Source organism: Eulemur rufifrons, chromosome 15, assembly GCF_041146395.1.
Source record: "Eulemur rufifrons isolate Redbay chromosome 15, OSU_ERuf_1, whole genome shotgun sequence".
Classification (NCBI taxonomy): Eukaryota; Metazoa; Chordata; class Mammalia; order Primates; family Lemuridae; genus Eulemur; species Eulemur rufifrons.
The window spans coordinates 20,793,526-20,912,500 of record NC_090997.1 but is presented as its reverse complement, the minus strand read 5'-3'; the positions used below and the strand labels follow the sequence as shown (position 1 = coordinate 20,912,500).

At 42.6% G+C, this 118,975-nt stretch overlaps 1 protein-coding gene across 2 annotated transcripts; it reads left to right on the top strand.

Annotated features, from left to right (window-relative positions):
- The first annotated feature begins 12,661 nt into the window (after positions 1-12,661).
- ELOVL5 (ELOVL fatty acid elongase 5) lies at positions 12,662-90,478 on the top strand. Of its 2 annotated transcripts, XM_069488174.1 has the most exons (8): positions 12,662-12,721; positions 61,277-61,342; positions 63,800-63,987; positions 82,559-82,636; positions 83,897-84,068; positions 85,895-86,019; positions 88,859-88,993; positions 90,277-90,478. In XM_069488174.1, the coding sequence occupies exons 2-8, from the start codon at positions 61,285-61,287 to the stop codon at positions 90,418-90,420; spliced, it is 900 nt and encodes a 299-aa protein (XP_069344275.1). In that variant the 5' UTR covers positions 12,662-12,721; positions 61,277-61,284; the 3' UTR covers positions 90,421-90,478. The 2 variants fall into 2 exon arrangements, with proteins under 2 accessions (XP_069344275.1, XP_069344276.1); XM_069488175.1 differs by lacking the exon at positions 61,277-61,342.
- Positions 90,479-118,975: the final 28,497 nt, after the last annotated feature.

Here is a 118,975-nt window from a genome sequence, read left to right as displayed (position 1 = left end):
GCATGGAGCGGGTTAAACCAGATTGAGTTAAAAGTCTGATCATACTTTGCTACTTTCCCCCCCCCCCCCAAAAAAAGTATTCTGTGACCTAACTCTTTAATCCAACTGCTCTGTAGACTGAAGTCTCTGTACAAGACCTGGGCAGCCCTCCAGCATCCTAGCTGGCAACACTTAACAAAAATGGGTTTTGTTTTATTTTAGGTCAGGCTAGGATTACAAAAGGCATCAACTCATATGTGACCTGGCATTTCAGAGCCTCAAAGAACTCTCCCACCTTTCATAATTCTGGCATGAAAACTATGTACTTAAGAGTTTTCTAAGAATCGAAACCCGTCTCTAAGAGGTGCTTGCACTTGGCTAGATGCACCATCCTTAGCTAAGAGCTCCAAAAGCATTAGATTCCTTTTCACCTTCCGTTTATTGTGGATTCAAATTTCATGATCTGGGGAAAGAAATATGGAAGGGGGCCACATTTTGTCACTTACAAACTGTGGCCTTGGCCAGATAAATCTTTGAGCCTGTTTCAACATCTAAAACTGGTGATATACCTATTTCCGCAGACTTGTTAAGAGGATTAAATGAGAAGTGAAAATATATGAGTAGTGTGGTTTATCACCAAACTACTTTCTGTGCCTTTAAAGGTTTTGGGGGGTGAAGGTGGGGGAGTGACCTTTGACAGCAACAGAAAAATCACTTGGTTTCCTTTTCTTATCTTCCCTGATGAATGAGACTTTATGGAATGGATCTTTAAAATATTTTTTTTAAAGCCCACTTATGAAATACACCAAGAGAAACATTTTCAATATCACACAATTTATGAGGATACAAAAAGCAAATACAGTTTTAATCACAACATGAGCAGCCTTTTATTGCTCTACCCTCACTCTTGGGCAAGCCAGACAAGCATTACCAGTTTACCATTCAGGGCCAATTCACAGATAACAAAAGATGATTGTGAAAGATCAGTTATGATTTTTTAAGGCTTCTCTCCAGAGGCCCTTCCCTAGCACCAGGCTTAGGCTGAGCTCTCCAGGGGGCACACATTTTGTCGCTGCCTCTTCCCCTCCTCTACCTGCCCCCACGCAGCTCCTCCCTATCTGACGCTTTGGGCTCAGCATCCGAGGGGCGTGGGACCACCAGGAGTTCAGGCCGCTTTCCATTCTTCCCCCAAGGCCTCGGCTACTCTCCCATCCCCGGGTCTGGCGGTCCCGGCCGCACAACTCTCTTCTCCCTCGCTCAGCACCTCCTCCACCCCACCCGATGTCTCCCCGCAGGGTGAGCGCGGGGACGCGGTGCGGTCAATGCCCGGGAATGACCCGGCCGGGGCGCGAGCTCCTCAGGGCGGGGAGGGGGCGAGCGCGCCCCCGGCGAGGCCCCGCCCCATCGCCAGATGCGGCGCCGTTGGTGCGCGGTGATTGGTGGGTGCGGCGGCGGGGATGAATGGGGTGACCGCGGCGGGGGAGCGGGGCGCGCGAGAGGGGAGGCGGGGCGCGGGGGCGCGGGGGCCGCGGCGGCACCGCCCCGAGATGCAGGCGGCTAACGGTCCCCACGCCCCTCGAGTGGAGGAGGGGCCCGGTGGGCGGGCTTCGGTCGCTGGCCTGGCGGGGCTGTGCGGTGCGCCCCCACCCGGTTCTCGGGGCCCGGAAGTGATGCTGGTTCCCTAGGGGCCAAGATCTAGATTGGGCGGGGGCGGGGCGCGAAGGGAAGCCGCGCCCGCCTTTTGGTGTCCGGCGACAAAGGGCCTCCCCGCCCCTTGTGGATCCTTCCCGGGAATCGCGATGTGCAAAGAAGGCCTGGTTCTTCGGAGGAAGAGCTATGACTGGAATTCACGTCTGGACACCCAACTTCTCTCTGCCCCTACACCATTATCCCTTTTTGACTCCGTATTTTGGATCCAGTCATTCAGCAAGTATGTATTGCGCACATACTTTATGCCCAGCACACCCAGCCAACAAGGCAGACTTGTTTCTGCCATCCTGAAAGTTAATAGGGAAGGCAGGGGGTGAAAATAAGTAAGCAAACAATTACAGATTGTGCTAAGTGCTGTGAACAAAGTAAACTAATGGCTGAGGAAGAGGAAATGGAAAGAGGAGAACCGATTTTAGCCGGGATAATAGGAAAGACCTATCTAAAAAGACAACTTGTAAGTTGAGACCTGGGAAGGGGAGGTGAGCGGTTTTGAGAAGGTATATAGCTTTTGTGCGAGGGCCCTGGCTTCAGTGCCCGGGCCTCCTCCTCTCCAGCATCTGAATACTCATAGCACTTTTTTTCACTTCTTAAAGCATATCACTTTTTACCATGTAGTGTAGTTTTATTCCTGGCACATACTAGGTCCCTAAAAGAATAGTCAATAAATAGGTACTTAGCATCCGTTGGCATCCAGATTTGCTAGGTGCTGAGGATAATTTAAAAATTGAGTAGCGCATTCATAAATGTTTCTTGAAAATTAATTCTCTCCTTTAACGCTTGTCCTATGCACCCACTGTAGCACTCTTTATCCTCTACTCCTCGGGAATTTTTCTTGATTATTTAACCACAACACAACTTTCTAGGCTTTCAGAGTCTAGTTACTCCTTGCTTGGCTGATCCAATAAACTAATTGGGTCTCTCCATCAGTGACTGAAAGTACAATACATTATTCTCTCCATATGTTTGTTTTTGTTTTTGTTTCTGTTTTAATAGTAAGCTGCAAGGCCTTAATTCAAAGTAGTAAATGAAGTGAAAATTTGAGGCATTTGACTACCTGCCTGAATTGAGAAAATGTTTACTGATGTTGGGGAACATGGGTTGGGGAATGAAGGTCCTTTCTGAGTAAGTCCAGTCAATCAATGAAGAAGCAGCTTAATTTGTTTACAAAGTGGCCTGCCTTGGTGGCTTATGCCTGTAATCCTAGCACTCTGGGAGGCCAGGGTGGGAGAATTGCTTGAGCTCAGGAGTTTGAGACCAGCATGAGCAAGAATGAGACCCTGTCTCTACTACTAAAAATAGAAAAATTAGCTGGGCGTCATGGCATGCACCTATAGTCCCAGCTACTCAGAGGGCTGAGGCAGGTAGATTGTTTGAACCCTGGAGTTTGAGGCTGCAGTGGGCTTATGATGATGCCATTGCACTCTACCCGGGGTGACAGAGTGAGACTCTATCTCAAAAAAAAAAAAAAAAAAATGAAATTGCACCCCTCTCCTCACTGCCCCCCTTTTTAAAAAATAAAAAAAAATAGAAATACAAAGTGGCTTGCCTTGACCTCTTCCTATTGAAATTTGGCAACCTATACCCATATGTGTCAGTGTTTTTCATGATACGAGAAAACCACATTGGGAAAAGCAAATTCTTGTAACTGAAATATTGACATAGTTATCAAACACTAGGCTTGCCTTAATTGTTTTGATAAATAAAGTAAATAAACTTTACGTGAATTCTTTTGTCTCTAATACTGTTTTAACAAGTAGAAGTATTAGGCTGGGTGCAGTGGCTCATGCCTGTAATCCTAGCGCTCTGGGAGGCCGAGGCAGGAGGATTGCTTAAGGCCAGGAGTTTGAGACCAGCTTGAGCAAGAGTGAGACACCATCTCTACAAAAAATAGAAAAATTAGTAGGGCGTGATGGTAGATGCCCATAGTCCCAGTTACTCTGGAGGCTGAGGCAGGAGGATCCCTTGAGCCCAGGAGTTGGAGGTTGCAGTGAGCTATGATGATGCCACTGCACTATAGCTGGGGCAACAGAGAGGGCAACACAGCAGGCAACAGAGCTAGACCCTGTCTCAAAAAAAAAAAAAAAAAAAAAAAGTAGAAGTATTAATGTTATCTATTCTTACATAAGAAATTATCCCAAAACTTCATTGTTTGAAACAAGATTTTTGTCTTAAAATTTCTAAGATGAGGAATTGGGGCATTGTTTGCTTAGCTGGGTTCTCTGCTTCAGGGTTTCTTGCAGACTGCAATCAAGATATCAACTGGGCCTGTAGTTATCTCAAGGCTTTACTGGGGAAGGATCCACTTTTGTGTTTACTCATTTGGTCCTTGGCAGGATTTAGTTCCTCATGGACTATTAGACTGAGGACGTCAGTTCCTAGCTGCATAAGGAGGCCAACCTTAGTTCCTTGACGTGTGGACATTGCCAATATAGCACCTTGCTTCATCTAAGTACACAAGCCAAGAAGTTATCAAGAGAACACCAATTAGACAGAAGTCACTTTCTTTTCTAACCTAATATAGGAAGTGAAATTTCATCATTTTTGCTATTTTCTATCTTTTAGGAGCAATTAGTAGGTCCAGCCCCCGGGCATGACTATCAGGTGGCAGAGACCATCCAGAGCCACATCAGAAGCTGCCTATTACGTCATCAAAGCATGATAAACTGATGATATGAATTTGGGGCTCCAAAATTCTTTCTTGCGTATCCTGAAACAACCTGTGTCTTATTTGCTATCTTTTATCGTGAGGAAAGTAAATGGTCTTTGGACAGTCTGGCTCAATAAACATTTATTGAATGCCTACGATGTACCTAGAGGTACAGAGATGAATGACACATACTCTGCCCTTGACTTGGGGAAGAGAGGTGTAATGAAACAATTACAATATTAATATTATAACTGATAAAACAAAAGCCTGCACAGAATGCTCTGGTCATGGGGAGAGGAGGAAAGAAACATTTTGTTCTAGGTCACATTCAAGGAAGTAAAAGTGGGGAGGTGAAGAGAAATATGGAAAGATTATGTATAGATCAAGACTCAGGGGGCTGGACACAGTGGCTCATGCCTGTAATGCTAGCACTTTGGGAGGCTGAGGTGGGAGGATTGCTCGAGGCCAGGAGTTTGAGACCATCCTGAGCCCAAGCAAGACTCTACAAAAAATAGAAAAATTAGGCAGGCATGGTTGTGCAGACCTGTGGTCCCAGCTACTGAGGAGGCTGAGGCAGAAAGATCGCTTGAGCCCAGGAGTTTGAGGTTGCTGTGAGCTAGGCTGACGCCACTGCCCTCTAGGCTAGGGAAGAAGCTAGACCCTGCCTCAAAAAAAAAAAAAAAAAAAAGACTCAGTAGAAGTTAATCTAATACATCAGCAAGACGAAAAAGTAATAACATATTGTATTCTATATTTTCTAGACTTTAAACAGTCTAAAATTGTCCCAATTTTATGCTTATAGGGTATCTTATCTGAAAACCTTAAAGTTTTATAACCTAGTTTATTCTGTTGAAATACATCTGATAGAGGACAGCATGTCATTTAATCATTTATATGAGAAGACAATACTGCAGTGCTATTTAAACCCAAAAGGGAATTGACTGAGTGAACCTAACACAAGGTGATATATGAATTTGAAAAACAATGTGCTTCACAATCAAAGGTCAAGCAATAGTTTCCAAAAATAAACTGCAATACAAACTTGTAGAATTTCACTCGAGTCCTAAAATACCACATTCTGGAAATTATATTACCAGTTGTTTTATTTTTTTAAAGACAAGGTCTCACTCTGTTGCCCAGGCTGGAGTGCAGTGGCATCACTGTAGCTCACTACAGCCTTGAACTCCTGGGCTCAAGCAATCCTCTCACCTCAGCCTCCTAAGTAGCTGGGACTACAGGTATGCACCACCGTGCCCAGTCAATTCTTTTACTTTTTTGTAGAGATGAGCTCTCACTATGTTTCCCTTGCTGGCCTCAAACTTCTGGCCTCAAGAGATTCTCCCACCTCGGCCTCCCAAAGTGCTGAGATTACAGGCATGAGCCACTGTGCCTGGCAATACTACCAGTTTTTTGCATGTCTAATATTGCAAGTACACAAAAGCAAGGCATTTTATGACACACTGTGCAGATAACCAAAACATCACATAACTTAGAATGACTAAATCACTTATGGCTAACTTTTAGAGAATTTGTTTCATAAATGATAGAATTAGAGCAAAGCATATTCTGTATTGTGTCACCAGCTCCAAAATCTTAAAGTTCTTTTAGAACATACTAGTTAACTAGAACATTCTCCTTAACAATAAAAACTGTATTGGTACGCTTTGCCAGTTATGAACAGCTAGTTTTTAGCTAAAAGGTTAGTTATCTTCTGCTTTTGTTCAGATCCTGGAAATCTTCAGCTCTTTCATATGTTATAGAATGAAATGAATCAATTATGAAATTGATCTTTTCATAACCAGGAAAGTAAAAGACACATTGAGAATGTCCCTGTTTAAAATCTTACCTTTAGCATATGTTAGCATTTGAAGAAGTTGAGAACTGAACCCTTAATTCAAATCTTAATTCTGCAGTAACTGGCTTTGCAGCCTTGGGTTTTATGTAACTTAACACTTCTGTGGCTTAGTTTTCTTGTCTTATTATAATTGAAAAGATAAAACATATTGGGAAAGGCCTTTGAAATTTATAAGTAATAAAAAGGGAAAGAATTGGTGCTGAATTTGATTTATCATTGAAATAAATATAACAGTTTCTATTTCAAGAGAAAGTGCTTGATAGTCAAGATAACATGCAATTTATAGAGAGTAAGAGATCTCAAATTCATAGCAATTTAAGACATAATGATGTTTCTTTCTCATCATAGTCACAGTCTTCCTTATAGCACTTTAAAAATGTTAGATATTCTAGCCGGGCGCGGTGGCTCACGCCTGTAATCCTACCACTCTGGGAGGCCAAGGCGAGTGGATCGTTTGAGCTCAGGAGTTTGAGACCACCCTGAGCAAGAGGGAGACCCCATCTCTACTAAAAAATAGAAAGGAATTATATGGACAACTAAAAAAACATATCTATAAAAAATTAGCTGGGCATGGTGGTGTATGCCTGTAGTCCCAGCTACTCAGGAGGCTGAGGCAGGAGGATTGCTTGAGCCCAGGAATTTGAGGTTGCTGTGAGCTAGGCTGAAGCCACGGCACTCTAGCCTGGGCAACAGAGTGAGACTGTGTCTCAAAAAAAAAAAATAATAATAATAATAATAATAAATAAAAGGATCACTCTGGCTGTTGGTTTGGGAATAGATTCTAGGAAGCAAAGGCAGACATAGAGGTCCAGTTAGGAGGCTATTGCAAAATTCTGGGCAACAGTTGATAGTGACTTAAACCAGGTGGTTGTAGTAGAGGTGGTGAAAAGTGAACAGATTCTGGATATATTTTGAAGATTAAGCACTAGCATTTTACTGATGCATTGGATGTAGGTAGTGAGAAAAGGAAGAGCTAAAGGTAAGGTATTTGGCCTGAGTGAGAAACTAGATGAATGGAGTTGTTATTTACAAATCTGGGGAAGACTGTGGGAGGATCAGGTTTGGGGGCAAATCAAGAGTTTATTTTTGCTCATGCTTAGTTTAAAATGCCTTTTAGACATCTCATTTACGAAGACACCTCATTTAGAGAAGTCATTAATAGGCAGTTAAATATGTAAGTCTGGAATTCAGGGGAAAAGTGTGAGTTGGAGAACTACATTTGGGAGTCAGCAGAGTGAAACCCAAAGGCACTAACGGGGGTGATACCACATAGGAAGCAAATGGGGATAGAAAAGACTGAGAATCCAGACCTCTTTCCTTGCCAGGTCACCCCTGGATAGAGTACTAAAGGGTGTAAAAGGAAGTGGAAAGGGCTGGAGAATCCAGAAATAGTATAGGTTGTTCATTTATTCATCAGATATTTATGAGAATCTTCTATTTGCCAGAAATTCTTCTAGCCATTAAGAAAACAACATAGCAGACTAGACATGGGCAGTGTCTTTAAGTAGTTCACATTCATCACGATGAACACTAAAGGACAGATTGTTGAACAGTAATGAAGTGGAGAAGTAGCAAAGTAACAATGGAAGTAGACAACTGACTCCAAGGTCTGAGGAGAAAAGGAAACTGCCTTTAATCTTTGTCTGCCTCCAACAAAGACAAGGCGGGCCATGGGGATTCCGGGCACAGCAAGATAACAGAAAATACAAATTAGAATGGAAGAAAAAAAGTAAGATTACAGGAGAAAAAAGGAAAAAAAAAGTAGGAACCAACAGAGACTGCAGTGTCATTCTTAGCATAAAATAGCTGATACTTGGCCTATATTTTAGTCAACTTTGAAATGTGAAAGGGAAACATAGGCTTCTTATCTTAAAAGGGAGGCTTCATTATGTCGTGCAAATACTTCCTAATGAAACAACAGTTTCACTAATTAGAATTGTATTCTAATGAAACTTCCAATTGTATTTTTTAATTCAACTGCAGCTGCCCTAACAATAAAACAAGTTACCCAGGATGTTAAATACTTTCTTTTTCAAAAGTAATACCGAAACCTTCTAATACACTTGGAAGTATGTAGTTGGAGGAGATTTGGCCTCACTAATGAAAACTAAGAGCAAAAGGAAAAATGCAACCAGAATTTAAAAATAAATAAACAAAATGAGGAGGAGGAGAAGGAAGAAAATAGTTAGCTATTTAGAGAAGATAATTCAACAACCATTCCTTGGGGGACTACCATGTGGATGTTATAAAAAAATAGATAAGGGTTACAGGGTTTTGTTACTGCACTCTATCTGGTTCACACTGGGTAGGTGGGTTAAAAGGGCAGGGATGGATGGCTTCAGCACAGTCTCTAGAACACAATTGACTAGGAATCTGATTCTGATCTAAAACGTTTTTCTTGAACTCTGTTATTTGGTGAGCCTGGCATAGAATCCTAGGCATTCTTTTCATTTATTTGGACAAAATATTCATAGTTAAGTTGGGCATCATTTCAGTTCTACTATTTTTCTTGGAGCTTTACCCATAAATGCAATGATGCTGAAATATGCAGTAATTCATACTGTGGTCATGGTGGTCATGTGAGTTCGTTCATGCTCTAGGGTGTAAGATTAGTTGTTGGGGTGGGGGAAAGTTCCTCCCCTCTAATCATATATATGTGTACTGGGAACTCTGGCTGTCTGTGGCCAGTGGAAGAATGAGAACAAGACCTTACCAACTTATGTTTGAGAGGAGCTGATAATCATGGGACATGACTATCTGACATGAACTCTGATAGAATTCTGGAGCTGAAAATGGAAGCACCAGGGAGGTTATGGTGATGGTGAGCAGAAATAAGAGTTCACTGGCCGGGCGTGGTGGCTCACGCCTGTAATCCTAGCACTCTGGGAGGCCGAGGTGGGCGGATGGTTTGAGCTCAGGAGTTCGAGACCAGCCTGAGCAAGAGCGAGACCCCACCTCTACTAAAAATAGAAAGAAATTATATGGACAGCTAAAAATATATATAGAAAAAATTAGCCGGGCATGGTGGCGCATTCCTGTAGTCCCAGCTACTCGGGAGGCTGAGACAGGAGGATCGCTTGAGCTCAGGAGTTTGAGGTTGCTGTGAGCTAGGCTGACGCCACGGCACTCACTCTAGCCTGGGCAACAGAGTGAGACTCTGTCTCAAAAAAAAAAAAAAAAAAAAAAAAGAGTTCACTCATTTACTCATCCAAAACATATTTATTGAGTTCTTCCTATATACCAGGGACTGTACTAAGATCTGCAGATAAATACTGGGCAAAAATTCAACATGTTTCCTCCTCTGATGGAGTTTACAACCTAAAGCAGTTGTCTTTAAAGTGGGGTACATGCACCCTACGGACTGAGCATGATGACACAGGAAATAAATACAATGCAGAATGGTAATGAAAACCAAGATACACAGGTAAACTAAGAGCTATGTGAAAAGGCATCCTTTAGGGGGGTGGGAAGAAAATATTAATATTAAAACTTTGTATTTATTTTTTACTTTTTAAATTTTTTATTCTTATTTATTATGGGTACATAGTAGTTCTATATCTTTATAGGGTACATGTGATCTTTTGACACAAACATACAATGTAAATTAATCAAATCAGGGCAATTGGGGTATCCATCACCTGAGGCACTTAACATTTCTTTGTGTTAGGAACATTCCAGTTCCACTCTTAGTTATTTTAAAGTATACCCTAACTTATTGTTGATTAATTTTGTTGTGCTATCAAATATTGTTCATTCTATCTAACAATAGTTTTGCATCCATTAAGCGTAACCGCTTTATTTCCCCCTGACCCCCTCCCACCCTTCCCAGCCTCTGATAACTCTACTGTCATTCTACTCTGTCTCCATGAGATCAATTGTGTGTGTGTTTTTTTTTTTTGGAGACAGAGTCTTGCTCTTTTGCCCAGGCTAGAGTACAGTGGCGTCAGCCTAGCTCACAGCAACCTCAAACTCCTGGGCTTAAGCAATCCTCCTGCCTCAGCCTCCCGAGTCGCTGGGACTACAGGCATGCACCACCATGCCCGGCTAATTTTATATATATATATATATATATATATATATACACACATATATACATATATATATATATATTTTTTTTTTTAGTTGTCCATACGATTTCTTTCTATTTTTTAGCAGAGACGGGGTCTCGCTCTTGCTCAGGCTGGTCTCGAACTCCTGAGCTCAAAGGATCCACCCACCTCGGCCTCCCAGAGTGCTAGGATTACAGGCGTGAGCCACCGCACCTGGCTGAGATCAATTTTTTTTTTTTTTATTTCATCTTATTGTTATGGGGGATACAGAATTGCAGGTTACATATGTTGCCCATGTACCGCCTTTCCCCCCAAGTCAGAGCTCCAGGCGTGTCTGTTCCCCAGATAGTGCACCATCATGTAGGTATCTATCCCTCCCTTCCCCAACCCCCCCTTCCCGAGTCAGCACCTTCAAGCGTTACCATTCTCTAAACGGTGCGCAATGCACTCATTGTGTAGGCCAATTGTTTTTAATATTTAACTCCCACATATGAGTGAACATGAGAGATTTATCTTTTTGTGCCTGGCTTATTTCACTTACCATAATGTTCCCCAGTTCCATCCATGTTGTTGCAAATGGCAGGATTTCATTCTTTTTAATGACTATATAATATGCCACTGTGTATATGTACCACAATTTCTTTATCCATTCATCTGCTGGTGGACACTTAGGTTGATTCCATATCTTGGCTATTGTGAACAGTGCTGCAATAAACATGGGAGTGCAGGTGTCTTTTTGATATACTGAATTCCAGCTTTTGGATATATACCTAACAGTGGGATTGCTGGATCATATGGTAGTTCTATTTTTAGTTTTTTGAGGAATCTCCACAGTGGTAACACTTTATATTTATTTTTATCTTAAAAAGAGAAAAATCAGTTAATATTTAATGCATAGCTTGAGAGTTATATGTCTGTAATTAAAAATAAATACAGGTATTTTGTTCATATGTACTTAAAACATTTTATTAATAGGTAAGCACAATTAGAACAATTAAAGGTGCTGTAAAACTTGAGATTTTGGAATCACCAGTAAAATTTGAAACTTTTAAAACCGGAAAGACAGAATTTAGACAGAGTGACAGAGAGATGAATCAGCTCTGGCCTTGGGCTACTGGCAGAAGAGTGAAGAATAAAGGAGATATCTTGCCAAAATCAGCTATGCTACCAGCATGTGCTTTTCACATGCTGCTTGAAAGTTCTTAGTAAATCTGCCTATCTTGATTTCCATTGTAGCATTTACCACTCTGTATTGTAGTTGTTTCCTGACTGTATCATTTTACAGGCCAAGGGGGTCCTTAAAGTTTTGTTTTTTATTTCCATACCTAACATAGTATCTGGCGAACTGAAGTTACTAAATGCCTGTGGAGTTGAATGGCAGTTGACTGTTAACAATCTCAATTGTTTTCGTATGTTAAAATAACTTACCTAACTTGTATACTTTGTATACCTGCATTTCTGTTGCAATGGCCCAGGGCCTGGAACACAGCTGACACATGATAAACATTATATTGTAAACATGTAAATGAATAAATTTGCCTACATTAAATGGTTGATTGTTAGGTCAATAGACACAAAGGAGTAGAAATACAGCAAGAGGGGCATAAAAGAAGAAAGGCTAAATTTCTGGGGGCTTGAAATGGGAAAGCAGTAGGGTATTAGCCTAATGAAAGCCTTAAGTCATTCAAATATGAATGAAAAACACCAAGGATCTTCTGTTTGTGCCCTGAGCCCCTTTTGTCTTACGTGCTTAAGACACTCCATCATCTTTCCTTTTACAAGCCTTTAGAATAATTTCTAGTGTATAAACGGAGTTGGTAGTGACCTCTAAAGAAAAGTCAGAATCCCTAAAAAATACACGGTAAATCCATCGCAAGGGAGTTAAGATTCTAACAACAGTTTTGAGTGAAATTTTGTGTTTTTGCTTTACGTTATTCAACTGTGGACCTTCGGCTCCCGTGGTAGCCTTAGGCATTTAACCCTTTCTGCTATAACCAAGAACTGGATCGAGAGTGGGCTTCTGCCGCCCAAATGCGGATCCAGAATCCTGCCACGCATGGCATTAAATGAATCAGAGTTCAGAGCACCGGGAACTTCACGGCCGCTATTGCGCAGGCTCTGCGTTCCACGCAGGCTTATTAGGAAGAAAGGGAATAAAATTGCCCGTAGGTAGGCTCGTGAACCAGAGGGGACCAACCCGGGTCTCGGCTCTCCACTGCATCGGATTCTGGAATTTACAATCACGAAAGTTCTATTGTCCCGCGATAGGCTCTGGGGCCGCATAACATCCTAGCGCTTGATTCATCCCTCGGGCCCCGATTGACTGGCCGCGCCATTGTGACGTCACGGTCAGCCCACGTTCTGATTGTAGATACCCGGCGCCTCCCTCCTACATCCTCTCTTGCTCCGGCTGGCCACGGGCGCTCCTGCCGCCGCCGCCTTGCTGCTTCTCAAAGCTGCTGCCGCCCCTCGGGCCAAGCGGTAAGCCGTCAGCTCCGGGAAACTTCGCCGGGGGCCGCCGCTCGGCCATGACACCCGCACGAGCGCGCCGCCAGGGCGCGGGCTGCGAAAGGCGGTTAGGTCTCGAACTGGGCGCGGAGGAATAGCTGCCCTTGCGGCCCGCGCTCCGCCGGCCGCTGCCAGTCGGGCCGGCTCGGGGGGCAGCCCGGCTCCGCGGGCTCGGGGAAAGCCGTGGGGGCGCAGGGCGGCTCGCCCCGCCGCCGAGGCTGAGGCAGGGCGCCTCGGGAGTTCCCCGTGGGGCTTTCGCACCTGTTCGGCGGGTGGAAGCCGCACGCAGCCACTTTTGCGCGCTGACAGGCGCCGCGGGGGCACGACACCGCGCCCAGACAAGAGGCAGCGTGGATGGGTTTGTGTGCTCAGCTCCTTCCACCCTGCCTGGATGCACTCGCGGGTGGCAGGTCCGGGGCGGGCGCCTTCTGAGGGCGCGCTTTCTTTGGGGGAAACAAAACCTGGGTGAGTTCGGAGAGCTTGTGTGGGGTCGCGGGTTGGGTGGGCACCGGGGACGCTCCGGCCTTTTCTTTTGCTCTTCTCCCGGTCTCCGTCAACCTTCTGGACCTTCCCTCGGCCCCTCGGGGGGAAGCCCGCTAACCCGGGTCCACTTCGGTTTTTACTGAAACCAGATAACTGCAGCCCTCGGTACTCGGAGAGGGATGAGGCTGGTGGGAAATCGAGAGGGCGGGGACTCGAGGGCGACCGCGGCGGCCTTTTCCGGGAGTCTGGGCGCGGGAGAGGCGGGAGCAGCGGGCGGCTAGGGAGGCGCGCGGTGCGGGAGCGGCTCTGGGCCGGGGCGGCTGTAATGCGTGTTTCGAGTTGCAGGGGAAAGTGCCCTTTCACTGTTTCCACGCCAGCAAGACTCTCCTTCCCCCTCAGCTCAGGTGGAGGAAGTAGTGCCCAGAGCGAGAGTTGTTCTTTTTGAACTGTCTTGCAACCGTTCCGTGCTCGCGCACTTGGCGTTTTCCCCTCTTCACGATCGATTGTGAGTTAAGCTCCTTGATTGCACATTTGGGGAGTGCATTTAGCCGAGTTTTGCTAAGTGGGGGGAGGTCGGGTTTGGACGACTTAGCTGGGTTGGGAAACCGAGCGGTACTGGCGGGGAATTGTGGGGAGGGGCGAGCACTTTTTTTTTTTTTTTAATAACGGGACCCGTGGCAGGAAGTGCTTTGGAGGGTTGTACGGAAGAGCTGATGTTGCTTGTTAGGTTTTGTAACTTGTTCTTCAAACCGCTTGGCAGCTACCCTGATGGTCTACACTTGTTTTGCTTGTACGTCTCAGCCCACAGCGTTTGATGTAGACAGAATCTACAGATGCAGACAGGCGGTTTTGTGTGAGGTGACTGTGGACAAACACTTTAGCTTTCCATCTGCGACTGGGGATAAGTGGATCACTTTTCCAGCAGCTCAGATACTGCCTGGGATTCTCCAGGAAAGCTCTACACTTTTTAAGGAAAACGAGTAACATTTCTCTTTCGATTCTTACCTCAGATTGTAACTTCTCATTGCCGGGAACTTTTTCTGTACTGTTTCTCTTTTTGCATTTTCTTTTCTCTTCCATTTCTAACTGAAGACAAAAGGGAAAATATTGATGCTTACAGAATATACGATAAAACTTTGCTGAAAAGTGAAAGTAGGAAGCATACTAAAATTTGATTGTCAGGTTTTTCAGTAAGAATGTCTTGTACTTCAGGCACTGTCCTCACCTTCTTGACTCAATTTTCTTGTGTGTAAATGGAGGTTCCATGTTGCAGAATTATTATAGATTTCAAGAAATGACACAAATAAAAAGAGGTAAGCATTGGGTCTGCCAAATGGTGATTTGATAAATGTTTCCTTCTCATTTCCTGAGATTAACAGAGCTTCTTTTTGGTTAGAGCCCTTAATTTTTCTGTGTTTGATGTTTGCAAAAATCTTTTTTTCACTACCACCTCTTTTAGTGTCAGCATAATTTGCCTGTCCTGCTTCTAGAGGTGAGCATCCATCCTTGGGTGTCTTATTTCCACCTTGAAATATGTGAATCAAGGCAAAACTGTTTACCTTCCTCAGGGTGACTTTGGTGCCTAAGTAGGTAGTAGAAAATGCAAGTAGGTTTTATCTCTTTCTTTCCCTAGCACATCCTTCCCCTCCTCTAAAACATTTTGTACATTTTTATTACTCCTCTGTGCCTCCCAACTCTTCTGTTACCAATGGGATAATCCTTTCATTAGCTACCCATAAATAAGTCTTTCCCTGTATGCATTCTATTTCAAGTACTATTGATGAGACCATGTACCTATTAATGGTTGCTTTCCATATGTAATCCTTACAACCTCCCTGTAAGAAGTTTTATCCCCACTTCTTTTTTAAAAAACTGAGAACTAAGGCCTAGAGATGCCAACTGACTTGTCCGAATTCACTAAATTCTGTCTCTTGTAACATCCCTGCTCCTTTGTACTGCTAGCATTTTTTGTCCAGTGGCCTATGTGCCATTTATATAACTCTATCATTCTATAATTTAGAAATCTAACCTGTGCTTAAGGGTTCATCGTAAAGCTTCCAAGACTAACAACTTATCCTCTCAAATCTGCCTAAAATCTCTTCCCTTTCTTGTAGCCTGTACATGACTTGTTCTTTTTATTAATTCATTGATTTGTCAATTATTGAGTCTGTATTTAATGTACATGGGTGGAGGGGATTGGATACCAAGAGGAATGACACAGTTCCTGATTATGAAGGGCTTCCTGATTTATTTTGCACTTTAAGCCTTGTATACCCGAACTTAATTTACACTTTGGACCAAAAGGGAGTTAAAAGCAGATTTCTGGGTGACTTGTCTACCTACATCTGGGAAAGCTTTATGGCAGAACACTCCATGTTAGACATATCATTGCCTAGCAATGCTGTATTGGTCAGGATTTTTCAGTGCAAGAACAGATAACCCAACTCAGATAGGCTTACCTCTGCACCTGACCTGAAAAGTCCTGAGGGCAGGACTTTTGCACCAATTCTCTGAAGTCCTCTCAGATGTCAATTATATTCTTAGGCTGGTTTTGCAATATGACTGCCAGCAACAGCCACTGTAGGCACACTTGGAGACCTCCCATCCAACCAGCTTCCAAGGTTTTAAGGTGAATGGCTTAGGCCTTGGTTACATGAAGCAATAACTGGAACAGTGGAAATGTATAACCTGGAGCCCAGCCCAGAACCAGGGAAGTGGGGTTAAATCTCACTTTACCTAGTTGGCTGCTACACCTTCAGGGAGGGCCTGCATGAACACAGGAAGTCAGCTGTAGTGTCTACTGTAAGGACCGAACAGGTGATTGGATTAAACTAAGTTGAACTGAATCAGTATTTGAATTTTGCCTTACATTTCATAGAGGAGTCTTAGTTGACAGGCAGCCATAGGAGGACATGTGTTCTAGGCAAGAGGGAGTTTGGAGAGTAAACAGGTATGGAATCATTGGGCGAAAAGCAAGTAGCACAGCTGGTGGAAGCTGGTAGAGAGGGCAGAAGTGGAAGAAAAGGTTAAAAAGGCAAGTTATTGATATAATAATAATGGCTGACTTTTATTGAGCTATTATGTGTAAGACCTTGCGGTAAGCACTTCACAAGGACTTGTCTCTATTATTAATGGAAACTAGAGCATTCCCATTTTTCATGTGAGGAATCAGAGGCTCAGAGAGGTTTAGACATTTACCAAAGGTCACAAAGCCTTCCAGGTCAGATCAACTTGACCCTTTAGCCTGCTCCCTCTCCTGAGCTGTTTGGTAACAGATTACCATGAAGCTTTTGAATGAGGAGAATTGCATTATTAGTGCTATGCTCCAAAAATATGAGTCCTGTCAGAGTGTGGAGGATGGATTGGCGTGGACAGAGGGCAGGAATGTGGAGAGAAGTTGAGAGGCTGTTACAGGTGGCCAGGGCAGTGAAAAAGCCCGAGCCACAGCCCTGAGCACAGTCTGGAGAGAGCTAATTATAGGAGACTGTGTCTGGGATAGGACTAGGAGACAAATTGGATTCAAGGACCACCAAGAGGAAGAGCACTCGAGGACTGAGTGGAAGAAGAAACATGGTATTATAGAGAAAGGAGGAAGCTTTGGGATCAAATGGAAATACCCTAACAACCCAGGTAGATACCCAGACAAACCCTTTCTTCCTCTAAAGTCCAAATTCTTGCTCTTCATGGCCAGCCTCTTCACTTTTGTTGTCCTTCTTCAAGTACATGTTTCTACCACATTTCATCAATTCATAGACACAGTTTTTCACATTTTAACATCTGGGCAGAGACGCAGCTTATAATTGGTGGTACCTTAAAATCACTGCAGGCACCTCTTTTCTCGTTTTAATATTGTAGCAATTGACAATGCTTCCTGCACCTTTCAGTGAATTATCGGTGGGAAAAGGAAAGCCCCAGTATTGTTAAAGATTACACAGACAGTTGCTGGCAGAGCCAGGAGTAGGAACCAAGACTTTTGGGCTGCTTCTACCTGCTGGGTTACTACCTTAGCCCACATAATAGATATTAAAATACAAATAGTTTCATGATACAGGATTATGGGAAAGCACATGCATGTTTGTCTCTTTATTAAAACTGAAGTAATTTGAGAAGACTGGAAGGCATGGTTGTTTGTAGAGTGCTTCGTTCTTGTATAGAACCTAGCTGCTGTGGTTTCTTGTCTTAACTTGTCACCAACCGTAAGAAAATCAACTCTGGGCATTGGTGTCTCTTCCTTTAAATGAAAGATTAAAATTTTTAGTTTTCATTTTTGCCAATAGCAAAAATGTTTTTGTTTCTGTTTGACAGGGGATAGAGAATGAAAGTTGAGATCATTTAGGTCTTAGAAAGGTAGATGTCAGGATAGGTGATAGAGATTCCAGCAACAGAAGCAAACTGCTGCAGGTTTTCTCTTTAGGAGATTAAAACATGCCTGCTGGATATGTTCTGGCCTAGCAAAGTGAGTTGTTCAGGAAACTAACCTGACCTCTTTTGAGTTTCTGTAATAGGACCCTCTACTCCCCATCCATACTCACACATGAGCACAATTTCAACCCATAAATGTTATCATTACCAAACTTCTTGGCTCCCACTGGCATGTTTCCTCCATGGGAACATTTTTAGTTGACTTGTAGGCATTCACCTCTAGGTACCCGGATAGTTTTTAGAAAGACTAAATTCCCACCCTTTCTCCTTCCTCTTCCCCTGCCAGTTCTGTGTGAAGTACAATTGTGATGGCATTCAGGCAAGAGTGTGTCTTAGTATGCCTTATATCTTGAGTTAGACTTTTGTTTGATGTCTTCTTACTGGGATTTAAGAAAATATTTATTTGTTTTAAAATTTTTAGTGCTGATATTGTTATGCTTTCTCTAACTGGGAGAATAACAGTTTTCTTGAAATATACCTGTGATTTTTAACTCTAATCCTTATGGTTATTCTAGGTCACCACCCTCCTGCTAGCACATGTAGTGATGGGTTCCGTCTCTGTTAAGTTCCACCTTTGCCCCTTTCTTTTCTGCGTGTCAACGATTTCATCCTGTCAGAGTTAGTCTCTTGAAAGCCCATACTAAACAGACCTAATTAAAGCTATGCTGGACAATTGGCTACTCAGGTCTGTATTTTATTTGAGTTTCTGAACCCCAGAGTACTTATTTCCCTTTAGTCTTGACACAGGAAATGCTATGACAAAATGATTGTTAAGAATTTCTTCTTCCCCAAAGAATAGTTCTCATGGTACCAAATTCAATAATTATTCATTTGCTTTCCTGGGAGTTCGAAAATGTGGTGTATGTCCCTAGGGATAGTGTTCCGAGTACCTCTGCTTCAGTCTTTGGCAGAAGAAACAAATTACTTTAATATTCACAGAAGTTGTTGACACGTCTATCAGCTGTGTGTGTTAGTTGGTAAGTACCTCTGAAAATTTGAGTTTGCTTTTGTCAGAACTTCTGAATATTTATCTGTTAGGCATCTGGGGTACATTTGAAAGAGCACTACTATGTTTCTTTTAAGTAAGGAAAGCTGTAAGAAGCAGATTAGGTTAGCAGTCTTTTGGGTTAAGAGCCATGCACCTGTGTGGAGTTCGAATTCTGCCACTTATGGCCATGTGGGCTTCAGCAGGTAACTTACTCCACCTCTTTGAGACTTCAGGTTCCGAACTTGAAGGTGATAGTACCTGTGCCTACTTTGGAGGGTGTTGAAACCATCAGTATAATACACGTAAGTTAACTGGGGCACTTAATTTTATTAGCATGGTAAAAAGATTTCTCTATTATAGAAGATATTTACTGAAGCATTGCTTATAATTGCAAAAGATTGGAAGAGTTAATAGAGTAAATGTCCTTCAGAAGAATAAATTGTGCTACTGCTGGGCAATAGAATACTCTGCAAATTTTAAAAAGAGTGAGGCTGTTCTGTGGATTCTGAATATAGTTGTTCAGTACCACATACTAAAAGCACTTTTCTAAAGTGCTCTGCATATAGTAATTCATTTTGGCTTCACAAAACCCCAAAAAGTAGATACCCCATTTTTACAGATGAAGAAACTAAAGTAGACAAAGGTTACGTTACTTGTCTCAAGAGCCACAACTAGTAGGTGGCAGAGCCAGGATTCAAACCCAGGCAGACTGGCTGTAAAGTGATCTTAACCACCCTGCTATGTTGTATGCCTGTCAGACCTAAATAGTCATCTTTGCATTTGCAGCTTTAGATACAGAAATGAGAGGAAACATGGTTGAGTTTCTTATTCATCATTATGTTCTGGGAGATTGGCGGCATAACCACCATAGGGCTTCAGTTGACAGTAATAAAGGTTCTTTAGCAGGGTAGCGAACCTGTGGCCTTGGGGACACATGTGGCCTTCTGGAACCTTGAGTGTGGCCTTTTGACTGGGTCCAAATTTTACAGAACAAATCCTTTTAATAAATGCTGTACTGTGCATAATTGTATGTGCTATACTTTTATATGACTGGCAATGCAGTAGGTTTGTTTATACCAGCATCAACACAAACAGGTAATATGCATTGCATTTTGATGTCACTAGGTGGTGGAATTTTTTAGCTCCATTACAATCGTATGGGACCACCATCGTATATGTGTTGAATGAAACATCAGTATGAGATACATGACTGTATTTTGAAAACACCTACTAGGTCATTCTAATGCAGGCCCCATTAAGGGGCTCTGTGCTGGGCCATGGTGTTGAGGCTGTAGACAAGTTTCCCACCACCTTCAGTTCTCTTGGGCTTCTTAGACCCTTTCAGAACTGAGTTTTCTTTCTGGGTGTGGGTCACTAGGTCTGTTATCATTATAGTGGCTAGAAGTACCATCGTTCCTAAAATAAGAGAATCACAGAATTCACGGGATGCCTTATCTATTATGGAATCTGAACGTGATAAAACAATTGTTGGCTTTAGACATACTCTGTAGAAGAGATGAATATGTGATTACTAGATGAATATGTGATTACTAGATTGTGTTTACCTTTTTAAAATGCCACATTGTAGGAGGCTTTTTTTTTTCTTTTTTACACATTTTTAATTCTACCTCTTTCTCTCCTCATTCACCCACACACCAACAACAGTTTAAAAATGTGAGTGTTTAGGTTGAGTTTAAAAAAAGAAGTGCATTTTCATGTTACATGACTTATTTATGTTACATAGGTCTGGTCTGAATTAAAATCTTTTAAGACCTCTTGTGGGGGGCGTTGAAATTTCAGCTAAGGATATGACACTACCTTTGTTGTATATTTTATACAAATTAGCTTGGAGAACTCAAATGATAATTCCCTCACATGATAATTTATTTTGAATATTCAAGTAATCACATCAGTTACAAGACTGCAATCAGATAGAAATTATAAGTAGCTGTTCATGGCAGAAAATACTTCTTAAAAGCTTTTTGAGTATTTGTCTCCCAGCTATTTGCAGTTGGGGAACATCTGTTGGTTTAGATGTTTAGAATATGATTGAAGTACAGGCTAATCTCTTAAAGTCCAGTCCAGTCTTTTAAGGGAACCATTAGCATTAGAGGAATGATAGAATCTTGGTATCCATTGTCTGCCTTGGCCATTGATTTGTCTTCTTTACAAGTGTGCGCTTAATTCAAGAGGGTAGTTGCTCTGTGAAACAGGTGGGAGTTTCTCCAGAGAGCCCCATAGGAACAGTATCTCAGGACCTCCACGTCCCTAGGAGAATGTTAGAAATATTGTGGTGGATTCATTTTCAGAGCAGCTCTTTTTTATTTCCTTTATAAGTAGTAGGGTTTGAAATGGGCTCAGTGACCCCAAAAGAAGTTGGCTGTGTCTGCTGACAGTGAGGTAGGTGCTTTTCATTGACCCCTGGTACAGAGTTCAGACCTGAATTTATCATATTCTTGGGAAATGGGACTGGCATATTTTAAAGGGCCTCCCAAGATTCAAAATTTAGGTAATTGCAAAGTACTATTGGAATAGAAATTTCACTGGATGATAGATGTACTTGCCTATAGATTCAAGTATCCGCCCACCCACCCCTTGTCCATTTCAGATATTTATTTCTAATCCATCTCTTTCTTCTGAGTTCCAGACTTACAACTTCTCTTCAGCTAGGTTCACCTGGATGGCCACATACCTCTCCTGTTGGCCATCGTAGTCAGGAGCACCACTTTCCACCGATTTGCCCGAGCCATCAAGCTGGAAGCAATAGCTGGGTTTCTTCCCATTTCCTTCAACTCTCATGACCAAATGTTGTCCACTTAGGCTCCACCCTGTCCCTCCCGGCTACCCCCTCCCTCCACTGCCCCAGCTTTCACAGCATATCAGTTCCTGCCTGGACAACTACAGTTTCTCCCTGGCTCCTTGCTGTCTCCCCTGTGTTGGCCTCTGTTGCCAACCTGGCCTTCTCACATGGTCAGTAGGATCATTGCGCTCTACCCTAAAAGCCTCATTTACTTCCTCTTCAGGACCACCCTTGATCTGGGGTCGTGTCCTAGCCCTTACCTGCCTGTCTGCCTGCCTGTACCCTTCTTCACTTTGAACACACCAAGACTTGCATTCCTTAAATGCCCCTTGCCTGTTCCCATCTCTCCTCCACACACGCTGAGTTTGGATGGCTTCATTATCAGTTGTTCCCTACCAAAAAAAGAGAAAAAACTCAAGAACAAAACAATAGCTGAAAAAGCCCTGTTCTTCATAAGTCGACCCCTCGTACCTTTGATCATTTTGGCTGATTTATTAGGTTGGTGGAAAAGTAATTGCGGCTTTGGATGGTGAATTTTAAATCATTATAACTAGGCATAGACACATCTTTATTAATCAAAATGGGATCCATTACAATCAACACATTTTTGCCAACAAGAAATAAGTTTGTTCATTCCTGTATCATAAAAATCCATGCTTCAGGATTCAACGAACTCTTGTGGAGATGCTTGAAAAAGTGGGAGTTGGTTGGTAAGAGGTCAGGTGAATATGGCAGATGAGGCAAACCTTTGTGGCCCAATTACTTCTACTTTTGAAGCGTTGGTTGTGTAGAGGTGCGGTTGGGCTTTGTTGTGGAGAAGAATTGGGCCCTTTCTGTTGGCCAATGCCAGCTGTAGGTGTTGCAGTTTTTGGTGCATCTCATTGATTTGCTGAGCGCACTTCTCAGATGTAATGGTTTCACTGGGATTTAGAAAGAGCTGGAGTGGATCACACTGGCAGCAGATCACCAAGCAGTGACCATGACGTTTTTTTGGGTGCAAGTTTGGCTTGGGATGTGCTTTGGAGCTGCTTCTCGGTCCAGCCACTGAGCTGGTCATTGCTGGTTGTCGTATAAAATCCACTTTTCATCACAATCCAATGGAAAAATGGTTCGTTGTTGTTGCATACAATAAGAGAAGATGACACTTCAAAATGACCATGTTTTTGATTTTTAGTCAGCTCATGAGGCACCCACTTATCAAGCTTTTTCACCTTTCAAATTTGCTTCAAATGCCCAACGACCATAGAATAATCGACATTGAGTTCTTCTATAACTTCTCGTGTAGTTGTAAGAGGATCAGCTTTGATGATTGTTCTCAGTTGCTCATTGTCAACTTCCAATGGCCGGCCACTGCGGTCCTCAGCTTCAGCTTCAAGGCTCTCATCTGCTTTGCAAAACTTCTTGGACCGCCACTGCACTGTATGTTTGTTAGCAGTTCCTGGGCCAAATGCATTGTTTTTTTTTTGGTTTTTTTTTTTTTTTTTTTTGAGACAGAGTGTCACTTTGTTGCCCTGGCTAGAGTGAGTGCCATGGCATCAGCCTAGCTCACAGCAACCTCAAACTCCTGGGCTTAAGCGATCCTACTGCCTCAGCCTCCCGAGTAGCTGGGACTACAGGCATGCGCCACCATGCCCGGCTAATTTCTTCTATATATATTTTTAGTTGTCCATATAATTTCTTTCTATTTTTAGTAGAGACGGGGTCTCGCTCTTAGCTCAGGCTGGTCTTGAACTCCTGACCTTGAGCGATCCACCCGCCTCGGCCTCCCAGAGTGCTAGGATTACAGGCGTGAGCCACCGCGCCCGGCCCCAAATGCATTGTTGATATTGCGAGTTGCTGCTGCTTTATGACCGATTTTGAACTCGAATGAGAAAATCACTCGAATTTGCTTTTTGTCTAACATCATTTCCATAGTCTAAAATAAATCTAAAATAAACAGGAAGTAGTGAGTCATTAGCAAAAAAACATAAAGCGAGAAATGTGCAGTAAAATGGTGTATAACCTAACCACATTTATTTAAGAATGTAATGTAATATCAAAGGGCAAATTTCCACATTGCTGAAACTGCAGTTACTTTTGCACCAACCTAATAGATGTTCCCACCCCTTTGTGACTATATGGCCTTGATCCCAACACCTAATTTTTGTGTGTCTCAGTTTCCTTGTTCCTAAAGTGAGAATGATCAGTGCTTTCCTTTTGATTACTAAAAATTGAATGAGGTAGTACCCGTTCAGTGCTTTGCATAGTGTCAGGTATGTTCATCTCTGTAGCAGTACACACATACTGTCTAGCATGTGGTGTAGGTGCCTGCCAATTATTTGCATGTTTCTCTAAATACTTATGTACCTTTCAAACATAATCAGTTCTGTAATCTTTTCTAATGGCTATGTGAAGCTAAGTATTCCTTGATAGCCTGTGGATACATGATGTTTCACAAATGAGAAGCCTACCTGGGCAGGGAACTCTGGAAGGGTGGTTTCCCTGCTCCTAGGCTTGAAAATCTCATCTTGATTCTAGGTGGCCATGTGTAGCTAAAAGTCCTGCTACCATGTGTACAGTTTGGGCACCAGCCACCAGTCTGCACCACAGGTGGTGGACAAGACCAACAGTCCCCACCCACCTGAGACTGAGAGTCTGAGGGAGGATACTGACAAAATGAACAGGAATCAACAGTACAGTGATGAGGCCCATGAGAGGGTGGCGAAGGTGTGCCATGGGAGCAAACAGGAAAGACACCCAAATGAGACTGGAGGATCAGGAAAGGTTGCCCAGAGACTAAGCAGGAGTCTGTCTGGTAGAAGAAGTGGGCAGAGTATTCGAGCAAAAGCTCCAAGGCAGGGGAGGTAGGTAGTTGGGGGCTGGAGGAGCATGTAAGGAATTTAAAGTAAGCAAAGCAAACCAGAGTGGGAAGCCGGAGTCTGATCATGTGGGCCCTGAGAGCAGCAGGGAGGAGTTTGGACATTTTCCCAGAAGCCTTGAACTGGTTTCTGCAGGTGAGTAATCTAGAAAGATGGTTTCCAGGGTGAGGAGCAACACAAGATTGGAGGCAGTGAAGATCCGTGGGGAAGGAGTACGTTAATCCAGTTGAGACATGACAGTGGTCTGAACTAGAGAGTGGCTTTGGGGATGGAGAGAAGTGAATACAAATCCTATAAATCTCATGGAGCTTGAGAGTGTAGAAATTTGGTCTGCCTTTTCACTTTTCATATAATGACAACAAGATTGAGAGTTTAAATGGCATGCCAGGGTCACCCAGCTAGAGCTGTAGAGCAGCACCAGAAATTGTTTCTCTATCTATACTTTCCTTTGTGTCACAGTTGAATAATGTGCTAATTTGGGAGAGCAGGGCATGGTGGGCATTTTGGGGCCGTTACCAGGACCTGAAGCCTGGTTGGCCTGGTGTCCAGTGTAGAGGGAGGGGTCTAGCCTGCTTTTGGGGCTGGGTTCCTGGGAAGATTATGGGGCTAGTAACAGAAATAGGGGATTTGGAAGGAAGAGAAGATTGTGAAGGACTAATGAATTCAGTTTTTGGTTTGTTGAGTTTGAGGTTCAAGTGCACCCTGTGTAGGTGCAGAGAGGTCAGAAGGAAACTGGCCCTTGAGGTTGGGATTGGAGATGCAGGATTAGGTGTCATTGGTCATGATTTTTCTGTACGCTTTAAATTTCTCCAGTGAAAGAGACTCAGCAGCTCTTCTAAGTCCTATGTGTCACATACCTTAAAATTAAGAGATTTTTTTTTTCCTAGTGCTTAACCTAAATTATTTTTGCTGCAATTTAAATTCTTTGTACCCTCAAAAAATTTTAATAAATAAAAATAAAATAAGTTAATACAAAATAAATAGTAAATTAAAATAAATAGAAAATAACAGTTCTGTGACCCTCCCTTGCATATTTTACCCTGTGCTGCAGGTCTTCTTCCTGGGAGCCTCTCTGGCTCTGGTTGATCTCTCTGTCACTCAGTCACCTGAGGGCGCAGAGGGTGGAGTCCCAAATAAAACTTGGTGGCCTTGTGCTGGAAAAAGGGAATTGGATGCTACTTGCTGTAACATGTTCACATCCGTCCTTAAAATGTCAGTTTGCCATCAGACACTTATTTTGAACCTGTTTACATCCTAAAAGTTCTTGGTTTCAGAAGTCCATTTTTGTTCTTCGTAATTAACTTGGTTGCAGTGATTAAAAGTGCAGCCTATTTTCCTGAGAAAGCAACTGTGTAGAACGTATTGACATTAGAGATCTTTCTCTATGGTACCACATTGTCTTTCTACCTGTCTCCATGGTGTGTTATCTCTCCTTGGTCACTGTTCTTTTACCTTATGTCATTTGCACCAATGAATTTGAGCTTACAAGTGAAAAGAAATATTTTTAAATGAAGACTGTACTGAATATAATTAAAACTTTTAAATCCTGTTAAGATATGGGCTATGACTAACATAATGACTTCTGTAAACCACACATGCATTTAATTATAATTATCATTACTTATATTTCATTCTCCAGAAAGGCAAATAAGACTGAAACAAGAGATCCTATTCCTTCTAAGTTGACCAACTAAACTATCCAGTTCTCCCTTCCTTTTGCCCTTTGATTTGATAAAAATAAGATTTATGTGTGCCAAACTGTGGATTGTCATTTACATTAATCAGTATCCCTATAAGACAAAGCCCCGAAAACATCCTGAAAGAACAAACCGATTGCAGCATAAACTGATTGGGACATAATATGGAGAGGGAGGAGAAGGTGTTAGTCCTGTTTTGGGGTGCCCATTATTAACATTTCAGCTGTACAATCCATTGTAAACAGTCATGATTTTTTTCCTTTTTCTGCAAATCAAGTTGGTTTCCCCTGATGAGATGGTCCACTTGGCTTTATAGGCTTTTCTCTGTAATGTTTTTCGAAGTAAGACAGCAAACAAAACATTTCATAGGGAGAAACTTGGAAATGTCTGCTCTGTGACTATGACCTAATGATGCATGCTCCCAGCTCTAGTTTAAAAGCACTGAGTTTTTTCATGACATATGAGGATATGGCACACACCTTTATAGCAGGAAGTGTTGAGCGTCACATAGGATTTGTTCTCTCATTGACACTGCTCTCTTGCAAAGGAATACTCTTCCAACCCTGAAAGGCATGCTTGGAGAGATGAACTGTCACTCTCAAATCTTATTTTGGGGAAGGGAGTGTCATATAATTTTCTCTCTCCCTTCTTTGTTCATATTTCTCTCCCCTCTCCCTCGTGCTTACCTGTTTTTCTTTCTTCAGTTAGGAGTCTGTTTTAAGAAGTCAGCTGAGGTCCAGCCACTGATGCAGAGGGCAGATAGTGGCCCAAGCTTCCCCTTAGCTGTAGTTTTGGGGGAGGGTGACTAAAGTTTTGAAGAACCTCCTACATGATGCAATTTGAACTGATTAGCAAAATAAGCCAAAGAAACTAGTACCGGATGAAAATTGACTGAGCTGATAGGCAAATGGCAAGAATGGTTTTAAAACAGTGTGTGTTGTCGCAAGTTGAAATCAGGAAAGTGAATTTTTGACTTTGATTCTGAGCTCTTATTCTCTTTTCCTCCCCGTCCTCTTTCCTCCCCTCTCCCCTCCCCCCATCTCTTTCCCACTCCCCTTCCCTTCTCTCTCTCTTTCTCTGTGTATATAGAAACACTTAGCATTTATGTAGCGGTTGACAATTGAATACATCTATTTCAGTACTACCTAATGTAATTTAACCACAGGAAGCTTTGCCTTATTATTTATGATTTAAAATTTTAGTTTTTGCTGAACAAGTTTCTATGAGGAATGTCCTCATTTGGAAGGGGAGTAGTTAGTGTCATGTAGTGTCTAAAGAAACTTTCACAGTTTTTATGCCCACGGTAATGTCAAAATCAGCTCACTCCTGTTTGATTGGTCCTGTTGAGTTTCTCTTAATACCATACTGTATACACTTTGATCAGTCAGTAGGGAATTGGTAAAAACTTAATTGTTTCACAGAGTACTTTTAATTACAATGTATTTATTTTAAATTTTATTCATTATTATTAGCACATTTCCAAAATGTTTTAACTAACTTCAAGTATTTGAATATTCAGTTTCTAAATTCCGTGTACTCCAAGTTTAATTTAACTGCTAAAGTCAAATACAGTCATGAGCTGCATAACCACATTTCCGTCAGTGATGGACTGCATATGCAGTGGTGGTCCCATAAGATTGTAATAGAGCCGAAAATTCCTATTGCTTAGTGAAATTGTAGCCATCTCAATGTCTTAGGGCAGTGCATTATTCATGTGTATGTGGTGATGATGATGTAAACAAACCTCCTATACTGCTAGTGCAGTTATGTGCACATACAGTTATGTGCAGTGTATAATACTTGATAATGATAATGACTGTGTTACTGGTTTCTATATTTACTATCCTTTTTATTGTTTACAGTATATTCCTACTTAGAAAATAGGAATTGTGAGACAGCCTCAGGCAGGTCCTTCAGGAGATATTCCAGAAGGCGTTGTTATCTTAGGAACTGACAGCTCCATGCCTTTTATTGCCCCTGAAGATCTTCCAGTGGGACAAGCTGTGGAGGTGAAAGACAGTGATACTGACGATCCTGACCCTGTGTAGGCCTAGGTTAATGTGTGTTTCTTTCTTAGTTTTCAACAAAGAACGTTTAAAAAACAAAAAAAAATTTAAATAGAAAAAATCTTATAGAATAAGGATATAAAGAAAGAAAATATTTTTGTACAGTTATACAATGTGTTTGTGTTTTAAGCTAAGTGTTATTACCAAAGAGCCTATAAGTCTATAATAGCCAAGTGCAGTGGCACACACCTGTAGTCCCAGGCAGGAGGACCACTTGAGGCCTGGAGTTCAAGGCTGCAGTGTACTTTGACCATACCTGTGAGAAGCCACTGCTCCTCAGCCTGGGCAACATCGTGAGGCTGCATCTCTTAAAAAAAAGAAAAAAAAAATTTATGAAGAAAAAAAGTTACCGTACGCTACAGTTAATTTATTATGGAAGAAATACAAATATCTTTTTTTGTTATTTAGCATAGCCTAAGTGTACAGGGTTTATAAAGCCTACAGTAGAGTACAGTAATGTCCTAGGTCTTCACATTCACTCACCACTCACTCACTGTCCCACTCAGAGCAGCTTCCAGTCCTACAAGCTCCGTTCATAAGTGCCCTATACAGGTGTACCATTTTTTATCTTTCATACTGTATTTATACTGTGCTTTTTCTATGTTTGGATATGTTTGGATATACAAATACCATTGTGTTATAGTTGCCTACAGTATTCAGTATAATAACATGTTGTACAGGTTTGTAGCCTAGGAACAATAAGCTATACCATATAGCCTAGTTGTGTAGTAGGCTATTCCATCTAGTTTTGTGTAAGTACACTCTATGATGTTCACACAACAATGAAATCACCTAATGATGCATTTCCTAGAACATATATCTATATAAAGACTCATTCTTTTTGATGTGTGTTTGGGGTATTTTCCTTCTCAGTTGAGAAGCTAAATATGTCTTTTTAGAAATAAAACGTCACGGGGGTGGGGGGCGGAAATTCTATATGCAGTTTTAAATGCAAGTCTCAGACTTTTTGTTTTCAAAAAGTTTTAACTTTCAGGCCGGGCGCGGTGGCTCACGCCTGTAATCCTAGCACTCTGGGAGGCCGAGGCGGGTGGATCGCTCAAGGTCAGGAGTTCGAGACCAGCCTGAGCAAGAGCGAGACCCCGTCTCTACTAAAAATAGAAAAAAATTATATGGACAACTAAAAATATATATATAGAAAAATTAGCCGGGCATAGTGGCGCATGCCTGTAGTCCCAGCTACTCGGGAGGCTGAGACAGGAGGATCGCTTGAGCCCAGGAGTTTGAGGTTGCTGTGAGCTAGGCTGACGCCACGGCACTCACTCTAGCCTGGGCAACAAAGTGAGACTCTGTCTCAAAAAAAAAAAAAAAAAAAAAAAGTTTTAACTTTCAAAAATTATTGAGAACCTCAAAGAGCTTTTGTTTATGTGGATTTTATCTATTGGTATTTATCCTACTAGAAATTAATTTTAAATTATTTTAAAATAATTTAAAAATTATTTTTAAATATTAACTTATTACACGATAACATAAATAACCTATTCATGAAAAATACATTTTTTCAAAACAAAAAAAGTTTGGTGAAAACACATCACTTGATATTTTTACCAGTTTCTTGAGCATCTGTCTTAAGACAGCTGCAGCCTTTTAGCTGTGTTTTCCTTCAGTTCTTTGAGGACATCACACATCATACAGTCTCTGGAAGACTTTCCAATGGCGACCGAGATGAGAATGCAAAAGTAACCTCTTAGTAGTAGTATGAATATAATTTGGGTTTCAGAGAGCCCCTAAAAAGGGCCAAGGGACCCTGAGAGGTGTATGGACTACACTTTGGGAATCCTTGTACTAATAGGTCCTATGTATTGTATTTTTAAAGAAGGACCACTCTTCTACTTATGTATTAAAACCTTTTTTTCTTCTTACTTCAGCAGTTATTGCCTCCTGTTTCCCTGTGTCCTGAGTAAATTTTTTTATTTATGCTATAGGATGTGTGTGACACCTTCACATTTTAACTCCATCAGGAGTTAATCAAACGAACATACCATAGGACACCCTACATAGATAGGATAATATTTAGAAGTAAATCCATGTTCTCCTCACAACACTTGTTGCTTGGGTTGGTGCTTTATGGCAGAGGTCCTCAACATTTTTGGCACCAGGGACCAGTTTCATGGAAGACAGCTTTTCCACAGACTGGGGGCTTAGGGGATGGTTTTGGGATGATTCGAGTACATTACATTTATTGTGCAGTCCAACCTCTCTGCTAATGATAATCTATATTTGCAGCCACTCGCCAGGGCTAGTGTTACCACCTCAGCTCCATCTCAGATCATCAGGCATCAGATTCTCATAAGGAGCATGCAACCTAGATCTCTCGCACGTGCAGTTTATAGTAGAGTTCTTGCTTCTGTGAGAATCTAATACCACCGATGATCTGATGGGAGGTGGAGCTTATGTAGTGATGCCAGCGATGAGGAGCGGCTGTGAATACAGATGAAGCTTCCCTTGCTCCCCTGCCACTTACCTCCTGCTGTTTGGCCTGGTTCCCAACAGGCCACGGACTGGTATCAGTTTTTGGCCCCAGGGTTGGGGACCACCATCTACACATTATAATATTCAGGTTTTCAGGTTTGCTGAATTTTGTACTAGTTTTAAAATTAGCTAATTTCTTTTTTGCTCATGCCTGTTTGATAGATACTACATGACCTTTTTTTTCATGGTTGAGTTTGGACAATGCTTTTATTGTGATAAAAATTTGCTGCATCATGTCTCACATCTCCATCTTGTTTCAAGCAGCCATTTAATCTTTAATTTCATGTACAAAAAGATGACTCTGACCTTTTTATGTAATGTAGGATTGGGTAGAGCTCTGCTTTGGGGACTGCAAATAGAGCATTAGCCTCCCCTTGATTTTACTCTAGGGAATGCTTTCAAGATGTTTATAACCTCGGGTTCTATGGTACCTGAATCAGGTATCAGTACAATTGAGCTACTCTATTTCTAGATACTGAATTTTTTTTAAGGGGTGTATTTTGTCCAGTGGTTTTTTTTTTTTTTTTTTTTTTTTTTTCCAAATTGAAGAGGTCAGGGGCTGTGAGGAGTGGTGTTCAGTTGCCTTGTTTGTTTTTGGTGAGACAGAGTCTCATTCTGCCGACCTGGGTAGAGCGCAGTGGCGTCATTGTAGCTCACTGCAACCTCCAGCTCCTGGACTCTAAGTGATTCTTCTGCCTCAGCCTCCCTGGTAGCTGGGACTATAGGCACGTGCACCTCAATGCCCAACTGGGGTTTTGTAGGGTTTTCTTTTTTTTGTCCTTTCTTTTTGGTAGAGACAGGGTTTCACTTTTGCTCAGGCTAGTCTTGAACTCCTGAGCTCAAGCAATCCTCCTACCTCAGCCTCCCAGAGTGCTAGGATTATAGGTGTGAGCCACCACACAGGCCTGCCTGCACTGTTAAATATAGTAGTTACTAGCTACATGTAGCTATTGAGTACTTGAAATGTAGCTAATGCAACTGAGGAACTAAACTTTTAGTTTTGTTTCATTTTAATTCATTTAAACTTCAACAAGCACATGTGGCCCATGTCTATCTTACTGGACAGTGCGATGCCAGGGGTACCTGGCAGTTTCTTTTTAGTGACTCATTCCTGTCTTGTTCTTGACCTCAGAATCCCTTGCAGGCTCATTCATTCATTTTAACAAGAGTATTTTTTTGTATTTTATCTGTCAGTTTTAGTTAGATGTGTGGTAGCAGCTAGGTTTTTATTATCTGCAAGTCTGCCTTATTGTTGGAAATGGAACTAGAGGGATATGGAAGGTGAAAAAATGGAGGCTACTGGTATCGGTTGCTTTTTGTGAGAGCTTGAGATCGTTCTAAATGAGGTTTGAGAGGAAAATAGGATTCTGGGGAGGATTTTTAGGTTGGGGAGACTTAGGTTGGGAGGTGATTTGTCAGAAAAAAGGATTCATTCTGTGGAAGAGGAAATTGAAGGTAAAAGGGGAAATGGGAGTCGAAAGAAGTGGGGAAAAGATCCTGAGCACAAGTAGAGGGATGGAAAGACACTCTGTGAATTGGTAGGGAAAAGAGTGACCTTTTAAAGTATTTGATTTTTTTTATTGAAGTGTAATCCACATAATGTAAAATTAACCATTTTAAAGTCTTCAGGCTGGGCTCGGTGGCTCACGCCTATAACCCCAGCACTTTGGGAGGCTGAGGCAGGAGGAGCCCTCAGGCCTAGGATTTGGAGGCTGCAGTGAGCTATGATTGCACCACTGCACTCTAGCCTGGGTGACAGAGGGAGACCTTGTCTCTTAAAAAATAATAATAATAAAAATAAATAAAGTGTTCAATTCAGTGGCATTTGGTATATCCACAGTGTTGTGCTACAGTCACCTCTCATTTCGAAACATTTTCATCACCCCCAAAGGAGACCCATGCCCATTAGAGCCCCTGGTGACCGCTCATCTCCTTTCTGTCTCTCTGGATTTGGCTATTCCAGATATTTCATATGAATGGAATCATATAATATGTGATCTCTTGTATCTGGCATCTATCAGCATATTTTTGAGGTTCATCCACTGTCTTTGTAGCATGTCAAGAACGAAGACTGAAGGAGCAGGAATTTTGAGGAACTGATAGGGACAGCCTGGATCTCAGCAGAACCCTCAGTTCAGCCAGCTGGATCTACCTAGGATTGAGGCACCACAGGAGTGGGTGTGGCATCAGCAGTACTGGTGGAATGGCTGACTGTAGGGGTCCAGCCAGAGCTGGGAAACACCCCTGAGGGGCCGGATCTGGGAGAGTGAGGCTCAAAGATCTGCTCTGGTGATGATAATCACCGAGATCAGATTGACTCCTAGTGATGGTGTGCGAAGAGGAGAGGGTGGGGTGGGTGAGAACTTGCATTACGAGGGAGAGGAATGTCTTATTTCAAAAGTGGACACATTTGGGGTCCCAAGTTAGATAGTGTAGGTGGAAAAATGAGCTCATCTCTTCTGCTTGTAGATCAGAGTCACCCATAACTGTCCTCTGCAGTAAGTGGTGGACAGACCAAGTTTCTAAGGAGGCAAGCGAGGTGTAAAGCTCTGTAATCTGTAACATTGCCCTGCTGGGCAGCGCTGCTGTTGTGAGCACCTCCCACTCAGTTGGAAGCAGGGTGTTGGAAAGCAGACCTTTTTAAAAAAAAAAAAAAAAAAAAAAAAAATTTCTCTCAGCTATGTGAGAAAATCAGACCTTGGGTGGCTTCTTCCTCTGGTGAAGGCAGTTAAAGCTGAGACACCATTCTTGCTGGTGCCTAGGGCAGGGTTGCAGGGCCTAGTCTCTTTCCAGCCTCATAACCCAGCATACCCTGAAGGACTTGGATATTAACCGTATGTTAAATAATTTGTATTTGGGGTACGATTAGAATGTACACAGAGGGACCTAACCTGGCCTGGGGCTCTGGGGAGGAATCAGGGAGGATTTCTCTGGAGTACACCATCTTTAAGCACAGGCTTACAGCACAGATAGGAGGGAAGTTGGGCGGGAGGGAGAGGGAGCTTTCCCTGCTATAGGATCTGCCTGAGTGGAAGACACCTGGAAGTGAAAGGAAGTGGGTGGGGTTGGGGGGCAGAAGTGGGGTTGGGAAGCAAGTGTGGGCCAGGGTGTGAAGGGGCCCCTGAGGGCTTGCAGACAGTACCCAGAGAGCAAGGGGGTGGAAGGCTTCAGGCAGGAGATTGATTTTGGTGGTTTAAAAAGAACATTGGTGCAACATGGAGATGGGTAGGAGGGGACAAGAACAGATGCTGAAAGCCAGCTGGGAGGCTCCTGGAAGAAAAAAGTGGGCCTTGATGTGGGATGGTGGTACAGATGTCAAGAAGTGGGTATTTATAAGGTACCCAAGAGATAGCTCCAACAGGCTCAAAAATCTGAATTGTTCTGATACCCTGCCCTGCCCCTTCTGTTTACTGTATCCTTTCACGCCTCCTTATCTCTTCAGGCTGTGCCTTAAGCTTGAAATACCCAATCCTAGTCCTTCCATCCTGCAGAATTCTCAATAACCTGGCCGATGCCACTTGCATGAAGTCTTCTCTGATGCTCTGCTTAGAATTAATTCATTTAACAAATATTTATGGAGTGTCCTCATGTTTTAATGTGCTTTAAATCATCGCTGACTTGGTTTTCTGGTACAGTGGAGGGTGAACACATGCCAGTCACTTGCATGGCTGTTCAATAAAGTTGAGGTAGAATTTGAGCCATTTCTCAGGCCCACCCAGTGTTGCAGTTCTTCCCAGAATATGGCAGCCCACTCCCACTTCCACTCCGTGGGTAGCCGTTTCTTGGGCTACACATACCTACTGGTCTCTTACGTGACAAAGCCCTGCTCCTCTGGGAAAGCTGCTCCTGATGTCCTGGCTTTGGATCTCCTCCCTCACCACAGCCCCCACCCTTTGGCCCTCTTCCTCTTTCACCGGATGCTAATGTGATATTGTTACCCTTCCATGTGCCTCCAGTTGTATTGGACTATCGCAAACTCTTTCAGAGTCATTCCATCCAGAAGAGTGCCTGAAAATAGTTGACTCACATAAATAGCCATAGAGGGTGCATCACCTTCATAATTTCCCATAAATGATAAAATATGGGTACTTTTTAAAAAATGACATTTGGACATAAAAGTATAATACATTTGGCTTAAGACATGGTAATGGGTATCTTAGCTTGAAAGTTGTGTTTTAGATTGAAGAATAACACTCACAAGATTCTTCTTTGCTGTATTTATCCATAAATTGTCCTGATCTTGAATAGGACATCTAGATAACACGTGAATTTGGTCAGTAGTAAATCAAGTATAAAATATACAGTGTTTTGGAGAGTAAGTTGTGAACTAACCTACCTGAAAACTTACCAGTAAGAATAGGGTATTCATGTGGGAAAGTAGATCGAGGGTGCAGGGCAAAGTCAGGGAGACTAGGTAACTTTTAACACAGTGCTTTTCTGTCTTGTTTCGGTCTACGTGGAACAGGGTAATCAGTGTCCACAAAAGTCCTTGGCCTCAGGTTAATCTGTCCTCCCAGCCATTGAAGAGAGGTGGGGTGCTCATTTATGCAGTATCTCCTCTGGCCCTTTCTAGTGTTTACATGTCTCTCTGGAATTCTTTCTTATGTCAAACCTCAAACTAATTCTTCTCCTTTTTGATTCACTTTGGAGATGAAGAAATTCTGGGTGGTTTTTTCCTTTTTTTTAATAATAGCGCATTTCTCCGCTTTCTTTCTCAGTCTGAGGCTAGGTAGTTATCCCAAACTCATTGCTATAGGCCTGTATTTCCCCCCCCCCAATTCATTTAACTCTATTTAATTCATGTTTCTTAAATGTGTATTTTAATTACATATACTTATAATATCCATAGATAGAGATAGATGTATAACTGATTTTCCTAGATGCTGCATATCCATATTTTGAAAGGAATATGGGAAAAACCCATTACTCATTCTGGCACTAGAAACCGACCAGTGCTGAATGCAGTAGACACATTTCCCATTCCTCCTCATGTTATCCTCCAGGACACTCAAACCAGAAGTTTCTGTTTGAGACTTTACTGAAATCGTGTTACCACTATATTTGCTTTTATGTCATTTCTCAGCAGGCCTAGTACCTGAGAATTAATGTGACCTCATTTATTCTGCTCCAGGACAACAAAATCTGTCTGATGATTCATTTGAATAGGAAGAGAACCTAAATCCAGTGTGTCAAAAAAGCATTATAATTAATGTGACCATTGACTCACTGACATTCTATTTTGTACATCATTGTCTTGGTGTTAGATTGCCTTGAGCACAAGTTGTTTTTCACATAAACTTGAGATTACTGCTTGGGGCCCAGTAGTGTGTTATAGATGTCTGTAGGTTGCTAGCGATGCACTTTCATATTTTCCTGGCAGACAAAGTTAAATTTAGTCTAATCTTAGCGTGAGTGGCAGTTAGCTCAGGTTGTAGAGCCAGCAGCCAGGGTTTGAATCCTATTTTTCACCAAGTATGTCTAGTGTGTGAGCCCCCATTTCCTCTGTAAAATGGGAAAAAAATAACTTCATGAGCATTTTGAGAAGATTAAATAGTACATGTGAAGTGTATGGTTGTATGGTTTGATGCTTAGTACTAATTAAGTGTTCAGTGTTAGCTGCTATTAAGATTATTATCCTTGGTGTGTTTTCTCTTTTACAGTCCTGATGCAAGGGACTTGATAAAGGAAGAATATTACGGTTTCATAACGAAATCCTCTTAACTCATTAGTGAAGCATTACAATCTGTAGTGATGCTAGCTTTGTTGATGCTGGGACAAATTAGGCCATAGTTAATGCTGTTTCATCCTATTAAAACTTGGATAGCTTATACCAGTGCTTGCCCAACATTTTGCTGGTATAGTTTTCTTTTCAGTGTGACTTAATTCTCAGATAGTGGAACACTTGTTACCATGAGAATTTTATGACCCAGGTAGGAGTTGGTTGATTCTAAATTGAAACTGTTGTCTCCTATGCTTTTTTTTAAATCTTGGTGTGGTGATTGAGCCAAAAAGTGCAGGCAAGAAGACTATTTGGCATTTTTCATTTTTATGTCCTGTGACATGCATATGAAATTTCACTGTGAGCAAGTCAAAATATTTTTCTAACTGCTCACTTAGTGCCTCCACAAAGGATTGGAAAAATCAAGCTGTTTTATGCTGCTTTATTGACAATAATACCAATGATAAAAACCAAATTTGGCTGACTAGGCTACTGATTAGCAAAAACGGAAAGTGTTATGTATACAGTTAAAAAACCAACTGAAAGAGTCTTCTTACTTCAGATTCTTAAATACATGAAACATTTGTTTTTTTGAAAATATGGTTTTATGAGCCTGTCTCATCAGAATTGAATTTACTGTTGTTTTAAAGGGCTCCTTTGTGGTTGGGTTTGTAGATTCAGTTTTTTAAAAAGCAAGAGTCCATGTCCCTAGACAAAATAGATACTTAGCAAGTGCTTGAACTGTGCTTTTTAAAATCCATGTTTGTTCTGAAGGACTGCTATTGTTTATGTAAGACATAATACTTCTTAGAGATTTTAAAAATTGGTTAATTAGACTTAGCTCCTTGGTTTGAGGGGGAATTTTTGTGGAACGCAGTTTCATTTACTACATAATAATAACCTGAAAGAAAGAATAACAAGTGACTAACAAATACCAACTTATATTCACAGATTAATCCTTTAGAAAGCAAAGGATGCACGGAATTTGCTATTCATTTTTTTCTGTTATAAGTATTATCCAGAACATTTTGTATTAGACTAAATTAGTGAGAAAAGTATTTTTTTCCTTCATGAGATTGCCAGATTCTGGCCATGGTGCAGTTATGTAGGCTGGTTTACATAGACCTTGCAGGTGGGAACATTAATTGGTAAAAATGTTTTGGAAAGGAATTTTTACAGTACCTAGTAAGACTCTTCAGCCTAATTGGCCATATTCTTTTGCATGGTGATGGCTGTTGGCTTGGTGTGCTCTCTCTGGTTCTCTGTATGCATGCAACAGAACATCTTTTTTGTGTGTGTGTGATAACCTTTTATTGATATAGAATTATAAATTACAAACTATTATTTTGCTCAAACCTTTTAACCACCACATGAGGCAGACATGCTAGAGGGTATTAGCTCCATTTCACCGGCAAGAATGGAAATACTGTTCCCATATTTATATGAGACAGCTGGGATTTAAGTCCTGAGCTTCCATTCTCACAATAGCTTTTTTCTCATGACTTTGTGATACATCATTTTAAAGTAATCTGATGTCACAATGCTTTAAAACATAAGAGTAACATCTAAAATATCTATTGCTGGCAGGTTAACTCTGGAGCCAACCAACCTAATTAATTACCTCATAACCTGGCACATTTCAGGCACTGTTATACCTCTAACTCAATTTCACAGCTATATTTGAGGGCCCCATGAGCCAAAATTGCAACAAAGCTGACTTGAAAGGACCAGGAACACAATGGTCAAGCCTATTTCCAAATTTAACGTAGGCTTGGCACATCCTCACCAATCGAGGCAACCAAGTGAAGGTCCACTTAGAAGTGGACACTGATGAAAAAACACAAGGAGTATCAGACTGACTTCTTGAAGGTTAGCATCCTTAGAAAGCCTATTGCTGGTGTCTACATACATTACCACCAGGACAAAGGGCAATACTTCTGGAGTCCAGAATATGCAAGATAAAGGTCAATTAAGCTGCCTGCCAGGTGCCCAAAAAGCCAAATAGCGCTAAGTTTATCCATGCCAAACCAAGAAAATGGTTCATTGTCTCCTGATGTTGGTTTTAAGGAGAAAGAAGATCATCACAGAAACCAGGAAATTCCATCCTGAACCCCAGGGGGAGGGGGAGGAATGGTGGGCATTTCCCAGACTTGACGGGGCAGGGGCAACACAGTCCCAACAGAACAGCTTACATGAGGAAGAATGCAGGAAGCTCTCAGCAGGGATGAGCTTATGCGAAGTTCACCAAAGAATCCAGTTGATGGAAGAATTCAATTGGCTATTGACATTGTAATTGTTCTTTTCCCATTTGTCCCATGCATATACATGCTCCTGGCCACTCCACTGCAAGACAGTAATTTAAATGGATTCAAGAATCCTGTTTTTATAATGAATATTTTCAATCAATTTTTTATAAACTTTGGGGTAACAAGCCAGTTTCTCACAATTTTATTTCAGGTAATTTGAGGTAGGACTAGAGTGTTTTGTTTGTTTTTTAATCCGAAGAACCTTTAATCTAATGTAAGATTGGATGGGACTCATAAGAGACGGGGTCCGATAGTCTGTGGAAGCCTTTTCTGAAGGGTATTGTGTCATAGTGTAGCGAAAAAGGCACTAGAACAAAGGTTAAGAAACATGAATCCAGTTCAGCTTCATCTCTGTGTGATGTGGACAAATCTTTAAACTGCCTGGTGGATATTTCCTTATCTGTAAAGTAGGATTAATATCAGATCTCCTTTCTACAGTTGCAAGGATCAAACTAGATAATATGGGCGTACTCTGAAAATATAAAGTATTTACAAAGATTCCAAAGGGCTGCACATGATTAAAATAGAGAGAAGCAGAGTTTGAGTAATATATTGAAATAGAAGTTCAAGAGAGGGCTCGAGCCCTGAACTAATCTCATTGTACTGAACAACAGTACAGTGAACAAAATGAGAACTCTAGATGTACCAAATGAACAGGCATGTCTTGGAAAGAAAGGGAAGTTGGATACAAGAAAGGAATTTGGAACTAATCAAGAAGGAAATCAGGAATATTAATTACATTCTAAATGAGAAATAAGGCCAAAATCCATGCACATTTTTAAAAAATAAAGGTCCAAAGTAACCCTAGGGAAGAGAGCATTTTAGAGCTGCACTCTCCAGTGTGGTAGCCACTAGCCACATGCTGCTACTGAGCATTTGAAATGTGACTAGAGTGACTGAGAAAGTAAGTTTTTTCATTTTCATTTTAATTAAAAACTGATAATTATTAGAAAACTTAAATGTGTTTAGAACAACTTGGGAATATGAATCTATTTTTTCAACTGCCAATTTTATGATATCTAAATAAAAATCAAGCATTTCCAAGGAAAATTTAGTGCTCAAATGCATGGACTATAAGTAAAAAATACACACTAGATTTTAAAGATATAAGAAATGTATTTTTATATTGGTTACATGTTAAAATGGTAATATTTTAGATACATTGGGTTAAATAAAATATACTATTAAAAAAATGATTGCTATGGTGTTGAAATTTAAGATTACAAGTATGTGTTGTTTTTTTTGTTTGTTTGTTTTCCTAAAGATGGGGTCTCACTCTTACTCAGGCTGGTCTCCAACTCCTGAGCTCCCCGCCTTGACCTCCCAGAGTGCTAGGATTACAGACTTGAGACATTGCACCCAGCCACAAGTATATGGTTTTGGTTTTTTTTTGTTTTTTTTTAGACAGAGTGTTGCTTTGTTGCCCTGGCTAGAGTGAGTGCCGTGGCGTCAGCCTAGCTCACAGCAACCTCAAACTCCTGGGCTCAAGCGATCCTACTGCCTCAGCCTCCCAAGTAGCTGAGACTACAGGCATGCGCCACCATGCCCGGATAATTTTTTCTATATATATTTCAGTTGGCCAGATAATTTCTTTCTATTTTTAGTAGAGACAGGGGTCTCGCTCTTGCTCAGGCTGGTCTCGAACTCCTGACCTTGAGCGATCCACCCGCCTCGGCCTCCCAGAGTGCTAGGATTACAGGCTTGAGCCACCGCGCCTGGCCAGTATATGGTTTTTTAAAGCATAGGAAAAAGTAGAAGAAATAAAATTATATTTCATTTATATACTTATTATATAATGGTAGCATGGCTCCACGATACTATTGTTTGCTCTGCATGAACCATCTCATCTGATGATTAGGTATTCTTGTTATTCTCATTTGAAGGGAATATTCCAGGTGGGGAGACTAAGGTTTTCAGAGGTTTACTTGCCCAAGATCACTCCATTTGTGAATGGTAGAAGGGGTAACATGGATTCTGCTACACTCTCGGTTGGTTGCTTTTTGTTTTTACTTCAAAATAAAACAAATGTTTTTTCTCTACTTTGCAAATTTTCTACAAGGAACATTGATTGTAGAAAACATTTAATTTTTATTGTAACATTGGGAGGCAATGGATTGTAGTGGTTGAAAGAGTAGGTTCTGGAGTTAGTCTGCCCGCTCTTAGTGTGACCTTGGATAAGTGACTTAATTACTCTCTGCCTCAGTGTATTCATCTGTCAAAAGGGCATGTGTGAGAGGTTTTGTATGAGAATTAAGTGAGATTATCCTCATAAATTTATAACTGAAAGACTGGCACATAGTAAGGACTGAGTAAGTATTAGTTGTTATTGTTATAGTCATTATGATCTGCAAAGAAAAGGACTTGAAAATAAGAAAAAAAACCCATCATTTGAAATGGTGGGCTAGATTAGGTGCTAAATGGTTATCAGATTCTCCTGGAGAGATGTTAATATGCTAGGAGAAGGCACTTTGGAAAGCTTCCTTGTAAGCAGTCATTAGCAGATCATTTAGTGAAGGAAATTGCAATTTGCTAAATAATTCAACCTCCTGAAGTGTGTAACTCAAGTTAGAGCATAGCTAGCTTAATGTTTTCTTAGGACAACAAGAGCACATAAGTCCCTAAACAAATGTGTGGCTTAGTTCCTAGTTTAAGCTTAACTTTCTCACACTTCACATTATGAACTTAACGTACAGTTCATCTTTCATATTTTTTCCCTATAAGAGAATATCAGTGCAGTGAATTTTCACTAATTTGTACTCCACTAACTCAAAATACGTGGCATGCCTCCTAATTCAATGTTTCAAGCTATGAAACATGCAGATATGAAACTGTATAATTGATTCATGATGAATAAAATCAATAGCAAAGTAGTAAAGTTCTAGGCGGGCAGAACTTTCCATATTCCCTTCCTCCAGCCTGCCTGCCCCTGTGCTCCCGGCCTCATCAAATGGCACCCCCACCCAGTTTAAGATCATACACTGGAGCTCTTTCCCAACATCATTTTTCACTTTTCTCTTACGTCCTCTCCCTGTGCAATCCCCACTGGCAAGCCTTAGATATTACTCTTTTTGCAAAGCCTCACCTACCCTACCGGTGCCCATGTAGAATTGACTGCTCTCCCCTTATCGCCCCCAGTTCCTCCTGTACACCTCGATCACTTTTTTTTATAGTTGTTTACCATTTCTCCCTCTCTTGCTAGACCCTGACCTCTCTGAAGGCGTATTTATGGTCTTGTGATATCTGTGTCTTTGGTGCCTGCAACAGTACGTTAAGTGTATGTTTGATGAATGTTTACTGACGATAATAAAAAATAGGTGCCATAAATTAAGGTGCTTGTGCATTGTGCCAGGTGTTTCATATAATCCCATTCAATCCCCACAGCAAGCCCATGAGGTGTAAGCGCTAATATTCCCATATTTATGGATCTGGAAACTAAGGTCTATATGGGTTTAGCAGCTTGCCCAAGGTAGTATTACAGAATATACTATTACAGTATAGTGTCAGAGCCCAGAGGACCATAATTCAAATATTACAGGTTACATTTTCTCATAGAAATAGTGAGAAGCTGTAGTCCTACTGGTGCTACTTCTTTGTGAGTTAAATAGTTTAGGGCTGGTCTGGATATCAACCACTGTTGGCCAGGGTTTTTAACTTGGAGACTAGAGACTACTAAGATTTTGGGGACCATATAAATGTCAGTTTTATCCAGACTTCTTGTCATTTGGGGATAGGGAGAAGGTCCCCTTTGCTTTAATCAGATTTTCACAATTGCTGTGGGATTCCTAAAAGGTTAAGGACTAATATAACATTATTTCTATAGAAAATTATTTTCCAAAGGCCAGATGACTGATTTACAGATGAACATCTGGAACACACCCTTTCATAAAGTGGAGATTATATGTTTTGATAACTTGACGAAATGAAATGAATGCAAATGATCCACCTTAGCAACTAGGTTTTTTAAAAGTGGTAATTTTCTTTAGACTCTATAAACAGCCATTCCCTTTACCTCTTACATGAAAAACTACCTCTGTTTTGGACTGAATGTTCCACCAGAATTCATATGTTGCAACCTTAATCCCCAAAGTGATGGATGATATTAGGAGAGTGTGTGGCCCTTGGGAGGTGATTAGTTTCGATAAGATTATGAGTAGAGTCCCCGTGATGATGGGATTAGTATGTTTACAAAGAGAGGAAGAGAGACCAGTGCTTCCCACCTCAAAAGAGGATCTGTGAGCCAGGAAAAGAACCTTCACCACCCTTACCAGGAACCACATTTGCTGGCACCATGATTGTGGACTTACCAGCCTTAAGAACTGTGAGAAATAAATGTCTTTTGTTGGCGTGTAATCCTAGCACTCTGGAAGGCCAAGGTGGGAGGATCGTTTGAGGTCAGGAGTTTGAGACCAGCCTGACTCTAGTAAAAATAGAAAAATTAGCTGGGAGTGGTGGTGCGTGCCTGTAGTCCCAGCTACTTACTCGGGAGGCTGAGGCAGGAGGATTGCTTGAGCCCAGGAGTTTGAGGTTGCTGCGAGCTAGGCTGACACCACAGCACTCTAGCCTGGGCAACAAAGTGAGACTCTGTCTCAAAAAAAAAAAAAAAGTCTTTTGTTTAAGCTACCCAGTCTGTGGTATTTTGTTACAGCAGCCCAAGCTGGCTAGGATACTCTACTCCTTTCCCTACTTGAACCTGGTGGCATCTATTAAATTGTTTGTGTTATAATACATTCTAAACATGTCACTGCTTCCATAGTCACATTGTTTTTCTTTTCTTTTCTTTTCTTTTCTTTTCTTTTCTTTTCTTTTCTTTACTTTTCTTTTCTTTCTTTTTGATATAGGGTCTCACTCTGTTGCCCATGCTAGAGTGCAGTGGCATCATCATAGCTCACTGCAACCTCAAACTCCTGGGCTCAAGGGATCCTACTACCTCAGCTTCTGGAGTAGCTGGGACTACAGGTGTGTACCAACACACCCGGCTAATTTTTTTTTTCTTCTGTAGAAGTGAGGTCTCGCTGTGTTGCCCAAGGGTGGTCTCAAACTCCTGGGCTCACGTGATCATCCTACCTTGACCTCTCAAAGTGCTAGGATTGCAGACAGGTGTGAGCCACTGCACCTGGCCTAATTTTCTTCAAATAATTATTTTCGTTGGATTCTGCATAGGAAAATACACGGTAGCCTTTCCAAATCAAAGTAGGATATTTTGTACCATATTATAGCCATCCGTTGTTTCCCTACCAGTTAAGTGTTCCTTCCTTTCAGGGCTCTGTGTGTGTTGAACTGTTGTTAATTTGTGTTGAATTTTTGCATTTGGAAATGAGCTGAAAACATGAGTCCCAGCTGGATGACAGCTATATTTCTGAGCTTAAGGGAAAAAGGACCATGTTTTCTATCTCTACTACTTACCATAGTGCCTTGAACACATCTGGTGCTGAGTAAAAGCCTCTTGTTAAATGATGATATGTACTATTTTACGATCTAAATTTTTTTCCTAAAATTTTCACTTGATTGACTTCTAGGAAAGAATTTTTATAAGTTTTATACACTAATAGGTATTTTTTTCCTCCTTCACTATTTCCTTAGTTTTCACTGGGGACCTGTTGGTGTTTCTCCCTTAACATTCTGGCTGTAGGTGGGCACTTAATTGACTTCATGTTAATTTGGTCATTGGTTTTCCTTTCTTCATTTTGTTATACAGCTACATGGCTTCTTTGACAGCTTAAGAGTTGAATATTGATACTTGGGGAGAATTGAACTGAAGAAAACAATCTTATTAGCCAGTCAGAATATTCAGTTATTAATACTTTAATGTGACTTGCTAAAATCCTGCCATTCTCCTAAAATGTAATCACCTTAGGGCCTAATTCTCAGTATTTCACTTTCAATGGTTGTCAAGGGGATTTTAAACACAGTGGCACATTTGTTGAAAGTAGCACTTGGTGAAGAGAAGAGAAGCATTGACAAGATGAGATCTAATATTGCTGGAGAATTTCCAGGGAGGGTTACAAAAGTCATCTCAGCCTTTTCTGGAAAATGTCCACTGTGCTTTGAAGAGCTGTGGGAGTTGAACTTTACCTTTCTGTTGACAGGCAGCAAAAAGCCCAGCACGGAGCACAAGCATGACATTGCTCACCGTACCAAATTGTGCAAATCACATGGTGACTCCACATTGTAAAAGTGCATCTTAACCCCTTTTTTTCCCCAGTGGATTGACAAGATGATGATCCAAAAGATGGAAGAAAGCACAGTATTTGTTTTTCATAATATGATAAGCTGTTATTACTATTTTTTCATTATCGAAAACATCTGGAACTTAAAACTTAAGTTTTCTCCTTTCCATTTATGAGAAAGGAAAGTGGCAAGGAAATGGATTACAGGAACTTATTATATAAAGCCATAGAGTCATAATAGATTTATAGATGTATCCCAATTATCTGTGCCTACTCATCTATAATACTGTAAAATGAGGTTTGGCATTTATAATTCTGACTCTGAAATACTTCAAGATCACAAAATGGTTCTCAATCATCAAAGATTATGTTTTATTCAGGAAGGTTATATTTGGTATATTGCATGATTTTCTTACTCTTTGAAAACTGGTCTCTGTGTGAAGTGTGTGATACTTTGAAGTGAATCAGAACAGTAGACTGATCCAAACAGTGTCCCCATCACCTGAGTAGTCTAAGTAAATGTTTACTGGGAAGCTGAGTCAGACTGCTATGAAAATGAATAGTAAAAACACTGGCAATTTAGGTAAAGTCTTAAGTTTTTGTGAATGGAGTCATAGTTCAGACTAATCCTTTGTGACACAGACCTTCCTTTACAAGTATAGAGTAGTTACAGATGCCCAGAAAGTCACCACTATATGTGATTGGGTTGAGGATATTGGTTAAATTTTTAAAAAATCAAATGCTTGGTCTAGTTGGTTTGCTTTTCTCACTGTTATGGATTTTTGAAAAAATTAAACTTTTTGAGGGAATTGTAGATTCATATGCATTGGAGGAAATAATAGAGATCCCAAGTCCCCTTTACCCAGTTTCCCCCAGTGGTAACATCGTGCCGAACTTTGGCACAATATCACAACCAGGATGTTGACATTAACACAGACCAGATACAGAGCAGTCTTAGCACATGTTGCCCTTTCATAACCACAGCCTCTTCCCTTCCTCCTCCACACCGTCCCTAAACCCAGGCAACCACTAATCTCTTCTCCATCTCTATAATTTTGTCATATCAAAAAAGTTTTATAAATGGATTGGCTTTTTTCACTTAATTCTCTGGGGAGTCATCCAGGTTGTTGCATATATCAACAGTTTGTCCTTCTTTATTGCCGAGTAGTGCTCCGTGGTATGGATGCACCACAGTTTAATAGTTCACCCATTGAAGACCATCTTGATTGTGTCCAGCTTTGGACTGTCATGAGTAAAGTTACTGTGAACATCATATACAGATTTTTGTATGAATATAAGTTTTCATTTCTCTGAACTAAATGCCCAATAACTTCATTTTATTGATGGCATAATATTTAATTGTATGCTCGTACCATAATTTCTGTAGGTGGTTACTTCTAGATGGATGTTTAAAGGTTATGTCCCTGGTCCCTAGTTTTTCTGCTGTTATATCACTGATGACAATCTTATATTAATAGGTCAACCCAATGCACACCTGCTTTATTTCCTTAGTATAGATTTCTGGAAGTGGATGTGAATATACAAATTTTTAAAGCTTTTTGTAAGTAACTTTTTTTTAAGTTTATTTTACATTTTTTAAGTGCATTTAATTCTACAGCCTTTTCATTACCTGAGAAAGAAACTTCACAACAATATTGGTCACTTCCTGTTTCTTCCTTTCCTCAGCCCCTAGCAACTACTAATCTACTTTCTGTTGCTATGGATTTGCCTATTCTGGACATTTCTTATAAATGAAATCATACAATATGTGGCCATTTGTGTCTGGCATCTTTTATGTAAAAATGTTTTCGAGGATCTCTGTGTATATTGTTGCAAGTATCAGTAATTCATTCCTTTTAAGGCCCAGTACCAGTCCATTGTATGGATATACCACATTTTATTTATTCATTCATCACTTGATGGACTTCTGGGTTGTTTCTACTTTTTTTTTTTTTTTTGAGACAGAGTCTTACTCTGTTGCCCGGGCTAGAGTGAGTGCCATGGCGTCAGCATAGCTCACAGCAACCTCAAACTCCTGTGCTCAAGCGATCCTCCTGCCTCAGCCTCCCGAGTAGCTGGGACTACAGGCATGCACCACCATGCCTGGCTAATTTTTTCTATATATATTTTTAGCTGTCCATATAATTTCTTTCTATTTTTGGTAGAGATGGGATCTTGCTCGTGCTCAGGCTGGTCTCGAACTCCTGACCTTGAGCTATCCTCCTGCCTCGGCCTCCTAGAGTGCTAGGATTACAGGCATGAGCCATCGCACCCAGCTGTTTCTACTTTTTGACTGATGTAAATAATATTGCTGTAAATATTTGCATGCAGGTTTGGAGTGGACATTATGTTTTCATTTCTCTTGGTTACATACCTAGGAGTGGAATTGCTGGGTCATAACAGTAGCTGTGTGTTCCACTTTTCAAGGACCTGCCGAACTATTTTCCACAGCAGATATACCATTTGACAGTCCTACCACCAGGGAACATATGAATATTTTAATTTCTTCGTATTCTTGCCAACATTTGTTATGGTTTGTCTTTATGATTATAGCCATCCCAGTGGGTCTTTGTAAAAGAGAAAAGGTTAGAGCTGTTGTGGCAACACTGCCTCACTGACCTACCTAGTGTGACAACCACAGGAGCCCCACTTATGCTGAGGTTCCCAGTGGTGTCAGTTGGTTGTTTCTGAGCTTTTGTAGAAGGGAAAACTGTGTAGCTCCCTGCCCCTACTGCTAGAACACTGGACTTGGTGCGAAGCCCACCCAGTCATCTGTTAGCACTGGAGGGTCTGTTGAGGCCCAGAGTGAACGTTACTGGTGTCCTTTGTGGACTCAATTGCTATTCTGAAACAGAAATTTGTAGAATCTCTTAAACTAAAAGTTTCCATGCTGGTATGTATCATAAGAACAGCAATTGTTTTACTCTTTCACAGAAAAAAACCCAACTGTCTTTCTTGGATATACTGTGAGATAAAGACTGGAGAGGTTTGTGGTTTTCATTTTAGTAGATGACAGAATTCGTTGTGGATCATAACTTGCCAAATGACAGCTTTAAGATGTACTTTAAAAATCAACTGTGTGGTGATTTGCACAGAGCACAAGTTTTGGACAAACTCCAAAGTTAAGTAACTTTAACAGTAGGTAATGTAACCAATTCTTCCTGGAGTGCCTGGAAATGTCCTGATTTTAGCACTGAAAGTTTTATATCCCGGGAAACTGAAAAAAGCCAGGACAGTTGGCGACCCTAAGTCATATAAACCTAAATGGCTCTATTTCTTTGTTGTTGGACCAAGTTGCTTAAAATCTCCGAAATTTCACCATCTAGAAAATGACCCTTATTGATTGAGTCTTTGAAAAGACTCTTTGGGTACACAGTAGATACTCAATAAATGTTAGATCCCTTGTCTCAGGCCAGTAATAAAAATGTATGGTTTTCATAACCAAATTTTATACTTTAGAAACAAGCCTTTTCATTTCTCTTCCTTGTTCCAGTTAATCAAAGGGGGACTTGTCTGTTTTATTAGGCCATGCTTTATAAAAATAGGTGCCTTGATTTATGTGTAGTAACCAAAAGGAAGGCTAGCAAGGGGGAGGAGGGTTGACTTTTAAGAACCTCTTCTTCCTTTAAGAACCCCACTGACTTCGTTAGTTTCTAAGCCTTTTAGCTATTACTGAGTAACAAATTACCCTCCCCCCAAATTAGTAGCTTAAAATGCAAAAACACATACTATCTCACACAGTTTCTGAGAGGCAGGAACCTCACAGAGGACCGGCCGGTGGTTCTGGCACAGGGTCTTTCCTGAGGTTGCAGTGGCGGCTGCTGTCATCTGAAGCTGACTGGGCCAGCAGATGGGCATCTGAGCTCATTCAGATGGCCCTTGGCAGAAGGCCTATTTCTCGCCACGTTGGCCTTTCCCTAGGGCTGCTCACAACCTGGCAGCTGGCTTCTCCCAGAGCTAGTGATCCAAGAAACAGACAGAACTAGGCTTCCTGACCAAGATGGAAGCCACCAGACCTTCTGTCACCCAACCCCAGACGTGGCATACCATCCCTTTTGTTATATTCTGTTGGTCACACACACAACCCTGGTTCAGCACGGGAGGGCACTACATGAAGGTGTGAGTATCAGGAGAAGGGGGCTATATTGAGGGCCTTCTCAGAGGCTGCCTCCCTTAGGTACCAAATTCACTTGAAGAAAGCTTGAGATCGTCTAGTCCAGGCAATGAAACTAATACAATAGGAAGTGGCTCAGCTCAGGGCTGCTGATAATGGAGCCAGAGCCCACATCTCTTAGCCAGCATCCAGGTTCTTCCCATTGCCCACCTTGCCTCCTTCCAAGTTGTATACAGAATTGCCTGTGGCTAAGTGTGTGCTGTGATTTGGCAGCAGCAGCCACTCAGCAGCATCCCCAGTTCAGTTTGATGTGATTAAACAAGTAGTTAATAAATTCCTTCTAAGTTCTAAGAACAGCTGCTGGGGATTACCGAGAGCGAGATAGTTATGTTCCCTGTCCTCGCTGAGCTTTACAAACTTGGCTACCACTGACTCCTGGCTCAAGAGGTGGTGACAGGTGTTAGAGTCTCCCGTACTGATGGTGATATTTTTACAACAGTTCAGAGTGGGGAAAGAGCTTACACTACTTAATGCATGCTGGTTATGTGTGATGTGTGTTTGAAAAACATGAGAACTGATCTCTACCTTGCTGGGGTTTTATTTCAGCTTGAGAGATAACGGTTTGAAAGGCAATGATTTCCCAGTGCTGCTCCCCCCCCCCCCCCACCCAACTGGTGGAGTTAGAACAGGCAGGGAATTAGAACAGAATCTGTTGCGGGGGGCGGGGAAAGCTTGGCCTTGAGACCACTGTTGTAGTCTAGGCTCTGTCAGTGTAATAGAGTTATATGGATACTGTCTGGGTGACAAAACTTCAAGGCTGCAGGGGATTTTGTTGTTAAAAGATAAATATAGCAGTGGTTCCCAAAGCAGGCTGCTCCTCAGAATTACCTAGGGAACTTTCAAAGAGACAGATTTATCAGAATTTCTAGGAGTGGGCCCCAGAAATCTGTTTTTTAAAGCTCTTAGGTGATTCTCAGATGTGGTTACATTTGAGAACCCATTGATATGAAACTCTGGAAAGGCATGAAGGCGTTCACTCACTCACTCTTTCATTCATGTTTCAGCCAGCAGCCAACAATCTATCACGCACAGATCCAGGCCTCTGGAGATATAAATGGGAGCATCAGAGGTTCTGCCCTTGAACGGCTTAGAGCCTAATGAGGATGTGGACAAATGAACAGATAATTACAATGTAGCTGATAATCACAACACTTAAAAAATAAGCTTGTAATGTTATCATTGATTGAGATACAGTGGAAATGATGAAAGTATGAAAATGAGGTTAAGGAGAATTGCTACGCTTTTACTTCTCATCTAGGTCTTAATAACAGATTGCTAAGGACTCTATTACCAAGCATCTTAGGTGAACACAACTGGTCTTTTTCTTTTCTTGATAATGTCATTTAAGGTCACATTAATTCTGTATCTTATTCTCACAGCTAAAGCTATGTGAATTCAAACAATACTAATTCACATGGACATTGTCATCATCTTACAATACATACATGAAGATGCTCCCTTGAAAGGCCTCACTGGGTATTTTAAGAGTGGTTGACTATAGAGCAGGAGGCCTGGGTTCAAATTCTGGTTTTACCCAGGCTCTGTGAACTTTGGCAACTCAGCCCCATCTTCAGTTATAGTAAATGAATAAATTTATTGGCCATCTACCATATGCTAGTTGCTCGGAGAACAAAAAAGGTGTACCAGATACAGATGTACTTACGCTCTGTATGGGGCAGACACTGATCTGATCTGCTCTTTCACTTACAGGGAAGTCAGTGACATTCCAGAGGAATTTATCTAGAGTCTCCTACACGTCCCCAGATTCACAAGTATCATTGTGGCGTGTAGAGAATAACATGCAAATAGAGAACAACAGAGCTGTGAGGTAGGTATGTGGGCAAGTTTTACTTCCCACGGACTTTGCAGGGAATTCTGTGGTATAGCAAAACTCTTTAATAAACATCAAATCTGGGATTGATCAATGCCAAAGGTCTTTGTAATTATTAATATAATAATATAAACACTTTTGTAGCATTTACTGTGTGCTACACACTATTCTAAGCATTTTACATGTATTGATTCGTTTAATCACATGAGGAAGAGTACTGTAGCTACCGTCATTTTACAGTCTAGGAAACTAAGACACAGAAAGCTTAAGTACTTTGCACAAGGTTACACAGCTAGTAAGTGGTGGAGCAGGCTGTCTGGCTCCAGAGTGTGTGCTCCTAACTACTGCTACCCCAAAGTGATTGACCTACAGTTGTCTTTGCACACTGCTTACTACTTTAATTTTTAATGGGGCAGAGGTCGTGTCTATCTCAGTTACTGTCCTTTTCCTAACAATGGCATACTGCTTGGTGCATAGTAGACACATTAAACATTGGTTGACTCAGTGAATCACCTGCCTTTCAAATGGCTGGTAACATGAAGAGTAGTCATTCCGAGAATCACTGGGTTCACAGAAATAAAACCAGTCACAGGGATAACCCAATCCCCGCACTTGATGGATCTTTTACCTTGTTTTACTGCAGCCTTGTGGACAGTAATTACTGTCGGCAAAGTTCTTTGTGAGAGTGAAGTTCTAAGTCCATCTGCAGCAATCTGGCATTTACCCACCAGCAAGGAACATTCTGTGTATGAATTATTGTTGCCTTTTTCCAAATGACAGCGTGTGCTTCACCCAAGTAAAAATTATCACCCGTTCTTCTTCTGGTTTCAAATGAAAATTCAGTTGGCACCTTTCAGATAATAAAAGTCTACAAGAGTAATTTTCTACAGTAGTGAGCCCTTCTCTGAATGCTTGTTTGTTAGATGGATTGGTGTGTAGGTTCTTGTCCTAAAAGCTAAATTCTGCTGAGAACTTGGGGAAAGAAGAACGGTCCATTCTGCCCTTTTGCATAAGAATTTCCGTAAAGTAAAATTTTAAAATTGTATTACTCTCCCCTTGCGCCTGCTGAAAAATTTTCTACATTTGAGTTTTCTTAGATCAAGCATATTTATGTATTGCTCTCCAAGACTAGAAAAATACATCTGTCTCTGAGTGGGAAGTTCCCTTGAATGTTCAAGGTGTGGGTGTTTGTATGTGTGTGTGGGGGGGGGTGGTGTAATGCTTTCACACCTTACAAAATGCCTTTACTGATTATGTAGCAGATGAGAGTTCCAGGTCATTAGCATGGAGGAAATTTTCTGTGAGGAAATGCCTTCTATAACTAGGATTTAGTCCATGTTTTAAGAAGCTGCCATTGTGGGCTCATGTGTGCCATTTTCTCTCCTTTTTATTTTGTAATAGCTGGTATATCTTCTTATTTATAGTATCACCAGTAGATAATTATTGTACTCATAGACCAGATTGGAGTACTTACCCTTGAAGAGTTTGGGCTCTAACTACAGAGGTGCAGAATATGTTCCCATAATAATGTCTGAGCCCAGAAGTATCTAAATCCTATAAAAGTTGAAGTTGCTGTTATGTAAAATGAGTTGTCCAGACAGCAGAGCTACAAGAGGTGGGGTGGGAGGAGGTAGGGGGAAGCTTTGTAACCCCCAGTCTGGGCCTTGGAGAAAGGATTGCAAATGAATACATGGGAGAGCAGGGAGGAAGGACCACAGATGATTTAAGAACAAAGCTGCTGAGTGACTCTCCACTGCTTTAGAAGAATGCCCTTTACCAGCAATGGTTAAAATAATGTTCTTTAATTAACTGGTGGCAGCAAAGGTGTGGGAAAGAGAGGCTTCTCTTTTGACCGTCTAATCTTATTTTTGTGCAAGGGAATACTGATTGTTGCAGCATTTTAAATTTCCCTCCCAGATTATCCCTTATGCTTGAATGTGAAGTTGTTTGGCTTTCAATCATGGAGCTAACCCGTGGCAGTGCTTTGTAGATAGAATGTCAGTGCCCTCCCTGGTTTTTGCAGTTACTCATCTAATAACCCTAAATAGGGCTGTGTTCTTTTTCTCCAAGTATGATGTATGGTAGGAAAAAATGATTTTATTAGAGTATTAACAAGCATTTATAACACCCTTGGAACAGATGTTAAAAAGTACAGGAATTCTACATGGAAAAAAAGAGAGCAAGTACAAATCCATAGCTTGTTAGGATGACAGTACACAGATGTACCACTGTTGCTGTGGTAGATATTTTTCTCGAGCCAAGATTTAATCCAGAGTTATTTATTTAAATGCCAACATTTTAGAGGGAATCTGTTGTCAAGTTGCTTTCATATCTAAAAGCTTGTTAGTACGTGGATGTTCTTTCCCTTATGGTCTTTATGGCATCCTTTTGTATTTTAACATTCCTGACCGGGTGTGGTTATTTTTCTCCTTTCCTTTGGGAGCTGATTTTCCCAACCTAGAAAAACCTTTTTAAATTCAAGAATCAGTGTTGTGGCCGGGTGCGGTGGCTCACGCCTGTAATCCTAGCACTCTGGGAGGCCGAGGTGGGCGGATCGTTTGAGCTCAGGAGTTCGAGACCAACCTGAGCAAGAGCGAGACCCCATCTCTACTAAAAAAATAGAAAGAAATTATATGGACAGCTAAAAATATATATAGAAAAAATTAGCCGGGCATGGTGGTGCATGCCTGTAGTCCCAACTACTCGGGAGGCTGAGACAGGAGGATCCCTTGAGCTCAGGAGTTTGAGGTTGCTGTGAGCTAGGCTGACGCCACGGCACTCACTCTAGCCTGGGCAACAAAGTGAGACTCTGTCTCAAAAAAAAAAAAAAAAAAAAAGAATCAGTGTTGTGACCACCAAATTAAAGCACCATTTAGTTTTTTGTTATTTTGCGTAATTGGCAGCCAGCTTGAGGAGTGTTCCCATGCCTGCTTAACACAAGTTCACTGCTAAAAGGGATGGATGGGTATGAGAGAGGAGAATAAACCTGTGGAGAAATCTCAGCCTGGCTCCTTGCAAGCACATGGGGTTCCATACTCAGTTTATAGACTCAGTTCATTTTTAGATGAACTCTGACAATTCAAAAAATAAAAATAAAACAGGATATGATGAGGAAGTTATGCTAGACAGTAGTTAGTTAAACTTGTGCGGCAAACATGTTTTTAAACCAAAAGGAATATGACTTCACTGATTTCACAGGAAGAGGAGCTTTCAAAGCAAGGTGACTGCTACCTGCTAGCTAACATTAGAAGCCAGAAACACCAAGACTTGACCCTAAAGATCTTTACTGTTTTAAGTCAGTGAACAGCCTGATCGTAGGTTTAGGAAATAAACTTTGGTTACTAAAATTCATAAATCAACTCCTCACTATAATATGTATTTTTAAAAATCTTGGCCGGGCGCCGTGGCTCACGCCTGTAATGCTAGCACTCTGGGAGACCGAGGCAGGAGGATCGCTCAAGGTCAGGAGTTCGAGACCAGCCTGAGCAAGAGCAAGACCCCGTCTCTACTAAAAATAGAAAGAAATTATATGGACAGCTAAAAATATATATAGAAAAAATTAGCCGGGCATGGTGGTGCATGCCTGTAGTCCCAGCTACTCGGAAGGCTGAGGCAGAAGGATTGCTTGAGCCCAGGAGTCTGAGGTTGCTGTGAGCTAGGCTGATGCCACGGCACTCTAGCCCGGGCAACAGAGTGAGATTCTGTCTCAAAAATAAAAATAAAAAAAAATAAAATAAAATCTTGATAACCTTTTAAAATAGACTTGCTTTTTAAGATCCCAGTACTTTTCAAAATGGCCAAGCAAGAGATGACTAGCATTTGCACTCTCACTGAGACAGACACTTCATCTTGAGAACTGTGACTGTGGTTTCCTGTCAACATACCCAGCGGTGGAGCTGCTCTCATTCCATTGTTGCCACCCCCACCCGGTTCCCTGTTGTCCTTAGGAGCCCAGTGGAGAGGAGGAGGAGGAGGAGGAGGAGGAGGAGGGGGACTGATTTGCTGTAAAGCTTATTGTAGTGTCTTTTTTCAAACATGCTTTCAGCAACTCCGTTTGATACTAGTTCATAGTGAGCACTAATGTTTATTTAACCTCCCATACATGATTCACCTGGGCATATACTGTTCCTGGAGGGAACTAACGAGTCAAGAGTAGACACAGATTTTCCACCTGAGCAGGGCTCTCTTTGGGGCTTTGATTTTTGCTCTTTGTTCTGTTCGTGCCTATATTTCCAGGTTTCTGTATTTCATACTGTGATTGTTCCAATCTTTCTCTTGAATTCAGGCTTAAGGATCCTAAAATCCTAAAACACATAGTACATGTGGCAGGAACTAGCCTCGGGACACAGAACTAATCCATGGTGGTAGGGGTGATTCAGATGAAGGTGTGCTGAACTCTCACACCCTCCTACGCCTTCAGCTGTCCTTATAAATAGAGGGTAGTTAATAAAGACTGACCAGCCCCATCAGTTCTTTCATAGTGAGATACTTAAATTGAGATATAATTATAATATAGTTGCATGTCTACCAAACACATTCCAGAATTTTATAGTGGGAAGTGGCTTTCAACTAAGAGTCTTTTGGAAAATATACACTAAAAAGGAATTCTTTAAAATCTATTCTAATACCTGCCCTTATTCCATTTTTACTGTTGTCATTTTCTGCTTGTGGCTCTTGAACTAGTGAATAGCTTTGGAATACTGTTGCGGTTTTTCAGTGGGTCCTCTTACTATTCCCTGTCATGACCTATGACTTTGGGAAGCCCCCTAGGTTGAGTGCAGGTCAGACACTCCTAGTTAAAGAGTATGGGATGCTTTGGCTTGGTGTCAGCGTGGTCTGGTTTCTGGGAGATGCTGACCACCCCAGCCACGTCCCCTTTCCTGTCAGTGTATGGGGAACCAGCCAGATCAAAGAATGGCTTATTCTTCCCCTGCATGTAGGACCAGAGCTCCTCTCCACTGGGCCTAGCGCTTGGCTTGGTCCTTGCTAGTACAATTGTACAGAGCAGCTGTGTTTCCACTTGGCCCAGCTCGCCCAAGCTGCCCATAGGGTGATTCAGGTTATTGAGAATGATGTCACTGGCCCATGCAGCTTGGAAGATGGAGACTGCAGCAGTTAGGCCGGCTGCAGACCTGGCAGTGTGGTTGGGCATCTTGTGCAAAGTGGGTCATGCCGTTCCCATAATTCCAGATCACTGGGCAGAATGCCAAGAGTTTCACACAGCCCCTCCTGCTCCTTTAGAAAAGTACAAAAGCATACAGCTCGGCCCACAGACCACTCAGCAAGTGCCCAATTTACTCAGCAGGGCAGGCCGGCTCAGCCTGGCAATGAAGAATTCATTTGCCGAGACCTTTGTACTGTTCATGTGGCACAGCAGATGAGGCCCAGCAAGGGAGATGAGAATGAAAAGGGCAGGGCACTGGCAGGTGGGCTGCAGCCGGGAGGGTGAGGGGATGGTGGCAGTATGAGCAGTTAAGAATTGGCACCATCTTCTGTTCCCTGTCCGTTGGCCATGTGCTGTCTGCAAGATGCGCTGTGCGATTGACCTCTGTCCACTGCCGAGCAAGGGCTGGGCACCGAGCAGGAAGTGGAGGACAGAAGGCCTCCCACAGTGCTGCCCACCCCAGTCCTGGCCTCTGGTCCTTGAGCATGCCAAGCCCGCCCTGGCTTTAGGGCCATTGCACTCGCCTGTCCCTCTAGGTGGACCACTCTTTCCTTTGAGAGATGTGTGGCTTGCATTCACCATTCAGGCCTCTACCTGTTGGCCACCTTCTCAGGCAGCCTTCTCTAGCTATGTTTTCTAAGACAAATCCCCACTCCATGACTTCACCCCCTTTCCTCTGCTTTACTTTTTCTTGCTAACAATCATCTTTTGTATCATATTATATATGTGTACATTTCTGTCTGTAATTAATATGTGCTTATGGTCTTTCTCACTGTCCTGGAATCCCAGGGCCTTGGGGCCTGAGTGCCTGGCACAGAACAGGCACTTGTCAAGTGTGTGGTGTGAATAAAAAAGTGAGTGCATGGTATCAAGGGACACCAGATATGTGCCTGGCTAGACAGAAACATGACATTGTGTTGAGAAAATGATGAAAGGAAACCTTTGGTGAAGATGCCTCTTGGTAACCTGTGGAAAAACAAACAACCTTGTCTTAAAAGATTATAGTACATGTCCAGTTGTGGGTGTGGTAGGGGAGAGTTCGGGGAAAATATTTAACGTATCAGAGTCCAGCCCAGAATCAGGCCTGGCATTCACGGATCAGGCCTCTCCTGATTAGAGGCATGTGCTCCGGGGGCCACCTTTACCCACCCTTTCTCCCTTCTCACCCGTAGACATTTCAGGAACAACAGGAGCTCTTTGAAAAATTATTGTCGTTGTTATTTTCCACATATCTGTTCTTTTAGAGAATGTTTTGCTAGCTGTTTCAGTATGTTCCTAAGTTTGATTGTGAAAGGTTCTGTAAGCCTAAGAGAAGAATTCTTAAGCTGAGAAGAAATACAGTCTGAGAACAGATACAATATTTTTGACAAACATCCTCTCTTACGGGTGCTTTCATAGAGAAGACATTTCATTTTAAAAAGGCAAGAAAGTGCTCCTGTGCCTGCCAGCTATTGCCGGGCCTCTGAGATGGGTTTAGATTCAGATTGTTCGGGACAGATGGCTTGTAACAGGATTCTTCAATATCTCCAAATACTGAATTCCACAGTCCCTTTTGGTAGCCTGCTGCTGGTTTAAGTACTCTTGGACTGAAAGTTTGCCTTATGTTTCATCAAGCTGCTTTTCTGTTGCATCGATGGTAGCCGCGAATCTCAACTTGGACTATGTCCTAGGCTGTTGTCCTTGTAGTAGCAGGTCTTTTAGAGCAATTCCTGGACTGCCTCATTTTTTTCTAGATCCACTAATGTTCTCCCTCCCCACCCTCACCCCATCTCTCTGTATTCTGTCTTTTTTTTTTTTTTTTTTTGGAGACAGAGTCTCGCTTTGTTGCCCTGGCTAGAGTGAGTGCCGTGGCGTCAGCCTAGCTCACAGCAACCTCAAACTCCTGGACTTAAGTGATCCTACCGCCTCAGCCTCCCGAGTAGCTGGGACTACAGGCATGCACCACCATGCCCGGCTAATTTTTTCTATATAGATAGTTTTAGTTGGCCAGATAATTTCTTTCTATTTTTAGTAGAGACGGGGTCTCGCTCTTGCTCAGGCTGATCTCGAACTCCTGACCTTGAGCAATCCACCCGCCTCGGCCTCCCAGAGTGCTAGGATTACAGGCGTGTATTCTGTCATTTTTAAACATTTCTTCAATCTTGTTTCCAGCTTGGTCACAGCCCTCTGAAAGACCTCTTAGTTAAAAAAAATAGAATAATTGATTATTGTTTTTGTTAGGTATTTTCCTGATGTTAGATCCCAGAATACCATTATTTGAATTTTATTTTTGCAGCATGATATTAAACATATATATGCAGCTTGTATTACTATGTGTCATTCTAACATCTTCTCGTTTGCAAACTGGATTTTATTTTCGGTTTACTTTGTCTGGCTTCTTTTCCCCATTATGAATGTCTTGTTTCCTCTGGGTCAGCAGGTCACTGCTTTATATTTATCCCTATTCAACAATCCTTTGTAATAATGCTTGATATGTGTGTATTTAGTTAGTATATTCCTTTTAGTCTTGTCTTTCATGTGAGGTAATACCTCTGACAAGTTCTCCTGAGATATTATCAACTCCCACCTACCTTCTGTTGCCATCCCCCTACGGCGTGTACTAGGATTTAGAAGTGTATGTTGTATGTTGTCGCAATGACTAGGGACTCACAGGTGGCATTTAGTTAATGATCCCCAGTGCACAGAATAACCATGTTTCCACTCGGAATGCCAGCAGTGCTCTTGTGGAAACCTGGGACAGCCATGGGTGGTTGACGGTATTCCTCTTCATGGAGTTGATCCTGGGGCAGACATATAGTAGGAAACATTTGTTGAGGGCTTACTACATGCCAGGCACTGCTCTAAGGGCCTCGTGTGTATTAAATAATTTGCTCTGCTTAAACATAGAGGCAGTTATTCAGTCTGATAGTCATGGCCTTTATGGCCTTGTTCCTCCTCGTTTCCTCTTGATTGGCTGTTTGGGATGCAGCCAGTGGGGTGCAGGGGGCACTGTGTCCTCCATATACATGGCCCATCATTCATTATAGATGAAATTAAGTTGTGAAGTGTGATTTAGATTTCAAAAAACATGCTGGTTGTTTTCCAAAACTTGGATTTCCTAGATGATTTTCAATAGCTGTTGAAAAAACAGGCAAATTGTTTTTTTTAACTGTAGAATTTACAGTGCCCTTTAATAGATAAAATATTTCTTATGTAACCATGGAGTCTTTCTAAAGAATTATCTTTAAGAAATATAAAACTAAACTCGTTCTCTTCAGAAATTTTCTAAAATTTCTGTCTCCTGAAGAAGTTCAGTCTTACGGAGGAAAATGGCTTAGGACCAGAATAGTCTAGGGATTACAGTACACTAATCACCTGTTAAAGCGAGGGATATGTTCCAAGACCCCCAGTGGATGGCTGAAACTGTGGATAGTACTGAACCCTAAATATACTTTGTTTTTTCCTATATATACATACCTATAATAATGTTTGGTTTATAAGTTAGGCAGGTAAGAGATTAATAGCAATTTAACTAATAATTAAGTAAAACAATTGTGTAAAGTAAGGGTTACTTGAACACAAGCACTGCAGTACTACGGCAGTCAATCTGATAACTGAGAGGGCTACTAAGTAACTAACAGTCTGGGAGCACAGACAACATGGATACACTGGACAAAGGGATGATTCATGTCCCTGGTGGGACAGAGTGGGACAATTGGGAAAGTTAAAACTTAGGAATTGTGTATTTTTGGAATTTTTCCGTCTAGTGTTTTCAGACCACAGTTGACCTCAGGTGACTAAAACCTTGGACAGCAAAACTGTGGATAAGAAGGGACTACTATATGTTAAAAATTTAATTGTTGAATTACAGAAGTGACCTAGTGCCAACATTGCATAACTGTTGAGGGGCAAAGGTGGCTTGATCGTAGCACATCTGTGGGTTTGTGGCAACTGTTGCTTTCTTGGTTTCTAGCCCCAGGTTGAGGGAGGGAGTCAGTACCCTCCCTGAGCTCCCTTGGGCAGTCAGGACAGAACCCCGTGAGCTACTTTCAGAGTGTCATTGATGGCTCCTCCTGTCTCTACCTCATCTCAGGCGGGATTGGCTTGATTGCAACTACTAGAGCCATTAGATAATTCTATAGTTAAAATAGCCTATCCTGAGATTACGTATTCTTATACATACATTTTAGTGTGGCAATCCAAGGAAGGGGGAGTATTGCTAAATGAGTAACAGCTTAGTTAATGAAACCAATTTTGCCTTTGCCCTTGGAAGTTGTCATATGGGTGGTTATTTGTAAAAGGGAAGTGACCAGGAAAGTTGAAAATGTATGTCTCCTAACTTTAATAAAGTTAATAGAAAATCTTGTCAATACACATATGAAAAGATGCTTAGCTACCCTCTAAATGTATATCTTATATGGGGGGAAAAAGATGGAGGTAAATCTGTAACTACTCTCTTTGAGATGGTTTAATAAGTGAAAACAAGCAAGTAATGTGTACACTTCTATCATAACAGTGTTGTTCTGAGGGTTTTTTTTACTGTGACCTGCTCCTCGTGAGAATATATTTTGCATCCCAGCTGAGTAATCATATAATGTTTATAAATATGATAAAATAAAACTAAAGGTTTATGAAACAGTATTCATTCTCAGAGCAAAGCACTCTGATTCTCTAAGTTGACTTGATCATCTAATAATAGGTTGCAACCCACAATTGTAAAAACATCCATTTTGCATAACCTCTTTTGTGTCCAAAAGAAGAAAAATCTCTGGCAGTGTACCCAAGAAATGTTGCTATTAGGTTGCTTCTTCAGAGCCATGCTTAGGGAGGAAATGATGAGATTTTTGCTGAAACCCCTCCCCCCTTTTTTTTTCATTTTTAATGTTTGGATTTTTTTACTGTAGACATGAAGTACTGTAAAAATAATAATAAAAGTAACAAGCAGAGGAAACTGTCTTTTCACTGGGGCATTCCATTCCCTGCTATGATTCTTCCTGTCTTTGTTGTCTTACCTCAAGTCGCAGTTCTTGCCCAGACAGGATCTTTTCTTGTCTGCCACCTTCAATCCAGTTAGTTCCACTCTTCTCCCCACTGAGATTTCAGCTTCGCGGAAAGAATTTTTATGGAACTGAGAAAAAAAGTTCAGAAAACTGGCACTTCATTTATAAAGTGAATTCACGGGATTGTGTCTTTCCTTTTGATGTTCAAATTAGAACTAGTGCATAAGTTACTTTTGTGAGCTAAAAAAAAATTTAATATGAGGAACTTGACCTTGTCTATAGCATATTCTTTGAAAAGAATTTGTTCTTGTTCTTTTATGAAAAAACACTGTATAAAAACATTTTGGGGTAAAGATTAATCGATATCTTTTTTTTTCTTAATAGATTTTAAAATGGAAAATTTTGATGCATCACTTAGTCCCTATTTCAAAGCATTGCTAGGCACCCGAGGTAAGATGGTTTTTGGTTTTGCTTACCTTTTGTGGCGCCCCCCCACCCCCACCCCGCCCCTTATAGCCACTCATAAATATTGCATGAGGAGATTCTAGAAAATGGGAGCATTTTCTGTGATAAGACCAACACTTTATCCTGGATAACAAATGGCCTGGGGGAGTCCTCTGACAGAGACACAGCTGCCATGCGTGGCCCTCTACTGACTCTAACTGGAGATCAAATTGTGCTGTAAAGCTTGTAGCCTGAGAATACCGTAGATTTCACCATTATCAGTGGTATGTTTTTCTCAATTCTTATAAGTCTCTAAAAGAAACTTTCCCAAAATGCACAGTTGCAATAGGAGTTTAACATATTGACTGCCATGTGAGTTGTGTTTAACTCATGCTAGTTTTGAGCCCGGGGCCTCATAAAGCAAAATCGTGCAGTTGGTTCTCAAAATCTTGTTGATGTTCTTATTGTTACAATTAATATTGACAGATTAATTCTAAAAATGTGGATTAAATGAATAGAAGTCAGTGAATTTGCATGGTTTTGAGAACAAGGAAGTTATTCCTCAGTGCTCTTTACCAGCTGTCCTCCCTCAAAGCTCAGTGGCCACGTTGCTCACTTGCACGTGCCCGAACCAGCCACCAGACAGAGGGTTAGGACCACCATGATTGGCCAGATCCTGAGGATTGGGGGGCCAGCCGCCCTGGAAGCACTTAGCAGTGTGAGAGGATGGCTACCCGCCAATTTGGAAAGATGAAGATCTGTTACAAAATAAAGTGAGGTGTAAAACAGAGCTTTAAGTAAATGGAAGGAATGGCAGGAAATGGAAGACACATGCGCATTTATTGTGTTTGTGATATATATGTACACACAAAATATGTAACAGTCTAATGTTAGTTGCTAAGTGGGAACTTGATTTCTCAAAATTGACAGCCAAGGCCCAGAGCTGAACACCTTAAAAGGTGTTAAGAATCCCCTTGTTAAGGTTCCTGGGGCCACCACTTCCTGAAGGCCTTCCTCTGTGGAGAATTTCTGCAGAGCTGACAGTAACACCCTCCACCATCCCAGCACAACCAGGTGGGAGGGCATGGAGGGCATCTCCCTCCGAAGCCAAGGAAAGAAAGCCATGAGAGAAACACGGGGAAAGTTTATGGTGTCTGCAGGAAAGGGAGACTGGTGTCAGTGGCCCAAGAAGACATATGCCCTATGGAACATATGCTTGTCATGTGAGATCAAGGGGAAAAGTATCAGAGAGAGTAGCAAGATGGTCCTACCCAGGGGGTCAGAAAAGGGCAGAGACTGTTCCCATTAGCTGCTGCTTCTCCAAAGATGCAGGAGGTAAATCCTGCATATGCCTCTGAACTCCAGAGTTGGGGGTCTTGGCAGGCAGATAAGATTGAGGAGCTACAGGTTTTGGGGGATCATTATAGCAGGATGGAAAGGGGAACATGCTGCAGAGGCAGCTCCCTGGGGATCAGCCAGAGGATGAAGTTGACTCTTTCTGGAGACAGATAATACCTAGAGGATCTGGCTGCCAGGGAGGTTACTGCCATCTGAGGAGAGGCTGTCAGTTTGCTCCTGGCAGCTGCTTCACCTGTTTTCCTCTCCCTCCTCCTCCCTGCCCAGTAAAGGGTATAGGGCAGGGGAGGTCTCTCCTACACCAGTAGTTCTTTAAATCAGTGTAGGGTTTCTCTCTCAAGCTACTACTTGTAGCTCCTCACGTAGTTTCTTAAATACTGTACCTTAGTCACTTATCTGATCATTGCTGCTTTGCCATCATGTTTTGTTTTTTTAATCATTGTCCCCTTTGCTGTTGACCATTGCGGTCATAGCAGATGCTGCTTTTCTGATTAGCAACAGTGTCACTAACCTGGCAAAATGGCATGTTTTCTCTGAGTCTGCACGTGCTGGGCAGACTCGCTGACACTTGGCTGAGATGGAGGACTTCAGAGTTCACGGACTGCCATTTCTAGGGTTTCATTACCCCATGTGTGATCCAACAAATCTGGTTAATAAATCCAGTTAGAGGAAAACCTAGCTTTCTCTTTATTTTCTTTTAAATTCTTTGGAAAGAGTATTTTTATTTTGATTTTACTTAGTAAAAACCGTGAACAATACACATTGTTATTCAGAACATTTACCAAGGAGTCTTCACCTTGGTTTCTTTCTTTCTTTCCATTTTTTCCCCAAGATCTTAATTGCTTTTTTTACAAGATCTTATTTGCAATTCTAGAATCAGGTAACACTTTGTTCCCTAAAACAGAATGAGTGTTCCCCACATTGTTTGGTATGTTTTGAAAATTCATGCCTTCTCGTCTGGTTGCTTTGTTGGGATTAGGAACATTAATACTAGGTGATTTTTATAAAATTGTGGTCAGGGAAATTTTCTTTAATGTTCGAAAAGTTATGGTTATTTTTATATTTACCTTATTAATCACTAAATATTTTTCTTTTATTATTTTTCAGATACCAGAGTAAAAGGATGGTTTCTTCTGGACAATTATATACCTACGTTGGTCTGTTCCATCATATATTTACTAATTGTATGGCTGGGACCAAAATACATGAAGAATAGACAGCCGTTCTCTTGCCGGGGAATTTTAGTGGTGTATAACCTTGGACTCACGTTGCTGTCTGTCTATATGTTCTTTGAGGTAGGTCAGAGGTTAACACAGGCTTCCTCTCACTTAAAAGTACTCTTGTTGTTGTCCTGTATCATATTCCTAAATGAAGAAAGGCAGCCACTTGGGGTGGGGAGAGAACTGGGTGAGCAAGTATGTCAGTGCATTTTGAGTATGTTTTAAAATGAGTTTTTCAAAATGTCAGTTGTTTGTACAAAAATATGCCTTCCAGAATATCTAAAATAGAAGCCTTTGCTATTGATTTTTTTATGTTTCATAGGATATTCAGAATTAAAATATTTTCAAAAATACTTTCATGCAAGCAAAATACAGAGTAGAAAATGAACAAAATTTGAAAAATAGATGTGAGCATTTTACCATTAAGCATTTAATAAGTGCTTGCTTCTTTTTGGAGGTGGGGGAGGAAGGAAGTTGGTGGGTGATACTTGGTATGTTTTGTGGCAAGTCATCCTCTCTGTCCTGATTTGATAAGTTGTCAAATCTCAGTTATTTTTCAAAAGCTAAGAAGAGTGGCTAGTGAGCTCTGCATTTAGGATTCAAATGGTCTAAGTTCAGACCCAATTATTTCTTTGATATGACTGGAATATTGAAAATCAAATTTGGTGATCTCAAAAGCAAATGTGGCTTAAATAAAAAAGAAAGACAAATTGGAATCAACACTTCTGTTCTCCCTACTTTGTAAGGGATAATACTACAGCATTTAAAACTAAAAGGGAGAGGAAAGCTGCCCTCCGATGGTAAGCACAATTTGTGTGCATTTTTCAGGGAATGACTACACACTTTTCAGTCTTACTCGAACGTATTGCTGAGTCCTCTGGGATAGAGAATTAAGCCATAAATAAAATAAACATTCAAGCACTCCTGTTTAGGTTTTCAGCCTTTTATTACAGCTTTAATTCTCCAAGGAGTAGTAACTAGAAGAGGATTGGTGGGGGTGCGGAAAAGAGGAGAAATCAATATGAATCTTAAAATTAGTTGTTTAGAGGAAAAAATGAGGTCTCTGTCAGCCGCAAGCTATGGTGGTGTCTCCCTGGCTGGATGTGGTGGTGTGCGAGCCAGTGGTTAGCACTGTATTTGCTCATCAGAGGTGTTGCGTCTATAGATCTGTGTCATGTTCTCCCATGTATGTTTCATAAGCCAAGGCATAGATTTTATCACTAGAATGGTAGATGCTACCAGCATTGCTTTTATGCTTGACAATCCAAGAAATGCTTACAACTCCTTTTTTGCTTTTTTCTGTCCTATTCTAGAATGAAGGCAGTTTAATTAGCCTCCAGGATGGAGATTGCAGGACTGGAGGCAGGGGAAGTACACAGGAGTGACTCCTGGCCCCAGCACTGTGCACATCTCTCAGTGTTCAAGGGACAAAGCCGCAGCCAGCTGTCAGGTTTTTTTAGAGTGAGCTGTTTGTGTTTCCATAATTGATAGATGATAGAGTTATTTCTTTAAGAAAACTTTCATAGAATTTATTATTATACATAACAATATTCTAGAGAAAAATATTTAAGATAATTAATTCTCAGAGAAAGTAAGCATTTGCCTTATGTGTTTTTCAAGCCTTAGAGATATAGCTATAACTTCATAATTTAACTTCTCTTAAACAGGTAATTCCCTGTTACTGAGGGAAAGAAAATTGCTGTATAAACTGCTGCTGGGTACATCTGAATGAATTTGGGGGTTCTGAACACACTGTAATTTAAAGTATAGATTTTCCTCTGACAGTTTGGTAAGAACAGAAGACTTTGAGCAGTGTCTAAGCACTGAATACAGAGATTTAAGAGTATACAGAGGAGAATCACATTTCTGACTCACAATTTAGAGTACATATAGGGGTAATAGACAAGGAGGCAATGGTTCCTTAAATCAGGTTTATAAAAATATATCCAGATCAGATATGCCTGAGTTGAAAATAAGCCCCTAGTTCTCCAAAGTAGATGGTATTTAGATTTGATTTTTGTCTTTTTTTCCCCTATGTTTACATAAGCCTGTCAGTAATACAATTATAATGTGTCTGCCCTTTGTCAAATTTTGAATTTCATTTTAGCTATAGGTTTTTCTTCTTATGCAACAGAGCAAACTGAGGAGATCACGAAACCCAGTTGGTTGAGCCTCTCGTTTTAGAGAAATGTCCCAGGAGTTGGAGCCATTTGCCCACGATCACACACCTGTGCATGGGCATTATTATTTATCTTTATTTACCTTTTTGCTTATCTACATATTTGGTTCTGTAAAGAATTTTTTAAATAAATAAGCAGTCATTGGTATTTTTGTTTATTTAACTCTGTGGCATAAATTCAGAGCTGCCTTGGGGAAGTTCTGGATTAATACAAATAAAATTAACTGTCACTTAAAGGAAACGGGAAGAAGTCTTGAAAGAAGAGAGATAAGAAGGAAATGAAAGGGGAGTTACCAAAATGTTAAAATTACTAGAAGGAAAATAACTAAATCCCAATTTTAAAACTGTGAAACTGAGTTTAAAATGTAGACATAATACAGACTTGTTCATAGTTTGTGCATTTGGTAGGAAAAAATTAAAAGGAAAGAAGAGGTATTACTTCTGATCATCTCATTAATTAGTGTTTATTTCTAGGAAAAAGGTCATAGATCCCTGATTTGAAGTATATTTGAATAGTGGTGTGTTTTAATTTGAAAGTATAGGACTCCATGGCAAACCTTAGCTTTTTGTTATTAAATTTGGGGTTGCATAACATCAGAGTCCACAATGAAGGTTTAGAAATAAAATTCCAAGTTGCAGAAGAGAAAGAACTTGGTTTGTATTAGTTACTTAGCTTTGTAAAACTGTGCCCTCATAGCAAACATAAAAATCTTATATGCCTTTCTACCCGCTGAGATTCAGGGCATATTTCATCTGACTAGAAGCCTGTTTTTTTTGTTGTTGTTGTTGTTTTTGTTTTTTTCAAATTATCCATGTGTCTTTCTCTTGTCTCCAATCCCCAAACTAAGAACTTCTGCCTACATGGTGCCAAGCTGTGTCTTTTATCATTCTGTGTTACCTGCCAGTGCTGGACCACGTTTCCCCACCCATCCAGCAAGTATCAAAGCCACTTTTAACTCCTTTGTTAGAGTATCACAGGTGTTCCATTTTAGACAGCTCTGTCCTGATGTGAAACCATTTTAACATGTCTGCTCTGCTCCCACGGTGCCTCTGACCTCTTAAACCCTAGGCAGAGGGGATCTAATTGTGTGGTTGGTTACAGTCCACAAAGGAGAATCCCTGTTGATCTGCCTGTGCCTCACACACTGATCCTTGGACTCAGCAGCAGCTGCGAGGGAGGCAGGGTCAGTGTTATGCAATGCACATGGCTTTGAACACCCCAGGGACACTGTATTGAAAGAAAGGACTGCTGGCTCCTTTCCTCAGGAGGAAGCTCTCTGTCCTTTCTTAGCTAGTCCATCAGGCTCAGCTCTGCTCAGACTCCACCACCACCAGGCTCTTTCATTCTTTTGGGCTTCCAGCCCTTAAAAAAACTCCCTGAGTTTTTTTCAGACCTGAGCCTGCCTCTGCCTGGCAGTCTCCATCTCACTTTTGAGAACACTGCGCAAGGATACAGTTCTGTGAAAGTCAGGAAAGTACCAAGGGAGAGGACTCAGCTCTAGAGCAGTGATTTTCTTTTTCCCCCACCCTTTCTGGTCTCCCTGTTGTTACCGAAGAATATGACACATTCCTTTTGATTTGAAATGCTCTCATGATGTGCCCCTTAACATTCCATCCCTCACTTCAGCCCCACTCACAGATCACTGACTTATAAGAATGAAAAGGTCTCTTCCCCATCTTTTCCTTCTCATTGTTACTGTGGCTGATTGCTCTTCCAAATGTATCCTGAGTATTAGGATAGGAAAAAAGCAAATGCCAGAACCACATTCATTGTGTTATTTATCAATCGTGAGTTACAAACAAGATTGTTTTTTGAGTAAATGTATGTGTTTCTTTCCTTGGGGTTAGAATTGTATAGTTTGAATAGTGTGAGAGAATTATCATTCAAATATTCAGAACATTTAAAATGTAATTTTGAAAAAAATTGATAGCTGGCTAGATGCATCTGGCTTGGCATAAATCCATACTTACTCTTTTTCCCCCTTTGCAATTTTTATTTTAAATTATAATTTTGGAACTATTTGAAAATATATAAAGTAAAATCATATAGATGATATCTATGTACTAACAAATGCTGACATTTTATTGGTTTGATTTTTTGTTTATTTAAATATGAAAACATTACAAAAATCCATCTGAAATACAGCCACTTCCCGGACATGATGTTCTTCTAAAGTTCATGTTTTTTCTCTAGATATATTTTTATATTTTTACTACATATGTATGTATATGTGACAATATATACTATATTCTGAAAATTTTTTTAATTTACATGAATGGTATACTAATTATACTCTTTGAAATACATTTTTTCCGTCAACATATTTTGAGATGAATTCATCTTGAGTCTTATAGATTTAATTAGTTTTAATTGCTTTGTATTATTTCAGTGTTAGAATTTCTTATACCATTTTATCCATGTATCTTTGGATGGACAAGTAGGTTGCTATGTAGGTTGTTTCCAGTTAACAATGCTTTGTTGAATACTTTTAGACATGTCTCCTTGTGCAAATATGATCGTTTTTTGTGGCCAAGTTTACACTTAGGAGTTTAATGACTGAATTTCACAGCCCTCTTGTCTTTTAATGGAGAAATTTAATTCATTTTCATTTAGCATGTTAATTGTTATTTTGTAGTACAGGCACACCTTGGAGATATTGCAGATTTGGTTTCAGACCACTGCAATAAAGTGAATATTGCAATAAAACAAATTACACAAATTGTTTTGTTTCCCAGTGCTTATATAAGTAATGTTTACGTTATACTGTAGGCTATGAAGTATGTAATAGAAGTGTGTCTTAAAAAAACAATGAACATACCTTAATTTTAAAATGCTAACAGTCACTTGAGATTTCAGAGAGTCGTCATGTTTTTGCTGGTGAAGGGTCTTGCCTCGATGTTGATGGCTGCTGGCTGATCAGGGTGGTGGTTGCTGAAGGTTGAGGTGGCTGTGGCAATTTCTTAAAATAAGACAACAACGAAATTTGCTGCATCAATTGACTCTTCCTTTCACAGAAGAGTTCTCTGTAGCATGTGATGCTGTGTTTGATAGCATTTTACCCACAGTAGAACTTCTCAAAATGGAGGGAGTCCTCTCAAACCCTGCCACTGCTTTATCAACTAAGTTTTGGAGTATTCAGAATCCTTTGTTGTCATTTTGACAACATTCACAGCATCTTCACAAGTAGATTCTATCTGAAGAAACCACTTTCTTTGCTCATCCATAAGTAGCAACTCCTCATCTGTTGAAGGTCTATCATGAGTTTGCAGCAATTTAGTCACATCTTCAGGCTGGGCGTGGTGGCTCACGCCTGTAATCTTCTAGCACTCTGGGAGGCCAAGGCGGGTGGATCGTTTGAGCTCAGAAGTTCGAGACTAACCTGAGCAAAAGGGAGACTCCGTTTCTACCAAAAAGACAAGAAAATAAAACCCAGCTGGCGCTGCTGTGCACACCTATAGTCCCAGCTACCTGGGAGGCTGAGGAAGAAGGATCACTTAGAGTCCAGGTTACAGTGACAATGGCGCCATTGCACTCTGCTCAGAGTGGCAGAGTGAGAATCTGTCTCAACAAAAACAAACAAGGCAACTGAGCACCCCTCCTCACAACCACCAACCTTTTAAAAAATAAAACTACTCCCAAACTCTTGTTAATGTGAATATTTTGACCTCCTCCCATGAATCACAAATGTCCTTAATGGCATCTAGAATGGTGAATTCTTTCCAGAAGGTTTTCAATTTACTTTGCCCAGATCCATCAGAGGAATTGCTATGGTAGCTCTGTAGCCTTACAAAATGTATTTTATAAATAATAAGGCTTGGAAATTGAAATTACTTCTTTATGCCTGGCTGCAGAGTGGATGTTGTGTTAGCAGGCACGAAAACAACGTTAATCTCCCTTTTTATCTCCGTCAGAACTCTTCAGTGACCAGGTGCATTATCAATAAGCAGTAATATTTTGAAAGGGATCTTTTTTTCTGAGCAGTAGATATCAAGAGTGGGCTTAAAATATTCAGTAAACCATGCTGTAAACAGATGTGCTATCATCCAGCCTTTGTTGTTCCGTGTATAGAACACAGACAAAGTAGATTGTGCATTATTCTTAAGGGCTCTAGGATTTTTGGAATGGCAAATGAGCATTGACTTCAGCTTCAGGTCACCAACTGCATTAGCCCTTAACAGGAGAATCAGCCTGTGTTTCGAAACTTTGAAGCCAGGCCTGACTTCTCTAGCTATGAAAGACCTAGGTGGCATCCTCTTCCCGTAAAAGGCTGTTTTGTCTCCATTGAAAATCAGTTATTGGCAGGGCACCATGGCTCACGCCTGTAATCCTAGCACTCTGGGAGGCTGAGGCTGGAGGATTGCTTGAGCTCCAGCCTGAGCAAGAGCGAGACTCCATCCCTACAAAAAAAAAAAAAAAAAGTAGAAAAAATTAGTGGGGCATGGTGATACCACCTGTAGTCCCAGCTACTTGGGAGGCTGAGGCAGGAGGATTACTTGAGCCCAGGAGTTTGAGGTTGCTATGAGCTAGGTTGACACCATGGCACTCTAGCCTGGGCAACAAAGCGAGACTCTGTTCCAAAAAATCAGTTATTTAGTGTAGCCACCTTCATCAATGATCTTAGCTAGATCTTCTGGATAACTTGCTGTAGCCATCTGCACTTGCTGCTTTACCTTGCACTTTTATGTTGTGAATATGGCTTCTTTTCTTAAACCTCATTAACCAGCCAACCTCTGCTAGCGTCAGAATTTCTGAAACTTCCTCACTTCTCTCAGCCTTTATAGACTTGAAGAGACTTAGGGCCTTTCTCTGGATTAGGCTTTGCTTAAGGAGATGTCGTGGCTGGTTTAATCTTCTATCCAGACCACTAAAACTTTCTATATATTAGCAATAAGACTGTTTTGCTTTCTTATCATTTGTGTATTTACTAAAGTAGCACTTTTCACTTCTTTCAAGAACTTTTCCTTTGCATTCACAACTTGGCTAACTTGTTTGGTGCAAGAAGCCTAGTTTTTGGCCTATCTTGGCTTTCCACATGGCTTCCTCACTAAACGTGTTCATTTCTACCTTTTGATTTAAAGTGAGAGACATGAGACTCTTCATTTTCTTTGAACACTTAGAGGCCACTGTAGGGTTATTAATTGGCCTAGTTTCAATGTTATTGTGTCTCAGGGAATAGGGAGGCTGGAGAGGGAGAGAGATGGGGAATGGCTAGTTAGTGGAGTACTCAGAATACCACATAACATTTATCAATAAGTTTGCTGTCTTATATGGGCATGGTTTATAGTGCCCCAAACAATTACAATAGCAACATCAAAGATAACTGAACACAAGTCACCAATAAAAGATACTATAATCATAGTAAAAAGTTTGAAATATTGCAAGAATTATAAAAATGTGACACAAAGACACAAAGTGAGCACATGCTGTTGGAAAAATGATGCCAATAGACTTGCTCAGCACAGGGCTACCACAAACCTAAATTTAAATATATATCTGCAAAGTACAATAAGATGAGGTATGCCTGTCTGTCTGTCACTTTCTTTTTTCTTTAAGAGATAGGGTCTCACTCTCTCACCCAGGCTGGAGTGCAGTGGTGTGATCATAGCTCACTACAGCCTTGAACACCTGAGCTCAAGCGATCCTCCTGCCTCAGCCTCTCAAGTAGCTGGGACTACAAGGCATGCACCACCACACCCAGCTCATTTTTTAAATTTTTTGTAGAGATGGGGTCTCACTTTGTTGTCCAGGCTGGTCTCTAACTCCTGGCCTCAAACAACGCTACCACCTTGGCCTTTCAAAGTGCTGGGAATTACAGGCATGAGCCACTGTGCCTGGCCTATCACCATTTTTATATCTATATGTGTGGTTTTGCTCTTTTTTTTCTTTGTTCCTGCTTAAGTTGAATTTTTACATTTTCTTTTTAAATTTTACTGATTTGAAAGTTACTCATTCTGTTATTTGAGTGGTTACCCATGAATTTTTACCATACATCCTTTTTTTTCTTTTTGGTATTTTTATTTTTTCATTTTATTTTATTTATTTTGAGACAGCGTCTTACTCTGTTTCCCAGACTGGAATGCAGTGGTGTCATGATAGCTCACTGAAACCTCAAACTCCTGGGCTCCAGTGATCCTCCTGCCTCAGCCTCCTGAGTAGCTGGGACTACAGGCATATGCTACTACTTCTGGCTAATTTTTCTATTTTTTTGTAGAGAAGGGGTCTCTTTCTTGCTCAGGATGGTCTTGAACTCCTGGCCTCAAGCAATCCTCCCACCTTGGCCTCCCACAGTGCTAGGATCACAGACATGAGCTGCTGTGCCCAGTCAGGTGCATCCTTGACTTAATATTAAGTCTCAAATGAATCAGTACTTTATTTCTGTTCTTCTGAACAATTCAAGAACCTTAGAAAATTTCAGCTGTGATTCCCATCTTTGATGTTACTGTTGTTAGGGGTCTACCTTTTTTTAAGGTGCTGAACAGTCACCATTATTGCAGGCAGTGCTTACTGGTTTTCTTTGCTCGCTATTTATTGATCTCTGTGAAATACATTCTTTTAGATTCAATTTTTTTCTTCTGAAGTAGTTCTTTCTGTGAGGGGCAATTTCTTAGTCTCCATTTGATTGTTTTTATTTGCCTTTACATGTGAATAATATTTTAGCAGGGCTTGGAAGTCTAGATTAACACTTTGAAGGTTTATTCCAGAGAATTGTACCACAGTCCCACTTTTGTTCATTTGCAGGTGTTCTTTTCCTTTCCAGGTACTTAAAAAATTTTTCATTCTTCCAATTCACTCATACTTTCCTTAGTTGTGTCTAATCTACTATTTCATCCATCTATTGCATTTTTAGTTTAAATGACTGTGTATCTCTTACTTCTGAAAGTTCACTGCTTGTTCTTTTTTCATTCCATAACATGGAAGCATTTGGTTTTTTTCCCCCATGATAGAAATATATGACAGTGATCTCAGAACTTAACCATTTGGTGCATTGCTTTTTAAAGTAGTCTTTAAAAGTTTTCTTGCATCTGCATTTGTGAGGTCATGCCTCTGGAATAATTATCAAATCTGTATTAAATTTCTTTACCTCTTAAGACAGAAACAAAGGTTTGTTGATTGTTGTATATAAGCATCCCAAACTAGTATTGCTAGGGTCATCTCAGGTAAACGTCTCTTTCTTAAATAAAAGAGATTTTTCAAAGGACTTGAAAATAAACTGACTTCCTCTTTTCTGAAAAATATTTTTTGGGGGGTAAAAAACCTCACCTTATGGGCAGGAGTTAGAGTTTCGTGGGGGTTTTTTGAGACAGAGTCTTGCTCTCTCGTCCTGGTGAGGGTGTGGGTGGCATCATCATAGCTCACTGCAACCTCAAACTGCTGGGTTCAAGCAATCCTCCTGCCTTAGCCTCCCAAGTAGCTGGGACTATAGGCTCACACCCACCACACTGAGCTAATTTTTTTATTTTTGGTAGAGATGGTGTCTCGCTCCTGCCCAGGCTGGTCTTGAACTCCTGAGCTCAATCGATCCTCCCACCTCAGCCTCCCAGAGTGCTAGTATTATAGGCTTGGGTCACTGAGCCTAGCCAGTGTTAGCTTTTTGATGTGTTTTGTATAGCATTTCTCTTAGTATGTTTATGGTGGGGGAGCTGGTTCTGCTTTTGTTCAGCTTGCTATGTCGCCAGAACCAGAAGTCAGTATTTTTTTCTTTGAATCTTCTTTTGAAAATTTCTTGTGCTTTTTTATAGGAAAGATGAAAAAAAAAAAAATGAGCATTTGGTGGGCTGGCTGTTCTGTTTGTGCTTTCTAACCTCTGTAATTGTGGGGCTATTAAGCATCTCCCAGGCTCTGGCTTTGAAGGTCCTCTGATGGAACCACATAGCAGTTGCTTTGGAAACATAATATTCTAAACTGTCTTGTTTTCCTTTCCCTTCAGGCTTTCCTAAAATAGCTGTGTTATTGTGGGAAAATAGGATTTGGAAAAACACTTCAACAACCTCGCAATTGATTATTGAATTTTATTTAAAAATTACTTTATTTACCAAAATACTTTGAAAAAGATGTTTGTTGTTCTCCTTTTTCCCATTTAACAGAGGCAGAGAGAATTTGAAATGTCTGGTGAGATTAATACTTAAAAGAAAGGCCAGATCATTGCTTAAAATACTTCTCACTCTAGTTTCCCTGCAACTGAAATTCCTTGCTTGGAAAGAAAGTTCTCTCAGAGATTGGAAGGAAACAGTGACTTGCCCCTAGTGTGTCTGACACTGCCCTGAGAGAATGCCTCACAGTTGGGAGAATAGAGAGAAGGATGCAGCCCAGACATCCGTCCCTTCATTCCCCACCCCACCCAGGGGAAGGGAAAGGAATGCCTTCTATAGAGAGGAAGCTTTGAGGTTGGTCCAAAGCCAGGCCTCCCTCCTTTAAACTGACTCTGCAAACCTTGGGTAACTTGGCTTTGCAGCTGGTATAGCAAGGAGCACATCACTCTACAAATCCTAAAGCAAACTTAACTCTGCAAAGCAAGAATCAGTAGGTAGGCTGGAGCCCTTTGTTTAAATTATGCAAGGGATGCTTTGGCTGGGGCTTCCTTATGCAGTTGGAACAACACCATTTCAGCCCTGGTTACTGGCCTTCAAGTGTTTGAAGCAGAAATACTGAACATTTGGCTAAAATCTTACCAAAGACTTACAAAGTGCCTGCTTTATGCCAAGTGTTGAGCCAACTCATTTTATGCTCATTGCACCACTGCCATCCCCTTTCTACAGAGAATGTTCCAGGAGGCCTGAACAGTGAGAGAAAAAGGACTGCTGCTGGCATACGAGGGCACAGCCAAGGGTTCAGGGAAAATGCCAGACATACCTGTTTCAGGTTGGGCTGAGGACAAGCTGTTTCTTTGTGCTTTGTTCTAAAGATTTCTCAAGTGTACAGAACCTGTCCTTATGACTTAGCCAAGAGTATTACATTCAGCTGTAACCCCAAGGTGTTGCTTGTCATAAGAACAACAAAACACTTCAGGAAGTCATGGTGTGAAATTATCTTAATGGGCATCCTTATGCTCTGGACATGAAAGATTCGAAATTTTAAAAACCACATGTTGCCAGGCGTGATGGCTCACACCTATAATCGCAGCTCTTTGGAAGGCCAAAATGGGAGGATCGCTTGGGGCCAGGAGTTCAGACCAGCCTGGGCAACATAGTGAGACCGCATAGCCAGGCATGGTGGCACATGCCTGTAGATCTTAGCTACTCAGGAGGCTGAGGCAGGAGGATCACTTGAGCCCAGGAGTTCAAGGCTACAGTGAGCTATGATTGCACCACTGCACTCCAGCCTGGGTGGCAAAGCGAGACTCGGTCTCATTAAAAAAAAAGAAATGCTTTGACCTGACCCTGTTCCATAACAGTGCCGCCAAGATTGGCCAGCTTAATCCTAAAGGAAATAGGTACTTTTAATTTTGGAGTGGCTGATGATTAATTTTAAACCAGACATATGCTGAAGAAAAAGATGCAACTAAAGGTCTCCTTTTTTTTTTACAGACTTCTTCATGGATAAAACATCCCCATTGTGTTCTTACTAGGAATTCAAAAACAAATGAAGAAAGTCAAAGGAGCTTGGAACTGCTAATTAGGTGCATTTGGACTGAGAGTCAGGGCTCTTGTGCTAATTCCGGTAGTGCCACCATGAGGGTGTGTGACTTGGGCCACCCATATCACTTCTTGGTCTCTGTTTTCTCGTTGAAAATATGAGCTTGTACCAGATTTTTTAAAAATACATACTTGGTGATTCACATAGAAAAAAATCAAAACTGTGAAAAGTGTCAACCATACGTACTCTTGGTGGTGTTGCTTAGAAAAGTGCCTTGGGGGTCCTGTGATACAGTTGAATTCAAGTACGGATAGTCTGTTTCCATTACCTTTCACTCCATCTCTGCTTAGGGTGTAGTAAGCACACAGCTCATCAAGCTCTTAACGCTAAAAGCAGCCAGCCTTCGGAAAGGGGTTATCTTGTTGCTCTGGCATCTTGGGATGTTGGGGTGAGTGGCTGATAAGGACCACCCAGGACAATGTTTTTCTACTTATTCATTAAGTCTTTCAAATGACCTTGTTTCCTGAGAGGCTTTGGTAGCATTTCAGAAAGTGTCGTGGAAATGCTTGTCATGTTTAAAGGTTATACCTTATTTGTGGTTAAAAGTGGCATTAGATAGAAGAAGTCAACTCTCACCATTAAAAATGATTCACTCCATGAATTGCATCATCCACACCCAGCTGTGTGATACTCACGTAAATTTTCTTCTTTCAATGAAAAGATGCATGAAACCACCATTGGTTATTGAATTTGTCTCAGAAGGAGAAAAAAAAGCTTCTAGCTAGGTTTTAATTATAGCTCTTCACATGCTCCTTGCTTAATTAAGGTTTGCTTTACTCTAAGGAAGGAAAAAGCACATATGGTTTTGCAGCAGTACCGTCTGTGTCTTGGTTACTTGGAAAAGGGCTCGGCAGTAATGCTCCCTTGGTGGTTCCTGGAGTCGGTGGTGGTAAGGAGAACTGTGGAGGTAGTGGCAGGCTGTTCGTCGTGGCCTGCTTTTTCATTGTAGTACAGTCTTGCCCCTTTTGAACCAATTCACAGAAGCCTAAGGTAGACACCTGCCCTAGTCCATGCCTCACCTTGTCTCACCTCCTGGGCCCTCTGACCTTGCGGTGTCTGCTTACACCCTGCTTGATGAATTTCCAGGGAACTAACCAAAGCAGCTCTTTGGAAAGAAGCCAGGCCTGAGCCGTGAAAGGAAGGGCGGCTGATGTGACTTTGCCTAGAGCATTGTCTCCTCTGATGTGCTGTTTGTAAGATGGAGGGAAGGTCAGCCCTTTGCTCTGAGAGCCTCTGGGGTCCACTACCTGTGGACTCACTGGTTCCCTCTGTCGGGGATGGAGGGAGCAGCCCTCCAATACTGGCCCATTTTGTGGAGGTTTGGTGAGGGTCTTAGAAGAATAAGCTTTATTAACTTAGGCCCTTGGTCTTCATGTGTTAAGTTACTCTTTACCTTCCAGTGCCAGGGATATTGGAGAATTTACATATCCCCAGTGTGAAGTTTGATAATGAAGAATTTCCATCCTTGAACAGAATTCAGATGAATATCATCAAATTCAAGGCGCATTAAAATACTTTCTGACATTTTAATTTCTCCATTTATAAAGCTGAAATGAAATGAAGCTCTCTTTACTTTTTCTTGCTGCAAATGAAACATGAGGCCTAGATTTGGAAGAAAGAAATGCAGTACCTTGAACTCTTTGTCATTAGTTCAGCAAATGTTTGCTCAGCACCTCTTGTGTACCAGTCCCTGTGCTGGCTTCCGTCTGCATGGGAGCCCCAGACTCCATCCTTTGCAAGCTGGCGGAGGAGCCCAGAGCGGACCCATTAACAAAGTGCTTAAAGGGTGCAAGCGTATGAGCAAATAACTACAAGTCATGGAGGGTGAGCTCAGGGGAAGGAGAAGAGACTTCAGGCGTCAGTGCTTGAGAAGAGGAATCACGAAGAAAATAGAATTCTAACTGAATTTTGAGAGCTGGAGATGGGGATACATGGGTGTGGAGAGCATTCCAGTTGAAAAGAACAAAATAATGATAACTGCCCACAGTTGTTATACTTATCCTGCGTACCATGTTGGGTGAGACAGGCATTGCACACTTCATGGTGAGCACATTATATTTATCCAATTTGAGGAGTGAGGACACTGAAACTGAAAGAGGTTGAAATACCTTGCCCTGGATCACCTAGCTAGATGTGGGGAAGCTGGGATTTAATGAGCTAGTGCCCAAACCCATGCTCTTTCCCCGTGGCTGCTCCTTAGTGGGTTAAGGAAAGGCACGTTTGGAGGGTGGGAAGAGGTCTAGTTTGACCATAGGTAAGGGAAAAGTGAAAGATAAACTGGGGGAACATTGTAGACACTGCACCTGGGATTTGGGGTTTCTTTCCGAAGGCAGTGATGAATCACTGAAGGTTTTAAAGAAGGAATTCAGTGGTTTGAGAGGCACCGCGGCCCCAGTAGAAGCAATACATGGCAGAAGCAGTAGAGGGAGTGTTTGCAGTGAAGCTTGGCGGAGCTCCTGCAGGGAGCTGCTACAGGGGGAAAGGAGTGATGAGCGCAGGTTAAGTACAGGACACCAAACGTGCAGCTTCCCATGTGTGTGCCTAGTTTATGCTTCGGTAGTGCAGGAAGTTTACCACAAGTGCCCAGGTTTGAGTTCTTTAACCTCCAAAGACACTGGCTGTTTTATACAGTAATTTTTTCCCATTTATGGGGCAAGGGGGAGGACAAATGGAATTTAGGTTAACTAGCTTTAAGAGTCAAGGCTGGCCAGGTGGGTGGCTCACGCCTGTAATCCTAGCACTCTGGGAGGCCGAGGCGGGAGGATCACTCGAGGTCAGGAGTTCAAGACCAGCCTGAGCAAAAGTGAGACCCCGTCTCTACTAAAAATAGAAAGAAATGATCTGGACACCAAAAAATGTATATAGAAAAAAATTAGCCGGGCATGGTGGCACATGCCTGTAGTCTCAGCTACTCAGGAGGCTGAGGCAGAAAGATTGCTTGAACCCAGGAGTTTGAGGTGGCTGTGAGCTAGGCTGACGCCACGGCACTCTAGCCCAGGCAACAGAGCGAGACTCTGTCTCAAAAAAAAAAAAAAAAAAAAAATTACAAGAGAGGATTTGTCCTCCTCTTTCCCAGAGAGTTCCCTTGATTTTCCCTACCCCTGCCAAAGGTAGACATTCATGCATGCAGTCATCTGCACACACACACACACACACATACCAGCCATCCTATTTTAAAATCAGCAAAAGCAAAACCAACCCAGGATGTATCAGGACACCATAAAACAAAACAATAGATGGAGAAAAGTGATGGTAGGTCCTAGATTTAAAATTCATAAAATGGTAAATTTTTCAGAAGTATATCTAACAAAGACAATCATATGATAGTAAATGTTTCATTTTGCCAAGTAAAGCTGTTGTTGTTTTAAATAAAGGGTATCTTGTCAATTGTGCAAATTTATCTTTATGAAAATCTTACCCTGTTGTCCTTATTTTTCTCACTTGTGTTAAACCCGTGAAGGTTTCATAAAGAAGCATCAGTTCCCTTTCTGTACCTTCAAACCATAGGAAATAGTTCATCAGTTCCCTTATGGGGTGGAAGGGCGGGCAGTGAAGAACGCTGTGCTAAGATGGCACTTCCCTCTCTCCACCCCAGGTCCACACCCAGGTCTCCTGGGACACACACACCTGCCTCCCTGCTCCTCTGCCCCACTTTGGCCTGGGGCTTTGTATCTTGATTCTGAGAACTGGTAGGTCTGCATGTGACCTACCTGACTGGCCATGACTTCAGAGAGCAGTATGAGACCAAAAAGATAATACCCTTCTAATAAATTACCATGTGGGTGCTGGTCTTTCAAAGATAATATAGAATAGTTTATGCGTGGTCTGTTTTTAAAGTTTTAACATAGAAATTATAGATAATTGGAACAGCCCTTTAGAGGTAATTTAGTCCAACCTCATCTTTTTACGGTAAAGACAATGAAGGCCCAGGGGAATTAGCTGGCTCACCTCAGGTGCCAGGCCTGGCACTCACGTCTTCCTTCTAATCTGTGGCTCTTTTTCATCATAAAATGATGCGTCTCCAGCAACGTTTAAATCCCTGTGCTGTTGTTGGCCATGAAAACTGTTAACTCTTAATGCTTTTTTATGTGTAGAAGGTGACAAAGCAGAAGGAAAACCAGACAGTGTGCAGGATGCTCAGTGTGAGTGCAGCAGCTACACCCACTTTGGGCATTAAATTTCTGAGGTCAGACTGGGTGGAAATAGCACAGTATGTCTTCAGACTCTTATAATCACCTGCTGGTCCCTGGAGAGAATCTGTGTTGCTCTCCAGGTTAAACTCTTGTAGTCAAGGATAGTGAGGGGGTGTGGCCAGGAGTTTCCTGAGTCCTGGGTTCTGTTACATCTTTCCCAAAATGCTACTGGTAGGTAGGTGAACCATTTCTTTGAAGTTCAGTAGCGCAAAGCCCATGGTTCCCAATCCTAGTTGCACACTGAAATTACCTTGAGCTTTGTAATTTTGTACAGGGCCCTTTGAGATTCTGGTTCAATGGTCTGGGGTGAGGCCAGGCATTAGCAAATTTTTAAAAACTACTCAGGTGATTCTGTTATGCAACTAAAATGGGAACCACAGCTTTAAGCTAATGATTTTCAAACTTTAACTGCGTCGGGGCAGTTAAAACAGGGCTGGGCTTCACACCCAGAAATTTCTGATTCAGCATATCTGGACTGGGGCCTAGGATTGTGTATTTCCAACAAGTTCCTGGGTGGTGGTGATGCTGCTGGTTGGGGCTCACACTTTGAAAACCACAGCATTAGATTCTCAGAGGGGTGTGAGATCCAGGACTCTGGGGTCCCATCTTGATGATGGTTCAATCCCAGAGTTTTAGATTCTGAAGGTGTAGGGTAGCTACACTCAAGAATGTGCATTTCCTTTTTTTTTTTTTCTTTTTGGAGACAGAGTCTCTCTCTGTCGCCCGGGCTAGAGTGCTGTGGCATTAGCCTAGTTCACAGCAACTTCCAACTCCTGGGCTTAAGCGATCCTTCTGCCTCAGCCTCCCAAGTAGCTGGGACTACAGGCATGCATCACCATGCCTGGCTAATTTTTTCTATTTTTAGTTGTTTAGCTAATTTCTTTGTATTTTTAGTAGAAACGGGTCTCTCTCTTGCTCAGGCTGGTCTCGAACTCCTGACTTCGTGCGATCCTCCCGCTTCGGCCTCCCAGAGTGCTAGGATTATAGGCGTGAGCCACCACGCCCGGCCAAGAATGTGCATTTTTTTAAAAGTTCTTGTATGGAGCCAGACACAGTGGCTCACGGGCTCATGCCTGTAATCCTAGCACTCAGGGAGGATGAGGCAGGAGGATCGCTTGAGCCCAGGAGTTTGAGGTTGCAGTGAGCTATGGTGACACCGCTGTGCTCTAACTAGGGTGACAGAGCGAGACCCTGTCTCAAACAAAAAAAAAAGTTCCTGTGTGATGCTGCTGCTGGACTGGAGAACACACTTTGACAACCAGGGGCCAGTTCCTTGTGCTGGGTACCAGGATGAGATCAGGCAGAAGGCATGTCACCTCAGATTCCTCCCCAGCTGGCACTACTTGGTCACCAGGAAAACTTAAGGTGGCCCTGGGCCCAGAAGGAAGCTGAAGAGGAGTGATGAACCACAGTTTAAGTAGACAAAGAATAGCATCTCATAGGTGTGTGTCTGGAACGGGCAACATGGAGATGCTCAGGGTGGTCACAGTAAGCTTTCTGTCTGGGCCGGGCGCAGTGGCTCACGCCTGTAATCCTAGCACTCTGGGAGGCCGAGGTGGGCGGATCGTTTGAGCTCAGGAGTTCGAGACCAGCCTGAGCAAGAGCGAGACCCCATCTCTACTAAAAATAGAAAGAAATTATATGGACAGCTAAAAATATATATAGAAAAAATTAGCCGGGCATGGTGGTGCATGCCTGTAGTCCCAGCTACTCGGGAGGCTGAGACAGGAGGATCCCTTGAGCTCAGGAGTTTGAGGTTGCTGTGAGCTAGGCTGACGCCACGGCACTCACTCTAGCCTGGGCAACAGAGTGAGACTCTGTCTCAAAAAAAAAAAAAAAAAAAAAACTTTCTGTCTGGACTGTTAGAGTGGGTGGGTCCTCAGGTCTCATCTAGACCATTGGTTCTCATTGTGTGTCAGTGAGGAAACTGAAGCCCCTTCAGTGACAACTGGTGATAACTGCAGGGCTGTAACAGAGAGCTGGCACCCCAGTTCTGGGGTCCTCTCTGTGACACCATAGTGCCTGCTGTGCTGCAGGTGAATTCTGGGGCATGGGCACGATTTCTGGTCTGCTGAAGTCTGACTCATGGTTGCAGGGGGATGGTACAGCAGTGGGAAATAATGAAGAAGGTGAAGTTGGACTAAATATCCCTAGGCCTATGGTTCTAAAAGTGTGGTCCCCAGACTTCCTGTGGCAGAAACACCCGCCAGCGATCCGTGTTGATAACGTGCCCTTCAGGTGATTCAGATGCTGCAGACTCAAGTTTGAGGAGTGCTGGCTTAGGGACAGTGGCCCGAGACTGCTGGGGGCAGGACGGGGAACCTGGGATTGGAAGGGTCTGAGCATGTAGGACCAAGAGGTGACGGGCTGAGGATTCTGCAGAGAGGCAGCGCCATAAAGGAGGGTCTGCAAAGGCAGCAGCCTGGGAGCGACTCCCAGGCCCACCACTTAATCTGTCGCAGTGCCCACCCCTCATGAAATGGAGGCTCAAGTCATTAAACTTTGCCCTTGTTTGCACTTCCCTACAGTTTTTTTCTCAGAGCAAAAATTGTCACAGATTCTACAACTAATGGCATCTAATTGAATAGGCCTTTACGTGGTTCTGATATTGCTGGTGACTGGCTTTTTCCTCTTTTCTAGTTGGTAACAGGAGTATGGGAAGGCAAATACAACTTCTTCTGTCAGGGCACACGCTCCGCAGGAGAATCAGATATGAAGGTACAGTCTCTTTTTAAAAACATTTATTTATTTGTTTATTATAGGTGTTGGTTTTTTACATAAAGAAATTGTGCAAAAGACAAAATGGCCCATAACCTCATTGCCCAAGGTAATTCCTGTTGACATTTTAAAAAGAATAAAAAGATAATATGTATACAGGGCATGAAAATTCGAACACCATGAAAGGTATAAAATGAAAACTAAAGCATCCCTCTCTGCATAATAACACCTGTTAACAATTGACGGGGGAAAATGCATGCATTTATCAATATTTACGTTATATTTACATAAATGGGATCATAAGGGTACTGTCTTAAATTTTTAAAATCATTCTTCCAGGTGCAATCTGAGTAATGTTAAAGATAGAATCCAACTTCCACTCTTGAGATTTTTTTTTTTTTTTTTTTTTTTTTGAGACAGAGTCTCACTCTGTTGCCCAGGCTAGAGTGAGTGCCGTGGCGTCAGCCTAGCTCACAGCAACCTCAAACTCCTGAGCTCAAGGGATCCTCCTGTCTCAGCCTCCCGAGTAGCTGGGACTACAGGCATGCACCACCATGCCCGGCTAATTTTTTCTATATATATTTTTAGCTGTCCATATAATTTCTTTCTATTTTTAGTAGAGATGGGGTCTCGCTCTTGCTCAGGCTGGTCTCGAACTCCTGAGCTCAAACGATCCGCCCACCTCGGCCTCCCAGAGTGCTAGGATTACAGGCGTGAGCCACCGCGCCCGGCCTGAGATTTTTTTATTTTTTATTTATGTATTTATTTTTTTACATCAAAGGCTGACAATGGAAACTCAGCATGGGCAGTCATTTCCTTAGAGCACCTGTTTGACATACTGAACTGAGCGGGGACCTCATACTGCAGGTTCTGATTCCTTCTGTGCCTCATGTCAGGTCAGCTGCCCCACGTCAGCCCCTGAAATCAAAAGCATTTTTCAGGTGGCCTTTGGGAATAGGCAGTCTGCAAAGTTTGCAATCTTGAAGCTTCCGTTTTTGTTAGAATCTTGAAGGGTATCGGGGCCCATTTAAAACTTTCCCTGTTGTCGTTTCAAACCCTTCCCCTGTCCCACCCCAGTCACATTCTCAGGTTAGAGGCACCCGGAGAGAGTGACCAGAGCTCCTGACATTCAGAGCCAGAGGGGCACTTGGGCTTCTCCAAGTTGACATTGGATTCTGGAATGTTAGCAAAACATGCCAGAGGAGATACTCCAGAGAAGCACTGAGGATAAGCCTTAACTCTTTGACTCCTTGCTCTTAGATTATCCGTGTCCTCTGGTGGTACTACTTCTCCAAACTGATAGAATTTATGGACACCTTCTTCTTCATCCTGCGTAAGAACAACCACCAGATCACGGTCCTGCACGTCTACCACCATGCCACCATGCTGAACATCTGGTGGTTCGTGATGAACTGGGTTCCCTGTGGCCACTGTAAGTATTAGAGAGAGGAGGGGGTCTTTGGGAACAGATGTGAACAGGGAGGCTGAGTTGAAACTGAGGCTTTCAAAAAAGGTGCTTTTTCTGTAGATTTCTAGGTCGAGCTTTTGAGCTTTGTGTCCAAGTTGATTTTAATGATAGTTTGTGTGGCCTATATACACAAAACCTTTTTCTGGTTAAGTAAACATTCTGTGCTGATTGGGCAAGATGAGGGAGATATCAGCAGGGACCTATCAAGAAATAGGTCTTGCTTTATGCCCAGGGTCTGGGAAGGAAAAAAAAAAAAGAAAGAAATGGGGACAGTGTTCTCTGTCACAGAGGGCAGCTGTTTCAGGTTCTTTCTAATCCTCATTTCTTTATGATGTAGAAGGTATTTGCCTCACAGGGGCAGGCCATGAGATGGAATGCCACCGTCAACTGGGTGCCAGGGGACGAGGCTGACTGAAAGCTTTCACTGAGTCATGCACTAGGAACTCTCTCTGCGTGTTCTAATGACCCTCTCGTTCCATGAAGCATGGTTATCAGTGTGTCTTGTATGACAAAGCACCAAAACTTGTGGTCTAAAGCCTCTTATAATTTTGGAGATTAAGTTGTCACCTTCAGGTTCAGCTTGGGAGTTTTAACAAATGTCTCAATCAAAACTGCTATCATGGAGGTAGCGGAGGGGCGGGAGCGGGCAAAAAAAAAAAAAAAAAACTCCTATCATCCCGACATTGAAGGATGTGAGAACCTTTGGGTCTATTCATAGATGTTTTTCCCCTGTGATAGCACTGCCTGCCCTTGATTACCTCAGCCCACCAAGATTCACAGAAGCATGGAATTCTAGAACTAGGAAAAAACTTTCTAAATACAGCTCCTTTGGGTTTCGGAGGAAACCAAGGCCCCAGAAGTGTTGGCAGAGCTCGGGCCTCTGTGCTCCGGCCCTTCCTCCCTCCATCGCAGCTCGTGACTGTGGATTAGCCAGCCTAACCTTCTAATAGAAACAGCGCCTCCTTGCATTTGAAGGGTCTTTGAGTTCTCAAGGAACTTGCAGGATGACTGACTTTAGCCCCACCTGGCCCATGAGAAACTGAATCAGAGAATGGACGTGACTTGCCCAAAGTCACATGGCCAGTTACTGTCACAGCTAGGAGTAGAAACTTCCCTGATGCCAGCCTTGTGCAACTCTGACACCTCTGACTGCACAGGGAAAAGCCAGAGAGCTGTGTTTGGTTACTGACTGTGAGGGAGGAAGACAGAAGATCTTAAAAAAAAAAAAAAAAAAAGTGCTAAAATGGATCTTTTATTCCTAAGGAACTGGACTCTGGACTCTATTATTAATAAAAATATTTGACCTCAGCACTGCAGTCTGGGGAATTAGAAGGTGACTTCAGAGGCCTCTCCAAATCTCAGCAGATGTGTAGGAACAGCCAGCTTTGAGCGTGTTGCCTGCCAGCTGTCGTCCTCCAGCCTTCAGAGCAGCATATCTGAGATAGTTGTGCGTATAAAGAAAAGCAGCTGCCCCTGGGAATTGACAGGGGTCTGGCAGCAAAGCCCACAGGTGCCAACGCAGGGCAGGTGGTGTCAGGGCTCCTGTGTCAGATGCCCACCTGCTGGCCACAGCTGACCCCTGGGCTCAAAGCATCCTGATGGCCGTCTGCCCAAGTGGGAGTTGAATCCTCATTACATGTCCGTGCAGTGCTTGCTGCTGCAGTGTTTGCCGGCCCCTGTTGGAAAGCATCTCTTTCTTCTGATTCAAAAAGAATCTAGGATATTTTCTGCCATCTGTTATGTGTAAAACACTGACGCATCCTCTTTCCCAAATCTCCTCCGTTCTGCAGCCTATTTCGGTGCCACACTTAACAGCTTCATCCACATCCTCATGTACTTGTACTACGGTCTGTCTTCGGTCCCTTCCATGCGTCCATACCTGTGGTGGAAGAAGTACATCACTCAGGGACAGCTGGTGAGTGACTCAGCCTCTTTCCCTGGGACTTGCTCCCTGGCAGATGCAGACCTCTTCCTGGCTTTGTTGTCATTTAATAGCATCTAAGATGTCTCTTACCCACCCTTTCTCATTTGATCCAGTTACACTCCTTGCACTAGGAAGAACGGGGAATTTTCTTCTTTTTAATTGATGGGGAAACTGTGCCCAGGAGCATACATAGCTAGTTGAATTGTAGAAAGTGTACTAGAATCTGATTTCCTGACTTCAGGTTCAGCTCTTTGTTCTTAGTTCGTGCACGTAAGCACATATGCGTGTGGGTATGTATATACATGGGTGTCCTCATTAGAATCCATAATCCACAGTGGACACTGCTTATCTGTGTCCCAGGAGTTTCAGCAGGGGCTGTGGAGTAGCGGGTATCTGGGGCACTTGTAGCTTATTAGGCAGCGAGAATACTTGCCAGGCAGGTGTGGGTGACCCCCCAGGCTTTGTGTAGCTGGCGACAGTGACACCTGCTCTGCTTCAGATGACAGCCTCCTACCACAGTTCACTGTGCCAGGGCCAGGCCACTGTGCACCTAATTGTTATTTCTTACCATCCTTTCTTAAGCTTTCCCCCGTTGTCAGTATATTGTAGACCCCAGTTCCTCTTCCCTCATGAATTGTTTCATTAAGTAGTTATTAAACTACTGGTGCTCTTGTTAAATACTGACATTTATTAAGTGTTTACCATGTGTCAGGCATTCATGCTAAGTAAGCAGTTTGATGTGGATTATTCAAGTATCCTGATCTCACGATACTGTCCCCGGTTTATAGATGAAGACACTGAGGCAACAGGCCAAAACTAGCTGACTGAGGGGTATAGATGTTAAACCCTTAGCCCTGGCCTTATCAACATGGTTTTCTAAACAAACCAAGGTGATTCAGATCCCTCCGTGTGAATTGTACATTTTCAATATTTAAAAATAACAATCTGAAAAAAAAAAAAAGATCTGAGAAAATCTTCTGAGCTTACTTACGTGTTTGACATTTCATTATCACCTCTCTGCCAGCTGCTGTACAGACCTTGTTAATTTTTTCTCACCCACCTGTGAAGAAGGAAAATCGTTCCTTAACCTCGTTATACTTGAGAAATGGTGCAGAGATCAATTTATACCACACGGTTATGGCTCAGGCAGAAGCAGAATTTAAAGGAACAGACTGGAGAAGTTAGTCTCCTATTGGGCTCTGTACTTTGAGGTAGAAGATGACCAGTTTGTCAGGATTTATTTTAAGCACCACTCCTAGTTACTTCTCAACCTAGAGTACTAATTTGAAAAAAGAAAAGAATAAAAGCTGGATGTGGTGCCTCAGACCTGTAGTGCCAGCTATACTCGGGAGGCTGAGGCAGGAGGATGGCTTGAGCCCAGGAGTTAGGTCCAGCCTGGGAAACATAGATTGTGAGACCTGACTCTTAAAAAGGAAAAAAGGGCCGGGCACAGTGGCTCACATCTGTAATCCTAGCACTCTGGGACGCCGAGGTGGGCGGAGAGGTGGGCGGATCGTTTGAGTTCAGGAGTTCAAGACCAGCCTGAGCAAGTGCGAGACCCCGTCTCTACTAAAAATAGAAAGAAACTAGCTGGACAACTAAAAATATACAGGGGGAAAAAAAAAAAAAAAAAGGGAAGAAGAAGAAGAAGAAGAAATACTCTATAGAAACCACTGGAGCTGCCAGAAAGAGAATGGGCAGAACCCAGCCCTCTGTTGTTGCTCTTCTTGAAGATGCAAATCTCCGGTAGCCACACCTTACCTTAACACCTTTACACTGTTTCTCCAAGCAGTTCACAAGTTTTTCTTCTTTCCTTCTCTCCTCTCCTCTCCCCTCCCCTCCCCTCCCCTCCCCTCCCCTCTCTTCTCTTCTCGGAAGCCATTGATTCCTAAGACAGAATTCTGTCTGATGAATTTTTTTTTTATTTCAGAATATTACTGGGGAACAAACACTTTGGTTAAATAGGTCACATGCTTTTCAAGATTTACTCATCAGAAATACTCTAGGGGCCGGGCGCGGTGGCTCACGCCTGTAATCCTAGCACTCTGGGAGGCCGAGGTGGGCGGATCGTTTGAGCTCAGAAGTTCGAGACCAGCCTGAGCAAGAGCGAGACCCCATCTCTACTAAAAATAGAAAGAAATTATATGGACAGCTAAAAATATATATAGAAAAAAAAAATTAGCCGGGCATGGTGGTGCATGCCTGTAGTCCCAGCTACTCGGGAGGCTGAGACAGGAGGATCGCTTGAGCCCAGGAGTTTGAGGTTGCTGTGAGCTAGGCTAACGCCACGGCACTCACTCTAGCCTGGGCAACAGAGTGAGACTCTGTCCCAAAAAAAAAAAAAAAGAAATACTCTAGGGACTTCGCATTGTTTGCCAGTATTAGTTTAAATCTACTTATCAGCTTTCACCAAGCCAAAAGGGTGCATGGACGACTAAGCAGTAGGGAGAGTGTCCAGCCAGACTGTACATACTGCAGTGAGGTCACCAGCTTCCTGTAAACATACACCCCTCACCTTTTCTTCCTCTCTTAAAAAAAAATTTAAAACCAAAGCAAGAAACCCTGTATCTCTCTATAGTGTGTCCTTGAATTTTAGAGAAGAGAATTTAAGTGTCTTGGATGGGAGAGGGAGAATATATACAAGACAAACATACAGAGTTTAGGATAAATGAAGTGTACGCATTGTGTTTATGAAATGACCGCTGTCCCTGCAGGGAGGTTAGTAGGAGCTAATTCAGAAACCAGGGGGGTGCTGGTTAAAAAGTCCATCTGACGCGGGGCCTCGTCTGTGCACTGCCCCTGCTCAGCTGTGTCCCCGTTCTTCCCCTAGCTTCAGTTCGTGCTGACAATCATCCAGACCACCTGCGGGATCATCTGGCCGTGTACCTTCCCTCTTGGGTGGTTGTATTTCCAGTTCGGATACATGATTTCCCTGATTGCTCTCTTCACAAACTTCTACATTCAGGTAAATCTCACCCTTCTCTGGCACTTGGTGTTTGGAGCCTTTACCAGCAAAGGCCCCCAGCTGCTCATTTAGCAGGGACCTGTGGCGCTGCTGCTGGGTGCCCGGCGCTGTGCTCTAACGGAGTCACAGTGACAAGGGCAGCCCTGCCCTCTGGGGTGCTTACGGCTAACTAGCAGACACTGAAATCTGTTCTAGATCCTCGGCAAGGCAGCCTTGGGATTCACGTGGGAAATGCAGAACTGTTCAGCAGGATCTTGTAATGCTTCTCTCAGCCCTGCTACCCTGAACATTGGTGCTAAATGAAATTTCAGAAGAAATTTCCATCCCAGTCCTCAGATACAGGACCTGCCTTTTCATTCCAGTTTTCTTATACATTTACTGCTCAGGTTTGGGGATTCAGCTCATTCCCAAGCGTGTGATGTGGTGATATAGGTCTCTGTTCACAGAAAGGTCACGTAAGGCAGATTTTCTCTGGTGGAGCCTGACCAATTTGCACCCACTGCTGATTGTCCTGCCACCTGTCACCCTTGGGTGACGTGGGCTCCTGCTTTTGTGGCAGTGCCTGGTAGCCATACTGCCCCCTGCTCGCCATACTGCCCCCTGCTCTGGGGAAGACACGGGAATTAGGAGCAAGGGCAGAGGCCAGGAGTCCTAGCGTAGCTACTTCTCCTCTTCCGTGTGCCCACAGGCACTTGTGTGTGGCGTGTTGAATTTGCATTGAGGTCACATACTGCCGGGCTTAGCAGTTTATGACTGCACTGGGGAACGTACACCAGGAAGGTGAAAGGCCAGGACCTAGTAAAGCTGGGACCACGTTTATTCCAACTGCTTATAGCAGCGTGGCACTTTGTACATGAGGGCTGAAATCGTCACTAAGGCAAAGAGGAAATTTTGAAGATGAACAAGGGATGTGAGTGTCAAGAGAGCTTCTGTCAGGTGGGAGACCAGTGTGGCCGCATAACGCCTGTCCTCTGCCATCCAGATATTAAAAAGCCAGAGTAAAGTTTAGATCGAAGTTCCTACACAATGTTTTAAATAGTATTTCTGTAGCCACCTACCATTCGATGACTTCTAAGGCTAAGCCTCAAAAAAGTGGAAGAGCGATTGAAGCCAGTGGCAAAAATTTTAATTATGGTTACTTGACCACAGAAGTTGCTTCTTGATAAGATTTGACCATAAAAGGAAATGAAGCCTAATGTTAGGAATACGATTCCCAGTAAAGCTCCTCAGAGGGAACACTGCCTCTTGGTCACATGGCTGTCATCTGCCCTTGTACATTTCAGACCTACAACAGGAAGGGGGCCTCCCGGAGGAAAGACCACCTGAAAGACCACCAGAATGGGTCTGTGGCTGCTGCGAACGGACACACCAACAGCTTTTCTTTCCTGGAAAACAATGTGAAGCCAAGGAAGCCGCGAAAGGATTGAAGTCAGAGTTGAAAACCTCCAAACCACATCATCGGATTGTAAGCACAATATGAGTTGTGCCCGATGCTCGTTAACAGCTGCTGTAACTAGTCCAGCCTACAATAGTGTGACTCATGTAGGACCCCTTTCATCAGTTCAAAACCCCTAGAAAATGTATACAGATTATACAAGTAGGTTAAGATTTCTAACATTTCTGGGCTTTCATGGACCCCCTGCGCTAGACTGTGGAAAGGGAGTATTGTTGTAGTATACAACACTGCTGTTGCCTTATTAGTTATAACATGATAGGTGCTGAATTGTGATTCACAATTTAAAAACACTGTAATCCAAACTTTTTTTTTTTTTTTTACTGTAAATCATGCATGTGATTGTAAATGTAAATTTGTACAATGTTGTTATGGTAGAGAAACACACATGCCTTAAAATTTAAAAAGCAGGGCCCAAAGCTTATTAATTTAAATTAGGGTATGTTTCAAGTTTGTATTCATTTGTTGATAACTCTGTTTAGAAAAATCAAAGACCATGATTTATGAAACTAGCGTGTGACATATAATTTCAAGTGACTTGTAGACGTGAAATCAGAAACGGCACCTTCAGTTTTGTAATATTGGCTTTGAATCAGGCAGACTCAAATCTAGTGGAACAGTCAGTTTAACTTTTTAACAGATCTTATTTTTTTATTTTGAGTGCCACTATTAATAATGTACAAAAAGGGGAGAGGGCTCTAAAGCAGTCTTGATGAAACTTAAATATATATTCTTTGTCTTCAAGATTTTAGGGAGTGTAGGGTGAGTAGGCCATTTTTAATTTCTGAAGTGCTAAGTGTTTTTATACAGAAAACAAAAAGTCCATTTTGCTTTCCACCAGTGTGAGAGAAGGTGAGCACTTTTCAAGAGAGATTGAATATTTAGCATTTGACAGTGTCCCATTGCTGAACGATGGGGCACTGGTTGCTGGGGTCCCGATTTGAATGAATTTCTGTACTGCTATCTGTTTTGACACAAACTTCCTTTTAAAATGTGCCTAGCTTACCAAAATTAACAAAGAAGAGTGGAGGGGAAGGACCTTAAAAATTTTAAGGTAAAATTAAACAGATAGCTACAGCATAAGAGAACTGGGAAATGGGATAGAGATAACTTGTTTCATGTAAATCTACTAGTACCTGTAATTTTTTTCTGCTTAGAATCTAAAGATTTGTTTAGAACTTCTTATTTAAAAATAATAGAGTGCAGACTGCTTATCATAAAATCATGTCTCTCACACTTGAGGCAGTGGTCGAACAGATGTGTACTATTATGTGTGTCATTTTAAAGTGTTGGAATTTAGCCTCTGAACACCTTCTCCGTCGGGGGAAGAAACACATTCATTGAACCACTCATGACACATGTTAGAAGGTCATTGACAATATATAAACTAATTGTTGGTTTGATGTTTATGTAAATACCAGTTTACCATGCTTTAATTTTGCACATTCATATTATAGGGAGCCAGTTGGTTCTCTTATTAGTCTTGTGGGTTTTCTGTTTGAAAGGAGTCATGACATCTGTTTACATTTACCTTATCAAACCTAGAATGTGTATATTTATAAATGTATGTCTTCATTCCTAGGTACCAATTTGCAGATGTCTTTATACATATTTCAATACAGAAATTGTTAACATTCGATAGTGTGCTGTCAAAGTGTGCTTAGCTCATCTGGATATACCTACACTGTTAAATAATGTCTAAACATTAATCATTAAAACGTTTTTGATTACCTATGCTTGTGTTTTACATTGTTTCTGTGTTCCTAATTCTGAAAGATGGAGAAAAATCCACTTTCTTCACCCTCTGGGAACTTACCCAAAGAGATGTAAATAATTGTTTGGAAGGTTGCATTGTTTCTTAGCACATAAGGAGGTTCACATAAGGTTTGGTGGTATTCCCACCCTGATACTTTCCTCTCTGCCTCCTGCAGGTGCCCCCACTAAAGGTCTGAGCTCTAAGCACACTCCTTTATCCTTCCTCTCCATTCACCCCCCAGGCTGTTACTGTCCTAGGTTTAGACCATAGGTCTGAGAATTTTTTCAGATAGAAAGTATTTCAGGTTTGGCAGGCCACATGGTCTCTGTTGCAACTACTCAATTATGCCATTGTAGAGCGCAAAAGCAGCCAGAGATGATAGGTAAATGAGTGAGCATGAAAGTATCCTGATAAACTTTATTTCCAAACCATGGCCATAGTTTGCTGACTTGTACCCTGGAGTAATGAGGTCCCCTCTTTGGGCCCAAAGCTCAGTCATTTTCTTTGCCAAAGATCATTTCACGTCTCAGGCCCAGGTCCCTCCCAGCCTACCCCAGTCTGGTTGACTCAGCAAGTCTGTCCTTGTCCACAACAAGAAGGATGACACGATGGCCTATCTTCCTTCCATCTATTTCATACCACAGTCCCCAGTATAGGCTCCATCTTGGCTTGTGGGTGCCTTCCAGTTTGTCAGTATCTCCTTAAAAATGTCACCTGAAACTGCATTTAGTATTTGGGATATTTTCCAAAAGGTGCAAGAGGATTATTGAGGCATTGGTGGTAATATTTATTTCCCTGTCTTTCCCCGCTAAGTCCAGAACAAATTTAAAAAATAAGACACAGAAATCAGACCAGTAGAAATGAAAATAGCACACCTCTTACTGAGAAGACTGGATTGATGAAACCGATACCACGATACGGCTGGCTAATTAATTACCCTGGCTAATAACCCTGTTGACCTAAACTAAACAGGACTGGCACTAGCACAGTAATGGTTGCTGTGACTGTTGGTCTGGTGATGAACTAGTTATTAAGATATTCTGAATATCAGCTCTGGAATTTACCTACTTTAAACTGTAAGCTCCTTTTGCAGTGTCAGATTCTACCTTCATGACCTTTACCCTACCAAGAAAGTATGCTCAGTTGCATTTCCCAGTCTCAGCAAAGTCTCCCTCCCTCAGAGGTGGAGTGGGGAAGAGGGTAGAAGGAGGCCATATGTGTTCCTGCACTTTTCTCATTCCTATACAGAAAAGGGAGGATTCCCATTTCCCCCGTTTTTAGCAGCCTGGCTACTCATACAGAAGGGCAGTGTGGCCTAATAGGAGAAGCACAACTTGGGGACCACATTGCCCGGGTTGAAATTCTAACTGTGTAACCTTTGGGAACATTGCTTTAACCTTGCCTCAGTTTCCTCATCTGCCAAGTGGGCATAATGTTAGTCCCTCCCTATGTTATAGGGTCATTATGAGGATTAAGTAGATTACTAACTCTACCACATATATAAAGCCCTTGGAACCACATCTAACATAAACTGTAAGTGGTAACTGCTACCTTTAAGATTGTGATCTGTTCAACCCACCCCACTTGTCTCTTTCAACTATAAGCTGTTGTTTTGCTGTTATTTCTCTGGTTGGCTGCTCTAGTAATCCTATCCAAAAAAGGGGAAGGATGTTAGTTTGCTGTGACATTTTCTTTCTTGAGTCAGAGTTGAAAAGAAATCACCAGTTCTTAGGAATCAAAATGTTCACCATTTATAGTCCCAATTTTGCTAGAGCCTTACATTAAATTCACCATTCTGGAATTTTTATTTGTTTTGTTTTGTTTTTGTTTTTGTTTTTTTGAGACAGAGTCTCACTTTTTTTGCCTGGGCTAGAGTGCTGTGGTGTCAGCCTAGCTCACAGCAACCTCAAACTCCTGGGCTCAAGCAATCCTCCTGCCTCAGCCTCCCGAGTAGCTGGGACTACAGGCATGCACCACCAAGCCCAGCTATTTTTTTCTATATATATTTTTAGCTGTCCATATAATTTCTTTCTATTTTTAGTAGAGACGGGGTCTTGCTCTTGCTCAGGCTGGTCTCAAACTCCTGAGCTCAAACGTTCCACCTGCCTCGGCCTCCCAGAGTGCTAGAATTACAGGCGTGAGCCACTGCACCCAGCCTCTGGAATTTTTAGAATCTACTTTATTCCTCCTTCGGAAAATGGGGTGGTGAATTTTTTTTTTTTTTTTTTTTTTTTTTTTTTTTTTTTTGAGATAGGGTTACCTATTGCCCAGGGTGGAGTGCAGTGGCGTGATCCTAGCTCATTGCAAGCTTGAACTTCTGGCCTCAAATGGTCAGCCCGCCTCGGCCTCCCAAAGCACTGGGATTACAGGCATGAGCCCCTGCGCCCAGCCACGCTACACTCTTAATTTGGAGATTTATTGTTCTTAGTGGAACAGGTGGAGCAAAACAGTGATTACCATAGTTTGCCCTGTGCTCTTTAGCATTGCACCATCAACCATTAGTTCTTGTTCCAGACATACATTTAAAACCCATTTTTGTCATCCTTGACATTTTTATGATCTTTATCTTCTCTGTTTCCCCACTATGTTTATGGCACTCACCTAAATGGAAGAAGTTGCCAGGCCAATTTTTACCATAGTTTGCATAGGATACCTGGACTTGGCCCTCAGTCTAAGGTCATAGAAGACTTCCAGGGTAGCAGTTGTAGGAGCAAGCAGTGTGGGATCCAGTGAACAGATGACATGTTGGTGGCAGAGATCCAATTGTGTCGTTGTCAGAGGACTGAACTAGGTGTATTGAGCTAACGGGGATCTATCTGTGAGGAATGACTTCAGTCCCCAAAGTAGCCTTTGTTAGATTGGGATCAAACAAACACACGTGCCTAGGATGGTTTATGGTGTGTGCCGTGAGATTGACATAAACCAGCTACTGTGAGAGTCCAGGGAGGGAGAACTCTTCCAGCAAGGTTGAGTAAGAAAAGCTCTATGGAGGAGTTGGCTTTTAATCTGAGCCTTCAGAGACCATCTGGGACCAGGCACTGTGGCTCACACCTGTAATCCCAGCACTTCGGGAGGCCAAGGCAGGAGGATTGCTTGACGAGAAGAGTTCAAGACCAGCCTGGGCAACATAGTGAGACCCCCATCTCCACAAAAAAAATTAGCTGGGCTTGGTGGCATATGCCTGTAGTCCCAGCTGCTCTGGAAGTTGAGTTAAGAGGATCATTTGAGCCCAGGAGTTGGAAGTTACAGTGAGCTATGATGATACCACTGCACTCCAGCCTGGGCAACACAGCAAGACCCTGTCTCAAAAAAAAAAAAAAAAAAGACCATTTGGGTTTGGTAAGTAGAGACTGAAGGGAGACAGCATTCCACATAGAGGAGCCAGCCTGAGCAAGTGTGCCGAAGGCTGAGACAGGAAAATAACATTGCTCTGAATGGATATGTGGGTGAAACTGCTTGTTTTAAAAATGAGGCCAAGTGGAAAGACAGTGGAATTTGTCTTGGTGTTCTCATTAATGAAATGAGTAGAGTCTTACTCAGAGTTCCCAGGGGAAGTAGAACCATTCTGGCTGCTGTCCCTGCCCTCCTGCTCTCCTCACCAGCAGAGCCAGGGAGGAGCCAGATCGGGTACTAACAGGAACTGGGACTCAGTGGGTCTCAGTTATAAACTGACAAGAGTCTTCTATCAAGTAGGGCAGATGCAAAGGGGGCCTCAGCCCTTCACCAGGAAATTCCTCCTCACCAGAGAGGTAGACGGCATTTGCAATCTGAAATTTTGGGGTACCTAATTAGGAAGGAGTCGTGGGTGGAATCCTCTGTTGGCTCGGAGACCAAAAATTCTTAAGTGATCGTATCAACATGTATTACTACTGGCGTTCTTTCTTCAAATAATGGGGATACATGTATCCCTTGATTGATGAATTGGACAATATTTTAACCAGGCTGGCACTTTTCAGCAAATGGTGCTCCCTCCTCCCCATGGCAGTGTTCCCAGTGGAACAGGTGCCTATTTGTAGGAAAGCATCACACCAGTTTCCAGCAGCCTCGCGCCCTCCCCGCTCCCTCCTGAGTCGCTGTGGTTCCCAGTCCTCCAGGAAGGCTGCATGGTCAGGAGCAGACCAAACCCCACCTGCCCTCTCCCTGTGCTGTTCCTGCAGAGCTCTGGCCTCTGCTCCAGGAGGATTCGGTTAAATGTATTTTAAGACCGATGCCAAAAGTCACACTGTGCCCTTACAACGGAACAGAATCCAAATCCTAAGCACACCAAGCTGCTTTCTTACGGACAATGGAAAAGGGAAGTTGTGATGGCCTCAAACTAGTCCCTAAATTGCACCTTGATTTTAAAATTGTGTGAAAAGGCCGGGCGCAGTGGCTCACGCCTGTCATCCTAGCACTCTGGGAGGCCGAGGTGGGAGGATTGCTCGAGGTCAGGAGTTCGAGACCAGCCTGAGCAAGAGCGAGACCTCGTCTCTACTAAAAATAGAAAGAAATGATCTGGACAGCTAAAATATATATATAGAAAAAATGAGCCAGGCATGGTGGCACATGCCTGTAGTCCCCAGCTACTCAGGAGGCTGAGGCAGGAGGATTGCTTGAGCACAGGAGTTTGAGGTTCCTGTGAGCTAGGCTGACGCCACAGCACTCTAGCCTGGGCAACGGAGCCAGACTCTGTCTCAAAAAAAAAAAAAAAAAAAAGACTGTGTGAAAGGATACATATCCTAGGGTGCAGAGCACCCCTGACCATTCTAGAAGGGGCCCATGTGTGTTTGCAACCTATTAGAATAAAGACTTTGCTGTTTACTATCTGTGGAACCACAAGCAAGTTACCTCACTTTTCTGAACCTCAGTTTCTTCTATGGTAAAAAAAAGAGCTATGGATGTTTAGCTCACATGGCTGAGGTTAAACGTGGAAATGAAACATAAAACTTTTATTTGGCACATGGTTTTACAGTAATAGTCTCATGTTTATTAGCAAGGGTAATTTATTACTAAGTAGGGAAGTAAACAAGAAGGTGCGTGATCAATTGTGCATCAGATTTAAAATTTTATTACCCAACACAAATTATTTTCACTAATTATCCTTGGGTGAAGCTCAGTTAATGCTAGTATTTAGTAAGGGAACTCAAATTTCTCAAAAGAAAATTGGATGTCTTCAGTTCAGTGGCGTAGAAAATGATTTTTACGAGAATTGTCTAATCACGAGTGGTCACTCAAACCAGGAACTGTTACAGCACTAACTGGCATGTAATTCCATTAAGACACAGCCTGACTCTTTTGGGTGTCTCACTCTGTTGCCCGGGCTAGAGTGCTGTGGTGTCAGCCTAGCTCACAGCAATCTCAAACTCCTGGGCTCAAGCGATCCTCCTGCCTCAGCCTCCTGAGTAGCTGAGACGACAGGCATGAGCCACCATGCCTGGCTAATTTTTTCTGTATATTTTTAGTTGTCCATATAATTTCTTTCTAATTTAGTTAGAGACGAGGTCTCGCCCTCACTCAGGCTGGTCTCAAACTCCTGAGCTCAAATGATCCGCCCGCCTCAGCCTCGCAGAGTGCTAGGATGACAGGCGTGAGCCACCACGCCCGGCCTGCAGTAAACCTCTTCAGCTCTGTGGGACAGGCAGCCGTCACACCTTCCCACATGTGTGTCCACACTGCTTGGGAAAGGACCCTGAAGGTGAATAACCCAAATGTAAAACTGAGACCCTCCTTATCTATATTTCATTAATCACACTTTTATTTGGCCTCTTTGAGGTTAGTTCCTAATGTTTGGAGAATACATTTGAAAAAGAACTTTGTATAATTTTTTACAGTGTAGTTTAAATTTACCCCAGTGTAGGAAAAAATTGGTGGGAGGTGATTTAAATGCGGTCCTTTATGAAATGAGGCCAAGGGATTAAACAGCCTCTCAGGTGTCCACACTGGCCCAAGTTCCAGGATTTGAAGTGAGATTTCTGAAGGAGCAGAGGCGGAAATGGAGTAATGTCGAAAGTGCGAAGTTTGGATAAAAGGAAAACGTGAAATATTGATGGAATAAATGGACAGAGAAGGAGTGCTGTTCTAGGGCAGGCGTTTTTCCTATGATCTGAGTTAAACAGTAGGCGTCAGCGGCCTTCTAAACCGCTGAGAACCACTGGCAATTTCACCGGAGACTCACCACCGATGCAGAAGGTGTTCTAGAAGGGAGTGGGGTGGGGAATGCCTTGTACCAAGCAGCTCCCGAGTGTGAGGCACAGAGCTGCCTTCCTCTCCACGTCTAGGTTTTGGTGTTTACCTTCCCCCATTTTGCAGATGAGGAAGCTGCAACCCAGAGAGGATAAAGAACCTTCCCGAGGTAAGCGTGATACCAGGGTTCCAACGAGCTCTCCTGCTCCAAAGCTGGTGCCGGCCTTTAGAGCTCACCATGCAAGGCGATGCCACGGAACTCGGCCCCTCGGATCAGCCCCTCTAGACACAACCCTAGCTGCATCGTGCTGGTGACTTCCTTTCTAACTAGGGCGATAGTCTGCTTACAGTGACTTCAACGGGATTTCGTATTATCTGTGAAGTCCACATTATCTAGTGAGATATTCAGCTCCTGGAGAAGAGACGTTGGGAGAATCATTCAAAGAAATCCCAAAATATTAAAATATCTCATTTAAAGCTCTGAAATATTTAAAGGGCCTTTAAACTTACTATACTATTTCCCTCATTCTGTGATGCTATTGAGCAAAAGAAACTGCCAAATCATAAAAGCTCATAGCAAATCATATCAGTAAATCTAATAATTCTTTTCAGGAAAAAAAAACCCACATTATGTGTTAATAATTCTGTTTTTAAAGAACTAATGGTAGCATATGTTTATTTGTACAACTACATAGTGCTGGCTTTTTCAGCATTCCAATATAACTCTTGAAGCTGAGCTCCTCTCAGACACTAAAGACAGACAGTTTGAAATCGTTTCAGCCACATGTAGGTCTATAGCATCCCAGAAACGTGATGCTGTCCCCGACCCCTGCTTGCAATTCTACAGCAACCTTCACCACGTGCCTACGCGGCTCTAGGCATCTTGCCAGTTGCTGGGAGAACAACAAATGAAAAGATAAGGCCGGGCGCGGTGGCTCACGCCTGTAATCCTAGCACTCTGGGAGGCCGAGGCGGGTGGATCGCTCAAGGTCAGGAGTTCGAGACCAGCCTGAGCAAGAGTGAGACCCCCGTCTCTACTAAAAATAGAAATTATATGGACAACTAAAATATATATATACAAAAAATTAGCCGGGCATGGTGGCGCATGCCTGTAGTCCCAGCTACTCGGGAGGCTGAGACAGGAGGATCGCTTGAGCTCAGGAGTTTGAGGTTGCTGTGAGCTAGGCTGACGCCACGGCACTCACTCTAGCCTGGGCAACAGAGTGAGACTCTGTCTCAAAAAAAAAAAAAAAAGAAAAGAAAAGATAACCTCATTCCGGGGACGGGCAAAGAAAGTAACTGCAAACTGTGGGAACTATTGTGAAGGAAACAAGCAGGGTACTGACACTGAGGATAATCTAGTATAATTTTGAGGCATACGGGAAGATGTTGGAGTTTCTAGCTATGTGGTTAAATTGGTAGTTCATATTTTCCTCAACTGTATAAGCTATCAACTGGAAGTTTCACATGTCTAGAAAGTTATCTGGAAGCTTCTGATAGAGCTGTCTGTTGTCCACCTGAATGATAGTCCTTCATGCGTGAACCGGCTCCACCCCTGGCTCTGACGGTTCTGTGAGCGCTCGGAGGCTTGGCGATTCCTGCAGCCTCAACGGAATTGCCAGCACGTGATGGGCAGTCTTCTACGTTGAGGACTTTTCCTTTTAGCCCTGCATCATAGTGTGATCTCTGAGCATGTTTTAAAGTGACATTTAAGATCCAAATTTACATGAAATCCAACTGAACAGTACCGATGTCACTAAGGACAGATGGATCCATGGATGATTTTGGTGCATGGCAACGGCGGGTGCACAACCAGCAACAGCTACGTCACGTCCTGCCTGGCAGCTGGCAAAGGTCTTTAATGAGAAGGACAGGACAAATCTCCATTTCGGAAGGTCTAACATGGGGAGTTCCAGGGCTGTGTGTTACAATCTCACTCCATCCTGGGATTCTAGACAACCCACCGGATTCCAAGACCCTTGAGGGCAGGTCCTGTCTCTTATTTTCTCTGCATCCTTGGTGTGTGCCCCACACAACACAGCACTGAACACGTAGCACATGTTCAATAAATGTTTTGATGAACAAGTAGAACTGTTCGGGAATTATTACACAGTATGGTGCATGATGGGAAAAATTCGCTTTCCCGCCACTGAGACCTGAGTGTAAATCCTGCCATCACTCAGTAACCCTGTGACCTTGTCAAGTTACCTAACCTCCTAAACCTCAGCGTGCTTCTCTAGGATTTGAGAAAATAAGCAGAGATCACATGGTCTACTGGGTGGGGGGGGGATGCACAGAAAGAATTATGGTCCCCACGTAACAGTTAATAGTTATGTGAGGTCCTAAAACCTGCTAATGTCACTGCGGGAATCAAGTCTGTTTCTGCCGACCCGGAGTGCCAGAGCAGCTCGCCTGAATTATCAAACCTCCAGGGGGGTGGGCCTGGCAGCCCCAGGGACCTTTTCCCAGGACCCACAGCTTCTCCCCAGAATCCCTCACTAAATCCTTCCAGCTTGCTGGGAAACCAAGGTTGACACTGCTGAGGTCAGGCACTGTGAGAGTCTGTAGTGAACTGGCTCTTCCGGGAACTACAGCCAAGGTCCCCTGGGATCACCAGCTTCCCTCCGCCTCGGGGCCACCTCTAGACAGTTCCTTCGCAGAAAGTAAAATCCCAAATCTCTCCATGGCCTCCAGGCTCTCATATCTCCGTCCCTCTTCCTTGCTCACCACTTTCAAAAGCCACACTCACTTCTTGCGTGGTTCCCTAGAGAAGCCGTTTCCGTCACAAGGCCTTTGTCCTCATCCCCAGATATCTACTTACATGGCCTGTCCCCGCACTTAAATGTCCCCTCCCTCCCCAAAGAGGCCTTTCCTAACTACCAGATCTAAAATATCACCACTCCTTCCCCCCTCCATAACACACACACCCCCATTCTCCTATTTGGCTTTATTTTTCTTTGTATCACTTTCACTGTGCTATACAGTTATTTATCTGTCTCCCTCCCGGAAAACATGGGCTTTTGCTTTTGCCTGGCACAGAGAGTCTCAAAGACTTGAGCAAATGAATTTGTGAATGAATGAATGAACATGAGATGATTCATGTAGCTGTAGCCGCTCCCTCCCCTGGGGGGCCTGTCACCTTGTCTCACTTGCGAAGGGCACCGGTGCTTTTCATAGCCCCGAGGTTGGCGATAAGGCAGCTTAATCGCCTCCGAACAGCGGGCCCAGCTCGATTTCGGAACGGAGCATGTGACGGCGAACAGTCAAATGCCACCGACGTTAAGAATTAATGAGCTTTCTGTTCTCCTACGAACGTAATGTATAAATTGTGTTGCTCTGTGCCATTCGGATTTAGAACCGAAGACGAAAATAATCGTGAAGGTGAAGGACGGCCTTGGAAACTATTTTTAGAACCCCCCAACAAATGAGATGTTTTTTTTAAAAGGCACTCAGTCTCTAGCCTTATTGGATTTTATGACCTCGCTTACCTGTTTCTGAAATTGTAGTTTGGGAATAATGATCTCCCCAGTTTCTCCAGCCATTAAAGGAGCTAAAAAAAGGGATAGCTCCTGGTAAGAAGGGAGTGGAGAGATAGGAGCTCAGTCCAGCGAAGAAACTAAAGAAATCCGTAGGTCACACCATTGTGAATAATCCTCAAGCTTATTATTATTAAGATCACTTCGCATGGGGCCAGTTCCTGCTGGGCCGTGGGGACGTGCCCACAGCAAAACGGTGCAGTGATTTGCCCAAGAGCTTTATGGGCACAAGTTCCGATATCGTGACAACGATCTCGTTTGCTGCCCTGAGAAATAACTTTTCGGCAAAGCTGGAGGCAATAGGATTTGGAGTACAAGGGGAGGAAATGACCTTTACAGAGGAGACACTTACGCTCCGTGGCCTTGCTCTTCTCCTTTCTCCGACAGACAGACAAAAAATCATGCTGTCTGCTAACTTTGCCTGTTTCTTCCCCCATTTTCAGTTTTTCTCAAACTAAGACCCAGACAAATCACTGGGTGAAAGCATCGCTACATTTTTATAGGACCAAGGATGCTCATTGTCGTGCTGTTTATTATCCAAAAATTGTTAACCTTCAAAGTACCAATAGATTACATAAAGGAGATTCCTCATTCATAGCTTAGACAGTATGCTATGATCAAACACGCTTTGGAAACAATTGAACAATGTGATAAAATGGTCATGGAAATATTAAATGAAAAAGCAAATTATCAACCAGTTTATATCACATTTCTTCCCATTTGTTAAACCATGGTCATACAGGTATGAAAAAAGATGGGAAAGATGCATATCAAAATGTCATAGGGTCATCCTGTCCTCATAACAGCTGGAAAAATTGGGGTGACATATCTGGGCAGGAGGATTATAGGTGATTTTTATTTTCCCCTTTGTTTTTTCTAACATTTTCAAAAGTTTCTGCAATAAACATTTATTATTTGTATGGTGGAGAGAGTCATTAAACTTTTTTGAAAGAATCAATCAGCCCATCACCTAGTGATTCAACCTATTTGAAATGAAGACTTTTCCCCAAAATGGGAGAAAATCTCTTTCCCCTGTACATACTGCTCTTGGTTTCGAAATCACGGTTTTATAGCAAAAGAACACTTTGATTGTAGAGGGAGGCATAAAGCTATGCAATCTTGCTCAAGTCATTTAATATTCTTCAAATGAATTGCCGACCCCTGGTGTATTAGAAAAGACATACATCAGAGGTCCAGGTTCACGCTCTGCCCCTTAACTACTTTGAAACCTAGGGCAAGGCAGTTCTCTCAGAGCCAGTTTCCCCATCTGTAAAATGGAGAGCATGGTCACTCTTCTGTTGACCTAACAAGATTACTACCCAGTAATAACCCCACATTGCATGGAAAGTAAGGTAGGGCCATTGTCACAGAAATACAGTCAGGACTCTTCTTTTGACATAGGGTATCTTTTAATAGAAGACCAGAGAGAAGGCTGATTCAGAAAAATAAAGCCCTGCAAGGAAGGACCTGCCAGGGACAAGCAGTGAGTCACCTATGCTCGGCTGCCGCACAAGGCAGAGGAGACAGGAAACGTTATCACATGGGAGCCCACTGAGGTCTGCGGCAGGGATGCAAGTTCAGCCTTTTCCAAAATAGTGTGGGCTTTACAGCTAAACATTTTGACTGCTCTGCCATCTGGCATATCAGTTCCCAACCAGCCTGGTTTCTAATGAATCTTCCTTCCTGCATAGCTTCTTGGCCATCTTGTTGCAGAAAACTGGAGAACTGGGGTGCAGTTCTACTCAGCAAACACTCAGGCTCAGGGTCACAGCTAGGCAAACTGACCAGGCTTCCAACGCTTGACATCAGCACTGTCAATTTTCCCTTTTTTGTTCTTTTCTCATCTTCCCTTGATCTATACTAGACGCTCTTCCCTTACTCACTTGCAAAACACTTTCTAGTAGTCATTTACCCACTAGTAAGAATTTAAGTTCTTACGTCTCTTCTCCCAGTGGCATTTTAAGTTCATTTTTTATGGTTAGGTGAAATGATGTTAGGAAAGACAATAGTGAATGGGGTGTAAGGAGAGGAGGGAGGTCATGTGGATTTAGGGGAGAAGCCACTCTCTTTCTCCCAGGGCAGGGGTACCTACTCTCTCCCATCCTAAAGTCTGGTCTTAAAACAATGTCAGTGGAGGCTGCTTTGGGAAACGCAATACTAAACTGGAATATTCATGCAAATGAATAATTTGCAGTACTGAGAGCTTTCTGTAAAACTCCAAAGATCAGAATAAAATGCAAACTCTTCACATCGACCTGGAGCCCACAAGATCTGGCTCCTGCCCACCCCTGCTAGATCATCTCTACCACTCCCCCACCTCGACCCATTCCCATTGCCTCCATACCAGCCACACAGGGTTTCTTCCCGAACAAGCTAAGCTCATTTCTGCCTGGGAAGCTTTGCACTTACCATTTTATCTCCTGGAACACACCCTCGCCTCATTCAGCGGGGCTTCATAGGAGTAGAGTTGGGAGATAAAATTCAGGACATAATAGCTGTATTTGAATTTCAGATAAATAATGAATCATTTTTGAGTACATGTGTGTCCCAAATATTGCATGGGACATATTCACCATCTATGTCAAACTCAAATTTAACCGGGTACCCTGTATTTTTATTTGCTAAATCAGGCACCCATGCATAGGAAGCCTTTCCTACCCACCTCATCCAGCTCCCTCACCTCTCCTTTCCCTGTTTTATTGTTTTCAAAGCACTTATAACCACACAAAATTGTTTATTGTTGGCCTCACCTACTAGCCCAAGAGAAAGTTCCATGTAGACAGAGACAATCTCTTTGATACCTGGATCATAGTAAATGAAATTTCATGTGAACGAATGAATGAATGAGTTTTACACACACATTTGCTTTTGTTTGATGTTTTTTGTAGGGAAAAAGCAGATAACTTTCAACATGAGCTTTCGTTCAAGGTTTTCTGTTCTTTGTCTCCTTAGCTTCCATTGTCTACTGTGCTGGGCACTGGACGCCTTGCTGACGACTTCTGCCTTCCTTTCTGACAGTGCCTGTCCTGCTGGAACCCTAACTTCCCTGCCCACCTCAACGCTCCCCGCCCCCAGCGCAGGTCCCAGCTCTCTCACCCATCTTCTCTCACGCCGGACATGGCACGGAGACCCACTGCTTCTGCTTCGAGGCTTCAAATGTGAGTGCTGGCCAAAGACCACGGTTTGTCCATTCTCTGTGATGCAAATGAATTTACCAAATTATTTCCTGGGAGCAGGTTTTGGTTTGGAGAAAGAAGAAAGCTTCCCGGGGCCCAGTGATTGTGTGAAGTAGCCTTGGACAGGAGGAAGAGGTACAGAAAAGGGAAATTACAGGTAAACTCCCATTTTGTTTAGGCCGGGGGTGCCTTCTGTCGGTACTAACCCTCCTCAGCCCGGGGCATGTTAAGGACTACTGGGAACCCTGTTTCTGTCCTTCCCTTCACCATCGGCCCTCAAGAGAACACTCTGGATCAAGGCTTCAAACCTCCACTAGCAGTCAAAGGCGAGAGGTCAGATTGGCATCTCTTTTCTGCTCCGGAAACCTGGGTGCAGCGAGAACAAGTGACCCAAGGTCAGTCCCAGGGCCCAGCTCAGGACTCAAGGCTCCCACCCGGCAGTAACTGGAACACAAAATGAATCCCAAGGGGCGAAGCATTGCAAGGGCTGAAAAATGAGGCTTGCGTTCCCGTAATCCACCAAATTGCTCCTGTAGAGCCTCTTGATTGACTTTGGCTTTCTTTGTGCGCCGCTTTGAATCCCTGTTGCATATTTGGGTCAGAGCAATGGAAGGGACACATGACTTGCTTTAAAATTAGCCTCAAAATTCATTGTATAACAGCTCTCGTTTTCATTAAATGGAATGGTTTCTTGAGAGGACAAGCACAGCATTTGTAATAAGTCCATCTGGTTGAGTCATCTTGGAGGAAATCCTTTAACTTCACCAAGACTCAATGTTTCCACCTGTAAAATGGGGTGTAGGTTTTGTTTGAAAGAAAAGAAATAAAGGATAGCAAAATAAAAGTAGCCACCTCATCTAGACCCTAATACATACACACTTTCTCTCTCTCTCTCTCCTCTCTCTCTCTCTCTCACACACACACACAATGTTTGGGGCTTGCCAGAGGTAAAGAACCATCTGTTCTAGTCCCAAAAGACAGGACAAAACTAGAGAAGGAGAGAATTGCTTACTTTCTAAATCATGCTATCACCAGAGACCGGGGTTGATGTTCTGATAGTCTAGTGAGCTCAGAGAACATATTTTCAGTCTTAAGAAAAGACTTTTCTTTCTAAATATTTCTCCTGGGACAGTGAGATAATCTTTACACAAATTCAAAATCAGCAAACAGAAACCAACAAAAAACCATTCTGCCCGTCACTCGTCCTTCCCCAAGGACAAAAAGTTTCCCAAGATTTCTGATTTATCTTGGCAACATCTGCAAATAAACCCGAATGACCCAAAGGCTAAATAGATGCAAAGAACTGTGTGTGACTATGTATGTCCAAAATGTGTCTTTATAGCAAAGTTTCCCGTGGTCGTCTGAGTTAGCGAAATGGTTGACTCTAACATATGTGTCATTTCCAAGGTGGTGCTGAGGGGCGGAGGGCTGGGAGACAGGGTGCTGAAGGATAGCCCTTTAAGTAGAGGGACAAAGAACACATGACCGTCGCTTAGAAACCACCTGGCGTGGGGTTTGTCTGCAGCAGCCGCACATGTGCCTGGACACTGAGGCTTCAGTGTGTGCTTCAGGTAGGTCTTCAGAGTTAGACCTGGGCTCAGAGCCCAGCTCGGCCACTTACAGCCATGTGGCCTGGGGCAAGCTGCTTGGCCTGTTTGAACTTCAACTTCCTCATCTGTAAATTGGGGTTAATAATAGCACCTATCTCGTGAATCAGGCCTAGTAAATGCTCCTCATTATTAGTTATTATCATTAGCCTTAGTTTCCTAGGGCTGCCATAACAAATTGCCACAAACTTGGCGTAAAACAACAGAAGTCTACTCTCTCCCAGTTCCGGAGGGCAGAAGTGCAAAATCAAGCTATTGACACGGCCGTGCTCCCTTTGAGTCTTTTCTTGCCTCTTCTATGACAGCTTCTGCTGACAGTCGTAACTTGACCGTCATTCTTGACTGGCGCCTGCGTCTCTCTGATCCTTGCCTTCTCCTCTCCTCACTCTGGCTCTCCTCTGTTTGTCTCTCTCTCTCTTTTTTTTTTTTTTCTTAGACAGAGTCTCACTCTGTTGCCCGGGCTAGAGTGCCGTGGCATCAGCCTAGCTCACAGCAACCTCAAACTCCTGGGCTTAAGCAATCCTCCTGCCTCAGCCTCCCGAGTAGCTGGGACTACAGGCATGCGCCACCATGCCCAGCTAATTTTTTTTCTATATATATTTTTTTAGCTGTCTAGATAATTGTAAGGCTGGTGGCAGGCACCCCTCCCTTCCCTAGTGAAAAAAGACGAAGCCCCTCCTATTCCTCAATACCTGCCCCAAAACTGAAACAAAGAAATTCCTTACTCCTCATGCAGACATCTCCTGGCCGAAGGAACTCCCATCCCCCAGCCCTAAAAACATATATAAGCCCACCCAGACTTCTGGGCGGGGCGGCTTCTCTGGTCTACTCATGGGATCGTGAAGCTCGCCCGGGTCCCCCTCTTGGGACTCGTTACCCTCACCCAGGAGTGCTTCAATAAAGCCTCTTTACTTATCCCTTTCAACTCTGCTTGTCTTTCTTTCTCTGGAGCCAGCCACTCCACAAAACCTTACAATAATTTCTTTCTATTTTTTTAGTAGAGAAGGGGTCTCGCTGTTGCTCTAGGTGGTCTGTTTGTCTCTCATAAGGACACTTGTCATTGGATTTAGGGACCCCCCAGATAACCCAGAATGATTTTATCTCAATATTCCTAATTTAATACATCTGCAAAGACTCTTTTTCCAAAAAAGGTCATATTCCCATGTTCCAGGGATTCGAATGTGGACATAACTATTTGGGGGCGACCACTCAACACCCTACAGTAATGTTTGTATGGTTATGTATCCATAGTGCAGTGTTGGCCGTAGGCTGGGTCAGGAGGGGCCCTGGGCCCCTCTCTTTAGAAGGCCCTCGGTCACATGGCACTCAGCACTGGCTCAGTGAGATCTGTAACCTTGAACTTTGCTAGTGACTAATGCCATTCAGGGAACCTCTACATCTTCTGCCCTGTGTTCTCCAAACAAAAGGTAGCCACATGCTGAGTGTGGTGGCTCACGCCTGTAATCCTAGCACTCTGGGAGGCTGAGGCAGGAGGATCGTTTGAGGTCAGGAGTTTGAGGTTGCTGTGAGCTAGGCTAATGCCACGGCACTCTAGCCCGGGCAACAGAGAGAGACTCTGCCTCAAAAAAAAAAAAAAAAAGATATTATGAGAGATTTTAAAAACCATGACATAAATGATAGTGATTTATAGGATGAAACTAAAATAATCTGCGATAGTGTATGTGATAACAGAAATACACCACATGCAACCCAATTACAATGTCTGACATATAAAATTCATGATTCGTTTCCAAATCAAAGGTTGCTTTAAGAATTTTAAGAATTTTAATGACAATTTCAATTTCTGCTGCCTCTATAAAGCAAAGTTTCTCCAAATTGAAATTTAAAAAAAAACAAAAACTAAGATTCAAGAAAGGTAATCTAGTTTGCCATTAGTGTCAATAGAACACAAATTATATGAAAACATTGATTATAATAGCATAACTGTGTAATAATTTTCCTGAAATGAAAGCAAGAAACATTAATCTTATAGCTAAATATACAATACATGAATTATGTATATCTTTATTTTCTTATTCAAACATGTCAGCCCATTAACAGAACACCCACAGGTTTGTGATAATAATAAAGTCCAATTCTTTTTATTTTTGCCAACTTTCAGTCACCTAAAAACCATGGATTTTATTTTTTCTCCAGCTTTATTGCTATGAAGATATATTTACCAAAGTACAAGGATGGAACAAAGTTTATTAAAATAATAGACTTCCATTCATAATCTCACCTCTCCAACTCTGCAAATGACAGGGCCGGTCTGACTCTGGGATTCAGGGTCTCCATCCATAACGTGGGAAACACCTGCACTTCCATTTTCTTGACTTAGAACCCTTTGTCCCTTGGCAGCATGACACCTTGCCTATCTAGGAAGATGGTTATCATTTCCAGTCCCCCAGGGTCATCAAAGGAAGTTCTTTCTTCAACATCCAGTGCATAGTAATTCACTCCTGAGCTAGATACCTTAACGGCCTTGGGCCTGTTGGTGTTGGAGCCTTGGGCCTGTTGGTGTTGGAACCTTAGGCTTCAGAGGTTTGCCTTCACTTGCAAAAGCACAGTGCTCTTATCTCTGCAGCGCCCTCCTCACATAGGCCCTAGGTCCTAAATTTATAAACAAATAGGCTCATCTGGCCAAATACACAGAGGCAACTAGGTACAGCCTTTCCTAGGTGTCCGTTTTGCTTTTTCCTCCCTTAGAATAGTCTCAAATTACCTTGCATTCATTCCAGCATAATCTATTGCCTTTGTTTCTAACCATGTGTTGTATTAAAATTCTAATTCTGCCGGTAAGAAAATGTAATACCTCTCATAACTAGAGGGTCCCACATGTCACGACCCCTTCTCAAGGTTGACACGTGCAAGCCTCTGCGTCACGTGATGTGTGCGATGCAGCGTGCTTGACGGAGGTCTCCCCACGGGGCCTCTGCAGGTGTGCGCTGCGCAGGGTGCAGGCTCAGTGCCACGCTGAGTGGGGCTGACGTGCAGCTCTGTGTTCCCTGCCAGGGCTGGAGATGAGGTGCCATCTGCTCTCCTAGTTACGGCTCCTGACCCACCCTGAGCGACATCCTTTTCTAATTTATCCACCCAGAGGTGCACTTTTTCTAATTCTCATAAAAGCATTTGTCTAGGCTGAAGGTGGCCCTGCTCACATCTGAGTCTCTCCACTGCCCTCCTTTCCCCCTTCCTCTATAAATCAGAGGTCAGGAGGACAGGCAGTTAACCTAGATGGAGTGAAACAGCCATGTAAGATAATAGGTCCCAAGCTGTTTATAGCGCAAACAAGCAGATCACCTGCCCAAGTGAATCGCCCTTTGAAACCTGCGCTGGCATAACAAATGGATAACAGAGTGCAACCCCTGAACAAATTATACTCCAGCTCTCCTGACCTGGAGCCTGCCCTGGCCAAGTTAGAGGCCAATATGCAAACCAGCTGAACACTCCTGATGGCTTCCTTCCAGCCCGTGGGCTCCCGCAAAAGTGCCCCTTTAAAAAGGTCTCATTGTTTTGTGTCCTTGCGGCCTCAAAGAATCTCTCCAGGTTTTCAGGATCTACCTTCTGTCACGCTGCTTTCCCTTACCTGTTTTTTCTATATCAGAGGTTCTCAACTGGGGTGATTTTGACCAGCACCCCCACCACCAGCCCAGGGACATTTGACAATGCATGGAGACATTTTTGGTTGTCACAACCAGGGGGAAGGAGTAGAGTTCAGAGATGCTGCTAACCTGCCTACGATGCACAGGACAGACCTACACAACCAAGAATTACCTGGTCCTCAATGTCAATAGCGCCAGGGCTGAGAAAGCCAAGGTTGCACACCCTTCACTTGGATCTGGCTCTTTTTTACTCTCTTGACGGATGATGCTTCAGCACCTTGGTCCTGAGCCTGCCCTCAACTGCACGTAGATGTCGGCTTCCTTTTTGTTCCACATCTTAAACCCCCTAAACAAAGGCAAGGCAGCCCCCACCTCGCCGGGTTCCTATAGATCCTTTCAAACACCTGAGCCCTGTGATTATCTCAGGCCATTCTGTGGCTCTTCCTACCGCCTTCCACCTCTGAAAGTCAAGCGTGCTAATACATTCTCGCTTTTCAAATAGCGTGATTTCAGATTTTTAATTCTGTTTGTGAAGGTACAAGATAGAACAGAGTGAGAAACAAAATCTCGTGCTGAACCCTCGCTCTCGGCTCTGCCTTCTTCACGAGTGCTTACCGCGCACCCAGCACTGCTAACGAGTGCTGTCCTATTCTTGTTCGTGCGTAATTTCATCTCCTTTCTTGGATCTTGCTTTCATATCCACCCTGTCTACCTCTTTCTGCTGTTTGCCTCGCATATTATTAAACTTAAGTTCAATTTTTCTGACATTTTTTAGTTTCTCAACACTGCCTATACTTCTTTAAACAACAGATTTCATCCGTGTGGTAGGCAAAACGGTACCCGACAGCTCCAAGATGTCTATGTCCTAATCCCCAGAATTTGTAAATATGTCACCTCACGCGGCACAGGGGACTCTGCAGATGTGATGATGTAGGGAGATCAGTCTGGTGAGCCCAATCTAATCACATGGGTCTCTAAGAGGGGAGAGCCTGTCCCAGCCGCGGTGGGGGAGGTGCGGGTGACTGTGGAAGAAGGGACGGAGAGATGCCACGATGGAAGCTTCGAAGGCGGAGGATGGAGGCATGAGCCTAGGAATGCGGGCAGCCTCCAGGAAGTGGGAAAGACAAGGGCTTGCATCTCCCCTAGAGCCTCCAGAAAAGAGACGGCCTTGCTGGCATCTTCATTTGAGACCAGAGAGACTGTATTGGCCTTCTAACCTCCCAAACTGTAAGATGATACATTGGTTGTTTTTTAAGCCACCAACTTTTGGGTAATTTATTGTAACAGTAATAGGAAATTAATGCAATCCCACATTTTCCATTTTTTTTATATTCATTAAATTGTTTCTCCCCTTACAAGTATTCTTGACTCTTAAAGTCTTTTTAAAATCTTAAACTGTTTTCTTTATTTCCCGTGTCTCCCTCCTTTCTCGCTCTTTCTAGGAGCTGTGAAGCTGCAGAATTTTGGTTTGCTGGGATGCATCCTGGCGATCGCCTGCAGACCTTGTTTTGCAAATAAGAACAGGAGACTCCAGAGAGGCCAAGGGACCCATCAAGGTCAAAGTCGCACAGTTCCCAGAAAGCGATGGGCACCACACCCCATCCCCTGACTCACCAACTGCTCCTGTTTTCACTTCCTTCCCCTTAAAATAAGTAGGACTATCCCACTGATTTAAGAAGAATATACTTGTTCTTTCCTCATAAGGGGGCTTAGAAAACACACTGATAGTTGACACTGTATATGGATACCAAGGTTTCCTGGAAAAAATGCCATGGAACTTAGTTTAAGGAGATGCTCCAGGAAAAATTTTTAAAACTTCCTGTGGTTAAAGAAGCTTGGGAAATGCAGCATGTTTATCCCTCCTTTGGAAAGTCATGACATACCTAAGCTTAATAAAACTTCTCAGAAGTGCTGGTGTAAAGACGTTCTAACCAGAATGTGCCCTTTTCACACGATACCTATTAACATGCAACAAGAAATGCTGGTGCAGATGGGCACTCCGTGTCTTGTCTTTGGCCTTTTCACTTGTTGTGTGACTGGTTTAGCGCTGTAGATGGCCTTGGCACGAGCACACTCTGTGGGACCCTTTGAGAACTCTGCAGGTGAGCGCTGTCATAGAGCCTAGTAGTTACCATCTATTCTCCCTGTGAACTAAAATAAAATTTTAAGACTCACCCCCGCCACCGGCTGACTAAATAGACCGCTTTGAGGCCAAAGGAATATCCTAAAACTAAATTGCCTGCCAAGAGGAAGGAGCTTAGACATGCCTTATCCTGCCCCCCTCCATTCTTGGGGACATCCTTTGTAACCCATTAACAGGCCTAAGGGTATGCAATACAAACCTACAGGCCCTCAATTTACACAACAAATACATGTCCAGTGACTTATCTCTGATAAACAACAACTATGTTAAAACATTCCAAGCCTTTAGACAAAGCTTCATGTCTTTAACCAATTACAAGCCAAAGAATCTTTAAGCCCACCTATAATCTGTAAGCCCCTTCGAGATGGCTCACCTTTTAGGGCCAAACAAGTGTATGCCCCCCACGTATTGATTTATGACTTTACCTGTAACCCCGGTCTCCCTAAAATATATAAAACTAAACTATAACCCAGCCACAGCGAGTCCACTTGTTCAAGGCCTCTTGGGCATGGCTCTCGGTCATGGTCCTCAAATTTGACTCAAAATAAATCTCTTTAAAATTATTTTACAGAGTTTGGCTTTTTTTTCTGTTGACATCCCTTTCTTCCTCATTAACAGAACCCATTTTATTAAATATTTGGGTCAATGAGTGCTGAGCCTAGGTAAGGCCATATATCATAGTTCTGGCCAATGAGATGGGAACAGATGTCTCTAGAGGGGCTTCCACAAAAGTGCACTTGTACATTTCTTCATCTTTCATCTTCCTGCTTAGAGTACACAGGCAATTCATGGAGGTGCAGCAGCCATCTTGTAACCATGAGGACAAGAGCCATTTACCAAGATGGCAGAGCAGAAATTTAGCAAAAGCCTGGGTTCCTGATGAGGTGAAGTCATCTTGCCAGCCTCGCACAGCTTCTAATCTTCTTGGGAATGTGAAAAAAATAAATTGCTATCCAGTTAAGGTCCAGTAGTCAAGTTCCTATTCCATGAAGCCAAATGTTATTGAAAATAATGTTTTAATATTTATTTCTGAGTATCACATAATTTTGCTTTGGGGGTGTTGTCTTGGCTCTTTTTAATGAAAGGCAACTACTGGGTAGGGTATAAGGAGTTTCCAAAGCAGGCCAGTAATAGTATCAAGTCAGTGGTTCTCTTGAGATCCCTGAGTGTAACAAACTATCTTTTCATTAGCAGTCATCTCTCGATCTGTTGGCCTTGCCTATAATGATGATAAACCTATATTTTATTTTATTTATTTGGTTTTTTTTTAGAGACAGGGTCTTGCTCTGTTGCCCAGGCAGTGGTGTGATTCATAGTTGACTGCAACCTCAGACTCCTGGGCTCAAATGATCTTCCACCTCCACCTTCCAGATGGCTGGGACTGTGTGCACGTATCACCAGGCCTGGCTAATTTGTAAACTTTTTTCTTTTAGAGACAGGGTCTCTCTATATTGCCCAACCTGGTCTCAAACTCCTGGCCTCAAGTGATCCCCCCACCTCAGCCTCCCAAAGTGCTAGGATTACAAGGCATGAGCCACCACACTCAGCCAAAACCTATTATTTTAAAACAGAGACCATCCAAGTAGCCCTGCGGAGAAGCCCATAAGAAGAACGGAGGCCTCCCACCTCCAGCTCCAGCTGCTGCACCTCTGCCATCTTGGTAAATGGCTCTTGTCCTCATGGTTACAAGATGGCTGCTGCACCTCCAGCTCCACCTGGCCAGTGCCTGAGCCACCTTGGGAGCAGGTCCCCCAGCCCCAGTTAAGTCTTCAGAGGATGGCAGCCCCAGCTGACACCTGTTTGCAATCCCACGGGAGGAGAGTGTCTAAGCCTGCCCATTCAAGCCACTCCCAAATTTGCAACCCACGAGAGCTGAGAGAGAATACAGGCTTATGTTATTTTAAGCCACTATGTTTTGAAGTAACTTGTTCCTCCGCAACAACTTCTGAGTGGAGGAACTGACTCCTCCACTAACCCCATTTAATTTTAAGTCATCTCGCCGTTTAATTTCAAATGGGGTTTCCTCATTGCCTCTCCAGTTTGCCAGCATGAGCAAAATCAAGATGCTTCTGACTCAAACGGTAAGAAAAAAACGTTGTAATCTCACAAAAGAATTCAAGAGGTAGAGGGGTTCAGGGTGGATAAACAAAGCGCTCAGCTGTTGCACCCAGGACCCAGGTAGTAGCCATTTCTCCGCTCAGCTGGGCCCACTCAGCCCCTCAGCTTGCTGTTCTCTTTTTCAAAAGCTGGCAGCAGCGTTCCGGGCAACTCAGACACGGCAGCATGAGTTTTCCCCTGAAGCCCCTGAGCGGACTTACACTCAGTGGCCAGAATGGCGGTCCGCGGCCACACCTAAACCAGTCCCTGGTGAGTAGACTGGCCGCACAGTGACTACCAGGGCTCTCTCCTGGGGCTGAGGCTTCATGTTCTTCACTTGCTCACATGGGGGGGGGGGGGTGGGGGGCACCTTTGAACAAAATCCAGGTTCTGGCAATAAGAAAAATGTATGCAGAAGGGTTAGGGTGGTAACTGACTTGGGTACACTATGGTGCTTCTGTAAGAACCATCAAGGAGCCAGCTGTACTAGCGAGAAGGGAAGTAAAGATGCAGAGGTGTGGGGGGAAGGTGTGGGGGAAGCTGAAGTCAGGGGCAGGCGGGTTGAGGCCGGTTGAAGGGCCTTGGGCTCCACACCCAGAACAAATAAACTGAATGAGTCCTTGCCTAGAACCATAGTTCACTCACCCCACCCCCAAGGGGATCATCTCCATCCCCCAAGGATGGGTTACAGAACTGCTAGCACATCTGACTGCTCTTCCCCTTTAGCACTTTGGGTCAGGGTGACATGACCCAGCAGCCTCCCAAATCCCCCAATCTATGAACCCAGAACAGGCTGTGGACGAATCAGTCAGCTGTCAGCTGCTGATTGGAATTCATCTGCATTCCCCAGGGTGAGAGGCAGCGAGAGATACTCATAACCTCCTCCTCTATTTGGATAAGGGAAGGCTATTTGTTTAAATGGTAATTGGTGTCACCAGAAACACCTGGCTTGCCTTTATCTGGATATGGAAAGATCTAACACAGATAGTCGGAGCCGTAGGGCTTTAAAAGTCAAGGCCTTTATTTTGTAGATGAGGAAAATCAAGTTCAAGTTGAAGTGACTTGGCCATGGCCACAAAGACAAAACTGGGACTAAGTCTTAAGACTCTTGCTTCAGTGCTCTTCCTTACTACACCTTGTGGGAAAAGATTCCATACCAAATACTATGCCAGGTCTAGATCCTTGTTTTTCTGAAACAGAATTGCTTTAGGTAAAGTGTTCTAACAGTTCCTTATGTTCATCTGAAATTACTAATTATGCTTGATATTGAGACATTTATTTTTAATGTTGTCTAATTAGACTTTCAAGCTCCACCCTTAAAACTTTTTATCTGATGTTTACCAAAATTGGCCAAGTTTCCAGCTAACGTTTTCAACCACCTTTGTCACTTTCTGATACGTTACTCGAAAATTATCAAGAGTAATTCCCTTCCAGGTGACAGCAGAAATTCGGGAATTCAACTCTCCAATTCAAGAGTTCATTGGATTCTTTACTTCAAAGGGAGTATAATAAGCTCCCTGAGATGATCTTTCTGAAATAACTCTTTTCTCTCTACCAGCTGACTTGCAAAACTGACTTTGTACTTGACACAGATCCACCTGACTAGGTACAATAGGAATATCCCTGAAGTTTTGCCTTCTTAGATGATTTTCATTCTTGGTTCATTTGAAGAGATCAGAAGGGATCCTCGTATGCCAATGAAGTGAGTCACTATCACCAAATCACCATTTTCTACAGCTTTCCCTTCCAAGAGCCATTATAACTTTGGAAATGTGAAATTTATCTTAAAGGGCTTTAATAAAGGCTAAATCTGGGCCAAGCATGGTGGCTCACACCTGCAATCCTAGCACTCTGGGAGGCCGAGGCAGGAAGATCACTTGCAGTCAGGAGTTTGAGACCAGCCTCAGCAAGAGCGAGACCTCATCTCTACTAAAAATAGAAAGAAATTAGCTGGGCAACTAAAAAAAAAAAAAAATAGAAAAAAATTAGCTGGGTGTGGTGGCTCAAGTCTGTAGTCCCAGCTACTCAGGAGGCTGAGGCAGGAGGATCCCTTAAGCCCAGGAGTTTGAGGTTGCTGTGAGCTAGGCTGATGCCACGGCACGCTAGCCTGGGCAACAGAGCAAAACTCTGCCTCAAAAAAAAAAAAAAAAAAAAAAAGCTGAATCTGATAAGGTGGCTCTAGGGCGGTGGGGGGGTGTGTTCGGGGTGGACAGGGTGAAGGAAGGAGATAAATTTGGGTCTTATGATGGTAGCAATTGGAACAAAAAAGGGATGTTGAGCCTATATCCACAATCAATGTCATCTTTATTATTTTTAGTGAGTCACATTACTTTTATGCCTGGGAAAATAATTTAAAGCATTCACAGGTTAAATGAATGACTCACAGCAGATAATCAGAATCCAAATTCGCAGTCCTTTTAGCAACTATCCCTCACTCATTTTCAGGTTGCCAAATCACTATCAAGAAAGTAGTCTTAGTCAAGCAAACAATGTAAGATTTATTAGTCTCACCCACTTTGGCATGCAAGTGAATAAGCTAATGTGGCCTGGAAACAAGATTGGAAACAAACTCCAATTAAATAATTCATTCATCAAATGTACATTAAACTCTGGCTATGTGACAGGTTTTGTACCGGGATAAAAGAAACGGTAAACAGGAAAAGATGAAGGGTTTCCACACACTATAATACTATGGGAGGGGCATGGACAGCTTGCGTGGGAACACACTGGCCAGGTACGGCTCCTGCTTGAGCAAGGAGGTAGTCAGGGAGGGTTTTCAGGAGGTGGTGACGTCTGCACTAAATGTAGGACAGGTCAGAGTTGGCAGACATGGAGGTAGAGGGAGCTGGAAAGACGAAGGCTTGGAGGCGTGAGGAGAGATCATGCACGTTCAAGGACCTCAAAGCCAACGTGGTGGAGGAGTCATGGGGAGGAAGGTGGTGAGGGGACAGATGGGGAGGATGGCACAGGGCCAGCTCATGCAGGGCTGGGTTGGCTTTGCCAGGAGATCCGACTAAACCCTGAGAGCTGTGGGAGCTACTGGAGGAGTCATTTCAAGTAGATCAGATTTATTTTGGGTTTACCGGAGGAGTTAGGAGGTTGATGTTTGTGTGTGTGTTTACTCTTGTTTGGACAAGGCTTAAACTTACTAAAGCAACTATTCAAGGTACTTAAGATGGCAAGAGCCGATGCATTCTGTCCTATGCTATTGCAACGTTCTCTTCATTCACATAGTGCATTGGGACGAGTGTATGCTCAACCAGTATTTCCTTCCTCTTCAACATAGTAGCAGAGGTGGGCCAGAGCCAATGAAAGACAGAGCAGACCTTCTTTATACATCTCAAGGTCTCAGCCACTGACGTTTCATCTGAGTTTTTCACACTGGCTTCGTCAGACTTTTTTTTCAAGGTCTTCACAACCATCGGGTCAACATATGACCTTAGAAACTGTACACAAGTTACCTTTTTCAGACCATGTGGTCATGGGAGAGAAATCTTCCCCCCGCCCCCACCCATCTGTGCTTCTGCCTCAAGTCATTTGTATTTCAGAGTTTAAAACCGTGTTCTTTAGATCTGAGCTGCCAGTTTTTATCTGCCTGAGCCGTACCACAGAAACTGAGAAATTCCTTTTGTGGCTTGGCTACTTGGAACTTTGGAAAGAATGAATAGTAAGATTCCCTGTCAGATTCAGATTTTATTTAAAATCTGCTTTAGAGAACTAAAGAATAAGATATGCTAATTTAAAACTTTAACCATTACCATCTCAAGGGCCATCATAATCAGATTGGGTACAATGTGGAAACACATCACCCAATCGCATTTAATCTCAAACCTCTTTTCTGGCTCCTTTACTGGTCACCATAGTCACATCTTTTTATTTTTTATTATTTATTTATTTATTTATTTTTTTGAGACAGAGTCTTACTCTGTTGCCTGGGCTAGAGTGCGATGGCGTCAGCCTAGCTCACAGCAACCTCAAACTCCTGGGCTCAAACAATCCTACTGCCTCAGCCTCCGGAGTAGCTGGGACTATAGGCATGCGCCACCATGCCTGGCTAATTTTTTCTATATATTTTTAGTTGTCCAGCTAATTTCTTTCTATTTTTTTAGTAGAGATGGGGTCTCGCTCTTGCTCAGGCTGGTCTCGACCTCCTGAACTCAAACAATCCTCCCGCTTCGGCCTCCCAAAGTGCTAGGATTACAGGCGTGAGCCATCGCGCCCGGCCTTGTCACATTTTTTTAATGTGACAGAAATAATACATTCAATCAGATAAGTATACATTAAGAACTATTCATGACTCCCATGGAACATGTTCTATTGTTTTAGACATAAATATTCCCCAAATATAACTATTTGTATTTTTCTCTTGATTTGTCTGAAAGATATTCACAGGTATTGAACTCAATGAAGGAAAATTTTAATTTTCTCTTTGTGTTTTTTTTTTTTT

Coding starts and splice junctions, on each gene's coding strand:
- ELOVL5 (XM_069488174.1), top strand. CDS start 61,285: ATGGAAAATTTTGATGCATCACTTAGTCCCTATTTCAAAGCATTGCTA. Junction 82,637..83,896: donor CAGGAGAATCAGATATGAAG/GTACAGTCTCTT, acceptor CCTTGCTCTTAG/ATTATCCGTGTCCTCTGGTG. Junction 88,994..90,276: donor TCACAAACTTCTACATTCAG/GTAAATCTCACC, acceptor TGTACATTTCAG/ACCTACAACAGGAAGGGGGC.